We start from the raw sequence: 128,115 nt of genomic DNA, 5'->3' as shown, positions 1-128,115 counted from the left end.
TCTCTCTCTCTCTCTCTCTCTCTCTCTCTCTCTCTCTCTCTCTCTCTCTCTCTCTCTCTCTCTCTCTCTCTCTCTCTCTCTCTCTCTCTCTCTCTCTGTTGCTCCCCTCAGTCCCTCCCACCCTCTCTCGCTTTCTGATTCTCACGCGCGTGTGGTTAACTTCTCGCTTGCGCGCTCTTTCTCTCCCTCCCTTCCTCCCTCCCCCCCCCCTCTCTCTCTCTCTCTCTCAGCTCCTCTCTCTATGTCTCTCCCTCCCTCTCTCTCTTCCCCTACTCGACCACTTTGAGTGCAGCTCTGCGCGTTCTGTGTGATTTCCCACCTTTTCCATCCTCAAAAGGGTTTAAAAATGTCCCTGCACTTTCTATTTTGACAGCTTGTTTACATAGTACACGACTCTCTCTCTCTACCTCTATCTCTCTGTCTCTCTCTCTCTCTCTCTCTCTAGCCTTTTAGCACAACTCTGTCACATGCAGTGCTTACAGCACAACGCTCCAATGCCCCACCACCATCACCCACTCTACCTAGCAGACAGAGGTGCACCAACACACACACATTATGCACACACATGCGTACACGTACAACCCGTAGTGTTTGTCAAAGAATTGTAAAGATGTGTGCTCAACGTATGTGTTGTTCTGCCGCTTGGCTATTTCTGTGGAGAAGCAAACTATACCTACATCCATTCAGCTTCCCTTCCCCAGAAAGAACAATAGATGCCCAACACACTGGTTCTCTCTCTCTATTCTATTGCTGCTGTCTTGCCAAGTCAGCCTGCTGTATTTCTCTCTCTGTGTCTGCATGGCTCCCCACCGCTGTGCCTGGGAGGGAGTCGAGGGAAGAAAGATGTGTCCCAGAGAAATGAATGAATTGTGCATCTTGTCTCTGCATCTGTTCCATGTCGATCTCCATCCACCTGCCATCTCCAACTGTTCATCCATCTCCAACAACTGACAGACAGGCAGAGAGAGAGAGAGAGAGAGAGAGAGAGAGAGAGAGAGAGAGAGAGAGAGAGAGAGAGAGACAAAGATAGACTGACAGACAGAGAGAGCGAGAGAGAGAGAGAGAGAGAGAGAGAGAGAGAGAGAGAGAGAGAGAGAGACAAGCAGACAGACAGACAAAGATAGACTGACAGACAGAGAGAGAGAGAGAGCCATATAACACCTTCATCTCCACCTGTCTCCAGGACCTATACTAGGGTCCGGGGAAGTGTCAGAGGGATGAGGGCAGCGATGAGGATCCATTAAAAAGGGGGCAGGGATAGAGGAGGAGAGAGGGGGGTGGGGGGGGGGGGGGACAGCGGAGCAGGGGCGGACGCGTGGAAAGGTCAGTCCCTACTCGTGGTTCCATCAGAGTCATCATGAGTTCGGCCCGGGGGGAACGCGGACACGGCGTGTCGGAGGTATCTTGCGGATCCTGACTGGTTTCACACTCACTGTCACCCACTCCCCCCCCCCCTCCCCCCCCTCCCGGCACGCATGCGGACCGAGGGCTGAAGGCCGTCCAGCGCCGTGTCTCTGGGCAGCCAAAGGTCAGGACGTGCGGGACCGCAAAGTCAAAAAAGTCAAAGTCCTCTTATTGAAACCAAAATATCAACCGCCCCATGCACCAGGAGGGAGGGAGGGAGGGGGTGGAGGGAGGGGATGGAGGGAGGGAGGGAGGGAGGGGGTGGAGGGAGGGGGTGGAGGGGTGACATGTTGCCTAAGTTTAGCAGCAGACAAAAGGGGATAAAAATAGCCGCCAAGTGTACAGTACGCCCCTTTTTTGTATGATCAGAAACAGACTTTTGTCTGGCTTATGTTTTTCACTGCTACACACGACTTTATAGCCCATCACGACCGCTGCTGGCGTTTCATCTTGGGTCTTTGACGATCCGGAGCCCACCAACTTCCATAAGAACAGAGTACTTACTCGGGAAAGCTTTTGTCAGCCATCGTTTTTTTTTACAGCTCTAGCTCAGCTCTAGTTAGATAGCACGTCGAGTCGTGCCTCTAGGTAAAATCACCTTCTTTACGACACGCATCCAATCAGGATTATCTAAAAAGGGAACAATCTGTAATGCAGCGATCACCTCGGTGGCTCCCCTCGGTGGTTACAAGCTCGGGCCGAAGGAGACCAACCATCCCACTCCTGTGAGCTGTCGTGGGTGGTTCTATCAGGAAGAACACGGGACAAAAAGCAAAAGGTATTATCTGCTGGCACGGTGGCGGTCCCGTCCTGGGCGGGCCTCCAGGGCCCGTACGTCAGCCCTCTCCCAGCCCCATTCATCCCAGCTGAGAGGGAGACCTGTGCACTGTTTAACCGAGAAAGGAGGCAGGCCCTGCTATAGCTGCTGACTAAGGCCCTTCCCACCAATCCATCGCTGCAATCCAAAAGGCTGGAAACTATTTGTTGCACCTGATGTTTCAAAATGTGTGTGTGACAGGTTTCTAAACCATCGCTCTTCCAAACTCCCCCTCTGAGATCCCCACCACAAGAGTGTGTGTGTGTGTGGGTTTGTATGTGTGTGTGTGCGTGTGTGTGTGTGTGTGTGTGTGTGTGTGTGTGTGTGTGTGTGTGTGGGTACGTGTGTGTGTGTGTGTGTGTGTGTGTGTGTTTGTATGTGTGTGTGTGTGTGTGTGTATATGTGTGTGTGTGGGTGGGTGCCTGTGTACGTGTGTGTGTGGGTACATGTGTGTGTGTGGATGGGTGTGCGCACGCGCGTGCGTGTGTATGTGTGTGGGTACGTGTGTGTGTGTGTGTGTGCGCGTGTGTGTGTGTGTGTGTATGTGTGTGTGTGTGGGTGGGTGCCTGTGTGTGTGTGTGTGTGTGTGTGTGGTGGGGATGGATGTGTGCGTGTGGGGGCATGTGTGTTGGGGCCTCCAGTCCGTTGTTTCACTTCCTGCAAACATTGCATCTTTCTTTATTCATGCACCATAGCTAGGTGTAAAAATACACCAACATACCCTAACCCTAACCACCATGCCCAGGTACACTGAATCCTCTGCACAACGACAGCTGTCACTCATGTGCGTGTTTTTACGATACGTGGCAGTGTGTGGCCACACACACACAGAGACAGGCAACAAGAGATTATACATGTAAAGGAAGGACGAAGACAACACATCCAAGGGATTAAGACTGAGATGAACACAATCAATGTTATTTGTGTACCCAGCTACATATTGAATCCATCAAAAATAAAAGTGTGTCTTGCAAATGCACTTGAAAAGGTCAACAATCAACAATATCAACAATATGCGTTTCATGTACAAGCGTCTTCCTCTCTGACAAAGTGGTTATGCCTCACAAACCGGTTCACATTCAGGTATACATAAACACAACCCTGGATGATAAGGGCAAAACAGGAAGTGGAAAGTGGAAAGTACTAAACAGACAAAGGACTCGGTTGACTTGATGGAAAACAAAGCAGCCACACGGAGAGCTGTGGAAAGGCAGAACATAACAAGGCAGAGGTTGATGTAGGGAGCTAAGAACCGCACAGAGAGAGCAGGCTTCGGAAAGGTCAACAGTTTACGGGTTCAGCGTATATGCACGTGTGTACCTGCGGTAAAGTATGAGTGATGCACACACAAGTGGTTATATTAATTTGACTGAAAATGTTGAAACGCTTTCCTTTCTCTCAGTTTGTATGTTTGTGAGAATATTGAGAGAAGTCAAAAGGTGATCATTCATTGGATGCTGTCCGTCACTTTTTGAAAAAGGCCAATTATACAATCGATATATTATAGTGAGCTGTGTGCCTTATTGCCCTCTGGGGATCAAAGTGTCACAGTAGCAGGAAGTGTCTACCCTCATGCAACAACATTGTTGACAATACAGAAGAGCTAAAATACCAACACTAAACCAGCATTGGAGGAACGGTGGGTGTGACGTTCAATTCATCCATGAATGAGTAACCGCTCAATACGGTACGAATTGATCGCTATTAACTATTAAAGGAAAATAGATTGTGGGTATAAACACAGACATGCACACAGGAGGTGCATACAATGCAAAGGGCATAAATCCAACATCTCTTCATGGAAACTGCTTGGATGTAGGCAGTTTGATTTGACGGAGAATCTCTCCACCTCCCAACAACACTTCCAGTCGATAACAATCAAATTCCCATTGGGCCCACTACACCCCAAGGCCCCATCAGTCCTTACTGGTCTTTGGTTTCTCGACCGGCTATTTACTGGTCACATGCAGCTGGAGGAACAGTAGATCAATATGGATCAGCTGACGAGTAGGACAACAGTACAATAGGAGATGAGCTACATATGACTAGTAGCCCGCACCATAGCTTCTGCTGCTGATGAAGATTTGTCCTTCCTCTCCTGCTAACCACCCACTCACACACACCCGCACACACACACACACACCCGCACACACACACACACACACACACACACACACACACACACACACACACACAAATGTTAACACACAAACGCAACATTTTCACAAAGTAGACAAAATAAACAAAACTTATTGTAATGTTCTCAATGACAAACTAAAACCAGAAAAAATGCATTGATACATGCAAGGCATGAGGAAACTAAAGAGGGGAGGGGGGGGTCAATGTCATTATGTCGACAGAGTGGAAACTTATAGTTAGTCATTGGGTAGTCTCTCAAATCAGATGCAATCTAAGGTCTAGAGGAAGACAAGCTTGAATCATGGTGAATTGAACTATTGAACGAGTGAACTACTTTTCACTCCCCACATATTTCTACCACTCATGTTGTTGGAAGCTGGGATATGTAAGCACATACTTGGCAGGTAACAGTGAACACAAACTCGGCCAGCACCAATAAACAGAACAAAAGTATCTGTGAAGGTTTGAAATAACGCACTTGAAATAACTGTAGACATTCACATATTAAAGTCCCCGTCTGAAAGCTTTGTATACTTGCTCAAAGCAGTATATCTCTGTAACGAAACAGGAAACAAGGTTTTACTCTGCCCCTTCAGATTTTGGTTCCCGCCCCCAAGTTCTGTGCTGTCTGAAAATCAGCTAAAACATAGGCTAAACAACTTGTGATCGCTCTAGTAAACCACAGAGTTGTAACCTGTTCCTACGACACCGCCACAGCAATTGTTCAGTGGTTTGATTGGGGGGTGATGTAGTGCAATGCTAGTTTTACACATTTTGTGGCCGTCGAACAAAGAGAAACAGGTACATAGTAACAAATAAAGAACTAAGAAATAAAAATGGAGGAAATTTTGTATAACATCCACATTGTTTGATTTGTGATGGTTCCCCCATAGAGATTATTTGTTTCTCTAAACAGTGTGGGCTGCAATAGGAGAGAGGGAGTAAGGGGGCAAAGACCTTGATGTGTTCTGGTGTCAAGGAACCTTGTTCTGGTGTCAAGGAACCTTGGATCAAATGAGGTGAAGCCCTTCCACGTCACCGGAGGGCCGCTCCACTCCCAACACGCTGACTATGCATGAGAGGGAGCTCCTTCCATCCCCAAACGCCTAGCTGCCTAGCCCCTTTGTATTCCACAAAACAATGCATGTTTACACACACGCACGCACGCACGCACACACACACACACACACACACACACGTAAAATCAGTGGCAATAAATGTGGCCAACTGTAAATACACTTACGTACGAGTAGTTATTGCATTTTTTATGTATCATTTACAGTGCCGATTCACATTTTTTACCAAAAGACAGACCTGTGGTGACAGCTGTTAAAATTATGGAAAGGTCATCATGACCCAAAGCAGTAGGTCACCCAAATCAGCATTTAGAAATATATGAACATCTTATGTATTATAAACATCCAATCCTATGTATGTTTGACTGTTCTTTGCTCTAAGTTGATTGTTACCTGATATATTGAGGTGTGCTCATTGGTTGAAACACATCCAACTGTTTAGTTTAGTTAAACTGTTTTGCTAAATGGAATAAGTCCAATTCTAAATCCCTAGTGTACACAGGTTTGCATACACAGGCTTAGTACTACTGTAGTGTTTGCTACCCATCGTCAAGTGTTTATGGAGCCTTGTAGAATTTAATAAACACGTCTGCCTGTGTGAAATTGACACTTTTGAAAGAAAGGTGAGACATTATTGACATGGACTGCACTTAGAAACTAAAACAACAACGAGAGTGGCTTGGCGCCTGGGAAAGGCAGTGAAAGAATGAGAGGGAAATGCATCAAATATAACCAACCAATGGGTTGTGTGTATTTTACATACGACGTCTGAACGTATTTCATAGAGGGTAAGTAAACCAACAAACCAAACAACTCCCCCGTATGAGTAACAAAAAATTGCAATCAGAGCAGTGGTGACAGTCGGAAATGTTTTATAAAAAGTGTCCGCGTTGGGGTTCACAGGAGCGGGTGCGAGGGCTGTTAACAAACACTCGCTTGACCAGAGCAGCAACCATTAGGAAAACACCACTCAGTTTTTAGCTGGAGGTAGCAGATATTCTTCTATTTCACAGAACATTTCCAGTAAATACATTTTAGCCAAAAATAACACAAATTAAATGTTCACCAAAACTTTGTGAGAACGCCAAACATGACAAAAGAAGAAGGGATCTTGGGGCTCACCCAAATCCGAGGACTAGAGCTAAGCCAATGACGGATTCGTTTTCACCACTGTTGTACGTGTGATGTGAAGCTCTGCAAGCGGCGAGCAGGAGGGGATCCTGTGACAGGCCAAAACATCCCCAGAGGTAGAAAAAGAGTCTTGTAGGAAATGCCAGAAACACCTACGTGCTTACAGTAATTTGATATTAGAAGCAGTCGTTTTTGCCATTTGGCCAAATCACAATCCCTCATGTCATTACACAAAGATGGAAAATAAATTCTGGCCAATCTATACACACTCCCAATCCCACATGAGGAAACGACACAAGGAAAGCAGGAACGCACAGTTAGCATAGAAAACCAACACACACACACACACACACACACACACACACACACACACACACACACACACACACACACACACACACACACACACACACACACACACACACACACAAAACAAGGCCAAATGGGCAATTGCTCATCCCCAAATCCTCAAATAAGGGCTAATCACATTCATAGGCCATTATTCCCTGCAGTCTTCCATTATCATCCCTGATCATTTTCCTCCATTTCCTCTTCCATGCAACTGATTCCAGTTGCGGGAAGTGCGTTAACACTAATGCACTGCGGCCTACTGTCCTCTGTAACACAAAGCCCTGTTCACAACATGCTTACACTCCCTGATGGAGGAAGGAGATACAGGAGACTGGCCTGGATTTAGTTGCCGTTGTTATTGTTTTTGAAGTCCACGACAGTGTAGTAGTTGCACGTTTGTAGTTGCACGGTATTTAGCTGACCTCATTTCCTGAAGTGGATTGAGAATTGGGAAAGAGTGAGGGTGAGAACAAATTGGAGATGGTGCAGGAGGCGGGGGAGAGAAGGGGAGGGGTTGGGGGAGCGGGGGGGGACTGCCCGTCGTTGTCCAACAACTGTACAATTTAGGCTGATGACATCAACAGCCTCCTGTAGCCATAACAACAGTAATCTCCCTGGATTTGGTAGCAGGTGACAGAGGTGGGAGATGTCCATTGGCTGCTCGACACCTCGTTGGTCACAGGCCGACGAGGAGTGGGAAGCACCCTGATGCATCTTAATACATTTCCACTGGGCCCACATGAAGTAGCTAAGTGTAGCGTAGTTAGAGTTGTGCAAAGTATTCAGCTACTAATGGTTTGCAATTATCCAATTATCAGTGATAGCAGAACTTCAACAAAATGACATCGCCAGAAATGTAAATGAATGCAACGAATAACAGGGCAAATCCCTTTCTTTTCGGTTCAGTGAGATGGTTTGAAACCACAGCTCTCGTAGTGGTCGCAATGTTTATTTGATTCATGTAACACTACACCTGGAGGACTGTGAAGAACAGAGTTTAGGAAAATAAAAATATATGAAACTGACAGTTTCTACTACCATTTCTTTCCTGTAACAAAACAACCATATCAAGAAACAGAGCATAATTCCAATTGAACCATCGCCATCATGCAATTTGCCCTTTCTGCCAACTTTCATGAGCTAGCTTAACGAGGCAAATCAAAAGTGGTGTCCCTTTCAGAAACTAGCGTTTTCATGTGTCACATGTTGAATAGCGAACAGTAAGAATATTCAGTCTACAAATTTTAAACAGATGTGTCATCTAAAAGTCAAACGGAAATAATTGGTCTATGTGATATATCCTCATCCTCATCGTCGTCCGCTTATCCGGGGTCGGGTCTATGTGATATATCTGTATTATATATATTATTTTCTGTTATATTTTTTATACATTTTCTAGATTGTTTGTGGTTTGTTAAGTCCAATCTTCCTTTGAAATATAATCTTTTTTCTCTTTAACAGTGTTGAAAAATAATATTTTAAGTGGGAATCTTTCATCTTTAATTTCAAATACTGTATGGCAGTCTTTAAAAAAATATAGTAAATACAAATAGTACAAAAATTCACCATTCAAATTATACCAACTGCATTGAGTAGTCATCAATTTCAACACAAAATACCACTCCTCTTATGTAAACTATTTTTAGTCAACTAATCAGGTGTTCAATTTGAATCTGAAGTTTTCTTTGAAGTTTTGCGAGGAAGGTGTCACTGGCAAACCACAGGATGTTGTTCATTTGTGTAGGATGTTATAAAACCTGCTGTCCTCTATGTAACAGGCGTGAAGCTAAACACATGCTGTGCTCATCTCATCCACCTCTCCTGTGCCGCACACTCGTCTTACTGCAGCAAACACAACGCAACAAAGGAACCAAAATGCAATCAAGTCATGAAAGCAGCCCACTTCGGTGGAGTTTGGGGGACGGGGGTTCAGGGGAGGATCGTGCTACAGAGGTAATCATTTGGCTGTCTAATCTGTTTCCTTAAACCCAACGTGGCGCGCCGTGGGGCGCTGCCGACAGCCTACACACACCACAGGAATGGCGATGGGAAGACATGTCATGAGCTGCCAAGGCTTTTCCTGGATGGCTGTGTCTCAGCAGTTTTTAATTAAAAGGCTCTATTTGTGCCACACCGCCCAGCTGCCCATGAGAGAGAGAATACAAGAGGAAAAAAAGGAATTACTGCATTCATCTCCGTGCTGGCTTGGGCCCATGATGGCCCGTTGTTTTATTGAGACCCATATGCCACTTTTAACAGAACATCTGGTTACTTGTTTTCATTTATTGACTGGTCGCATCAGTCATGGTTAGCATAGGTATAAATACAAAAGAGAGAAGGGAACGGCTGGGGCGTTTATGAGTCGGCCCATTCTGGGGATGGATGAGGAAAGCGTGATTCAGGAGGGTGCTGAAACAAATGTGTTTTGACACATCTTAAAGAGACAAAGAAGTTTGCTTTATAAGGGGCAGCAGAGAGAGAGGTCATGTTTCCCGAAGCTCCGCTAGGCAGTGGCAAAAACTACTTAATTCTTCGTTCAGGTTTACTTTATTTTATTTTATTTCATGATCATAATACTTAAGAATATATAGTTTGTTTCCGTCGACCTCCATCGCTCGATTCAACAATACATTTTTGCACTTTTTATGACTACCGGATCAGACCGCAACAAAAGCCTTGGACTTTCCAATCGCCAACATGCCTCTGTACTCTGTACTGGCTTTATTTGAAAGGACTCCTCCAGGATACAGTACCGATGGGTGAGTTTGCTGAGCTAGCTCAGGCAAATACACAACAAGATGATCAAAGCTACACTGTATCCTTCCCGAAGCTGGACAAGAGAGAGACTCGACAAATGCTAAGCTTCCCAAAGCTAAAGTAGCATGTATCTGCCAGATTAGCCAATCGCTGAAGTTAACCCTGCCTCTAAAGAACCGTTTCCTGCCACTTCAAGAGTCCACGGACGCGCCTGCCACCCATGCACCCCTGAGCCCCGAGATGCATCCAGACGGACGGTGCGGACAGAGACCGACCATGACCCTGTCGCCAGAGAGGCCAGCTGCGCATGTGTCTGCCACCTGTGCACCCCTGAGCCCCGAGATGCGTCCGGACGGACGTTGCGGACAGAGACGGAAGAAGAACCAGTTGGCACGGAGGCGAGCTGTGCATGCGTCTGCCACCGCCACCTCAAGCCAACAAGGGCCCATCCCACAGAAAGCAGATGAACCAGACACTCTGATTGTAGGAGACTCAACCATAAAGAATATAACTGGTAAGAAGATCAAAACATGCTACTTCCCAGATGTGACGGTTAGTGATGTCAACCAGAAACTAGCAACAATTATATTGGAAAACCCCAAAATCTCACAGGTTATTGTGCATGCAGGACTTAATGATATTTGAAGAGAACAGTCAGAACTTCTGAAGAGGGATTTCACTGAACTATTGGACATACTGGACAAATTACACATTAGGTCATTCATCAGTGGACCCATACCAGCAGTTGACAGGGGAATAAACAGATTCAGTCGTCTACTTGCACTCAATACATGGCTTTCCAGAGTCTGCAATGAAAGAGGAAGGGGCTTTATTGACAATTTCAACTTGTTCTGGGGGCACAAATACCTTTTCAGAGCAGATGGCCTACACCCAAACAGGTTAGGCTCAAAACTGTTAGGGGACAATCTTCTCTTCTCGCTCTCCCACAAATCTACCCTGCCACGGTCCGACACACAGGCCACAGTCAGAGCACAGGTTGAGAAGAAGCAAGACTACAGCCTCCCCCACACATGTACTGTGCCACTATCTGACACACAGATAGCAGACAGACCACAGAACTTGAAGAGAGACAACAGCCCGCCCGACACCATCGACACCATGCCTTCCCCCATCGCAGATGCTGGCTTGGCGAGGAACGGCCACGCCCCTCTGCAGTCCCCCATCGACGATGACCTCCAGCCTCATCTCTCCCATAGCCACAACAACAACTCCAGCTCCACTGTCTCCTCCCTTTATGATTTTCCAGATTAATTTAAGAAACTGAAAAATGATGGTGTCAAACTGTGTCAATGATACCATCGCCACATCATTGCCACAGGCTGATAACACCCAAGCAGAGGGTGCCCCAGCCCGCCCCCTGTACTGATAGTAGTTCTGATTATTACTGAGACAAAAAAGGGTTCAGCCGTAGACACAGTATGAAGGAAGTTTCGCATAATCTGCTGAACCCAAGGTTGCCTGTCAAAACATGGCAACTTCTGCATCTCTGCTGTAACCACTAAGAGAGTAAACAAAGGGAAACTTAGACACACTGCTAACCTCACAAATCTCATACCTATTCCCTCCAAACCAAAATCAACCTTAAAGCCTATCAATAACACCATCAGGATGGGTCTACTTAATGTTAGGTCTCTTAATAACAAATATTTTTTAGTTAATGATTTTATTACCACTTCTCAACTGGATTTTATGTTTTTAACTGAAACATGGCTAGAACAAAATAACAGTGCAACCGTTCTGATAGAGACGATGACTTTGATGACTTTACAGAATTATTGTCTAGCATCTCCACAGACTTTGACTGTCTAGTTATAACTGGTCACTTCAATTTTCATACTGATGATTTTAACAATAAGTGTGCAAAAAACTTTTTACCATTTTGGACACATTTGAAATGTCTCAACATGTGAAAGAGGCTACTCATTGTAAGGGGCGCACTCTAGACCTGGTTATCACAAAGGGTCTCAATGTTTCAGATCTCTCTGTGACTGATCCTTCACTGTCGGACCACTTCTGTGTTTTCTTTAACATATCTTTTATTCCCGACATACAGACAAAATCAAACTGTCAAAAAATGGTATATCAATGAACATTCTAATGTACTTTTTAAAAAGGCCATCTCCTTGCTAACACCTCTCAACCCATGTTCTGCTGATGATCTTTTAGAAAACTTTAATTTGAAAATTTTGAAAGTCATAGATGTCATTGCACCTTATAAGGTTGAAACGATTTCTGGAAAGCAAAAGGCACCCTGGAGAAAAGCTGCTTTTGTAACAGCCCAGAAAAAAGAATGCAGAAAGGTTGAACGCATATGGCGTAAAACAAAACTTCATATTCACCATGACATCTATAAAGAGAGCCTCCATGCCTACAATTTAGACTTAAAAAGTGCTAGAGAAACATTTTTCTCCAATATCATTAAAACCAATACTAATAATGCCAAAACCCTATTTACAACTGTTGACAGACTGACCAAGCCCCCAACACAAATTCCACCTGACCTTCATTCCACACAGAAATGCAATGAGTTTGCAGCATTTTATACTGATAAAATTGAAGGCATCAGACGCACCATCAATGTCTCTCCACTTTAAACAAAAATGTTGGACTACCACCCTGTTCAGGCAAAAGTAACGTGGCAATGACATGCTTTAATGTCATACTCTAAAACTCTTGTGGAAACTGTGACACAACTAAAGCCATCCACCTGTTGCCTTGATACTTTACCTACAACCTCTTTAAGAATGTTTTTGACTGCCTAGCAATAGACATATTGCAAATAGCTAACAACTCTCTCCAATCAGGCAATTTCCCAAAAGCCTTAAAAACGGCAGTTATTAAACCCCTTTTAAAAAAGCGGAACCTAGAGAAAGTTGTCCTCCAGCAACTTAGTGACTTCCTGGCATCAACTGGTTGCTATGACACCTTCCAATCCGGATTTCGACCCCTTCACAGCACCGAGACCGCCCTTATTAAAGTTGTAAACGACATCCGTCTTAACACAGACTGGCAAAATCTCAATACTAATGCTACTAGACCTCAGTGCTGCATTCGACACTGTAGACCATACAACGCTTTTGGACAGATTAGAAAACTGGGTGGGGCTTTCAGGCACAGTCTTAAATTTGTTTAGGTCCTACCTACAAAATAGGAACTACTTTGTTTCCATTGGCGACTTTGTTTCAGAATCAACAAACGTGACGTGTGGAGTCCCACAAGGTTCGATCTTAGGACCCTCTCTATTCAACATCTACATGCTCCTACTAGGGCAAATCATGCAAAATAACAATATTGACCATCATTGCTATGCTGATGACATGCAAATCTATGTATCGCTATCACCAAATGACTATCAGCCCATAGATCTGTTGTGCCAGTGCATTGAGCAATTCAAAGACTGGATGTGCCGAAATTTCCTTAAACTAAATGAGGACAAAACCGAGATAATTGTGTTTGGTGCTAAAACCGAAAGGCTTAAAGTAACCCAACAACTTCACTCTCTGTCCCTGAAAACCTCAATCAAAGCCAGAAATCTAGGGGTTATCATGGATTCAGATTTCCATTTCGAGTCACATCAAATCAGTTACAAAATCTGCATATTATCGCCTTAAAAACGTAGCAAGACTTAGAGGTCTCATGTCTACCGAAGACTTACAAAAACTTGTACATGCCTTTATCACTAGCAAGCTTCATTACTGCAATGGTCTCCTTACAGGTCTCCCAAAGGCTATAGCTTGTTCTGAATGCTGCTGCTAGAGTTCTAACAAAGACCAAAAAATGTGAATATTACATCAATTCTTAAATCGTTACATTGGCTCCCTGTATGTCAGATAATTGATTTTAAAATCATGTTGCTAACCTATAAATCCCTACATGGTTTAGGGCCAAAATATTAAACTTATATGCTTCCACTACATAAGCCTTCTAGGCCACTAAGATCTTCTGAGACCAATCTGTTAATTATCCCCAGAGTCAACACGAATCATGGGGAAGCAGGATTTAGTTACTATGCAACAAATAGCTGGAATAAACTCCCTGAGGATTTAAGACTTGCCCCAACTCTGACAGCTTTTAAAACAAGACTGAAGACTTTTATGTTTGCCTTAGCTTTCTGCTAAATCTTAAATCTACAATGCTTTTTTAACTTTGCCTTTATTTTCTATCCATTTTTTATTTTATCACTAACTTTGCCTTTATTTTCTATTTTTACCAGAGAGATACATGATCTGATACCAGAGAGACTGGGTTAGAGTCCTAGAATCTGGGTTGGAGTCCCAGAGAAAGGACCAAGTTCTTTTAGGTCAGGTTAGAGTCCTGACGTGGGTAAGGACCAAGTTCCTTTAGGTCGGTCGGAGTCCCGACGTGGGTAAGGACCAAGTTCCTTTAGGTCGGTCGGAGTCCCGACGTGGGTAAGGACCAAGTTCCTTTAGGTCGGTCGGAGTTCCGACGTGGGTAAGGACCAAGTTCCTTTAGGTCGGTCGGAGTCCCGACGTGGGTATTGGAGACTGTTGATCTTAAATACATTGCACTTTCTAAAATGCTTTTTTTTTTAACTTTGCCTTTATTTCTATCTATTTTACTTTTTTACTTATCTATTTTCTTTTATTGTATGACAATGTTTATATGTGCAGCACTTTGAGTCTGCCTTGTGTATGAAAAGTGCTATATAAATAAAGTTGCCTTGCCTTGCCTTTATTCACTGAGTCTGAGCTCCACAATAGTTCTGTGGTGCTGAAATCCTATTTTTGACAGCTTTTCTATAGGCTGCTGTTTGTCATTGGTTTGGTATCCTGCGCAGACAAGCAGAGCTAGACTTATATGAAATATAAGGAAAATATACTATTATAACTTAATAACTCCCTCATTTTTCTTTCCATGTGTCTCTGGCTCTTTCTCTCCCCTTTCTTGCTTCCCTCTTTCTTTCAAGTATACATTTTTAGTGCCTAGCCACATAATGGCACTACTATGCCAACGCAACCTTGCAGAATAAACACTGATCAGTGATAACCGTCACATCAACCCCCACATCAATGCTCTTGCTGATCCAGGCACATTTCTAATCCTCACATTTATAATTATCACAAACTGCTGTTCTACAAAAACACGTCCTCTTACCTAAAAGAGTTATGACAATGTGGGCAGACAAACAGCCTACAGTAAGAAGACTTGTGTAACTGTGCTCCAGATGCACTATGACGGCTCTACAGTTATTATCCTGTGTGTCATGTGACATGGTGGATAGATCACATTGGGAGTTTTGGGAACAAACAGCGTGACATGAGGCTGTCCCTCTCTTCACACCTGTAGTACGCACTTTAATGTGCATTGTCAGATGGACCATGGTGACACAGCACAGAACTCAGTCTGAATAACCTCACAAGGTCGACTTCACCTTCTTGTGGATAAGAGTAGGGGTGTCTCTGTGTGTGTGTGTGTGTGTGTGTGTGTGTGTGTGTGTGTGTGTGTGTGTGTGTGTGTGTGTGTGTGTGTAATGGAGACAAACAGAGAGAAAACAAGAGACATAGACTGTGATTAGGCATAGATGAGCTTTTTAGATAAGTGCTTCCATTCCCATTGTCTAGACAGAAATGTCCAATGACGCTATCCGACTAAACATGAAAATGATTGGCAACCCCATTATGTACCCCCCCCCAACCCACACATTCGTGTGGTTCGTCTTCAAAATGAAAATGCAATTATGGTATGATTTACATCCAAGTGTAGGATATTTACAGGAGAGCTGGAGAAAATTTCCTGAAAAAGGAATTAATTAAATGTAAAATGGATTGATCGAAAAAATGGAACCATCGCTCCTCAGTAGGGGAACAAAACTATGGATTAGGATTTATTACCATTTTGCAGCACAGGACACGTGATAAACAATGCATAGAATCGTTTAGTTCATAACCAAGACTCAATATAAATGAATTGTTAAAATTGTAATTAAAGCCCAAAAGCACATTTTTTTCTATTCTCTGTAAAATACAAGAAGTCTATAACTTCTGAACTTGCTGAAAACAAGAAGTAAGCAGTAGCTGTCTATTGGCTGCACACCCACGTTTCACAATGGCCATTTGCACCTGCTCTTATGAAACACAATGTGTCTGCATTTCTAAAACCATTAGGACTTTTGTGTGCCTCAAACCGCTTGTCTTATACTTGCCCTTTAAATACTGGGCCATGGTGGTTTCACAGCTCCAGAGACCTTGGACAGAGTCCCTTGATGTGTGTGTGATTCTTCAGACAGCCACAGCCCCTTCCTCCTTGATGGGTTGCTGTCTCTTTGTGTGCAGGCCTGGCTGGATTGGTTCATTGGCTGAAAACACCTGAGGCCGGTCATGGCTGATTAAGACATATCTACCTCTCATGTCCAATTCAGTCATTCATACACACATGACACAACTGATTGGTTGACCTCTTAGACCTTTCTGATTCACTAGTTTGTTGATTTCCACGTGTGTGATTCACTGTGTGTATGCTTTTGATGAAAAAAACAACATCAACAAAACAGGATAACAGCCTTTATTCCAAATAAATACAAAATAATCTATATATATATATAAGTTTGAGGAATAGTAAAAAAAATTGTTTGAAAAGTCAAAACAAAAAATAAAAAATATTGATACTAAAATATTGAATTGATTAAAAAAAAATTTGGCACTTACCATTAGAAAATAAGTTGGCCCACATTGCATAAGATTTGCATATAGATCCTTTAAGTGTGGGTTAAATGTGTTCCAAAGAGCAGGAGAAGGGGTGTGGGGGATCTCCATCCAAGCACAATTAATCATCTCGTCCACAAAGTGATAAAAGCAATCACATCCTCATTCATTTTTGTCAGCTGTAATGCGAGCGAGGAAACCCCAAATAATGCAATGAAAGGGTCTGGTGTGATCTGTGTGACACTGACCTCATAGTGTGTTAAGGACGTACTGCCGGAGCACACCGTACACACAGATGGTTCACAGTCCTGTACGTTTTGGATAAGCTTCTCTGGTCCTTATGAATGAGTTCACGTTGATGAGACCATGCTGAGGCCAACTAGAAGAGAGGTGTGTACCCTTTTGAGTTCCCCTTCCCATTGTTCATCTGATATTACCTGTTCCTCCTCCCATGAAGATTTAATGTTGTATAATAAGGTGGTTTGTAAAGAGCAATTATTCTCAAAGTAGCTAGTAGGTAGCGAGTAGGAAGTGGGCTAACAAATGTGTCAAATCGTGTTTTACCCGGAAGGGTGTGGGGAAACAGGGATCCATGCTGCGGACGTAAATCAGGATGTGTCAGATTCGTCAAACATATACTATATTTATTGAAATTTGTAAGTATATGCTACACGTCACGCTAATAAAAAACAAATAAACTGTTAATAAAAACAAATAATTCCCGGCAAAAAGTGTTATCTTATTTATTTTTGGAGTGTTCACGTGTAGTATATACTAAAACAATTATTCAATAATTGTTAATTAACACAGAGATCTCCTTTGAAATCCTCAGATGGCGACAGTAGACCATGTTGACAGAACCCCCTTCAGCTTGTTGGGGGCCAGTGCCATCCTTCTATGGGCCTCAGCCCGGCACTGCCCAGAGGGGCCTCCATTACTGTCGTCCCATAAATCAGACTCTAGACTAATATCTAAAGACTGATGGGAGACAAGGTCAAATCTGGGTGAACGGGGCGCTCCACTTTCTTTCGCTCCATATATGTTTAGACCAATCATGTTGCCAGAGGCGGGGTCCAATAAGCTCGTGATCCAGAGGTCCAGAAGTGTCCTTAAAGGTCTGTAAAGGTTTCAAATCAACACTCGCTCCTGTAGAATTACACATTTTTAAAATCCACTTCTGGAAGCTTTGTCCACTCGCGCAAATTGGTTTTCTACATACCGGAAATGGATGCAAGATGCTACTCCGGCCCTTGTATTCCTGGTTCCCCCCACCCCCGCAGATGTTCTTCTGTAACTTAGTAGGAGTGCTGGATCACAGATAATCGCTACTGTGATGCAGCTGGCCTATCTAAACTAACTGAGCAAATTACGTTTGCCCCGAGGTTTCCAAGTATAGACTGTGGTAACGCTCGTAAAAAATAAATCCTGTGATCCATCTCAGAGATGGACTGAGGCCTCTGCTTACATAAAAAAAAACAAGAGAACCAGAGGACCCAGATGAAAGGGGTTGAGGGAGAAAATAAGCCACAGGCCGGGTTTCCACTCTCTGGGAGGTCTCACAGCCGGCCTCCTTCGGGAGAACTCGTGATTCCATTATTGGATTGTTTTACCATTCATCGGCATGACAATTTCCCCTCAGAGTGGTCATTATAGATAGCTTGGCACGAGATAATTTAAAAAATATAGACCCAATGCCCGGAAATGAGGACCGATGAAAGGGTGTGCTGCTGACTCCAATCTAATTTCCAGAGGATTCTCTCTTTCAGGGTCTCCTCTTCAGAGGAAGGAGAACTGGGGGCTTGGGGGTCGTCTTGTAGCAGTGGGGACATTATCTGACCAGTCACAACATGTGCAATGAGGGTGATAGACTTTTCTTTCTTCAATACGATGACGGACATCCACCGAGCAACGTCCCGACACCACAGGTTCCTCACAAGGACAAAACAATCATGAAGTCGGCAAAGTATAAACATTAAATAAATCCCCGGGAAGGTATACACATACACACACACACTATACACATCAGTGAGTCACACCATGCGACTCAGAGAGATAATCTGTAACAGGAGGCAAGACTCTATTGAATTAGCCTGTTTTATCAATGTTATAAAAACCAAGCGTTCCCAAATGTAACATATGAACCATCCCTGGTCTCCACATTCGGTTGGAGCAGGACAGGGTGATGGATGGTGTTGTTTCATAATGGTGAGGCTCGTGAGGGCAAGGCGTTGACCACCAGGCGCGTGTCTGTTGTGGCAACCCAGGAAGAATCACTAAACACTGGCACAGGAGTCCCTTCCACCCAAGCAGGGCTGGCGCACGCACACTGCAGCCGTTTGTTTACAGGCTACAGGGCTGGTGTAACGCAGCACAGAGTTATTTTCTCGGGCCAAGGTGACGCACAGGCATTGTGAGGCAATCTCAATGGTGAGGCATCCAAATAAAACCTTGCTCGGGTTCCACTGAGATCGATGCTGTGTCGAAGGGGAAAGGCCGCCGTTTTGCCTGAATCAACGTTGCGTGTGAATCACCGAGGTGTTTGAGACGAGCTGGAGTGGATTCAATGATCGGTCTGGCTAGAAAAATGAAGGAAGAAGCCTTGTGGTGACAGATGCGGCATCTCCCCTGCTCTGTGCTGTATGCTGTTGCTTTTACAGCCTTTGGCTCCTCTTCTCATTAGAATGCAGCTCTTGTCAGCTGCTGCACACAGAGAGGGGAGATGGGAGTGATGAAACCAGGGCTAAAAATAGCCGCCTCCCAGGATCCCCCCTTCATGCCGCTCTGTAAACATTCAGAGAGCCAGCGTCAGCCAGCACCAGCCTAGACCTGTGTGTGTTTGTGTGCGTATGTGTGTGTTTGGTGCATGTGTGTGTGTGTTCATTAGGGAATATGTTTATGTGCATGGGTGTGTCGTGGGCACAAGAAATGTGTACGTGATGCTTGCAAGCTTGCAAGCTAGGACTGCTGGGCAAAATGTGTTCTGGCCTAACCACCGTATCTTTTGCCACGCTGCTTATCAATTAGAGTTAATCTATTGAGTTAACAAGCATGGGGTTGAAAAGGCTCTGGAGAAAGAAAAATGTACAGCATACACACAGCATCATGTTAAACATCTAGTTGGGACACCACCGATGTGATGTATTATGTATTTTTATTTCCGAGCTTATATTTGTCCAGATGGTCAAATAATTGTGTGAAATAGAGAGAAGGCAAAAACCCCTGGTTTGTTCTGATACAACAGTGACTCCATCTTTTTGAGACTTTATTAATACAAGCAAATATTGTGTGTCACTCACAAACACACACACACACACACACACACACACACACACACACACACACACACACACACACACACACACACACACACACACACACACACATACGTACAATGTGGCCTCATCCAAAGCTGGAGAAGATATTACAATAGACCCGACTAAAACTGTAGCAGTATTCACCCTTTGCAGGGACAACTATTACAAAATACCATACATACACGTTTGTCTTACAAATATGTATGGTTTACGTAGTAAAACAAATTTTGTGTGGCTCAAATCAAAGGCATTCAACACCAGAGAGCAGTATTTCAGACCCACCGAGTCACTGATGCCAACCTCGTAAAATGGAGGCAGTAAATTAAAACGAGGTGCTCTTTTAAAGAAAAGATTACACTAGCTGCAAGCCCCTAATCTCTTATGAACATGCAACGGCTCTGATTAAAATTCTTCCCATGCATCATGAGGCAGAGAGCTTCATGCAGTGAGTCAATACACTGGCTCACACGTACAGCACATCGTTTAAACAGCCAATTCGCCTCTAATCACTCAGGGCAATCTCACATTCAAATCAGAAGAGAAAGCGTGCCGTGTACAGCCACCTTTCTTACCCAACCGTGGTGACGTGACACTGGAGTATACACACAAATGAGAGGGGATTCTCTAGTCCAGACACACACAGGCTGTTCGTATGGGGATCGGTTGGAACAAGATGGGGTGTCTGCGCATTTCTGTCTGTGTTTCTGCGGTCATATCGCATTCAATTTCACCGATCCGAAGGGATGGATCATGGAGAAGGTGAAGGGAGATGGGTTTCCATGGCAATACTGTGTTGCTTTTTTTCGTTCTTTTTTCTCTCCGGTTTGACGTCATATCAGGCTCCGTGGTAAATCCTTCGCACTAAAGTGTGTTGGCGTGTGATTGTGCACATGTGTGTGTGTGTGTGTGTGTGTGTGTGTGTGTGTGTGTGTGTGTGTGTGTGTGTGTGTGTGTGTGTGTGTGTGTGTGTGTGCACATACAAGTAGAAAGAGTGTTGATCTCAAGGTAATATTATTAACAAATGAACACAATAATATTACAATTATTATTTTTTTGGTGGACCCAAAAACTATTTATCCGTGGAGGACCCTGGTTCACATAAAATAATCCGAAATTGGGATATATATTTTTTTCTGTTTTGTAATACTTAGATCACGCATGCTGATGTCAGAGCTGCAGTATGCTACTGCTGTATCCTGTGACTCCTACACAAGCCCTTTGAACTTCTGCTGTAGACATGGCGACTGCACTGGTTCTGCTTCAAAGAACGACGCGTATTTGCCACCCGGCCTGGCTACATGACTGGACACAGGTGCGGTGTGGTCATTTGTCACCGTGCTGAGCAAGTGGGATGTTGGGAGAGGCTGGTGCACGTTCACTGAATGTGCAGTGGACGTGCACCACATTTTAGATGGCTTTCATTTGTCTGCCCATAGTAGGCTAACGTAAATCCAGTGTAATGCTGTCCTCTAGTGGCATCCAAAGGGAATTGTTAAAATGGACTTTAGGACATTTATTGTATGTATCTGACAGGCTCTAAACATTAACTATACAGGCCTTGAAAATCCCTGCAGCTCCATTTCTCTTTGTATTTGATTGAGTTCTGTGTGCGTGCTCTGACAGACATAATATGTACAGACATAACTAAAGTGAGAAGAAGTCAAGAAAGGAAAGGAATGTAGTGACAGGCCACATAAAGGCATGCCAGGGATGAACTTTGTTTAGTAGAGTATACCACAAGCTTTTCATAGCGCTTACTGTGAATGGCTATTTGTGTCCCAAACTTTGATCCAAATTAAGGTCTCAGCATGTCACAACATGGACCAGGTGTCTGAGTATGAGAGTGTGAACAGAGGTACACATGGGCGTGTGTGTGTGTGTGTGTGTCTCGGTGTGTGTGCGTGTCTTGGTGTGTGTGCGTGCTTGTGTGTGTGTGTGTGTGTGTGTGTGTGTCTGTGTGTGTGTGTGTGTGTGTGTGTCTGTGTGTCCACACTTGTGGGTAGCCAACTGTGCGTTGATGTGTGTGTGTGTGTGTGTGTGTGTGAGAATATATATCTGTGTGTCCATACTTGTGGGTATGCATCTGAGTGTCTTCATGTATAAGTAATTGCATGTGTGACTCTCAGTGTGTGTGTGTGTGTGTGTGTGTGTGACTCTCAGTGTGTGTGTGTGTGTGTGTGTGTGTGTGTGACTCTCAGTGTGTGTGTGTGTGTGTGTGTGTGTGTGTGTGTGTGTGTGTGTGTGTGTGTGTGTGTGTGTGTGTGTGACTCTCAGTGTGTGTGTGTGTGTGTGTGTGTGTGTGACAGGTGTGTGAAGGACACGTGTGATGGCCAGCCGGCGGTGGGCTGGCGGGAGGTTCCAGATCGCGGGGACATGACCTCACGGCGGTGGTTCTCTCTGAGGACCGCGGGGCGACAATCAACCGCGACAACGTCCAACTCCTCAGCTATAATGACCTCAACATCACTTTGAACACACAACGCACTTCCTCCAGAGTGTAGATACACACGCACGCACGCACGCACACACGCATGCACACACACACACACACACACACACACACACACACACACACACACACACACACACACACACACACACACACACACACACACACATACATTATGTGCATTTCATTAGGGTTATTGCTTCTCTCTTTCTCTCTCCCACTCTCTCCATCTCCATCTCGCCCTTTTTTAATCATGGACAAGCATTCAGGCATCAATGTTGCATTACTCTATCGCAATACAATAGTGTTAATATCAATCTATTGTTGCTTCTCATTATTTATTCGTAATAGTGAAGATCATGCCTATATTTGTGCCTTAAGCTTTATATGTATTTATTCATTTATTATTTATTTATATTGTTTATTTATTATTAAATAAATGTAAAAGATAACATATTTAGCAAGTTTATTCGCTGAAGCTTTTAAGAGAGCTGTTTAACTGTATAGAGTGTTTAACTGTATTTATTATCATTTCTACTACTACTATATATCTACTATTATACTGATTGCTTCTGAGGATTAGCTTAGTTTTCTCCACTGCGCACACACACACACACACACACACACACACACACACACACACACACACACACACACACACACACACACACACACACACACACACAGTGCAGTACTTGCCAACACTCTCCACTGAGACTGCACCACTCATCATGCAGCTATACATAATACTCGTTGGGAAATGGTGACAATTGAACAACTAACCACATTTACAGCAATGTACAGTTAGTCATCAATGAAAACAATGCAATGTTAAGCATGGTGCACACACACACACACACACACACACACACACACACACACACACACACACACACACACACACACACACACAGTGCAGTACTTGCCAACACTCACTAGGGGCTCTCTTTAACACAACTTGTACTTAGTACCCACTTTGTTCTCGAACACCAATCAATAGTAATCCCATTCTCTCATCCGACCACAAATCCTTTCATCTTGCTCTCATTCTCTCTTTCATCCCCCCTGCTAGAGCACAGAGGGGGGGGGGGGGGGGGGGACATACACAAACAAGCCCGGGCCAAAGGGGACAGGGTGCATTGAGGTCAGCTATGTGTGGCCGGGTGAAGGTGCTGGCATCGGCAGCCATTGTGTTGCCAAAGACCCGTTGTTGTTTCGGTGAGCCTCGCCCCTGCTGGCTTCAGCACTATCGGCCAGCTGACACGCTCTGGGCCAAACCCGGAGTCATCAGCATGCCGGCACCCCTTTGTCCCCAGGTTAAGCTGGGGTCTGCTGACTGCCAGGACAGCCCTCCGTTGCAGCGCTGGTCCCGTGAGGACGCCTGCCCCTTTGTTTTGAGCCACCAGGGTGAGATACGCATCGTGCACCTGCAGCCTGTGGTGGGCCTGCAGACTTTAGACTGTGATATGCATAAGCCCAGGGATGTGTCATAGTCCAGCTGATTGAACACGGTAAACCACTACAGCTATAGTATATGTATAATATTGATACTTGAATATAGGGCATATATAAATATTATATTAAAAGTTATATATTACAAAGTATGTGTATTTTCAGGACTATCGTGACTTCCAGGGGGATATTGACATTTTGGAGAGTCGCCCCCTGGTCTGGTCTATGTTGTTCCTCCATAACATCACTGTTATGGCCCAAGGGTGGGGGAGCCCGAACGCACCACAACAGACGAGGGTTGTACAGTTCAAATGTTTATTTGATGGGAATGAGCAGAGGCTGGTTGATGTGGAAGGCCGGCCGGGTTGGTGTGGGAACCAGTAGGGCGGTGTGGAAGGACAAGCGCCGCGGTAGTGACAAGATATAGCTAGACTGTTTGACGATCTTGCGATGGATGGTTGAGAAGCCGGGGTTGATAAGCAGGAAGTGTTGGTGATGATCCACAGGTGTGTCTGGTAGTGATGGCTCTTTTAAGTGAACGATGGGAGTCGGCTCCCGACCGCGAGCCGCTGTTTCCTTTTTTATTTTTTATTTTTTAATATAAAAAATGTTTGCCTAGGCAGAATGACATGAAGATCTCTGCGCTACGGGTGCTCGGTGCATGCTGTGCGTGTGTGCAGTGACTGACTGTCACGTGCATGCATGCAACCAATCACGTGTGGATAGACAAGGATCATACCATTAAGCAAGCAGCGAACGAAAACATCAGCTACAGCAATTTATTGATAGTAGAAAATGTATTTTTTTTCTTTTAAATACTTCAGTACAAAGGATGTATTGAATAATTGAAGTGATATATAGGCCTACACATACGAATCATACGTCAAAATAGGCTACATTCGGCTGAATTATAAAAGGTATAAATGGTGATATGAAGGTTTGGGAGCCGAAAGAGCGTTTGGTGAGCCGATCCAAATGATCCGGCTCACTAAAAAGAACCGAAATTGCCATCGCTAGTGTCTGGTTATGTTGGAGAAAGGAACAGTAAAAAACTGGTCTGCTAGCTCCACCCACAACATGAAAACACAGACAAAACTCACAGGGTGATCCTATCTCCCGCCAGGATCCACAGCACACGCCGTACCAAGTACCAAGTACAAAAAAGAAACTAGATAGGAAACTAAACATATATGTCTTACCTGAGATCCACTACGTCACCACCACCCAGAGTGGTTTGGTGCATTGTGACCAGCTGATGTAGAGGCTTGTTGATTAAGAAAGCAACTTTATGACTGGGAGGGTATATACTTATGTTTTGCACTGGAAGTATTGGGTCCTTTCTGCAATGACACTATGTCGATGTCAAATTGGACTTTCAGAGTTCAAACCAACTTTTTAATAGCAAACTCAATTGTGGCAGTCAATATTATCATTATGTCCTATTGGTGTCAAATCTTTTGTTTTTGGATTTTAATGTATGGACACATCCCAATGCTTCATACCATGTCGACCCACTATTGTACAATTGTACTATGGTGGCTGGGGTTTTGATCACACAGTCCATGTTTTAAGAACAACTTTTCCTAGCAGCTGCCACCAATGCCTTGACTCTCCCTTGGCGCTCCCTCGGTCAGTTAACAGCTTTAAATCTATGTTGAGCAGTCTGACCCATAACAATTATTTTACCAGTCTATATCATTCACTCTGCCATCAGATGTTTGTTTGCAGCCAGACATTAGTCCATAAAGCTGCCCTTTCTGCAAGTCCAATCCACCCAATTACAGCTCAAGCACCACCCGATGGGGCAGCCTAAATTGTTTGGGTGTTTCTTGAGGATAATGTTAGAGTGAACAGGAAATAACAGACAAACCACATCTGTACCTTAATGTTACAAACCCTGATGAAATTTGTGGAAGAAAGCCCCTCGGGAGAACCTAACAATGATATACTGTATAACATTCCGTTATCGTCGTTCAAGCTCCCATGTTTAAATATTTTTTATTTTATTTTTTACAAAACTTAGGGAGGGAAGCCCACTATCTCAGGGAGGTGCAGTATCAGCTAGTGCTTCAGAAGGACTGTTTGAGAAAGAATGGAATATTAGTTGTAGAAATATTGGAAAGGCTGTATCCACCTTCTCTATACCACAATACGTTTTCCTGCGGTTTATGAGACACTATAACTCATAAGTAATTTTTAGCTCCAAGACGTTTGAATGGCCAGTGTATCCAATTATCTTTTTATGTTCATGACTGTATTCCAGAATGTATTAGACAAGTAGTCTGTCTTAGTCAATAGACCAAACATGATATTGATGATAGTGTTGTTTTGGGGTGATGGCTGTAGCAGTGACTATGGTAGTGTTCATTTTTGTTCTGAAACATATTAAGGCAACTCAAATATTAAACTTCACTAAGTATGTACTTTAATTGTATAAGTATGTAGGGATTTAACAAAACAGTGAAAGCAACCACACAAAACCTCCAAACTGACTTGAGTTGAGTACATTTTTCAATGAAGATTTTCAAAAGTGAAAAGAAACTGACTTATTTTCATTAATTAAACAATATCTTTGACCCACTTCTCACACCGTAGTGAAGCATGGACACTATGTCTGTGAATTAATCGAGGATCAGTTCAGATCAGTAAATCAAATACATTAAAGCTGGTCAGTTCTCCTCAATGGAAGCAAGCATAAACGCGATGTGGTAAAAGTGTATTTAAATTATTTTATTGCTAAATAAAGTATGGATATTATTTTGATTCACATACGGTCCGATACATTGCTAAACCAGCATTCAGTATTCGTAGTATTCGTAGTAGTCAGTATTCCTGGCTCCCTTGGTTTTGTCAAATGTTTTTTACCTAAACCTCACTGAATATAACACCACAACAAAAATCTTTGCAGATTGGAGGCTTTTAATATCAATGTGCATACACACTTAAGAGTGGACCCTGGAAGAAAGTTTGGAATGGAAAAGGAGAGGAAGGAGGGAGAGGTTGTGAAACTTGAGATGACGCCCTAAGGCTCTCAAAACCCCCCGGGGATGGTTCTCATTCGTTCCATCACGGAATTCCTCCATGTTGGGTTCTAGAACTCTGTGATCCTGCGGAAGGAGCCCACGCTGGGGGAGGCCGCGCCCCAGTCGGCGTAGTTGCGGTACTCGCCACGATCCAGGAAGTACTGTTGCCCCTTGAAGTTCGGCTGCTCGTACAGGGCCCAGGCGCCGTCCGTCACCATGCAGGAGTGGAAGTCGCTGAACTTGAACGCCTCTGAGACCGACGGGCAGTCCTCGGTCCACTCGGCGCTCTGCCCGCCGAAGTCCTGCTCATCGTAGAACTTGATCTTCCAGGACTTTCCGTAAACCTTGAAACCATTTCACAGGGACACAGGTGAAGAAGATAGAATGAGATGTTACGATCATAATTTGTCTTCATTGTTTAACTAACGCCGTCCTGTCTGTGTGTCCATCGCTTTCGATGTATTGGCTGTCTTCCTGGTTTCCTTCACCTATCAATGGGCATGGGCAAACCCCTGCCAAAACGTGAGCCCTTTATCTCTCCTTTTTGTCTGTTGGCCTTCCACTTATTACTGCTGGATCAGTGCACACTGGTATTTCGCTCGGGTACTCTATTGCACCCAGTTATTCATAAAACATTAAACCCCAGTTTAATGTGCAAGGGACACTCTAATACAAACATAAACAATCCCGGGACTCGTGCCCCGGGAGAGCGACTGCCGTTTCACTCAGCTTACATTTTTGATAGAGCGGCAAGACGTGATGCTGTCATTGAAGCTCATCCACTGCTGCTGGTCGGGGTACTCCCCGGGGCTCAGGATGTACTGGTAGCCCACGTAGTTGGGCCGCTCGTACAGCACCCAGCAGCCACTCTCCACCCTGATGGAGCCGCAGCGGCTGAAGAAGGAGTTCAGGTCCGGGCAGTCGCTGCTGCACTCATAGCACTGACCCTGGAAGTTCCTGTCCTCAAAGAATATGATCTGCAGGGAGAGGAAACGTTGCTGGTGAGTGACCGTCACACCTCTGCCGTCACAATGTGTTTCACAGGTTTGTTAAGCTGCAGCATACAGACATATAAATGCTTAAAGATTAAAATTAAAAGAGGTGAGAACGGTGCAAACAACAGTGTGAATGTGGTGGAAATATATTTTTCGTTGGGATCCTTACCTTCCCCATTCTTGTTGATATTGCTCAGTCTTTTTTCTTCCAATTTTATTTAACCTTTATTTATTCAGGTAGATAACACACTAAGATAAAACCAATCTTGTTTGGAAGGGTGAGCTTCCAGCCTGCTGCAGCTGGGTTGGGCTATATATCGAAATGCAGAATGTGCTGACAGGGGGGTGCCATTGACAACTAAATTAGCTTGATTTGCATATCAGCAAAATAGTTTGTTAACTTTGATTTCAAATGTCTTATATCAAAGAATTGCGTGGGTGAGAAGTGAAATGTATTTAGGTAAATGGCTGTACTATATGTAAGACTTTTACTTTAGTACTCAGAGTTACTAAAGGTTTCTGATTCAATTACTTTTTCTGACAATAAAATGTTTTTCTTTTGCAAATGTTTATTTTGTGCAATGAAATTGTGCTTAATGGAACGGCGGACAATGGCTTTATGGTAGAGGCAACATTTCATATGTTAAGAAATGTATTTCATACATTAACGAGGGCAAACAGTAGAAACGCTATTGAGATGTGAACTCTTACGACTATTTAGTAGTTAGTTAATAATTAGCACTTCTAGCGATTTGTTTTGATGCCAATGCTAAATTTGTAATAAATAACTTCAATTTAATAGTAATTCAATCCCAAAAATATGACAGGTGCAAACAAGCTTAATTTTGCATTCACTTTGCATTGTTGTTCAACCACAGGCAGGTCTTAATTTAGATAATAAAAGCCTTTACAGACATAAAACTAGAAAGCTGATTTATGTGTTCGGTACCTGTAACAGGTAAGAATCTACCATCATTTCTGTATCATGGTTGTACTGAACAAAATAATCTCCCAACCTAACAGCCTACTCCCTGTGGCTTTTATTTATAATGTTAATGTTTTCACCAAAAATGTTGTACATTTTATCAGTGCACACACACATGCACAAGAACACACACACATATGCACGTATGCACACACACACACACACACACACACACACACACACACACACACACACACACACACACACACACACACACACAGACACACACACACACACACACACACACACACACACACACACACACACACACACACTCACACAGAAATAATTTCCCCTTGGACTGTTTCAGCACAGGGGAAATTGTTTGAGATTGATTATAAAGATGGTTGTGATTTTATTCTGTAATATATTCAACCTGAAATTATTTTGTATATATATTTAAATAAACTACAATTCAATTCATATATATGTTTTGTTTGGGTCTGAAATGACATGAAAACATTAAATACATTCTGAAGCTTATCTGAAATCTCTGGTATACTAAACCATACATTAGCATTTATTTGACATACAACTATTCACTTTGGAAATGTTTTTATTTATTTCCTTTAAGCATATGACAAAATACAACATGTACCCCTCTCATCTTGAACTCATCTCTTTTTTTAGGATGCACAGTGGCACAAATAAAGCGAACAGTGATTGCATATGTGCTTATTCATCAGGTTCATCATGTGAATGACAAAACCCTGCTACCGTATCAGTCCAAGTATAAAAGGGCCCAGCAGCGATGGGTTACTGACAGAACTGCACAGCAACAAACCATCAAACATGGGCAAGGTATTTATGAATTGTATTATGTAGCATTACATTACATTTATTTAACCAACGCTTCTTCCAAAGTGACTAACAATAAGTACATTCAACATGGCAGATACAACGCAGAAATTGCAAGTACATACAATTAATCAAATAAACAAACTGCATCTAGGGAGCCTATTGTTACATCTGGCAGATGGAAACCTAGCCTTCTGGCTAAATCTGCCATATTTACAGAAATATTTATTAATATGCACTGTCCCTGTCAAATAAACAAACTCAAGCATCAAGTGCTACATTTTAGAAACAATTGAGAAAGTATATTTTTCTCCAAACTGATTTGAGGATTTAGCTGAAACTAACATTGACAATAGTCTGCTACAGCTCTATAGAATAAACATCATCAAACTAAATTGGCATATAGCCTTAATAGCCTGTACCAGTCAGCCCCCATTTGCTTTCCTTTACTGGTCATAACATGTGTAAAACGTTTAAATTTTGCATGTCATTTTCCAGATCACTTTCTACGAGGACAGGAACTTCCAGGGTGGCTCCTATGAGTGCATGACCGACTGCGCCGACATGTCCTCCCACCTGAGCAGGTGTCACTCCTGCAAGGTGGAGAGCGGCTGCTTTGTGATCTACGACCGCACCAACTACATGGGCAACCAGTACTTCATGAAGAGGGGAGAGTACTCCGACTACATGAGCATGACGGGCATGTGCAATGGCATCAGGTCCTGCCGCATGATCCCCATGGTAGGTATCAGAATAACGAAAAGATTAACACACAACTGGTTTTACTCATATATTGATTCTATTTTAAACCAATTGCGTCTTCTTCTTACTTACTGAAAACCAGCACAAGGGCCAGTACAAGATGAAGATCTATGAGAGGGAGAACTTCGGTGGTCAGTTCCATGAGATGATGGAGGACTGTGACAACATCCAGGATCGTTACAGCATGTCCGACTGCCAGTCCTGCCACGTGATGGAGGGACACTGGCTGACGTACGAGCAGCCCGAGTACAGAGGCAGGATGATGTACATGAGGCCCGGAGAGTACAGGAGCTTCAAGGATATGGGATATGATGGAGTGAGATTCAACTCTTTCAGAAGAATCATGGATTCCTGTTAAGAATTAAATAGAATTCCTTTCAAGCACATAATTGGTCATGTTGTGTGGACTTGTAGTACCTTGCTATGACAATAAACACTTGATTGAACAAATATCACAATATTCTCTTTAAATCGCTCTACTAATATGGTACAGTATTCTGTCATACACTCTGGTGTATGAATAAATACATACTATACAGTATGTAGAAGAAAAAGCAAAGCAACATAATAATATACTGTTTAAATATTGCAGGCTTCATTCATTGCATGACATTACGACCATTGTAATCTCATGAAGACGTGCATGGACTATGGCCTATGAGATGGCCTATGAGATCATCCAAATATCCAAATGTTCTGCGTCTCACAATAAATATCATCCTGAATATCAGTAGAGCCTCAGCTGGGCAGCAATTGTTATCCACCTCTAGGCGTGGCCATATTGTCAAAAAACTCAATCAGATTAAGTATCTCAGTGGGGTTCTTGCTCTCTCCAATCTTGCCGAATCAGGTCGGAAACTTGTTGAGACAGATCCTGTTTGTAATCTAATAAACAGAATAAGATAACTGTAATAATAACTGTAAAAAATATATTTTCTTATTAACTGAATAGAAATTTCAATGACATTGTAAGATTCATGATTTTGAAGAGTAGGTTCAGAAGCAATTTTTGATTTGGGTGTAAAAATATTTATGAAGTTGGTGATCTAATGATCAGCCAAGTCCTCAAACATAAATTACACAGCCATATCATCTTAATTGCAGAGAAATGTTATGGAGGAACGGGGCATATTATGGGTTGTTTATATTAAAAATCTTGCCCTTGTCTGCTCTTTCTCTTTTTACAACAGTCGAATCTAGAGCAGCTTTGAATACATTTATATGGCTAGACATGAAGGGAGACTTAGACTGCTGCTTTTCTCCACATCTATCAACTGCAGTCTATATCATAGAAAAATTCTCATTGGGAATGATCTACCTATAGACAGAGATGGCACGACAGCTTACCTTCTGAGAAAAGGCTGAGACATTTACCTCCAACACAAGTATAATCCGTACCCTTATTTTGGAAGTTAAGCAGATAGAATTGAAATACATGCAGGCCTATCAATGGATTGCTGGATTGCTTGGAGACTTGAATAGCCATCATACAGAATGGGGCTACAGTAACTCCAGTGCTGATGTTGACTTCCTGGTAGACTGGACCTCTACTGCTGAGGTGACATCCTATACGATCCGAAGGAGCCGCACACTTTCTACTCTGCACGATGAAACAGCTCCACCAATCCAGATCTGGCATTTGCAAAATGGCCACAACAACCAGCCAGCCTCTCCCTGTCAGACACATCCTGGACATGTTCCCCCGGTCACACCATCGACCATCTCTCATCACCATCCCATTCCTGTTCCAACCAGTGCAAGGGGGGGGGATGCCAAGAGGTGGAACTACTGCAAGGCAAACTGTGCAGGAACTTCACGACACTAGTGAACAAGGCAGCTGCTGGCCTACCACCACAACCCAAATGACGCCTATGACTCGTACTGCAAGATGCTGCTGGCCGCAGCCGAAAAGATTATCCCACGCGGTATACCAAAGACATATGAAGCAGTAGGGTGAGAAAGCTCAAGAAGGAAGCATGGCTACGCAGATGACCTGGCCATCCTAATGAGCAAGCCATCCTGGGAAGCGGTAGAGAGCCTCTCTGGAGACATGAACATCCTGTCTTCATACCTGAAGAACTGGCGCCTCAGTCTTAGTGCTGACAAGACCGTATCATCAATGTTCCACCTCTACAACGAAGAAACGTCCCGCAAAATGAACATCACGGTTGACACCCGGCTACAGTAGCAGCCCTTCCTAGGCCTGGGTGATATATGGCTGAAAGACCTATCACGATATAACTTGATCATATTGATAGATAGATATCGATAACTATTGTTCATTTTAATGACCTAAAAAGACTAGGAATTACCATGCTGGATTTAAACACTTCTGTTTAACACTTAATATGACCTTTCACTGTTCTTCATTAATAAATACTCCAATGTCGATACAACAATGAATAACACTCAAATATTGAGTAAGTAAGTATGGAACCGTGTTTATGTAACAATCCCATCTGCTGGATTCGGTGGTCCAGTATGGAAGCATATATGTAGTAAAATTCAAATGGAAATGCAATTTGCAATTTGCAATTCAATAAGTCATTACATTATGCAATTGACAATTCATTATGCAATTGAATAATGTAATTTGTAAATACGTTATTCAAAGTGTATTTTAATATGCAAAGTGAAAATGAAATCCTCAATAAAATTTGCAAAAGTTATAACAATAAAAATAGAATAACATTTTGTCAAATTTTTTGAGTTCCCTTATTAAAATTGAAAAGCTATAGTGTCCCCGTGATTGCAATGCACTTCGCCACGCTCCGTGTGTTGCAAAATTCAAATGACATTTCAATCCGCAAAACACTTTGCAAATCGTTTTGCAAAACGTTTTGCAAAACGTATCAGCCAATCGCGTCTGGGGGGGAACTACGTCACTTGCTCGTCAGACCAGCTGATCATCCACGCACGTTGCAATTTATTTTCTATGCCTAGCATTGTGCCAGATTTGACTCTTAATAGGTCTATGGTTTGACTGAGTTTAAGTAATTATAACTGAAAATGGCGGAAAAGACGGTCTGGCAGCTGCTGCGGGATAAATAAATAAATAAATTGCAATGTGCGTGGATGATCAGCTGGTCTGACGAGCAAGTGACGTAGTTCCCCCCCAGACGCGATTGGCTGATACGTTTTGCAAAACGTTTTGCAAAACGATTTGCAAAGTGTTTTGCGGATTGAAATGTCATTTGAATTTTACACACGGAGCGTGGCGAAGTGCATTGCAATCACGGGGACGCTATAGCTTTTCAATTTGAATAAAGGAACTCAAAAAATTTGACAAAATGTTATTCTATTTTTATTGTTATAACTTTTGCTAATTTTATTGAGGATTTCATTGTCACTTTGCATATTAAAATACACTTTGAATAACGTATTTACAAATTACATTATTAAATTGCATAATGAATTGTCAATTGCACAATGTAATGACTTATTGAATTGCAAATTGCAAATTGCATTGCCATTTGAATTTTACTACATATATGCTTCCATAGTCCAGTCTCTTATCGATATATATTGAACATGTTTTATATTGATATTGATCAAAAGTCTATCACAATACAATAATTTATTGTTTTATTGCCCAGGCCTAGCCCTTCCCTACATACCTTGGCGTCAAGCTTGACAGAAAACTGTCATTCAGACAACACCTGGATACAGCCAAAGCAAAGACAACCTCCCGTGCCGCGCTGATACGGCGTCTAGCCAGCACCACATGGGGAGCCTCCACAAAGACGCTTCTTATTTCCACCGAGGCCCTGGTGTTCTCCAGTGCTGAATACTGTGCTCCTGTCTGGTGCCGTAGCCCTCACGTCAACAAGCTGGACACTGCCCTTAACAACGCCCTACAGACTGTCTCCGGATGCCTACGAGCCACTCCAACCAACCGACTGCCCGTCCTCGGAGGAATCGCTCTCGCACGGGTCAGGCGAGAAGGAGCAATGCTGAGTCCCGCTCGAAAAGGCACGGACGAGTGACTCCTGGACTCCTCCACAAAATCACCACGGAGACCTCACAGGCAGCGCATGTGCCTCAAATCCTGGCGCCCCTTTGGCACACACGCGCCCAAGCACTGCTCCGCACAACACCAGCTGACACCTCCAAGGCTGCCTGGGTCAAGGCGAAATGAAAGGACCAGTTGAAGTCAGCGGAACCATCTCGGCTACACCACTACAGTTGAAGACCCCACGGACGTTCTTGGCCAGCATCTGCCCCCGAAAGCAGTGCAAAACCACCTCAACCACCTGAGGACAGGTGTGGGACGTTTTGGGCAGCAATGCTGAAGTGGGGCATCACGGACAGTGCCCAATGCAAGAGCGGAGACCCACTACAAAGTGTGGAACACATTAACTAGTTGCCCCAAACACCGGCTCCCGAATGGCGAACCTAATAAGGTCTAATTGACCTTGATCTTACCACACTGGACAGCTCGCCTGTCCAGTGGACATAAGCCAGAAGAGAAGAATGGATTGCTGTTGACATCTATTGTCATTTTCTTGCATGCATTTACATGCCAAGCTTATGCAGACTACAATACTTTGTTTAAAACACACCGTACCATAACTTAACCTAACATAACTAAAAGTCATAAATAAGCAAGCCTAGCATCCATTACCATGAAGATTAAGGTTTTTCATGACCTAGATTGGTAAATGCATTGCTCTGTGTGTGTGTGTGTGTGTGTGTGTGTGTGTGTGTGTGTGTGTGTGTGTGTGTGTGTGTGTGTGTGAGATTCAGAATCACATCAGTGCCTATTTTGGAGATCTATTTAAGTAATTAGTAACTACACCTGGACTAAAATACTGAATGGACACATTTGGAACAATACATTTTCTTATGCTGACACTCTAAAGCCTACACGTAGATGCCAGCACAAGTACCACGGAAGCACTTGAATTATGTGTCTGTCGAACGGCCATTGATAAAATACAACTCTTGGGATCTTTGTACAATCACTAGTATTGTCTGAATAATCCTGGATTAGCTGGTCTCACAGCTGTGATGGTGAGGAGGTACATTTGACGTTACTTCATTGGATGTAAGATTCAAAACCAAACTATCACAACATAAAGACTTTGTGGGCCACCCATTAATGTTGTTCAATGCTAATAATAATAATTACTCTACAACCTTTGTGCATTTCATTCTATAAACAATATTGCTCTTGTTGGTTTGATCAATCATATAACTTAATTTGAGTGGAAATACAAAAATCTAATGCTACACCCTACATGCTGATTCTGTATCTCATAACGATATTAAATGAGAATAGAAGAAGTATAAAATAATGTTTTTTTTAATTTAAAAGCAAAGTTGGATGTTGTCAGTGTGTCCAATTTTTATAATTTAGGTCAAAATGCTTTTCAGTTCATGTGCTGATCTTTGCTTTGAATTGTCACCCATTCGGTAAAGTATGTTGTCTTCAACTTCCTTATTGACTTATTGATAATATAACATAAAAGACTTCACAAGACGGCGCATATGACTGTGCCTTGTGTTGTTACATAATTGTGAGTGGTTGAAATGTATATGATTAAGGCAATTATCATAAGACACAAGGCCTGATTTTTAATAACTTAAATTGAATACAATTATTTTATAATAATGTTTGATTTCTGTAGTGTACTGTAAATGGTACAGTATGTTTGGAAGCTTCTCTTGACCACCTTTATGTAAGAAAACAATACAGTGCAGACAAATGCATTCACACTACACATGTATCCAGTGTTGGATAACCTGCAGTTGCATAATCCTTTTAACATCCACACCGCTCTGCATGCCGCTATGATGCTTGGTCAGGGGTTTGCACAATTAAATCCCTACATGCCGTTTAGCGCAAACAAGTATAAAAGAAAGAGTTACAACGATGAGGATTCAGAACATCCAGAGGACCACCAAAACCTGCAACCATGGGCAAGGTAGGCATCTGATCTTTTCCATCCTGTACAAAAAATGACCTGTGCAAAAATGGTAGCCTAATACCCATCTTCTTTCAGATCACTTTCTACGAGGAGAAGAACTTCCTGGGCCGCTCCTATGAGTGCATGAGCGACTGCGCCGACATGTCCTCTCACCTGAGCAGGTGCAACTCCTGCAGGGTGGAGAGCGGCTGCTTCATGGTCTATGAGAGGAACAACTACATGGGCAACCAGTACTTCATGAAGAGGGGAGAGTACCCCGACTACATGAGCATGATGGGCATGGGCAGTGGCATCAGGTCCTGCCGCATGGTCCCCATGGTAAGATATACAACATATACAAGGTTTATACATTGCCTTTTTTATCAGTTGTTTATTGAGTAATCATTATATCTGACGGCTAATAACATTTCCCATTATTCCATTATAGTACAAGGGCCAGTATAGGATGAAGATCTACGAGAGGGAGAACTTCGGTGGTATGTCCAATGAGATGATGGACGACTGTGACAACATCCAGGATCGTTACCGCATGTCCGACTGCCAGTCCTGCCACGTGATGGACGGACACTGGCTGATGTACGAGCAGCCCCAGTACAGAGGCAGGATGATGTACATGAGGCCTGGAGAGTACAGGAGCTTCAGGGATATGATGAGCTGCCAGAGGTTCATGAGCATGAGGCGTATCACTGATATGTGTTAAGCATCTTCTTTTGCCACCATGTGTACAAAATTCGATTCAATTAAAATTGTTATGATTTCATGACTTCGACTCATCCATTTCTACTAAAATAACATTGGTAGTAGTCAAATTTGTATTGACTACGTTGTTTTGGTTACCCTTGGTGCCTAGTTATTATAAAATGAATAACACAAATGTTCACAGGAAGGCAAATTTAATTAAAAACTTTAGCATTTCCTACTATAATGTGCCTCAGTTTCTTTTCTGCTTTTTTGTTTTGTTGCTGACAACACACCGATTTTTTCGGTTGTGATATATATATATATATATACATAATATAATATAATATATTAAATTGTTGATTCAATTTAAAATAAAACTTTGTTAATCCAAGATGCGAATTCTAGAAAATGTTTACATTTAATAATTAATATTATTTAAAAACGTTATTTTCTATATTTTTTGAATACTCAATAAGCATGTTCATAATGCACTTATTTAAGAAGGTATTACTGAATATGTATAACAGGCAGGGAACTGTACTGATTGGCAGATATAATACTTGAAATTATTTTTTTCAAATTATGAAATTTCCAACTTTAGTTTTGGTGTTGCCCTGCTTTGAAAAAATTACAAAGCAAATATATGTCCCTCCTTCAATCCAATGTACACATTTAACTATTTTCACCAGCCTGTCCGTGTTTGTTCTGTGACCAGGATATGTGGATAAGTGACATCATGGGTGCACATTTAGAATGACAGGCAGCGGAGGGGATCAAAGGCTAGAGTTGGGCAGCAGTGACAATGAAATAAGATAACAGAATGCACTTTTGCCATAACCTGCATTATCCTACTGAAGCCAAAACTCGTATTTGGCAACAGATTGCAACCTCAATAAACATTGCTTTTATCTTGTATTTATGGTATTCATTTATTATTATTTTTATTATGATTAATTATTATTTATTTTGTGTTAATGTGTTTTAATCACATGCTTGGTGAACCAAGAGCAACACTCTTGTCCTGTATCGATACTGGAATGAAAATTGGATTTTGAGAATGTGTTTTCTTATTGGAACAATGAAAGGATTGGCACTAGATTTGTTGGGAGGGTTAGTGATCAGCTGAGGAAGAATTGATAATCATCTATCTATAAATAAACATACAGAGAATATAATAAAATGGTTGCCAATGGTTGGTCCTATGCACCTGTTGCCCCTGAGCATAACTATCAAGCAACTCTTAACACAAACTTGAAATCCATCTTTCTTTTGACTTTATTAAATCACATGTTAAAGATGGGGGAGGAGACCTTGGGGAAGACCCAGGACTAGGTTATAGCTCAACACTGGCCTGGGAACGCCTCGGGATCCCCCTGTCAGAGCTGGTCAATATGGTCTGGGTAAGGGAAGTCTGGGACCCCCTGCTAGAGCTGCTGCCCCTGCGACCCGACCCCGGATAAGCGCTTTTGAAGATGAGGATGAGGATGTTAAAGATTTCGCCATTTTGCAAAATTGTAATGAATTCTGCTTGTCACTGGATAATCTGTTTATAGAGCATTACCTTATGTCAAAGATGTAGATCTAGAAAGTTGATTAAGGCTTTTAAATGTGAAGATTTCAGCCATAAATTATAGCAGCCATATGTGGCATACCGGTACAATGTGCACATAATCACTATCAATGAGGAAATTTTTGTTTTATTTTATCTCACTCATTGTATTGTACTAGAAAGTTAACATGAACTTTTTCAGAAAATAATACATTTTTAAACAGCAAGCAGTTTTTCAGTTTTCAAGTCTAATAAACTGTAGAATAATTTATAACATAACAAAAATACACACTATTTAATATTCTGGTCAAAATAGTAAATCATATTTTCAGGTTTCCCATGACAATTCAGTATTTTAGCAAACCTACCCTTGTTTGATAATTTAATGAAGCATTCAATTAAAAATATGAATCAAGAATCAAAACATCATCGATGTATCACATGCTTACAAATAAACTTTATTATTTAATCTTATATTCAAACCCACATTAAGAGGCAGCGAGGCTTTCATTGAACACTATCCTGAACTTATAATAGGAGAGTTCGACCCTGTTAGAGCATGAGTAATCCGCTGTATGGATTTCTATAGCATGTTGCTGGGTCAGTTGTTTGAACAATAGGGGTGTCAGGCAGTGTTTGAGTCTGTTCTGGTATAAAAGTATGGGCCTGACACAGGTAGGGTATCAGTTCACCAACCGATCTCTGACAGACCTCAGAAACCAACGCAATCATGATGGGCAAGGTAAAAAAACGTTCATGTAACGTATTTATATAAATATATAAGAGTAATACATTATATATTACATTATTTAATATATATATCTTAATGATAGTATATTAAATAATGGCTGATTTTCTTTCAAATAAATACCATCAGTAATGGCAAAATAATCCAGTATTATCTGCAATGGTTGACAAATGTTTTGTTTCAGATCACTTTCTACGAGGAGAAGAACTTCCAGGGTCGCTCCTATGAGTGCATGAGCGACTGCTCCGACATGTCCTCCTACATGAGCAGGTGCCAGTCCTGCAGGGTGGAGAGCGGCTGCTTCATGCTCTACGAGAGGAACAACTACATGGGCCAGCAGTTCTTCATGAGGAGGGGAGAGTACAACGACATGCACCGCATGCAGAGCATGGGAATGATGTTTGACAACATCAGGTCCTGCAGAATGATCCCCTATGTAAGAGAACTCACCAACAGTTCAAATGCAACTACTGGTTATTGAGGTTATGAGTCTGCTGACAATTTTCTCTGAATCTCTGCATTACAGCACAAGGGCCAGTTCAGGATGAAGATCTACGAGAGGGAGAACTTCGGTGGTCAGTCCTATGAGCTGATGGACGACTGTGACAATGTCATGGATCGTTACCGCATGTCTGACTGCCAGTCCTGCAACGTGATGGACGGCCACTGGCTGATGTACGAGCAGCCCCAGTACAGAGGCAGGATGATGTACATGAGGCCCGGAGAGTACAGGAGCTTCAGGGAGATGATGAGCGGCCAGAGGTTCATGAGCATGAGGCGTATCACTGATATGTGTTAAGCATCTTCTTTTGCCACCATGTGTATAAAATGTGAATTCAATAAAAATGTTTTGATTTCATAACTTGTGACTCATCCATCTCAACTAAATTAACTTAATACAGTATTGACTACATGGCAAGACACATATCACCTCATATAATTAAGAGTTTTTGTTAAACTAATACTTACATTTTTCACAGGAAGGCAATTTGATTAAAATATCATTAGCATTTCATCCTATAATGGGCCAGAGGTTTTGCTGCTCTTTCATTGTGTTCCTTAGCTGACAGCTCAATGGCTTTTCTGTCATGATTTGTCTTCATTCATTTAATTTGCTTAAAGATTGAATGAAAGATAAAACAATACTTTTTGATTCCAGATGGGAAATTCAGGTAGATGTAAACATGAAATAAAAAAATGTTAGTTGAAAACTTTAATCTATATAGAATTTAATACTTTATAAGAATGTTCATCATGGGCACGGTTTAGAAAATACAGATTTTTGGCAGATATAAAAACAAAGACACAAAAACAAAGATTTTCTTGAATGTGTTATTTTTTATTAATACTTGATATGCTCTTTGTCCAATTATGAGATTTTCAACTTATATATTTGGTGTGCCCCCATGTGTTTAGTTTTTGCTGTATGCAAAAGTGTCAAAGGATAAGGCTAATATATCTTCCTCTTTCAGTCCAATGTAAACATTTAATTATATTTTCAGCATGTGTGTTAGTGTGTGTGTGTGTGTGTGTGTGTGTTTTTGTCTGTGAACAGGATATCTAAAAAATAGATAGATTAACACCAAATTTGGTGTGATGATTAGTCATGGGCTGAGGAAGAGCGGATTAACTCTTCATGCCAATTAGAAAACATGGGGTGTGGCAGTGGGTGTGCCATTTGTGTGTAGTTGCATGTCCCTCTGAGAACTAAATATGTTTAAAGGTTGTGCATGGATTTGGTGGGGTGGTTTGCCATGACCAGGCTGAGGAATAACTCATTCACTATTCACGGCAATTGGCAAAAAGTGAGTGTGGCACATTACAAAAATGCACAAAACTTCTGAATGGATTGACATAACACCGTAACATTTCATGGCAAGCTTGGTAATAGGTTGGAGTTCAGGTGAGCCATTTTTCACACCACTTGGCTAGGTGTTGCAGTGGGCGTAGGCAATCGGAAAACTACACATCACTTATGAACAGAGTAAACATTTCCAAATTTGGTGCAAAGATTGGTAAAGGGCCGGGAAAGAACTGTCTGACCTTTCTTCAACAAGTGTCCGAAAGGGGTGTGGTGGACATGGCCTAGCACAAAACAGCAGGGTACTGCTAAACTTATTTAGATGTTGCCTCACAATTTGTCAGTAGGGTTGCTCAATCCCATTAGGGGTGGACCTTCCCAGACCCCAACCACTTAGTTTTTCTAAACGTCTCAAAGGATACCTTGGTGCTGCCGTCCGGGGGCAGAGGTTTGTGCTCTGTTGAGCACATTTTCTTGTTAAGGAAGCATTCTTGAAATTTGACGTATTCCCATTTTATTTTGCTTTCCATTTATTATTGATATATTTGATATTTTATTATTTATATAGTTTGAACATATAGAATAACTGCTATACAAACCTCTATCGATAGAGTACAACAGTGGATATGATCATATTGTTTTCAATAGTTGGTCCTAAGCACATAATGGCCCTACGATGATTATTATTTCAACTTTATACGTTCAATATTTAAGAATTGTGCTAAATTGTAGTGAATTCAGTTTATCACTCAATATGTGAATTTAGGATTCATTTGGATTGAAGATGTAGACCTTCAATACAGGCTTTTAAATGTTACGTTTTGGGCCATAAATGACAGCAGCAATATTTGACACACAGATTAATCTGCACATAATCACTATCAGTAACGCAAACATCTTTTATTACATTGCATGTAATAAAATAGGAAGTTAACAACATGAGCTTTTTCAGATAATGAATAATATAACAGCAAAAGGTGCTGGAGATTTCCAGTGTAATACCCTTGTTCACAACTAATTTGTTCTATTTTGGCCATTTGATTAATAAGATGAATAAAAAAAGATAAATAAATAATAAAAACATTACCAGAAAAACATAATAATCCAATCTCATATTAGATCCATCTTAAAGAGGCTGTGTTGCTTTCAGTTAACGCTACATACAAAAGTTCAATTAGGAGAGTTCGAGCATGTTAGAGCATGAGTAAGCCTCTGTATGGATTTCTATAGCATGTTGCTGGGTCAGTTGTTTGAACAATAGGGGTGTCAGGCAGTGTTTGAGTCTGTTCCGGTATAAAAGTATGGGCCTGACACAGGTAGGGTATCAGTTCACCAACCGATCTCTGACAGACCTCAGAAACCAACACCGCCATCATGATGGGCAAGGTAAAAAATATTAATGTAACATATTTATATTAAAATATATCTAAGAATAAGAAATTATATCTAAAATTATTAAATTATATCTGATAAAATTATTATAATTTAAATGAAAGCTATTTTTAGTACAACAATCAGTAATGGCACAGGGTTTCATGATTATCTGCAATGGTTGACAATTTTTTTGTTCCAGATCACTTTCTACGAGGAGAAGAACTTCCAGGGTCGCTCCTATGAGTGCATGAGCGACTGCTCCGACATGTCCTCCTACATGAGCAGGTGCCAGTCCTGCAGGGTGGAGAGCGGCTGCTTCATGCTCTATGAGAGGAACAACTACATGGGCCAGCAGTTCTTCATGAGGAGGGGAGAGTACAACGACATGCACCGCATGCAGAGCATGGGAATGATGTTTGACAACATCAGGTCCTGCAGAATGATCCCCTTCGTAAGAGAAATCACAGTTCAACATTTACTCTGAACTAGTTTACATTCACTGTGTTGATGACTCTGCTGACACTGTTTCTCTGAACCTCTGCATTACAGCACAGGGGCCAGTTCAGGATGAAGATCTACGAGAGGGAGAACTTCGGTGGTATGTCCAATGAGATGATGGACGACTGTGACAACATCCAGGATCGTTACCGCATGTCCGACTGCCAGTCCTGCAACGTGATGGACGGCCACTGGCTGATGTACGAGCAGCCCCACTACAAGGGAAGGATGATGTACATGAGGCCCGGAGAGTACAGGAGCTTCAGGGATATGGGCATGAGCGGCCAGAGGTTCATGAGCATGAGGCGTATCACTGATATGTGTTAAGCTTCTTCTTGTGCCACCATATGTACAAAATGTATATTCAATAAAAATGCAATGATTTCATACATTTGTCACTTTGACTCATCCATTTCTTCTAAAATAATATGTCTAAGTATTTACTACAAAGGCATGACAAAAATGAGCTAACTTCAATATCCTACAGTTTTCTAAGTCTTTTTTAGTGTTTCTTACCTGGCAACACACAGCATTTTGTGTCATGATTTTTTATAAATTATTTAGGTTCATGATACGCTTTTTAGAATAGATTGAACAATCATATTTACACTAGGATGTTGTTGTTTGCTGGTTTCTGTGAGCAGGATATCTCAAAAAGCGCTTCACATACAGTATATAACCAAATTGGTAAGAATGGATATTTTTTTGCCAAGGAAAAACTTATTGGGCCCTATCTTGCAGTCTAAAGTCAGTGGAGCGTTATTCAGATGCTATTTTAAGGGTGCATGCTTGGCCATAATGTAGTGCACAACACGCATGCACGTTGGTTCTCTCATCTACACGGACGCAGCAGTTCCCATTTTTGCAAACCATACATAATTACAAGGAAAATAAAATATTACCACATGAGGGAAATCATTGTGGTGTCCATGAAGATGAAAAATAGGCATAAATCTTGGGGTTGGCGTATCGGGTTGGGTGCCGATTTCCAAGCCCCCCAACACCCTTCAACGCTTTCCGCGGTGCGAGAGGGATGCAGGGATGTCCTCTGCTGGTGTCCTGGCCACTGGCAGATCCACCTCCAGCTATAAGGTGTGTTCGTTTGATGCCAGGAAGCTTGGACTTACCTCTTCTTCTGACGTTGTTGTAGCGCTTGCGGCACTGGTACAATGTCCTAGGGATGCCAGCTGCTGAAACAACTGTGGCGATTTCCTCCCACGCCTGTTTAACCAAAGCTAATTTGGGTGGGTTTCTCCCATCCCCATACAATATAACCTCTCTGTCTTTTACGGCCCTGACGAGTGCGTCGGTCTCCTCGGCTGTAAACCGTTCCTGCCGTGAGCCTTGTAAATCCGCCGTCATAATAGCAATCCACCACGGAATGACGGATGGCAGAGGAGGAGATAACGCTCTGATTGGTTTATTGCACGTTACGCCAAAACCACACCTATGAGTAATTAAGCTACTTTAGACCAACCCATTTTAGATTTGCGTCGGGCGCAAGAGTCATTTATCCGCTGGTATAATAGCAACATCGCCAGAGAACCGCTCACAAAGAGTTTCATACTTGCGTTTCAGACAGTTAAAATGGGGCCCATTGGCTCTTTATGACAATTGGCTGAATAGAGGGTAGAGGGGACCCAAGTATGTGTGTCCGTCTGGGAACAAGCAACGCACAGATTTGCACCATATTTGATGGGAAGGTTAATCATTGCGTGTGGCAAATAAACTAAACTTCTAAATAGTTTTACATAACACCATAACATTTCAGAGGAAGCTTGGCTATGGGCTGGGGGACAGGTGATTTGTTTTTTCATACCACTTAGTTTGGTGTTGAAGTGGGCGTGTCCTTATCACAAAATTGCACATAACCTATGAACAGATAAAACACCACCAAATTTTGTGTAAAGGTTTTTAATGGGCTGAGGAGGAACTGTTAAACCTTTTTAACCAAATGTCTGAAATTAATTAGGTGAGGCATGTCTTATCACGCAACAGCAGGTTAACTCAAACTTATTTTGGTAGTGCCACCTAATTTGATCCAGAGGTTGGTCACACCCATTGATGCTCAACTTCCTAAGGCCACACCCACTAATCGTTTTGAAACATCTCCAAAGGATTGCTTCGTGTGACTGGCCTTGGCAGAGGTTTTAGCACAACTGAACACAATTTGTAGTAATGGATGTATTCTGGAAAAATGACATATTTACTTTTTATTTGTCTAATCATTTACAATTGATACATTTGATATTTAATTATTTATTTATTGATATGGTTTGAACAATTAGAAGAACTGCTTTAAAATCATTTATCTATAAAGACATATTCAGAGGATATGGTCAAATCGTTATTCCTACTTATCTTTACTAGCTCACATGTTGAAGATTAAAAAATGTAGCTAAATTGTAGAAAATTCACTGGATATGTGACTTTAACTTAACATTTACTTAAATTCTGTCAGGAATCACTGTCATCGGGGCATGAGTAGAGTGTCCTGCCAGAACTAGCTACGCCCATTTGTAGCCCTAGAAAGTTGAATATAGGTTTTTAAATGCAGCCTATCACACAGTCCTTTGCACTGTGTGATCTGGGGCTATCTGATCACACTCTTATTCATCTGAGCATACAGGCAGAAAACTAAACATTTCTAAAGCCGCTGAGAGGTAGTTGAGGAACTGCATGACTGCCTGGATAACACTGGGAGCTTTTAGGCCTGCGACCAACAGCACGAAAGAAAACACAGGGGCTGAGACACACCAGGATGAGTAATAACATTGACAAGCTCTGGCTCACAGCAAGACTCAGATAGCTTCATTTAGAGAAGGAGAGGGCTTTCAGGAGTGGAGACGGGGATTTGTTTAGACTGGCTAAGTACATTTGGAAGGACGATTAAGGAGGCCAAACAACAGTACTTAGAGAACCTGGAACAATTCACAGCCAGTGACTCCTCCTCCATTTTCAAAAAGCTGAGGATCACAGGCCTTAATGACAGACCAGCCGCCCTGACCTCTGTGGTCAAGAGGACCTTTGAGCACCTCGTGCTGATCCACCTCAAGCCCATCACCAACGGCCTCCTTCACCCACTGCAGTTGGGCTACAGAGCCAACAGGACTATACAACATGGGACTCCACTTCTTGCTTCAGCCCCTAGACTCCTCCGGAACCTTGGTCCTACTGTATTTCTGGACTTCTGGTCAATCGACACCATCACCTCAGTTCTTCTCCACAACAAGCTATCCCAGCTCAGCATGTCAAAGTCCACCTGCAGGTGGATCACTGACTTCCTGCCAGACAGGAAGCATATCATGCGGCTGAGCAAGCTTCTCTCAAAGCCATCAGCACTGGAGCAACACAAGGATGTGTGGTCTCTCCTTCACTCTCCTCCCTCTATCCCAACGGCTGCACCTCTAGCCATCCTTCACAGCCATCATTGAGTCTTTCCTCAGCTCATCTTTCACCGTCTAGTTAGCTGCATCCTCTGCCAAGGAAAGGCTGACTGCAGTTGATCATTTGGTCAGCCGTGAAGGTCAATGGCTTCAACCTGCTGTCTCTCCTGGACCTGTATCACTCCAGGAACAGGAAGAGAGCAGGAGAGGTCATCGCTAATCCTTCTCATCCCAGTCACCACCTCTTCCAAAGACTTCCATCCAGCAAAAGGTTCTGGTCTATCAAGACCAAAACCTAGCGCCACCTGAACAGTTTCTTTCCCATTGCAGTGGGTCTCATAAACAAGCACCCCTGCCTCCCACTTCCCCCACCCCACCCTGTCACAAACAAACACACACACACACACAAAATGCAATGATGTTCCTGCACCACCAATAACACCAATAACCTCCATTTTAACATAAACATGTGCAAAACAAATGTATATAAATACACACATTTCAATCTGTATTATTAATACTTATTTAAATCAAAATGTCGACATGTCTCGTACCCATTTCCTCCAGTCCTACCATTGCCTCTTAGTCTTTCAGAGCCTACTATAATTTAAAATATTGAAAGACATAGTGTGCTAAGTTGTGTGTTTAGTTGTTATTTGTTTTAATTCTTTGGGTTCTGGTTTGTATTTTTGCTTATGTTGTTTAGCTTCATGTATTTTGAGCACCAGCCACCAAGTCGCTTCCCTTGTACGTGGAAATAGACTTGGCAATAAAATAATTCATATTCTTAAATGTGAATATCCAGTCATAATTCCTAACAGCATTGGATTGTACTAGAAAGCTAACAACATGAGCTTTTTCAGAAAAGCAATAAATTATTAAATCGTAAATAAATTGTTTAATAAAGCATTAAACAAAAGATTACGAGAAAATTATTAAAATATATCACAGGCTTACCAGAATTTCTTTTTATAATCAGATATAATATGAGAACCCTCTTTAAGAGGAAGAATTTCTTTCAGTTAACTCCCTAACCCGGAGTTCAATAAGGAGAGTTCGACCCTGGTAGAGCATGAGCAAGCCTCTGTATGGATTTCTATAGCATGTTGCTGGGTCAGTTGTTTGAACAATAGGGGTGTCATGCAGTGTTTGAGTCTGTTCTGGTATAAAAGTATGGGCCTGACACAGGTAGGGTATCAGTTCACCAACCGATCTCCAACCGTCCTAAGAAACCAACACAGCCATCATGATGGGCAAGGTATAAAATATGAATATTAAGTACTCATAACAAACATTATATAATAAAAATGTATAATTGATTTAATTATTTCATGATATCTGATTAGATAACAAATGATTTCATTTAAACTAAAATATATATTTTTAATAATCAATCAATCATTAATGGCACAAGATTTCCAGTATATCAGCTATGGTTGTTTTGTTTCAGATCACTTTCTACGAGGAGAAGAACTTCCAGGGTCGCTCCTATGAGTGCATGAGCGACTGCTCCGACATGTCCTCCTACATGAGCAGGTGCCAGTCCTGCAGGGTGGAGAGCGGCTGCTTCATGCTCTACGAGAGGAACAACTACATGGGCCAGCAGTTCTTCATGAGGAGGGGAGAGTACAACGACATGCACCGCATGCAGAGCATGGGAATGATGTTTGACAACATCAGGTCCTGCAGAATGATCCCCTATGTAAGAGAACGCACCAAAAGTTCCTCTCTTACTCTCACATAGTTCCACTTTTATATTGGTGTTTAGTGTATATGGTTATTGTGGTTATAGGAGTCTGCTGACATTTTCTTTGAATCTCTGCATTACAGCACAGAGGCCAGTTCAGGATGAAGATCTACGAGAGGGAGAACTTCGGTGGTCAGTCCTATGAGCTGATGGACGACTGTGACAATGTCATGGATCGTTACCGCATGTCTGACTGCCAGTCCTGCAACGTGATGGACGGCCACTGGCTGATGTATGAGCAGCCCCAGTACAGAGGCAGGATGATGTACATGAGGCCCGGAGAGTACAGGAGCTTCAGGGAGATGATGAGCGGCCAGAGGTTCATGAGCATGAGGCGTATCACTGACATGTGTTAGTTTCATCATCAATAAAACTTGATATGACGTAAATTTGCTTGATGTCTTTCTGGTCCGTTTAACTTGATAGCACCTGATTATTATATATGTAGTTAGCCATTTAGATTAAAAACATACATGAAAGCAATGTTGGAGGGAATTTTTTATCTAAAAGGATATGGAGTACAAAAGTACATACAATCCAATGCGTATTGTAATAAAAGTATTTACAAAGTTATCACACAAGGATGTCAATATTGAGGTCCACATCTAACTCAAACTGAACATCAGCATTGAAAATCAATTAACAATGTTTAACATCACAATTAACATATTTAATAAAGAATTATGTTGCCAGATTTAACAAATCATTGACACCCATACAAAAATCAAACCAGCAACTTGTTCTGGAATGTGTAATTGTGCATTGACTATTTTTGTGTGAAATTGTATATTAACTATGTATATATGTATATTAACTATGTATATTTTAGTAGACCCCTCCTGCTCCTATTGATTCCCCAGTTTCTCAATTGCATATAGCCTGGAAATCCAGACCCACATCTAGAAAGCTGTAGAGTCTGGCAACGAGTAATGAAAATGGCCCAACTCGAGGGGCAGCACCAAGCATGCGTTTGAAAATATCACTGCGACCAATCAGAAGAATACAAGGGGTGTCGTATCCAGACCAGCGGAGCTAACCAATAGATAAGACACTCACCGTATCCGGATGGTAAAACAGCAACGCTTTTGGCCCGCCTATATCAGATACACCGATGTGATTGGTTAATGTTCTGGGCCAGGGGTTATATTGCTAGTTCCCAGAGTGACTCGCTGAGCAAATTCAAATTGTGCTCTTGCGAGAACTCTGGATTTCCAGGGTAACTTGCATACACCCTTCACACACAATATAACATTGATACATCTTAATTTATTTTTTCCACCCAGACACACGCATCTGCTTGCATACATGCGCGCACGCGCACACACACACACACACACACACACACACATCCCTTCATTTGTGTACCTTTACTCCTGTTGGGGCCTCTTGGACCAGATCAACATTGAAAATAAGAAACTGTTCTTAATGTTTTTTCTGACAAAAAATAAAGGTTAAATAATAAATAAAAATGAACTGGGAAAAATGTATCAAACAACAAACCACCCGTTTAATTAAGCAACCAACCTGATGTGCCTTTCCTCTTATTTTGCTAATAAACACCATCCTCTTAACCCTGTCCTGCTGCATGATTCATTCCTCTACTAAAACTACCATCATCGAAAGAGACAGCATATGATCCAGTTTGTTAAATCCTTGGACTCCGACACATCATGTGGACATGATGTTGGTTGGATTGTGGCCCCAAGTTCTTACATTTAACCATAATGAATAACCTGTTCTGGCCTAGGCTGAGAGAAGCTCATGAAACGTGGTGTTATCGCGATCTACCGCAACGCAATTTCCGTTCTCCATCTTCGTATGAGCTATGTACACCAGTTAACAATCCACAGAGTGAGAATTACATTACAAGAACAACAAGGACAGGTCAAATAAATATGAGTTTTGACCAAGAAATTGACAAAGCAATATCCAAAACATGATGTCCTTCTATCAGAAGTCCCTCCCTCTCTCTCGCTCTCTCAAAACATTAAACATATGCACCTAAAACGGATATAGTTTCCTCTGAAGCAAACTTGGAAGCTCTGTCTCTCTCCAATAGTGCACATTTCCAGCACCCTGTTCCAGACATTAAGTTGTGAGGTGATAATGCATGGGTACATGGTTCGTTTTAGACAGTGTATGTGTTTTTCGTTTTGCTGCTCAATCCTTTAGTAGGGTAGCAAACATAATTAAAGTAGTGAAATATGGTACATCATATTTTCCAGTTATGGTATGGCCTCCCAATTCAAAATAAAAGATTTGATAATCATTTAAAAGTTTATTAATAAGTATCCTATACTTATTTTGCCAAGGGCTTCACTTTATTTTTGCCAACCAAAACAAATTTTCCTTTGGGTAATAATTCTTACCTTTAATGTAAAAGTATATGGTTCCATACAAGCGTTTATTGTGGACTGCATTGGAGTTATTTAGATATATTTATCTTTAGTTATATATATATTGATTTTTATAATGCATATTGTTAAAGAAATTCAAGAAATAATTAAAACATATACTGTACTAGATTGAATAATGTAATTTAAGTCAAATTTATATTTGAATCCTCTTGAAGTTTTTCAGTGAACCCTCGATCCATACGTTCAACACTGTTAAGAGCATGTAGAAACTTCTCAATGGGCTTCAACAGTACGTTGAGTCAGAGTCATGAGTCAGTAGTTTGGACAATAGGGGAAGTCATGCAGTCTTTGGGTCTGTTCAGGTATAAATGTAGGGGCTTGACACAGGTAGAGCATCAGTTCACCAACCGATCTCTGAGAGACCACCAACACCGCAATCATGATGGGCAAGGTAAAGATATATTAACATAAATCATTGATTTGCATTAATATAAATAACATGATATAGATTAAAGCAAACAAGTTAAATTAAGAAATTATATTCAGAAATTCTAAACTATGGCAGACAATTTTTTTCAGATCACTTTCTACGAGGAGAAGAACTTCCAGGGTCGCTCCTATGAGTGCATGAGCGACTGCTCCGACATGTCCTCCTACATGAGCAGGTGCCAGTCCTGCAGGGTGGAGAGTGGCTGCTTCATGCTCTACGAGAGGAACAACTACATGGGCCAGCAGTTCTTCATGAGGAGGGGAGAGTACAACGACATGCACCGCATGCAGAGCATGGGAATGATGTTTGACAACATCAGGTCCTGCAGAATGATCCCCTTCGTAAGAGAAATCACAGTTCAACTTTTACTCTGAACTAGTTTACATTGACTGTGTTGATTACTCTGCTGACACTGTTTCTCTGAACCTCTGCATTACAGCACAGAGGCCAGTTCAGGATGAAGATCTACGAGAGGGAGAACTTCGGTGGTCAGTTTAATGAGATGATGGACGACTGTGACAACATCCAGGATCGTTACCGTATGTCCGACTGCCAGTCCTGCAACGTGATGGACGGCCACTGGCTGATGTACGAGCAGGCCCATTACAAGGGCAGGATGATGTACATGAGGCCCGGAGAGTACAGGAGCTTCAGGGATATGGGCATGAGCGGCCAGAGGTTCATGAGCATGAGGCGTATCACTGACATGTGTTAGTTTCCTCATCAATAAAACATGATTTAACTTACATTTGCTGGATTTCTTGCTGGTCATTATAACTTGATAGCACCTGACTATCCAAAATAACACAGAATATTCTGGAGTCAGGGTTATTAAAATCATGGAAGGGCAATTTTGGAGGAAAATTGTATCTTAAAGGATATAGGTAGAAATGTAATTACAATACAAAACATATTGTGGTAGGTGAGGAGGTGTGATGACGTGACGTGCTCAGGTTGAATGAGAGTCAGACACTGTCCATGATTATTAAATAACTATAAGTCCTAAAAGCAAACACAAAATATAACATACTGGTGGAGTTAGAGGAAATAGAAAAATGTATTGATCAACACTTCGACATGGCTACGAGACCAGATAAACTATCCTTGCAAAAACTCATCAATGATTTGGATTACTTTACAAAAATATCTGGATTGAAACCTAACTATGAAAAATGCCATATAATAAGATTACGTTCACTAAAACACACAAATTTCACTCTACCGTGTGAAATACCAGTGAAATGGACAGATGGATCCATTGATGTATTAGGTATCCATATACCAGAGAATATGAAAGACATATCCATACTTAACTTTAAAATCAAATTAAGTAAGCTCTCTAAAATTGTACAGCAAGGGAATACACTGACCATCTATGGTAAAACAACTCTTTTAAATACACAGATTGTGTCACAGTTTACTTATCTAATGTTAGCACTACCGACACCTGCAGAAACCTTTTATAAGGACTATGAACAACAAATATTCAAATTTATATGGAATGGAAAAAATGAAAAAATCAAACGCACATATCTATATAATGAATATAATTCAGGTGGTACAAAATTGCTGAACTTGAAAACTATGAATCTATCATTTAAGGCCTCCCTCATACCCAAATTGTATTTCACTTTTGGAAAAGGCTCATCCTATGTTTGAAAAAAACAACTATTTCCATTCTTACAAGTTCAACCCTCACATTTTTTTGTAATGAAAGATATTTTCTCCGAATTGTCTGCCTTTTTGACAGATGCACTGCAAAGCTGGCTGCACTTTCAGTTCCACCCTCCAGAAAACAATGACCAAATTGTACAACAGATGCTATGGCTTAACTCTTATATACTGAGTGGAGGAGCCACAATCTTCTTGGAACAAATGTTCCGAAATGGTATAATGTTTGTAAAGGATATTATAAATGAATAGGGGTAATTATGTCATATTCACTATTAGGCATGGACGAGTATGCACTCTGCAAAAATAGAATCAACTAATTGGATACTTACCACAACAATGGAAAAGAAAAGTTAACTTGATGTCAGGTTCACACAAAGTATGTAGACCTGCTATAAAACATACCAGATGGTTAAAAAGAACAAAGATTAATAAAGAACTGTATAATTTTTATTTACAAGATAAAAAACTGGTGGCAATACCTTATGGAATTTTTGACAGCTGGGAAAGAATGTTAGACATACCAATCCCATGGAATCAAGACTTCACAACTTTGTATGGAACAACAATACATACAAGAACAAGATATTTTCAATACAAATGACTTTATAAGTATTTAGCTACAAAAAAAGTTATGGATATGGGGGAGGAGTCAACACCTTTTTTTGATTCTGTAAGGAGGAGGAAGAGACAACAGATAATTTATTTTGGTACTGCTCATCAGTTGCTCTGTTTTGGATTGAAGTGAAAAGGTGGTTGTTGATCTATGATGTAATACTGGGATTGGATCTTTTCACAGTGCTTTTGGGTAATCTGTCAGTTGACACTCATGCTCTTCAGAACATCATAATTTTGTAAGGGAAAATCATAATTTTCAAAACAATAGCTGTAAATAAATTTAATATAGGGAGATTTAAAAACTACATTAAAGTTTACTGTGAAACCGAATATATCATATGAAACTAAGGAAACACACTATGCAGAAAGATGGAGTAAAATAAAGGAAGTGGAAGGATGGGAAACGCAAACAAAAAATAAAACAATATAAAATAAATGACAAGTAACGAGGTTAATTAAAGAGACAAATTTCCCTTTGAGGAAAGGAGATAGGAGTTTGGGAATAAGGGATGCCTCTCTCCACCAATGCAGCGTGTTGCTGTTTGCGGGGATGACTTGTGGGGTCGCAATTTTTGGCTCAGGCTGGCTGCTCTGTGCGTTATCCATTTTCAAAACAGGATATACTTTATTCACTTGATTAGTGCACCCGCTACTGCAATAAGATGGCAAACGATAAAATAAAAACCAAAAGGTATAATCATACTAATAGAAATGCGCTAAACATGGCACTTTAATTTCAACTTAAAAAAATAATAAATCATTCATATAAATTTCAATACGGATATTTCATATCATGTTTGAATGGATATTAGAATATCGAATAAAAAGTGACAGCCCTAATGAGTACACTCCTACGCTTGGTCTTGTTTCAGTCTCCATTATAGTAAGGTAACAGACCAACTAGCGTTTATCGGTTATACTTAATAATTCTGTGTATTGTACTATATTGCTGTTAGACTATGGCATATAGACATATTTTTGAGAACATTTTACAAAGAAAGACTTAAGTTGATTGAAAATTTCAAGTTCATATTTGGATCCTCTTTACGTTTTGCAGTGAAGCATCCATCTATACATTAAATTAGCTCAACCCTGTTAAGAGCATGTGGAAGCTTCTCAATGGGCTTCTACAGTACGTTGAGTCAGGGTCATGAGTCAGTCGTTTGAACAATAGGGGCCGTCATGCAGTCTTTGGGTCTTTTCAGGTATAAATGTAGGGGCTTGACACAGGTAGAGCATCAGTTCACCAACCGATCTCTGAGAGACCACCAACACCGCACCGCAATCATGATGGGCAAGGTATATAGTATTAACATAAATAATTGATTTGCGTTAATATGACAAGATATAGATTAAAGCCAACAAGTGGCTTTAATGAAATTCTAAACTATGGCTGAATTTTTTTTGTTTCAGATCACTTTCTACGAGGAGAAGAACTTCCAGGGTCGCTCCTATGAGTGCATGAGCGACTGCTCCGACATGTCCTCCTACATGAGCAGGTGCCAGTCCTGCAGGGTGGAGAGTGGCTGCTTCATGCTCTACGAGAGGAACAACTACATGGGCCAGCAGTTCTTCATGAGGAGGGGAGAGTACAACGACATGCACCGCATGCAGAGCATGGGAATGATGTTTGACAACATCAGGTCCTGCAGAATGATCCCCTTCGTAAGAGAAATCACAGTTCAACTTTTACTCTGAACTAGTTTAACTGTTACATTGACTGTGTTGATCACTCTGCTTACACTGTTTCTCTGAACCTCTGCATTACAGCACAGAGGCCAGTTCAGGATGAAGATCTACGAGAGGGAGAACTTCGGTGGTATGTCCAATGAGATGATGGACGACTGTGACAACATCCAGGATCGTTACCGCATGTCCGACTGCCAGTCCTGCAACGTGATGGACGGCCACTGGCTGATGTACGAGCAGGCCCACTACAAGGGCAGGATGATGTACATGAGGCCCGGAGAGTACAGGAGCTTCAGGGATATGGGCATGAGCGGCCAGAGGTTCATGAGCATGAGGCGTATCACTGATATGTGTTAGTTTCATCATCAATAAAACATGATTTAACTTACATTTGCTGGATTTCTTGCTGGTCATTATAACTTGATAGCACCTGACTATCCAAAATAACACATAATATTCTGGAGTTAGAGTTATTAAAATCATGGAAGGGTAAGTTTGGAGGAAATTTGTATCTTAAAGGATAGGTACAAATGTAATTACAATACAAAACATATTGTGGTAGGTGAGGAGGTGTGAGGAGGTGTGATGACGTGACGTGCATTGCAGGTTGAACGAGAGTCAGACGCTGTCCACGATTATTAAATAACTATAAGTCCTAAAAGCAAACACAAAATATAACATACTGGTGGAGTTAGAGGAATTGGAAAAATTGATTGATCAACACTTAGACATGGCTACAAAGAAAAAATAGCCAGAAAACAAGAGAACGAGATCGGAACTCTCAAGTAGAAGTGAACCAGACATGACTGAGTTAACCTTGGCTGAACAACTAAATAAGCTGGATCTACTACACAATATGAGCAAAGACATAACTCATCTAAAAACCTCTGTAGACTTCACAAATAAACTAATCGAAAAATTAAAAGAAGAAAATGCCACGTTGAAATTGATGGTGAATGCCCAACAGACCGACGTGGAGAGCCTATCGGTTGAAAACAAACACATGAAGACAGACATGCTAGATCTACAGTGTCAGAATATGAGAAATAATGTTGTTATTATGGGATTAAAGGAAGAAGAAAGAGAGGATTACACTGCAACTGAAAACATCCTCAAGGCTTACATGAAGATGGATTTAAAAATATTGGAGGAACAACTATCGAAGGCCTTGATTGAAAGAGCACACCGACTAGGTTGCATAAAGGATCGCAAAAGTCCTAGGCCAGTGGTGGTGATATTCCTAAACAATAAAAGTAAGAAGGATATGATGGATCGAGGCAACAAACTGAAAGGCTCACATTATTCAATGTTCGAGCAATTCCCTCGTGAGATTGTGGAAAGAAGGCGCCTACTTGTCCCAATAATGAGAACACAGATCAGAAAATCAAGACCTGATTAGTTATGGACAAACTATACATCAATGATGAATTATACAGAAATCCCAAAGTTACGACATGGTTGTGAGTAAACTTCTGCCTCAGTTTACATTGACTACACTAGGTAAGTGACGTTTATTTAATTTTGCTGAAGGCGATGTTAACATCTATCTGAATTTGTCTGGGAACTGAGAGCCTAATGGGCTACATGGACTTTGTTAACACTAAAAAAAAGTGAACTTTGAGTTAATATCTTGAAGAATTAAATAAGAAAGAGAGACAGTGACATTCAAAAGATATTCATGGATAAAAAAATAAAAAACAAACAATAATAATAATAAAACAATAAAGATGTCCTCCATTGATGGGGGGGTGGTAGTGGGTTAAAAAAATAATTGTGGTATTTACATTGTCTATGGGAAAGTTATGTTTATATGGTAAATCAATTTGGTAATTTCACTATCTGTAAATTAAAAAGTATGGTGATTTTGATGAAGACGTCAAAACTCAACCAAACCACAACATTGAATATCAGATAACAATATGCATTGCATAACAATTTACATAAAATACTTTATTTTGCAGGACTTTGCAAATGTGTAACTATCTCCTCATCGTATACCTAAACCAAACCTACATCATGTTCTGGAAGGAATAATTGTTTTAAAATAAAAGGTAAATTATATGAATGCTATATTATTGCATTTTTTATCCAAAAAAACACTAATGAAAAAGTTAAAAGCCAAATACACAAATAAGCATGGAAACAAACAGGAAATAATCATATTACCCAATTTAAGTTGACTTGCATTCTGTAGTTTTAGAGAATACAAATTTCCTTTCTCAAGCACTACAAATGAAAATCGTCATTATTTTTTACCAACAACAATCAAATCAACACACAACACAGAAACAATACAATACATTTGCATACAAATGACTTGAAATCGTTATTTCCAATCATCAACGCATGATGTTTTAGGAATAATTTAGATAAATGTTAGCATCTAAGGATTCATTCTCTGACAACTATTCAACTCTGAGTTTTCATAAGTATGGTTAATAGCCCACTATCAATATCAATATCAATATATCAATATAAAACATGTTCAATATATATCGATAAGAGACCGGACCACCGAATCTAGCAGCTGGTTTTGTTACACAAACACGGTTCCATACTTATTTACAATATTTGAGTGTTTTTCATTGTTGTATCGACATTGGAGTATTTATCAATGAAGAACAGTGGAAGGTCATATTAAGTGTTAAACAGAAGTGTTTAAATCTAGCATGGTAATCCTTAGTCTTTTTAGGTCATTAAAATGATCAATAGTTATTGATATCGATCAATATGATCACGTTATATCGTGGTATGTCTTTCAGCCATATCGCCCAAGCCTAATCTGGATGATCACAAGTATCCTCCTCATAGCCTAGTAGTAGATCAACCCCCTCCATGTCCGGAAGGGCTACAGAAATCAAATCAATTACATTCTTTGAGGCATTTTGAATGGATGTGTTTTTCACAATTAAGAATCCGAATTGTCAAGCACTAATCTAGATTACAGTTAAATTATTGTGATGGACCTTCTTACATCTGGCACTGCTGCGTCAGTGTCATGTGATTGACAGCAATGTGCTATTCATGTGACCGTAACCGAGTTAAGTTAGTTGCATCATTGTGAATAAATGAGTACTAGGGCTGTCACTTTTGATAAAGATCAAGTTCGAACAGATATCGAGTATCAAGCAATATTTTCGAATATATTTGAATATATACAAGCCCCCCCCCCCCCCAAAAAAAAAAAAAACTAAAAACACTAACAGATATTCAATCATTAATTTATTACGTGACAAGAGTAGACTTAAACAGGACTTGGGCCATATCCTGTCTGAAAATAAATCTTTGTTTGCCACAGGTTATCAAATTAATCAATATCAAGTGCCACTATGCACTATGAAAAGTCCTGCAAAATAACACACTTTCGGAGCGCACAGACATGCCTGGCACACACAGGTATTTGTGCGTCAATATTTAGAGAAGCGGGTATTTGTAGCAGCCTGTGTCTCTCCACCAATGCAGCGTGTTGCTGTTTGCGGGGATGACTTGTGGGGTCGCAATTTTTGGCTGAGGCTGGCTGCTCTGTGCGTTATCCATTTTCAAAACAGGATATACTTTATTCACTTGATTAGCGCACCCGCTACTGCAATGAGATGGCAAACGATAAAATAAAAACCAAAAGGTATAATCATACTGTAATAGAAATGCGCTAAACATGGCACTTTAAAAAATAATCATTAATATAAATTTGAATACGGATATTTCACATCATGTTCGAATGGATATTAGAAAATCGAATAATAAGTGACATCCCTAATGAGTACACTCTTATGCTTGGTCTTGTTTCAGTCTCCATTATAGTAAGGTAACAGACCAACTAGCGTTTATCGGTTATACTTAGTAATTCTGTGTATTTTACTATATTGCTGTTAGACTATGGCATATAGACATATTTTTGAGAACATTTTACAAAGAAAGACTGAAGTTGATTGAAAATTTCAAGTACATATTTGGATCCTCTTTACGTTTTTTAAGTGAAGCAGATACGTTAAATTAGCTCAACCTTGTTAAGAGCATGTGGAAGCTTCTCAATGGGCTTCTACAGTACGTTGAGTCAGGGTCATGAGTCAGTCGTTTGAACAATAGGGGCCGTCATGCAGTCTTTGGGTCTTTTCAGGTATAAATGTAGGGGCTTGACACAGGTAGAGCATCAGTTCACCAACCAATCTCTGAGAGACCACCAACACCGCAATCATGATGGGCAAGGTATATATATATATATAGTATTAACATAAATAATTGATTTGCGTTAATATGACAAGATATAGATTGGCTTTAATGAAATGATAAACTATGGCTGAATTTCTTTTGTTTCAGATCACTTTCTACGAGGAGAAGAACTTCCAGGGTCGCTCCTATGAGTGCATGAGCGACTGCTCCGACATGTCCTCCTACATGAGCAGGTGCCAGTCCTGCAGGGTGGAGAGCGGCTGCTTCATGCTCTACGAGAGGAACAACTACATGGGCCAGCAGTTCTTCATGAGGAGGGGAGAGTACAACGACATGCACCGCATGCAGAGCATGGGAATGATGTTTGACAACATCAGGTCCTGCAGAATGATCCCCTTCGTAAGAGAAATCACAGTTCAACTTTTACTCTGAACTAGTTTAACTGTTGCATTCACTGTGTTGATCACTCTGCTGACACTGTTTCTCTGAACCTCTGCATTACAGCACAGAGGCCAGTTCAGGATGAAGATCTACGAGAGGGAGAACTTCGGTGGTATGTCCAATGAGATGATGGATGACTGTGACAACATCCAGGATCGTTACCGCATGTCCGACTGCCAGTCCTGCCACGTGATGGACGGTCACTGGCTGATGTACGAGCAGGCCCACTACAAGGGAAGGATGATGTACATGAGGCCCGGAGAGTACAGGAGCTTCAGGGATATGGGCATGAACGGCCAGAGGTTCATGAGCATGAGGCGTATCACTGACATGTGTTAGTTTCATCATCAATAAAACATGATTTAGCTGACATTTGCTGGATTTCTTGCTGGTCATTATAACTTGATAGCACCTGACTATCCAAAATAACACATAATATTCTGGAGTTAGAGTTATTAAAATCATGGAAGGGTAAGTTTGGAGGAAATTTGTATCTTAAAGGATATAGGTACAAATGTAATTACAATACAAAACATATTGTGGTACGTGAGGAGGTGTGATGACTCTGTCCATGATTATTAAGTCCTAAAAGCAAACACAAAATATAACATACTGGTGGAGTTAGAGGAATTGGAAAAATTTATTGATCAACACCTCAACATGGCTACAAAGAAAAAAGAGCCAGAAAACAAGAAAACGAGATTGGATCTCTAAAGCGTAAGTGAACCAGACATGACTGAGTTAACCTCGGCTGAACAACTAAATATGAGCAAAGACATAACTCATCTAAAAACCTCTGTAGACTTCACAAATAAACTAATCGAAGAATTAAAAGAAGAAAATGCCACGTTGAAATTGATGGTGAATGCCCTACAGACCGACGTGGAGAGGCTATCGATTGAAAACAAACACATGAAGACAGACATGCTAGATCTACAGTGTCGGAATATGAGAAATAATGTCGTTATTATGGGATTAAAGGAAGAAGAAAGAGGATTACACTGCAACTGAAAACATCCTCAAGGCTTTCATGAAGATGGATTTAAAAATATCGGAGGAACAACTATCGAAGGCCTTGATTGAAAGAGCGCACCGACTAGGTTGCATAAAGGATCGCAAAAGTCCTAGGCCAGCGGTGGTGATATTCCTAAACAATAAAAGTAAGATGGATATGATGGATTGAGGCAACAAACTGAAAGGCTCACATTATTCAATGTTGTGCCTACTTGTCCCAATAATGAGAACACAGAGATCAGAAAATCAAGACCCGATTAGTTATGGAAACTATACATCAATGATGAATTATACAGAAATCCCAAAGTTACGACATGGTTGTGAGTAGTGTTGCTTTGGTCAACGAAAATTATGACTAAATATCGTCGTCAACGAACCTTTATCACGTGAGGAAAACGAGACGAGACGCAGGGTTCACGTCAATTTAAGAAAAAAAAGTTAAACAGAGAAAGGGACCGATAGCCAGCCAGCCTGGGATCGTCTTTGGGAGAAAAAGAAGAGACGATACTTGGGCACACTTTCATTACATAGATGTGGAAAAGAAAACTGAATGTGTTGTTGAAAAAGATGGGGAGAAATGCGGCCACAAAATTACAGGAAAAAACACTGTGAATCTTAAGAGACATCTCAAGGCATTTCATAATGAAATTGAGGTAAGTCAAGACATTAACGTAACGTTACTTTCTATTTAAAAAAAGTTCATGCCAACTCATGAGGCTGTGGTTAATGTTTCACAATTTAATGCTAGTTTTAGACGTTAGCCACTAGAGCTGAAAATGACTTAGACAACATGTGTTACTAGCGTGTGTGTGTATTTGTTTGTGAGAGTGCAAAGTGGGTTAACGTGTGTGACTAGTGTGTGTGTAGGCCTATTTGTTTGTTAGAGAGAAAGAGTGCAAAGTGGGTTCTTAGTTCCTACCCGCCTGACTGACTCCATATAAGTGTACTAAGCATCCCTTGTTGGCCAAATACTTTCGCTAGTTTTGTCATTCACATAGCAATCACACTGAACTGAATTTGGCATCAACATGACTTTGAATACCCTGTTCTAGACCCATACATACATGTAAACAAAATATATTTTCATGAACATGCCTCCCGAAACTACTGCTTAGACTACTACTACTAGACTACTTCTGTTTTGATTATGTAGCCTAGACTTTATTTTCCTTTTATGGACAGTCAAGTCACTCACTCAAGAGGTTGATTTACTAAGGTAAAAATCATAGCAAGGATTTATGCTACTTAATATTTACAACAGTTAGATTTTTCAGAGGCTGCATCTGTCTTGACATTATATCTATTCCTGTGCTAGATTCCAGAAAGAGCATCAGTGAAGCAAGTCCCGCCCAAGAAGATGGACAAGCCAACTAGTTATCAGGATTTCTTTGCCAAAAGGAAGTGGCAGGATGTAACCAGGATGTGGTTACAGTTAATGTAGTTGCTGTTGAGACTGCTGGTTATTTGGTTCAGTAGTTGGCATAATTCAGTACTGTTTGTGCTTTTCTGCAGCCAGTGCTTCCCATCCCATTATATCTCCCTAAGGTCCAAACCATTTGTAGTGTTGTCATCTCTTAAAAGTTTTTATGATGCAAAATCTGACTTCAGTTTACAAGGAATACAAGTCAGACACACACATTTTATTTGCACTTTTTTCAAGCACCTTGTTTCCATTTATGTTAAACTTGAATGTAATAATTTTTTTCTGCCACTGTCATGTGATGCTATTTTATTTATTTATTTTATTTAAATGTAAAGTATGTGTGTGTACTTCTAGCATATTTGATTGGTAAAATAAACATGTTGTAAATTCAAATCAGAGCGTCTTCTGTGTCTGGAATGGATGTATTCTTAAGTCTAAAAGGTAACAATAATATAATAATAAGATAACCTTGTTTGAATTGTAAAATGGGTTTGGCTAAATACAATCTTTGACTAAAACTAGACTAAAATGTCATCAGTTTTCGTCAACTAAAACTAGACAAAAATAGTCATGGACAATTCTGACTAAAATAAGACTAAAATGCTCAGACTTTTAGTCAACTGAAACTTGACATGACTAAAAGGAGTATGAACGTGACTAAAACTAATAAAAACTAAAATGATAACTTGACACAAAGACTAGACTAAAACTAAAAGTAAAACAGGCCGCCAAAAAACAACGTGACGTTTATTTAATTTTTCTGAAGGCGATGTTAACATCTATCTGAATTTGTCTGGGAACTGAGAGCCTAATGGGCTACATGGACTTTGTTAACACAAAAAAAAGTGAACTTTGAGTTAATATCTGGAAGAATTAAATAAGAAAGAGAGACAGTGAAAAGATATTCATGGCGAAATAAAATAAATAATAAAAAACAAACAATAATAATAAAACAATAAAGATGTCCTCCATTGATGGGGGGGTCGTGGTGGGTTAAAAAAAAATGGTGGTATTTACATTATCTATGGGAAAGTTATGTTTATATTAGGGGTGCATGATAATTATCAGGCCGATAATTATCGGGCCGATAACAGACATTACGTCATTCCGATAAGTCTGATATCATGACGAATAGCCCCGATAACATAGCCTATATCATTTCAGTGCCCCGCTCCCACTAACACTAAATTAAAGGTCTTATCGTAACCCTAAAAGTACACATCATACAATCAATTACAATACATGAGTTCATAACTGCACGCGGATATAGAAAATGTTTATTATTATGTTACACCTTTCCTGTTGTCGGCTCCCAGACCGTAGTCGAGGAGCACAGGGTCAATGTTCTCTCGGGGGTACCACCCTTCACTTTGACCGGCAGTGGGTCTACTTATAGGTCGGAATGAAGAGGCCGCCGATGATTGACAGGCTGGGTATTTTATTCTTAGTTTCACTAAAGTTACAATACACGTTTGCACAGACACAACCAGACTCGTTCGTTATTTCACTAAACTGACACACGCTACCGCTCACTCTCCTCACTCGTCCACTCACTCGCACACACACTGCCATTCCCGCACACACACATATGCTACTATTAACAGTTAGCTGAACATTATAGGGTCCCGGACTTCCACTCCCTGTTTTCTTAGTTAAACAGAGATATCAACTACATTTGTCCCAGTGTTTGTTAGATGTGAAATGAAGCAAAAGAAGACGCTCTCTTCCGCCGGTAACGCAGTCGTTCGCGACACCTTTCTTATTTGTCATTTCTTCTATTTGTCTGTAACTCATGCTCCAATCTTTCATCGATGGATGCGGATGTTGTGGATGCAACGGAATATATGATGCATCGCTGCAGCAACATTTAAGATGATCGCGATGAGTTCTGCCCATTCTGCCTCCGTTGCTGTCTGCGGTCAGACCAAAACACACCTGAGTGACAGGAGCCGTACTGTGAACCTCGACTCTACATCATATCCCGCCCCTTGCAAGCCAGCCCCTAGACCCCCCGTTGATTCTACTGATGTCTCCGCGACAATGTCATGATCTTAGGTCATGTTGCGGCAATCTGCCTGGAGGTGTGCTTGCGCGTGCATGTGACGGCGGCCTTGCTGCTACATGCGCGTGTAACGGGTGTGGCCTTGCTGCTACTATTCTTATAAGAATGGGCGCACATCCGTTAACTGATAGTGGTCTGCGTTGTGTTCTGGGTGAATGCGCGGGAGAAGAAGGACTGCTGGACCACAACGGAAGCTGGCTGTTGACATTTATTGCGATCTGCACAAGTCAAAAGAAACTCTCTGAGCACATTGTAGACGGGTCCGCATTCCCCTCCTCCACTCAATTAGGATAACGCAGACTGCCTGTATTCATTACAACGTACTAAAATAATACAATAAATAAAACAGATAAAACATTCATACCTGCACAAGTCAAAAGAAACTCTCTGAGCACATTGTAGACGGGTCCGCATTCCCCTCCTGACAAACAAACACACGGGGAAACCCTGTAGCACTCGGACGCACGTGTATACAATAAAACTGGAAAAATGCCCCTACAAAGTGTGAGTTGAACTAACAACGCTATAACATGTTCACAGCCCTGACTCCAACACATTAAGTTGCACATTTTATATTTTCATCAACAACTTTCATGCTCCAACATGACGACAAATACAACAACGTACCTCCACTCAATTAGGATAGCGCAGACTGAGCTGCGCGCTGCATTGATGTCACTAGGCAGACTTTTCTTAAAGCGACAGTACAGGTATGATAAACACCTTTAACAGGTTAGAAAATGTACCTTGAACATAACTTAAACACATGAATCAGCATTTGGTGAAGTTTCAATACAATTAAAATAAAATAATGATAATAAGAAGAAAATTCAATAAAATTAAAACATGTCATTTCACCTTGGTTACACGCGTAACAGTGGGCGTGCTGCGCCACGGTGCGCCTCAGCAGGTGAGCGCAATTAAACTAATCAGCAGCACACGCCAAAAACTCCCAGACAATATAAGGAACGCAAGTTTGTTCAGTTTGTAACGCAGCTAAGGACAGCAAAAGAAAGAAGAAATCGCAAAAGAGTCATGGAATTAGGACGCATGGGAAAAGGAAAAGTCACGTCTCTTTACTGGACTCTGGAGTCTGTTTTAAAAGTGATTGCTGGCTACGTAGTAGTCTGTGTCTATGGGCACGAAATGTATTGTCTGTTAGGTATCATTCATATAAATTTGAGTCTGGATATTTCATGTTATGTTCGAATGGATATTAGAATATCGAATAAAAAGTGACAGCCCTAATGAGTCCTACGCTTGGTCTTGTTTCAGTCTCCATTATAGTAAGGTAACAGAGGTACTTAGTAATTCTGTGTATTGTACTATATTGCTGTTAGACTATGGTATATAAACATATTTTTGAGAACATTTTATAAAGAAAGACTGAAGTTGATAAAATTTAAAGTTCATATTTGGATCCTCTTTACGTTTTTCAGTGAAGCATCCATCTATACGTTAAATTAGCTCAACCCTGTTAATAGCATGTGGAAGCTTCTCAATGGGCTTCTACAGTACATTGAGTCAGGGTCATGAGTCAGTAGTTTGAACAATAGGGGCCGTCATGCAGTCTTTGGGTCTGTTCACGTATAAAAGTAGGGGCTTGACACAGGTAGAGCATCAGTTCACCAACCGATCTCTGAGAGACCACCAACACCGCAATCATGATGGGCAAGGTGTGTGTGATTATATATATATATAGTTTAGTATTAACGTAAATAATTGATTTGCGTTAATATGACAAGATATAGATTAAAGCCAACAAGTTGCTTTAATGAAATTATAAACTATAGCTGAATTTTTTTTGTTTCAGATCACTTTCTACGAGGAGAAGAACTTCCAGGGTCGCTCCTATGAGTGCATGAGCGACTGCATGGACATGTCCTCCTACATGAGCAGGTGCCAGTCCTGCAGGGTGGAGAGCGGCTGCTTCATGCTCTATGAGAGGAACAACTACATGGGCCAGCAGTTCTTCATGAGGAGGGGAGAGTACAACGACATGCACCGCATGCAGAGCATGGGAATGATGTTTGACAACATCAGGTCCTGCAGAATGATCCCCTTCGTAAGAAATCACAGTTCAACTTTTACTCTGAACTAGTTTAACTATTACATTGACTGTGTTGATGACTCTGCTGACACTGTTTCTCTCAACCTCTGCATTACAGCACAGAGGCCAGTTCAGGATGAAGATCTACGAGAGGGAGAACTTTGGTGGTCAGTTCAATGAGATGATGGACGACTGTGACAACATCCAGGATCATTACCGCATGTCCAACTGCCAGTCCTGCCACGTGATGGACGGCCACTGGCTGATGTACGAGCAGGCCCACTACAAGGGAAGGATGATGTACATGAGGCCCGGAGAGTACAGGAGCTTCAGGGATATGAGCTGCCAGAGGTTCATGAGCATGAGGCGTATCACTGACATGTGTTAGTTTCCTCATCAATAAAACTTAAATTTGCTGGATTTCTTGCTGGTCATTATAACTTGTTATTACATGGCTCTTTTCAATGCTGTGGAATGCTCCGTTCACTTGCATGGGCCTTCCTGACTTCTGGTGGTATTTTCGATAATGACCGTTGCTAAGCATATAATGACCACTTACAAGGAAAGTGGATTATTTTGCCACTGATTCACGTCTTTGGTATCACTCCACAAGTAGTCTGGTAACTTATCAACCCAAGCGTATTCAGTTGCTAAGCGACGTCAATGTCTTTGGCGGACTATTTCTCTGCTGATCAACGCTACGAATGCTGGTAACAAATAAATTGTAAAAAGACCATGGGAAGTTATGTTTTCATTTTGGCAAGTAGCCGTGTAATAAGCGGGATAATGTATAGAACGTCACCGGTCATCAGGGCATGAAGTTGGCACCCGCCCACACGCCAAATGCGGGTAACTTTTATGATTGGTGGGTGAAACTGTCAATCTACCTGCCACGTTGGCGGGTAGCCAATAAGACAACACAACACCGAGCAAGTGTTGTGTTGTTGACCAATCACGTGATGTAGCCTATTGTTTTTGTTAAGCAAGCCCTGCCATTTTCTTGGATTTTCTAAACAAAATGTGGCGGCATATTGAGATTGAGGAGTTGTCGTCACGGCATAGAGCCCCGCCCCCCTTTCCGCCATGTTGGAAGGTACGCCCCTGAGAGTGCAGCTGAGCTTTGCGTTATTGTTGACACGGTAGCTGCTAGCAGAGGAGGTTGTTGTAATTCTGTACTGTTTTAACAGTGCCTGGAAATAACTGCTGCGTTAAAAACTATTCCAATGCCTCACACGATTGTCGAGGAAACCATAAGAACAGTGGGCTACAGTTTGTCAGGTTCCCTAAATGGACAACGCACTGAAGGCTGCCCCACACAAGATTTGAGTCGGATGTACACCACACACATAAAGAGAATCTCAGCCGATTTGTTGCTCTCCGATCGTAAATACAAATACATGAGACACACTATAGGACAATCTTGTCCGATAATTGCACGCTGCAGGGCCGTGGAGGTAGAACTAGAGCAACTCGCGTCAACAGTGAAAATGGATCAGCGTCTTTTGACAGCAGTGGTTTCCGCGGTGCTTATGCTTACATAATATCAGAGAATATCCGCATCAGTTCGGCCACGGCGCAATTAATGAATAAAGATCATAAACATCATAAACAAAATGGCTGTACAAGTGTTCTGAGACACGGCTGCGAACCGGCAACTTTATAAAAAAAAGTAGTGCCGGTTTGATGACGGTTCCGTGCCGTATCCAGTGGAATAGCCTACATTGACTATAATGGTTTCTAATGTCTTTCGGCGAACTTTTTTTATTGCCGTGCCGCTTCCGTGACGGTTCTGGTGGAAATTGCCCTTCACTCAACATTCCGAAAATATCTATCATGTTGGATAACCGTAATGTCTCCTGCGTCTCTATGTTGCGTATTTCCTCATCTGTCTCTATGCCGCTCTGACAACGTTGCCCCTGGCAACCGATAGCCGTGGATGCCATCATGGCGGACGGGCTCAAACCCCTCCCCAAAAATCACGTGACTCCTCATTCTCAATAGCTGGAGTGAAGAGGCCGCTGGCTGTTACAGATATAGTAGATATAGAGGATGATTCAAAAAAAGACGCTTTAATTTAAAATGGAAATTGGAAAGGGACTGGCTGGAATTCAACGATAAAAATGAGGAGATGCACTGTAAGGATTGCCAGAGCTTTGGATCAGAAAAGGCAAGGACCAATCCATTTGTAATAGGAACAAAAAACTTGAAGTTGGAGACCATTAAGGACCACGAGTCCTCCAAAAGCCACTTGCAATACTGTGATTTTGAGATGATTGGCTGTTTGTATTTCTGTTATTTTCTATTCTAAATGCCTGTCACACCAGGTCAGATACAGTTGTAAGTCATTATGTAGGTCTAGTCATAAATGAGATTAAGTTGGTTAATAACTCGACAGCACTTTAATGTGTATTCTGTACAAGTTCAAGAACCATTCTTATGCATTTTCTGAGTCGTTCACCTTTATTTTAGAAAAAAACTTTGGCTAGTAAAAAACCTCTGTGGCAGGTGGATTTCAAAATCCACCTGCCACAGAGGCTGGTGGCCAGTGGCGTAAATATCGACGGTGCAACCGGTGCAGCTGTCCGGGGCCCAGACGCCGTCAGGGGCCCATGGAGGAAGAAAAAATAAAAAATAATAAAAAATAATGTTTGTATATTTTATTTTCGTAATGGTAGGAAAAAACAATACTTTATTAAAGCATGCAATTGTGATGTAGAACAAAATAAAAAGAAAACAAAGTGCTTGCATGATATTGAAGCCTACAGCAAACACTGCAAAAAAAAATTGTCATTATTTCTTACCAACAACTAAATCAAATCAACACATAACACAGAAACTATTACAATACATTTGCATACAAATGACGTTGACGATCGTTATTTCCAATCATCAACGCATGTTTTAGGAATAATTTAGATAAATGTTAGCATCTAAGGATACATTCTCTGACAACTATTTAACAATCTCCCAGAGGGATTCCAGGAGTTGGTTAAAAGCTGAGGCTGAGGCCAGTAATTAATGGCCCAAATTTAGACCACATGGGCCTCAAGCCTCAATTCCCTAACTCTGTTTCTGATGCTTTTTCCTTCTCCACAACAAACTTTTCCACAGCTTAAGCGCTATTGTGACCTATCCTCCCTTCCAGCCCTGGAATTTCGTGATTTTAGGGGCAAGGCCACTTGGCCTGCACTGGGGCAATTATTTTGAGGGCACAAAGGCCACATGCCAGTAGCCTGATGCATCAGCCGCTTACTTCATTACATTTCATATAGCGTCTGAACACGAGCCGTAGAGATTCGTTTGCTTCCGGGAGGCGGTTGCTTCCGTTTGCTTCGACTAATCGCTGCTGCTTGGCGGTGACGTATGCTATGCGTTTATTTATTTCCGTTTATTATGTCCTGGTCATCACTAACGCCAAGCTGGCCTGCTGTTACACCCAGTATCCCTGCCTCCTTAATCTGGTCTTCTATCAGGGCAAGCAGGGGGGACACAACGATGACAATAGGGTTAGCATTAGCGTTTGGCTTGCATAATGTCTTCGCCACTAACGGGGCCAGCTGGTAAATTAAACTTTTCCCAAACCCGGTAGGAAGAAGTCCAAAAACGTCTTTGCCCTCCAAAAAATTCGTCAAACATGCTTCTTGTTCTGGCTTTAAGTCTTCAATATCCGGAATAGTTTCAAGCACAGAGCGTATAGCTTCGCCGACATCCATCTCGTCAACTGTTTACCGCAGCTTGGGAACTACACCGGTATTTCAGTTTGGGCGCTTCAGTTCGACGTCATCGCCCGTCATCGCCACATCTGCTCGCTGATTGGTCCGTCCGCTCTGGCGGACGGAGCAAACCGAAACGCATTGCTAGTTCCCTGACTATATGGTTGAGGCAAATTAAATTTGCCGGAACCAGTAGGCGGCGCTAGCCTGGCTAACATGCCAGGGCATCAAGGCCATAAGTTAAAAAACATGATTTTGATTTCACTTAAATAGATAAATCCATTTCTAAAAGCATTCACACCTTTTTAATAAACAGTGTAACACTTCTAGAGAAATTGTTCATCACATGCCAGGGCATCAAGGCCATAAGTTAAAAAACATGATTTTGATTTCACTTAAATAGATAAATCCATTTCTAAAAGCATTCACACCTTTTTAATAAACAGTGTAACACTTCTAGAGAAATTGTTCATTGTTTTCACTGTTTTTATCTGCATCTTCAAGAGCCCTTTTGCGATAATTCTCCACTTCTTTTTCAAAAGGAAAAAAAGTTGAGTGAATTTGTTGAATTTTGTTAAATGTTAAAACTGTATTATTGTCTATGAGATTGGAATTTGCCATAAGTAATATATCTTTTTTAATTACACATTATAATTTCTATATCAAAATTATAATAACCATCCCTCTGCCATAATGGGGGTCGCCAGTGTTGCCAGATTGGGCGGGAAAATTGGCCCAATCTGGCAACACTGGCGGAGGCGTCACTTACTGATCCTAAGCAGTTTTAATTCAGAGTGCAGCAAAAAGCTCCGCTGTGCTTGAACTTCAGAAATGCTTGAGAAAATGTAACTTGTGTGGACGCTACCACATTACTTGGTCAATAAAAGAGCTACTCAGAAGCTATTTGATTCAGAAAAAAGCTATACATTTATTGTCACGTCATCTTTGGGATCGCTGTGCAGTACGGATCGGGTAGCCGGTCAAGGAGAGCTCTTTAACACTTGCATTTTTATTGGTCACACTTGTTGATAACGTTACTGTTGTGTTGACGAATCAAGTACATGTACTAACATTCCGTGGCCGGGGTGGACTTGACAGGAGCGGGAAGAGAGGCAGGGGGGAAAGAAAAAAAAAAACGGGCAGAGCACATGGCACCAAGGCCACAGTGGCCGATGGGCATACAATTTTCAGAAGGGCATCACGGACAGATAGCGGGGGCCGTCGTGGCCGCCGGTGAAATTCCTACCCTGCTCCCTTCCAATCATTCTTCTCCCAGGGCTCCTTACTATTCAAACTAAAGCCTTTCTACTTCCCAACAGACCACCCCTGTATAGAGAGGCTGATTCACACCCATCTCATTCGTCACGTCACCTTGGACAACTGAAAAAGGCTATATTTCAAAAAAGCTATTCATTTCGATCTAAATCTATTTAAATTGTTATTTTTTCATAAAAAAAAAAATATTGGTGTCCAGCTAAGGCCAGACAAATTCATGGCAACAGCAAACTTGAATATCTGGATGGACTCACAAGGGTCTTGCTCATAGCCTAGTAGATACACCCCTTCCTTGTCCGGAAGGGCTTCAAAAATCGAATCAATAACATTCTTTGAGGCATTTTGAAAGGATGTGTTTGTCACAATTTAGAATCCGAATTGTCAAACACTAATCGAAATTAACGTTAAATTATTTTGATAGACTCTGTAACATCTGGCACTGTTGTGTCAGTGTCATGTGATTGACGGCAACGTGCTATTCATGTGAGTTTACCCGAGTTAAGTTGCATCATTGTGAATAGAGAGTACGCTCCGACGTTAGGTCTTGTCTCAGTCTCCGTTATTGCAAGGTAACGGACTGGCTTCCACCAACTAGCCTTTATCATTTAGCTATCATTTTGTTACATAAAAAAATATGAGGTTACGTGTGTTAACTCTTTGTATTGTACTATATTACTGTTAAACGTAGGCCATATAGGCATATTTTTGAGAACATTTTACAAAGAAAGATTGAAGATGATTCAAAATCAAGTTCACATATCTTTAAGTTTTTCAGTGAGGCATTCATCTACACATTAAATTAGCTCAACCCTGTTAAGAGCATGTGGAAGCTTCTCAATGGGCTTCTACAGTACGTTGAGTCAGGGTCATGAGTCAGTAGTTTGAACAATAGGGGCCGTCATGCAGTCTTTGGGTCTGTTCAGGTATAAATGTAGGGGCTTGACACAGGTAGAGCATCAGTTCACCAACCGATCTCTGAGAGTCCACCAACACCGCAATCATGATGGGCAAGGTATATATATACATATATATATATATAGTATTTTAACGTAAATAATTGATTTGCGTTAATAAGACAAGATATAGATTAAAGCCAACAAGTCGGTTTAATGAAATTATAAACTATGGCTAAATCTTTTTTGTTTCAGATCACTTTCTATGAGGAGAAGAACTTCCAGGGTCGCTCCTATGAGTGCATGAGCGACTGCATGGACATGTCCTCCTACATGAGCAGGTGCCAGTCCTGCAGGGTGGAGAGCGGCTGCTTCATGCTCTATGAGAGGAACAACTACATGGGCCAGCAGTTCTTCATGAGGAGGGGAGAGTACAACGACATGCACCGCATGCAGAGCATGGGAATGATGTTTGACAACATCAGGTCCTGCAGAATGATCCCCTTCGTAAGAGAAATCACAGTTCAACTTTTACTCTGAACTAGTTTAACTGTTGCATTCACTGTGTTGATCACTCTGCTGACTGTTTCTCTGAACCTCTGCATTACAGCACAGAGGCCAGTTCAGGATGAAGATCTACGAGAGGGAGAACTTCGGTGGTCAGTTCCATGAGATGATGGACGACTGTGACAACATCCAGGATCGTTACCGCATGTCCGACTGCCAGTCCTGCCACGTGATGGACGGCCACTGGCTGATGTACGAGCAGGCCCACTACAAGGGCAGGATGATGTACATGAGGCCCGGAGAGTACAGGAGCTTCAGGGATATGGGCATGAGCGGCCAGAGGTTCATGAGCATGAGGCGTATCACTGACATGTGTTAGTTTCCTCATCAATAAAACATGATCTAACTTCAATTTGCTGGATTTCTTGCTTTCTTGTCATTATAGCTTGATATCAACTGACCTGACTATCCAAAAATAATACATCATATTCTGGAGATAGCCATTATGACTAAAATCAGGTGATCGTAATTTTGGAGGGAAAATTCTATCTTAAAGGATATGGGGTACAAAAGTAATACAACACATATTGTGGTATTTACATTATCTATGTGAAAGTTACTATGGTAATATGGTGAATAAATATAAATATGGTAATTTGACCATCTTTAAGGTAACAAGTATGGCGATATTGAGGAAGACATCAAAACTCAACCAAACCCCAACATTGAATATCAATTAACAATATGCATTGCACACAATTTACATATCTTATGAATAATGCATTATTTAGCAGGACTTTACAAATGTGTAACTATCTTCTGATTGCATACCTGAACCAAACCAACAGCATGTTCTGGAATGTATAATTGTTTTAAAAGAAAAGTTAAATGATATGAACTCTTTTTTATTAACAAAAACACTAACATTCTTGAACCTATCAACACTCATTGTTCACTCACTAATTATCCCCCCTCTGTTATAAATTCTGTTGAAATCAGTGCAAGAGTTTCACTCAAATGATAGCTTTAAACTATTACAGCTCGATATCAGGAGTCTGCCACCTAAGCTTGACTATTTTAAAACACTGATAAATGAGGCTCCCCCTGATTTGTTGGTAATTTCAGAATGCTGGCTCTCGGGAGAATCCCAGGCACAGGTATAGCCATTAACAGTTATAATGTTTTTATAATGGATAGAAAAGCAAAAGGCGGTAGGGTTGTAATTTAGCAAGGCATATAATTACAGCCTCCTCCGTGCCCAAACACTTTGAGTTCATTGCACTGGACGTCTGCTTGGGGGGTGATATATCGATATCCATATCACAGTGGTTGGAATTTATCGTCCACCCTCTGCACCTACTACAGCCTTGGAAGAAATAGGCCAATTATTGTCATCCTAAGTTTCCTCTGAATTGATTGCCCTTGGTGACCTAAAATTAGACTGGCTATCTGTTGGCTCCACCAGGTTAAAGGAGTTATGTCTGGAACTGGACTTGAGTCAGCTCATTCAACATCCCACAAGACCAAATTCAAAATATATATCTAAATCCACTTTAATTTACCTCTTGCTGATCAACAGATCACTCAAATACCCTCATAGTGGGTCTTTGCTCAAGGCATTAGTGACCACTGCCCCACAGCCTGAATTAAAGTGGTCAAAGGTACTAAATCAAAGGGACGCGTCACCAGGAAGCACATTTTTTAACATTTCAATGAGCAGGGCTTTTTTCAGGATTTATTTTATTCTAACTTGTAGAGTGTCTGCTTTATCCCAGACCCTGAGTTAGCTTTAAATGTTTTTGTCTCATCTTTTTAACTCCATTTCTGAAAAGCATGCCACCTACAAATTTTTTTTTATAAAAACTCCCTCCTGTCCCTGGTTATCAGATCTCACTGAAGCCCTTCGGTCCAGAGACACAGCCTGGTCAAAGGCTAGACGCACCGGTGACCCAGCAGACTGGTTACACTTCAGGAAGCTGCGAAATAAATATATCAGCATGATAAGAAAAGCTAAATCTAATTATTACCTGCTGCCCGACTATCGATGTAAATGTCTGTGTTGATAGAATAATATTAGAAATAAAACGATCCTTGTATCGCAATGATCACATTACATTTTGGGGGACTACTTTCTCAGCAGCGGCGGAATTTCACTTTGGTCCGGTGTAGCAACCAATTCACTACAGCAGAAGGTAAACAGAGAAGCGCACTCCAGGTAATATCAGTCCGCTGCTGCCGTAGCCTGCTTCCAACTACAGGGATTATAAACTAAATGCAATGCGATACAAGGGTAAGTTTATTTCTAACACTTCTATCAACACAGACATTTACATCGATAGTCTGGCATTATAATTGGTTTGCCTCGGGAGTGGGTAAAACTGTTTTTATTGGCAGCCTAGCAGTTCCCCTCGACTTGCGCTAGCCTAGCACCAGCGATTTCTGCAACTAGAAGGACTGAAAGAAAAGTGTTGAAAACGGTCCAATGATAAATAACACACCGGCTCACTTGGAAATGAGACCCGATGTCCAAAATCCTGAACTACCCCTTTAACCAAACTGTCCTCTGCTGGCCTAGATAATATCAGTGACCTGGTTCTCCAACTATCGGTCCGGAATAAAACAGTCTGTTGTTACAGATTGTGTCAGGTCCAGCTCGCATACATTGGGAAAAGGTGTACCTCAGGAGTCTGTCTTGGGTCCCCTTTTATTCACACTATACATTAATAATATTTTTCACCCCTCTCAACATTGTGATTCCCATTACTATGCGGATGAAACTATTTTGTGCAGTTTTGGCCCCATTCCTGCATTGGCCGCTACAAGCCTGCAGACTGCCTTTAATGAATTTCAGCGGTTTCTTGTAAGCCATAAGCTTGTCTTGAACCCAGACAAAACTAATAAGTGGATGTTGTTTTCTAGGTCGCCTACCCTTGACCGCGCTCAAAACATATGTACAGTACACTCCAAGGTAAGCAAATTCAAATGGTTAATTCTTGTAAATATCTTGACATCTGGCTTGACTCTAAACAAACATTTCAGGCCTGTGTGGAACACCTAACAATTTCCGGAGAAAATGTGGATTTCATTACAGAAACAAGTTGTGTATTTCAATCTTGAACAGGAAGACATTAGTTTGATCATTAATGTGTTTTTTATTGTTATATTTATTATTATTATGTATTATACATGCATCCTTCATCTTCAACTTTAAAACCACCTGATGCTGTTTATCACCATTGATAGGTTTCTTACCCATAATGCTGTTAGATGTATGGCATATAGACATATTTTTGAGAATTTGACAGAAAGATTGAAGATGATTTAAAATTCAATTAATATTTGAATCCTCTAAGTTTTTCAGTGAAGCATCAATCTATAACTTAAATTAGGACAACCCTGTTAAGAGCATGTGGAAGCTTCTCAATGGGCTTCTACAGTATATTGAGTCAGGGTCATGAGTCAGTAGTTTGAACAATAGGGGCCGTCATGCAGTCTTTGGGTCTGTTCAGGTATAAATGTAGGGGCTTGACACAGGTAGAGCATCAGTTCACCAACCAATCTCTGAGAGACCACCAACACTGCAATCATGATGGGCAAGGTAAAGATATATTAACATAAATCATTGATATGAATATATATAATAACCTTAAATATATTGTACATTAAATATTGCAGCCAACTTTATTGTTATTAGCAATAAGTAATAGCACAATGTTCTGCAATCATATACCATGGTTGACAAATTCTTTGTTTCAGATCACTTTCTACGAGGAGAAGAACTTCCAGGGTCGCTCCTATGAGTGCATGAGCGACTGCATGGACATGTCCTCCTACATGAGCAGGTGCCAGTCCTGCAGGGTGGAGAGCGGCTGTTTCATGCTCTATGAGAGGAACAACTACATGGGCCAGCAGTTCTTCATGAGGAGGGGAGAGTACAACGACATGCACTGCATGAAGAGCATGGGAATGATGTTTGACAACATCAGGTCCTGCAGAATGATCCCCTTCGTAAGAGAAATCACAGTTCAACTTTTACTCTGAACTAGTTCAGCTGTTACTTTGACTGTGTTGGTGACTCTGCTAACACTGTTTCTCTGAACCTCTGCATTACAGCACAGAGGCCAGTTCAGGATGAAGATCTATGAGAGGGAGAACTTCGGTGGTCAGTTCAATGAGATGATGGACGACTGTGACAACATCCAGGATCGTTACCGCATGTCCGACTGCCAGTCCTGCCACGTGATGGACGGCCACTGGCTGATGTACGAGCAGGCCCACTACAAGGGCAGGATGATGTACATGAGGCCCGGAGAGTACAGGAGCTTCAGGGATATGGGCATGAGCGGCCAGAGGTTCATGAGCATGAGGCGTATCACTGACATGTGTTAGTTGTTTCCATATCAATAAAATATGATCTAACTTAAATTTGCTGGATTTCTTGCTTTCTTGTCATTATAGCTTGATATCACCGGACCTGACTATCCAAAAATAATACATCATATTCTGGAGATAGCCATTATGACTAATCAGCTGATTGTAATTGGAGGGAATGTGTATCTTAAAGGATATGGTGTACAAAAGTAATTGCAATACAACACATATTGTGGTATTTACATTACCTATGTGAAAGTTACTATGGTAATATGGTGAATAAATATAAATATGGTAATTTGACCATCTATAAAGGTAACAAATATGGCGATATTGAGGAAGACATAAAAACTCAACCAAACCCCAACAGTGAATAACAATATGCATTGCATACAATTTACATATCCTATGAATAATGCATTATTTAGCAGGACTTTACAAATGTGTAACTATCTTTTGATTGCATACCTGAACCAAACCAACAGCATGTTCTGGAGTGTATAATTGTTTTAAAATAAAAGTTAAATGATATGAACTCTATGATTTTTTTAATTAAAAAAAACACTAACTTTCTTGAACCTATCAACACTCATTGTTCACTCACTAATTACCCCCCCCCCCCCCCCGTTATAAATTCTGTTGAAATCAGTGCAAGAGTTTCACTAAAATGATGGCTTTAAACTATTACAGCTCGATATCAGGAGTCTGCCACCTAAGCTTGACTATCTTAAAGCACTGATAAATGAGGCTCCCCCTGATTTGTTGGTAATTTCAGAATGCTGGCTCTCGGGAGAATCCCAGACACAGATATAACCATTGACGGTTATAATGTTTTTAGAATGGATAGAAAAGCAAAAGGCGGTGGAGTTGTAATTTATGTTAAAGATAATTCAGCAATGTGTATAATTACAGATTCCTCCGTGCCCAAACACTTTGAGTTCATTGCACTGGACGTCTGCTTGGGGGGGGTGATATATCCATATCCATAACACAGTGGTTGGAATTTATCGTCCACCCTCTGCACCTATTACAGCCTTTGAAGAAATAGGCCAATTATTGTCATCCTATGTTTTGTGACATTTTTTAATTGTAATATTCCCTAGCGATACATTTTTACTGTAATACTCTCACATAGCCATATCCAGTAGCACCAAGCATAGTTTAGAGGTAATTTCCCCTCCTAATCGCCTGAGGGCAGCACTGAACACAATTGATAAAGTTATAAAACATTTACACTAGGGGCAGCAACGGACACACACAGGAAGTGAGAAAACCCAAAGAAGAACACCTGGGATACATAAACTCAGACTCCGCCTTTGGAAGAGAGAATCTCTCAGCGGCGTATCTTCCTGCATGCTAAGCTCTGAGACGCTCCGCGCGTGTTATTTACGATCCCTCTCCTTTTGTTTCATAGACGATAGACAATAGACCAATAACCTTAACCAAATAAAGTGAGTTAAAAGCGATCCTGTCTCGGCGGCCTTTCCTGGACCAAAATCCACAACAGTTTCCTCTGAATTGATTGCCCTGGGTGACCTAAAATTAGACTGGCTATCTGTTGGCTCCACCAGGTTAAAGGAGTTATGTTTGGAACTGGACTTGAGTCAGCTCATTCAACATCCCACAAGACCAAATTCAAAATATATATCTAAATCCACTTTAATTTACCTCTTGCTGACCAACAGCCAGGGTCCAAAACTAACACTCGCCACTCGCCAATTACGAGTAGATTTTGTCTCTGGCTGGTAAATTTTTAAGACCACTCGCCACTCTGGCGAGTTATTATTTTTTTTACCGGCGAAAATTTAATTTTTCGTTACTGGAGGAGAACGACGCTGGTATCTGCTAGTTTCCTGACAGAGTAATGTGTCTTTTCAGCAGAGACGATCTTTTGGCACGTAAGCGCGTGATGCCACCATTCAGCGTACCCATTGGTGTTGTTTGGCGCGCCCAGTAGAACTGCTAGTTTCCTGACAGAGTAACGTGTCTTTCCAGCAGAGTTATCGGCAGAGACGATCTTGGTCACGTAAGTGCGTCATGCCGTCATTACGGTCGTACGCATTTCAGTAGTAGAAGAAGACGAAGAAGAAAGCAAGGATGTGGAGATGCTGGCCGGGTATAGTGGAGCCTCCCGCAAAAAAAGCAAAAAGAAAAGTAAAAGAGCATGCCGATTCCGAGGCAGACACTCCGAAGACCCGCGGCCACGACCAAGAGACGGAGGATATGCTGCCGCTGCTGTTGTTCCTGCTCCCGCTCCCGCTCAGTCTCAGCCGCCTAAACCTGCTAACGTTAGCCGGCATTTCCTCGAGAGATGGCGGGTCGCAAGGCCATGGCTAGTGCATTCAGCCCAAGAAAAAAAAATGTTTTGTCATGTCTGCAGTGCTCACGCAAAGGGAAAGCGGAGGGGAAATGCGTTTGTGGTTGGCTGCACCACCATGAAGCTAGAAACAATCGTATTCCACGAAAATTCTCAGTCCCACAAAGACTGCCTGATTGCTGAGGAAAAAGTGTCAGAGCCTCTTCAACAGGCACCCTGTGTTATCTCTCTGGTTAAATTACCGGAGGCAACTAAGGAGAAGATGGCAATACTGTTCCGCACCTCCCATGCGATTGCCAAGAATGCTCGGCCGTTTTCAGATTTTAAATGGATGTGCAAGTAAGTTGATCTAACCTCGTGTTAATGTTTTGTGTTTTTGTTACCCACCAAATATTATATTATATGTTAACTACATGTAACGGCTTACAGCTTAATCAATAACTAAGCTAAATAAGCGCCACTCTCTGACACACACACACACACACACACACACACATATATATGGTGATACAGCATAGGTGTTCCTTCCTGATTTCCTAGCTGTTTGTTATTTGCATTTTATCCACTTAGTCATAATTGCATTATTGATTATTCTTTTTGTATGTTATTTGTGTAAATATTTTGTTAAAGCACAGACAGTCATTCCTGCAATATTATCAAAATATCTGTATTTGGTCAAAACTATTCTTAATTGATTTATCTGTATTGCCCGGCAGCCACTTTTACATGAATTAAAAAAAAAGAACTTTCACTTAAGTCATGTCTTTGAATACTTTGTCCACCACTGGTCAGATATTCATGTTTATATAGGGCTGTTGCAGTCTGGTTGAGCTAAAATCAGAAACAGTGATTCATATTTTAACATACATTGCTACTAGTATTAGTGCATATACTATTAAAATATTGATTGAGAATCGCATATTAGACCCAAATGACATGTTAAATAATACTGATAGCAATTCACAACACTTAAAAGCAATTTTTATTTGGTTGGCTGGTAAAATATCTGCCTGGCTGGTTAAAAGTTAGTTTTGGACCCTGCCAACAGCCCACTCAAATACCCTCATAGTGGGGTCTTTGCTCAAGGCATTAGTGACCACTGTCCCACAGCCTGAATTAAAGTGGTCGAAGGTACTAAATCAAAGGGTCACCAGGAAGCACATTTTTTAACATTTCAATGAGCAGGGCTTTTTTCAGGATTTATTTTCTGACTTGGAGAGTGTCTGCTTTATCCCAGACCCTGAGTTAGCTTTAATAGTTTGTCTCATATTTTTAACTCCATTTCTGAAAAGCATGCCACATACAAAGATTTTTGAATGAAAACTCCCTCCTGTCCCTAGTTCTCAGCAAATCTCACTGAAGCCCTTTGGTCCAGAGACACAGCCTGGTCAAAGGCTAGACGCACCGGTGACCCAGCAGACTGGTTACACTTCAGGAAGCTGCAGAATAAATATATCAGCATGATAAGAAACGCTAAATCTAATTATTACCTGTCTTCACTTGCTAACACTCAAGAAAAGGGTGCTAGTTTTTGGAAAATTGCAAACACATTAAAATCCAGGTGCGCTTCCACTCTCCTGCCGCAGATTAATAGTGAAAACAATATCATTTTAGATAAGGCAGTAGGGATGGGCATTTTAAGAAATTTCATTGATCGATTGATAAAATGAATGATCAATTATTGATTTAATCGTTATTTTTCTATAGGCTGTATAAAAAAAATCCTGTGGCGCTCTTAAACGTTTGGAAACAGTTCAAAATGACAATCTGTATTCCAATTCCAATAAGAACTTATCGTCCAACAATGATCATGAAAGGCAGTAAAAGTGGACATGAAACTGTTTAACTGTTTTGAAAAAAGAAACAAAATAAAGGGTGACTTATAGACAATATGCGGCCAGCACTCGGAAAAGCCTGAGGCTCTGAACAAACGATGAGCCACACAGTTAAAAACAGTTTCATGAGCTATCTATAAGAAATACCTTAATCAGAAAACATATATGATGCTGAACTTTTTGCTAAAATGTAAACAGTTTTGCCAAAATGTAACGACTCCAAAAGGCACCAAGCCGAGAAAGAAAGGCGGAGCCAGAGAGAAAACAAATTAAAAGAAAAAAAGAAAGAGAGATTTGCATACGGTGGTGACTGTCCCCATAACAAAGAAGCCTACAGTAACTCCAGCCTATTGATTTTTGTTTTGGAATATTAGCTTTTTGTAGGTTAACATCCTCGGGGGTCAGACGCAAACTTAGCCTTGTGACTGTCGGCCCAGCTGCTGAAAACACCCGCTCTGAATGGACCCAACACAACCTCCTTTTGATCGATAGAAACATCACGTGAACGACAAAATTCTTAAAGATCAATGATCGATCACCGATTAATCATACCCATCCCTATAATGCAGAAATGTGTGATGCTTTAAACAGCACTTCATAGCCTTTGGCTAGATTTTTGACAGGCTCGCAGCCAATTTAGCTCCTTCTGGTCATGCTGATGACGTGGTACCAGAAAATCCCTGTAACTCACTATTGTTTGCTAATAGATTTTAATTTAGACCCGTAAATTATTTTGAAGATTTAATTCACTCAATCAATTATCCACAAAGTAATAAAAAGGGTGGGGATGATCTTGATCCATATTTCCTGCGCTTCAGTGCCCAAATAATTGCCTCAGCCCTTACTCATATATTTAACCGATCACTTACTTCTGGATTACTGCCTGGTGTCTGGAAAACTTTCCAGGTTCTACCCTTACTTAAAACCGGGGATCCGGGTGATCTAAACAATTACCGCCCAATTTTGAAATTGCGTTGTTAAGCCAAACTTCTTGAATCCTTAGTGAACTCTCAAATACGGGCCTTCCTGGATGTAAACAATATCCTCCTACCCCAGTCAGGGTTCAGACCAGGACACAGTACTATAACAGCCACAACACTATATGATATGATAAACAATATCCTGAACAACCTTGACAATCGTCAGCACTGTGCTGCTCTTTTTATTCACCTTTCCAAGGCTTCTGATACTGTGGACCACAAAATTGGGTAACCCTTCCTTTTACAGTACGGTAATAACCAGCTAATTACCTGGTAATAAGATGTATTTACTAGGTAATAACCAGGTAATTAAATGCAATTACCAAGTACTTACCAGGTAATTACTAAGTACTTACCAGGTTATTACCAGGTAATTACGCAGTATTTACAGATATTTTCCCTGACTACTACCAGGCATTTACCCAATAATTACCTGGTAGATACGCAGTAATTGTATATTGTAGATTTTAAACCCAGTAGTTAAAAATATTTACCTGATATTTATCTGGTAAATACCAACAAGTTACCTGGTATTTACCCAATAATTACCAGGTAGATATCCTGCAATTGCATATTGTAGACTATAAACCCACTGAATGTGTCTATATGTGACTTTGTTAGGGTGATAATAACTTAGATATTTACCTGGTAATTACCAGGTATTTACTAAAAATGATCACATATTTACCTGGTAACTACCACTTATTTACGTGGTAGTTAACCTGATAAATATCAACTAGTTACCTAGTATTTACTAGAAATATACTGAAAACTACCAGGTATTTATCCAGGAATTATAGATGATGTATTACCAGTCAACCTGTGTAGAGACAGTGAGGGTATAACTTGCAACTATTTACCAAGTAATTACTTTCTAATTACCCAGTAGTTACAATTCACATTATCAGGTAAAACCTTGTGAATTACCCTGTAAGGAAGGTGGAACTGTACTGTAAAAGGAAGCGTGGTTTGTTTCAATGATATTACCATGTACTTTCCTGGTAACTGTAGGTTATAATCCTCTGCCCCCCATCAGGCTGTGTAGTTTTGAACATGGTACCTGGCAAAAACTCCCATATCTACCTGATAATTATCAGGTAAATATCAGGGTGATATCAGAGTTTTACAGAGTAGTTACCCTGTAAGAAAGGTGGAACTGTACTGTAAAAGGAAGCGTGGTTTGTTTCAATGATATTACCATGTACTTTCCTGGTAATTGTAATCCTACTACCCATCAGGGTGTGTAGTTTTGAACCTGGTATCTGGCAGTAACTCCCATATCTCCCTGATAATTATCAGGTAAATATCAGAGTTTTACAGAGTAGTTACCCTGTAAGGAAGGTGGAATTGTACTGTAAAAGGAAGCGTGGTTTGTTTCAATGATATTACCATGTACTTTCCTGGTAACTGTAGATTATAATCCTGTGTAGTTTTGAACATGGTACCTGGCAAAAACTCCCATATCTCCCTGATAATTACCAGGTAAATATCGGAATTATATCATAGTTTTACAGAGTAGTTACCCTGTAAGGAAGGTGGAATTGTACTGTAAAAGGAAGCGTGGTTTGTTTCAATGATATTACCATGTACTTTCCTTTACATAAAGATACAATGCATTTTGTTACACTCCTTCACACAACCTGTGACAAAAAAGAGTTTAATTTTAATCTTAATCTGCAAAATTTGACAAGAGTAACTTCAATACATAAAGTACAACACAGTGGTGTAGCTTTCAAGTGTATTTCAAAACAAGTAGGACATGTTATAAACAAGTGCAAAAAGTTCAAAGTGCAGTTGCATCTTGTATGAAATGTAACACCAAAAAAAGTGTCAGGGTCAGAAGAGGTAGAAATAATCGTAACAAAATAAAACATTGCTGATCCAACGTGCAAACTGACAATGCCTACTACTACTATGCCTAAATAAAATGAGTAAGGCTGACAACATCCTAGTGGAAATTATTGAACAATATCAAACAGGGGCAAGGAGAAAAGAAACCAAAGTCCAACTACCCACTAAAAGGTTTTTCGATACAACAAATGTGGTTGAATCCTCACCAGATGAAACAAAAAACAGTGCAGTAATACATTAAAGGGACATTGTGTAACTTCTTCTGTTATCTATTCATGAAAATCGATTATTTGGTTCTTCAGTCTGTTTACGTCCTTGCGCTGTCCTCTCAAGTAATCTTCTTATCAAAGTCATATTACGTACGGTTTGCAGAGTAGTGAGTCTCAAACTGCACAGACTCGCATTTCCGAGGGTCTCTTCGCGGGCATTCAACGAAGCACACGTAATGACGCAATGACGCATGATACGTCGCACACGGAAACGTGAGGGGACAAGCAACTTGGATGCAAGCGAAGATAATTCAATATACGTTTTGATGCAAATTGCAGTTGGACCACCACCCACGGATCTTCTGCAATACCTCCACCTTGGTAAGAAAGACATGCGACCCCCTTTTTCTCCATTTACTTGAACTTTTTGGATAAATTGTACTTCTTAGAGTCTTGATTAACTTTGTGAGGAAGAGAGAGAGAGAGAGAGAGACAGAGAGAGATAGAGAGAGAGAGAGTTTACGCGCGCTCTGCACCGCGTGTAGCAAAGACTATAGTAGACAGACACAAAGTGGAGGAGAGGGCCGATGGTTTGTTGGTTGAAGGTGAGAAAAACAGACTCCAAAAAAAAAATCCTAAAAATAAGTACAGTATTTACAATACATACCTATCTGAAAAATGTTTGTGCCAGTGACCCCTATACAAGATCTGTGTTGTTAAAATGTTTAGAAAATATTCCAATTTGGGTTAGTGTTTAAAATATTTTTTGTTGCTATATTAACTAGCCTAATTATTAACTAATTTTGCTAGGGACTTCCCAGACTGGAACCCCCTCAAGGACACCTGGAGGTCTCTGGACCCCACTTTGAGAACTACCATGATAAAAACACTATTATTTATGTATATTATTACATTCTAGAGATACATTAAGCCTAGGACTTGTCAGAGAGACTTTTTTAATCATAGCTGAGAATTTTCTATTCATACAGAAGAGAGATTAAATACACACATGCGTTGTGAACTTGTAGATTGACTGTTTTCACTACTACTTAAAAGTGGAGGTTTTTTGATGAAATTCTCTTGACCATGTTTACAAATGTCTTTTTACTTTCTGAAAAATGTATCTTAATATATTTCCTTTACCCCTTATAGTCATGCCGAACACACGTAAAACCAAAAGAAAGCAGCACACTGCACCAGAGGAGAACCCTGCAATGTCGATCCAGTCTGACAATGACCAGGTGATTCAGTCTGACAATGATGGTAAGATAAACCATTTTAAGTTTTCCCCATAACCAGTCGTAACCATAAACGAATGGCTTTTTATTCAATCTTTGTTGTACATACAGTGGTCTTGCATGGCGCCAGGCTGTTAGGAACTCTATTCTTAAAGACGAGCTAAACTCTATTCTTAAAGACGAGCTAAACAACCTAAATTATTTTTATCTTAATTTTAGTTCACATACCTGGGTATTCAGGGACCTACAAAGCTTAGAAGTGTAAATGAAATAGAACAGCTTATGACTGAACACAAATTTGGGAGTGAACACGGTGAAATAATAAGATTATCTTAACATGATAAGTATTTAATACATCTTTTTGCACTATTTTTAGTTGAAGAGATTCAACAAAATGCACCAACAAAGGCACCAACCATGGCAAAGTTAAAGGGTGACTTTCAAAAATTAAAAGGGGAGAACCATCTACTGAAGGAAGAAATCCGTCTCTTGAAAGAGGAGAACCAATTCCTGAAAGAGCAGCGTGACTTCAACCGAGAGAAGGCTCTCCACACAGAGGTCGGCCACACAACTTCAAAAGGTATCTATACTGTTCCTCCCGAAACCAACATGGAAGGCTGTAAATACAATCTACAGTTACAGTTCAAACATAAATGTTGCCATTTGATGCACTACACCAGATTATAGCTTTAAGCTAATTTGCATCTGTAGTCCCTTGGCAGGTCACATTAAAAATACAACACAATAACAGGACAGATAAAACAGTATACAGGGATAATCAAAACACTATAGCCACAACAACATAGCTACACACGTCTGTGTGCAACCCCCCCCCCCCACCCCCCCACGCAATTTTAATTTCATTTTACTTCTAACATTTTATTTTTTCTAAATTTAAGGGCAACGCAGAATGAGGAATGGGGATTCCTCTGACTCTTCTGACTCAGATGACTCTTATAAGGATCGGAAGAGGAAGAAGAAGAAGAAACACAAAAAACATGGGTCTTCAGACTCCTCTGATGACGACTGGAAGAAGAGCAAATCCAAAAAACCCTCATCCTTTGGAAAGAGAGGTAACCCATCATCTGGAAAAAGATGGCTCACATTTCTATTGCTTCTGGACTACACTGTTGTTTACATTACACTTCAGCAATATTATGAACCATTTATTTCTTAATTAATTTTTTTAAATGCCCCCAAGAGTTGGTAAATGCACCCCATTTTATACATTGAAGGCAAAAGTTTAATTTGTTTTATTTATTTTTATTACATTACATTGAAGCTAGATGACCTGGTATGCTAATGGATTTTTGCATAGAGCTTTCAGACTCCTGTCACATGGACCTATCAAGGTCTACCGAAGATGTTCATGTTAGTGGAAGCATCTTTTATTGTGACACTGCAGTCACATTTAAATCATAATTTCAGTGTAGCATGCTCATGTATTGATTTTTTTTGAAGTGGCATAATGCTAAGGTAACACTCTCCCCTCCACCCAAACACAATCTTATATAGGCTATATTTACCAGAGTCAAGGCTGGCCCTATTACCAAACAGCTATGTAGAGAGTATCCACAGCTGTATCAATTTAACCATGGAGTGAAGAAGAGTAGTGCACTGCAGACACAAGATGACTGGTTTAACCCCTGATCTTCATGTCATGTCAGGATTATAAATATATTTGGAATTATTACACAGTGTTAATCTATATTTTGTTTTGATGATCTGTTTTGTAGTTCTGAGCCCAGAGGACGTTGTCCACCGCTACAAAGCGGTCCTGAAAGTCTTCAGGCGAAACCGCAGCATGACCAACACCTGTGAACAACTCGGAGTGGACAGGAATACCATTGCAGGGACTGCGGTCATTGCAGATGTCATCATAGCCACAGAGGGCGAAGACTTTGGGGAGCTGCCCCTCTTCAAAGAGAAACAGACTTTAGCAAACTACGCAAAATTATGCAAGGCATTTGTAGATGCCAACAAACCCCTGCAGGAAAAAATCGAAAAAATGAGGAAGGCCACAGAGCTGCTCCCTATCAAATACAAAATTCCAAAGTGGGGTCAAGCTCTATAGTGCAGTAGTTTGATATTGTTCAATAATTTCCACAAGGATGTTGTCAGCCTTACTCATTTTATTTAGGCATAGTAGTAGTAGGCATTGTCAGTTTGCACGTTGGATCAGCAATGTTTTATTTTGTTACGATTATTTCTACCTCTTCTGACCCTGACACTTTTTTTGGTGTTACATTTCATACAAGATGCAACTGCACTTTGAACTTTTTGCACTTGTTTATAACATGTCCTACTTGTTTTGAAATACACTTGAAAGCTACGCCACTGTGTTGTACTTTATGTATTGAAGTTACTCTTGTCAAATTTTGCAGATTAAGATTAAAATTAAACTCTTTTTTTGTCACAGGTTGTGTGAAGGAGTGTAACAAAATGCATTGTATCTTTATGTAAAGGAAAGTACATGGTAATATCATTGAAACAAACCACGCTTCCTTTTACAGTACAATTCCACCTTCCTTACAGGGTAACTACTCTGTAAAACTATGATATAATTCCGATATTTACCTGGTAATTATCAGGGAGATATGGGAGTTTTTGCCAGGTACCATGTTCAAAACTACACAGGATTATAATCTACAGTTACCAGGAAAGTACATGGTAATATCATTGAAACAAACCACGCTTCCTTTTACAGTACAATTCCACCTTCCTTACAGGGTAACTACTCTGTAAAACTCTGATATTTACCTGATAATTATCAGGGAGATATGGGAGTTACTGCCAGATACCAGGTTCAAAACTACACACCCTGATGGGTAGTAGGATTACAATTACCAGGAAAGTACATGGTAATATCATTGAAACAAACCACGCTTCCTTTTACAGTACAGTTCCACCTTTCTTACAGGGTAACTACTCTGTAAAACTCTGATATCACCCTGATATTTACCTGATAATTATCAGGTAGATATGGGAGTTTTTGCCAGGTACCATGTTCAAAACTACACAGCCTGATGGGGGGGCAGAGGATTATAACCTACAGTTACCAGGAAAGTACATGGTAATATCATTGAAACAAACCACGCTTCCTTTTACAGTACAGTTCCACCTTCCTTACAGGGTAATTCACAAGGTTTTACCTGATAATGTGAATTGTAACTACTGGGTAATTAGAAAGTAATTACTTGGTAAATAGTTGCAAGTTATACCCTCACTGTCTCTACACAGGTTGACTGGTAATACATCATCTATAATTCCTGGATAAATACCTGGTAGTTTTCAGTATATTTCTAGTAAATACTAGGTAACTAGTTGATATTTACCAGGTAAATATCAGGTTAACTACCACGTAAATAAGTGGTAGTTACCAGGTAAATATGTGATCATTTTTAGTAAATACCTGGTAATTACCAGGTAAATATCTAAGTTATTATCACCCTAACAAAGTCACATATAGACACATTCAGTGGGTTTATAGTCTACAATATGCAATTGCAGGATATCTACCTGGTAATTATTGGGTAAATACCAGGTAACTTGTTGGTATTTACCAGATAAATATCAGGTAAATATTTTTAACTACTGGGTTTAAAATCTACAATATACAATTACTGCGTATCTACCAGGTAATTATTGGGTAAATGCCTGGTAGTAGTCAGGGAAAATATCTGTAAATACTGCGTAATTACCTGGTAATAACCTGGTAAGTACTTAGTAATTACCTGGTAAGTACTTGGTAATTGCATTTAATTACCTGGTTATTACCTAGTAAATACATCTTATTACCAGGTAATTAGCTGGTTATTACCGTACTGTAAAAGGAAGGGTTACCCAAAATTGTATTAACCAAACTGTCCTCTGCTGGCCTAGATAATGCATCAGTGACCTGGTTCTCTAACTATCTGTCCAGAATAAAACAGTTGGTTGTTACAGATTGTGTCAGGTCCAGCTCGCTTAAACCGGGTAAAGGTGTACCTCAGGAGTCTGTCTTGGGTCCCCTTTTATTCACACTATACATTAATAATATTTTTCACCCCTGAACATTGTGATTCCCACTGCCTTTAATGAATTTCAGCGGCTTCTTGTAAGCCATAAGCTTGTCTTGAACCCAGACAAAACTAATAAGTGGATGTTGTTTTCTAGGTCGCCTACCCTTGACCGCGCTAAAAACATACGTACAGTACACTCCAAGGTGAGCAAATTCAAATGGTTAATTCTTATAAATATCTCGGCATCTGGCTTGACTCAAACATTTCAGGCCCATGTGGAACACCTAACAATTTCCGGAGAAAATGTGGATTTCATTACAGAAACAAGTTGTGTATTTCAATCTTGAACAGGAAGACATTAGTTTGATCATTAATGTGTTTTTTATTGTTATATTTATTATTATTATGTATTATACATGCATCCTTCATCTTCAACTTTAAAACCACCTGATGCGGTTTATCACAGCACTGTGCGTTTTATCACCATTGATAGGTTTCTTACCCATATTGCTGTTAGATGTATGGCATATAGACATATTTTTGAGAATTTGACAGAGAAAGATTGAAGATGATTTAAAATTTAGTTAATATTTGAATCCTCTTTAAGTTTTTCAGTGAAGCATCCATCTATAACTTAAATTAGGACAACCCTGTTAAGAGCATGTGGAAGCTTCTCAATGGGCTTCTACAGTATATTGAGTCAGGGTCATGAGTCAGTAGTTTGAACAATAGGGGCCGTCATGCAGTCTTTGGGTCTGTTCAGCTATAAATGTAGGGGCTTGACACAGGTAGAGCATCAGTTCACCAACCGATCTCTGAGAGACCACCAACACCGCAATCATGATGGGCAAGGTAAAGATATAACATAAATCATTGATTTGAATATATATAATAACATTAAATATATTGTACATTAAATATTGCAGCCAACTTATTAGCAATAAGTAATAGCACAATGTTCTGTAATCATAAACCATGGTTGACAAATTCTTTGTTTCAGATCACTTTCTACGAGGAGAAGAACTTCCAGGGTCGCTCCTATGAGTGCATGAGCGACTGCATGGACATGTCCTCCTACATGAGCAGGTGCCAGTCCTGCAGGGTGGAGAGCGGCTGCTTCATGCTCTATGAGAGGAACAACTACATGGGCCAGCAGTTCTTCATGAGGAGGGGAGAGTACAACGACATGCACCGCATGCAGAGCATGGGAATGATGTTTGACAACATCAGGTCCTGCAGAATGATCCCCTTCGTAAGAGAAATCACAGTTCAACTTTTACTCTGAACTAGTTCAGCTGTTACATTCACTGTGTTGATGACTCTGCTGACACTGTTTCTCTGAACCTCTGCATTACAGCACAGAGGCCAGTTCAGGATGAAGATCTATGAGAGGGAGAACTTCGGTGGTCAGTTCCATGAGATGATGGACGACTGTGACAACATCCAGGATCATTACCGCATGTCCGACTGCCAGTCCTGCCACGTGATGGACGGCCACTGGCTGATGTACGAGCAGGCCCACTACAAGGGCAGGATGATGTACATGAGGCCCGGAGAGTACAGGAGCTTCAGGGATATGGGCATGAGCGGCCAGAGGTTCATGAGCATGAGGCGTATCACTGACATGTGTTAGTTTCCTCATCAATAAAACATGATCTAACTTCAATTTGCTGGATTTCTTGCTTTCTTGTCATTATAGCTTGATATCACCTGACCTGACTATCCAAAAATAATACATCATATTCTGGAGATAGCCATTATGACTAAAATCTGGTGATCGTAATTTGAGGGAAAATAGTATCTTAAAGGATATGGGGTACAAAAGTAATTGCAATACAACACATATTGTGGTATTTACATTATGTGAAAGTTACTATGGTAATATGGTGAATAAATATGGTAATTCGACCATCTGTAAGGTAACAAGTATGGCGATATTGAGGAAGACATCAAAACTCAACCAAACCCCAACATTGAATATCAATTAACAATATGCATTGCATACAATTTACATATCTTTTAAATAATGCATTATTTAGCAGGACTTTACAAATGTGTAACTATCTTCTGATTGCATGCCTGATCCAAACCAACAGCATGTTCTGGAATGTATAATTGTTTTAAAAGAAAAGTTAAATGATATGAACTCCATATGATTCTTTTTAATTAACAAAAACACTAACATTCTTGAACCTATCAACACTCATTGTTCACTCACTAATTATCCCCCCCTGTTATACATTCTGTTGAAATCAGTGCAAGAGTTTCACTCAAATGATGACCTAGAGCTGCGGATAGCAACCAACAACTTTGACTGCTGTGCGTTGATCCTGACTGAAACCTGGCTCCATCCTGCTATCCCCGATAACGCAGTGCAGCTAGCAGGCCGCACCATTCACCGTCACGACAGGAACGGTGACTCTGGTAAAAACAGGAGGCGGCGGACTCTGCATCTACATCAACAATGACTGGTGTCCACAAAGCCATGCAACTCACAAATACTGTTCCCCTCATCTCGAGGCATTAACTGTCATCTGCCGCCCCTTCTACTTACCTAGGGAGTTAACTGTTGTTACCATCACGGCTGTGTACATACCCCCAGACGCTAACGTGAATATAGCCCTCAGGTTATCTTCATGGGTGCATAAGTAAAAGTTCACCCAATATGTGAAATGTGCCACCAGAAAGAACAACACTCTTGACCATGTTTGCAACATAAAGCATGTATACAGATCCAAGCCACACCCTCACATTGGCCAGTCTGACCACCTGTCACTGCACCTTATACCAGCCTATACCCCCCACATCAGGAAAAGCAATCCCTCCAGTAGGAAGATCAACATCTTGCCTGAGGTCGCCCTCTCCCAGCTCCAAGACTGCTTCTCAACCACGGACTGGAGTCTTTTTTAAAGCCGGGATCTTGAGGAATATACTGAGACTGTCCTATCTTACATCTCATTCTGTGTTGAAAATGCCACCATCACCATCATAGACATCAACGGTTCAGGGTATTCCCCAACCAAAAACCCTGGATGACAAGTGCAGTGCAGCACCTTGTCAGGGACCGCAACTCAGCATTCAGGACATGAGACAGGGCACTCTACAGCTTAGCCAGAGCTAACCTGAAGAAGGGCATTAGAGTTGCTAAGGTAGCATACAAAAAGAAAATCGAGGGATACATCACAGATAGAAACCCACGTCAAGTGTGGCATGGATTACAAAATATCACCAATTACAAGGGCTACAACATCACACCTCCCTCCGCTGATGCTACAATGGCAGAGGAATTAAACAGCTTCTTTGCCCGGTTTGAGGTGAATGGACAACTAGCACCCCCACCAGCCTTCACTATCACTCCAGGAGCATCAGGTGAGGAAGGTACTGAGGGAAGTGAACCCGAGGAAAGCTGCTGGACCCGACGGAGTATCAGGCAAAGTACTCAAGACCTGTGCAGACCAACTCTCATGGATTCTCACTAAGATCTTCAACATCTCCCTGTCCCTAGCCATAGCCCCACCCCCATCTGCCGGCGATTGGAATTCGCCCTGCACATGGGGATGGAAAGGAACATGTTTAATCCTCCTGTTTCCTATCCCAATCCGTTTCGCACCAATCACCAAGCTGGCTTTTATTACCTGGCGGGCTATTGGCTGGTTAAACACGATGACGACAGAGAAGCGTCGCAAGCAGCCGAAGCAGAGCAACCGCTACCCGTTGATGCAGCTGTCGCTGCTGTTTTAAATGTTTTCAGGGGCAAGTTTTCTTTGAATTGAATACCCGATTGAATACAGAAAGAAGAGTCGCCTCGGGGCACCACGGCGGCCGGAGCTGAGCTCCCGGGCGCGGTGCAAGGCAGCCGGTCCCAGCGGTCGCGGTCTCCCGGCGGCCATGGCCCGGCCGAGCTCGCGGACTCCGGCGGTGCACTCCCGCGTGCACGGCGATTGAATACAGAAAGAAAAGCCGCCTTGGGGCACTGCGGCTGTTGTATTGTATTCAATCCCCGTGCCTGCGGGAGTGCACCGCCGGAGTTCGGGAGCTCGGCCGGTGCACAGTGACCGCGGGGACCAGCCACCACGCACCGAGGGGCAAGTTTTCTTTGAAAGCTGAGCAGAAACTTGCCCTGGAGCAATTCCTCCAAAGAAAGGATGTATTTGCTTTACTGCCGACTGGTTTTGGTAAAAGTTTAATCTACCAGCTAGCCCTGCTGGTGGCCAATTGCTTGCAGCCATTTGAACTACGCCCGCCTCTTGTGCAGGAGAAAATGATGGCACCCTTACCAGACCAACGTGCAATCTACGATTGGACTTGGTCTGGCAATAGCCAGGCTAGCCATCATCCCATCCTGCTGGAAATCCGCCACTATCATCCCAGTTCCAAAAACATCTGCCTGCAAAAGCCTGAACGACTTTAAGCCCATTGCACTCACATCTGTGGCAATGAAGTGCCTGGAAAGGCTGGTTGCCCAGCACATCAAGGCCCTCCTCCTCCCTCCATCATTTGACTCCCACCAGTTTGCCTACAGGGCTAACCGCTCCACTGAGGATTCCATTGCCATCACCCTCCACTCAACGCTGAGCCACCTCAACTGCCCTGGTAACTATGTAAGACTGCTCTTCATAGATTTTAGCTCAGCCTTCAACACAATAATCCTGGACATTCTGATTTAAAAAACCCTGGACCTACACCTCCCTCCCTCCACCTGTGCTTGGATTAAAGACTTCCTCTCCAATAGACCACAACAAGTGAGACCCGGCCACCACCTTTCCCCCCCACTCACACTCAGCACTGGCTCCCCCCAAGGCTGTGTGTTGAGCCCACTCCTGTATACACTTTCCACATCGGACTGCTCTCACTCCCACCCCTCCAACCACATCATAAAATTTGCCGACGACACCACTGTGGTCAGTCTCATTTCAGGCGGCGATGAGTCTGAGTACAGAGCCGAGGTCCAGAAACTCTCAACTTGGTGCTCATCCAACAAGCTACTTCTCAACACAACAAAAACAAAGAAGATCATCTTAGAATTCAGACGCAACCACACTGCACATGCCCCACTCCACCTGAATGGTGACTGCGTGGAAAGGGTGTCATCATTCAAATTCCTAGGGGTACACATCTCCGAAGATCTCACCTGGTCCATCAATGCCAAAGCAATAACTAAGAAGGCCCAGCAGCAACTACACTTCCTGAGAATTCTCAGGAAAAAAACATCTCGAACAGAAGCTGCTGGTGTCCTTCTACCGGTCAATCATAGAAAGCATACTCACCTTTTGCATTACAGTTTGGTATGCGGGTTGCTCAGCGGCAGAAAGAAAGGCTCTGGAGAGGGTCACAGGCACAGCCCAAAAGATCATAGGCTGCCCTCTGCCCTCCCTGGAAGAGCTCGCTGACTCACGCTGCCTCAAGCGCAGCGCAGCGCAGAAGTTTTTTTTACTTCTGCGCTGTAAAGCACTTTGGCCGACCGTGACAGGTCTTTTAAACGTGCTATACAAATAAAGGTGAACTTGAACTTGAACTTGAACTCAACAGGACCAGATCCATTTTCAAGGACTCTGCCCAGCACCTGTTCAACCTGCTTCCCTCCGGCAGACTTTTCAGGTCAATAAATGCACGTACCGCCAGACTAACCAACAGTTTCTTCCCCTGGGCCATACGTTCACTAAACCAAAAAAAGAATCCTCTGCAAACTATGGCCACCCCCCCCAATCTTCCCCTCCCTTGCCATGATCAACCACAAACACCTCTGGACAATATTGCATTCTGTGCACCTATGCACTAGGCACTTTTCTTTCTTGCTATTAGGCTGCTGCTAGTTTTAATCATGTGTGCTGGAGGGTGTTCTGTCTGGGAGGGTTGGAGGGTATTTCGGTGTGTAAATGTTGTGCTGCTTTTGGGGCTGGGTGTGTGTGTGTGTGTGTGTGTGTGTGTGTGTGTGTGTGTGTGTGTGTGTGTGTGTGTGTGTGAAAAAGAGTGTCACAAATTGCCAGACAAATTTTAAGGACCCAGGTGCACAACAAGATTCGATTTTCAAAACGGCTTTACTTACTCAAAAAGACACACTACAAGGACTAGGAACAGGGAGCAACATGACAAATACAATGACAGAGCAGTGAACTGAACATAGGGAAGGACTTCAATACACAGGACTAAACAAGACACAGGTTGGCAGGGAACAAGGTACAACGAGAGGCAGGCTAACATTGGACAAGACAACAATCAAACTCAAACTCATAACTAGACTCAGGTGGGCAGGAAACAAGGTAATGACGAGGATACTAGACAAGACTCAGGTGAGGGGCAGAGAGAAAGAATCACAAGACAAACCAAACTGAAGCACATGGCCGGGACAACAAAGAACAGGAAGTGAATCACATGACAAACAGAGGGAGTGAATCACATGACACAAACCAGGAAATAAACAAGGGGCTAGGACAAGACAGACAGGAGACACAGGAAGTAACAGGGAAAACTACAAACTTAAAGCCCAACAGTAAACAGAACACAAGAGGCTAAACACAGAAGATACTAAAGAGAAACAAACTAAAAGTCCAAGACAAAACACAAAAATCCAGAACCATGACAGAGTGTGGAGCATGTAGGGTATGTTTTCCTGTATGTTTACTTATTCATTTATTTATTAACTATTTATTGCTCTTTTAAAAAAAAAAAAGCACTGACCAAGAGTGGCAACTGGAATTGTGTTGTGTTGATACTCTGTATTTTATGCAATGACTGAATAATAATAATAAATCTACTATTCTATTCTGATGGCTTTAAACTGTTACAGCTCGATATCAGGAGTCTGCCACCTAAGCTTGACTATCTTTAAGGAATAAAACAGGAAAGGAATAAATCGGTTGTTACAGATTGTGTCAGGTCCAGCTCGCATACATCTGGAAAAGGTGTACCTCAGGAGTCTTGGGTCCCCTTTTATTCACACTATACATTAATATTTTTCACCCCTCTCAACATTGTGATTCCCATTACTATGCGGATTAAACTATTTTGTGCAGTTTGGGCCCCATTCCTGCATTGGCCGCTACAAGCCTGCAGACTGCCTTTAATGAATTTCAGCAGTTTCTTGTAAGCCATAAGCTTGTCTTGAACCCAGACAAAACGGATGTGGATGTTGTTTTCTAGGTCGCCTACCCTTGACCGCGCTCAAAACATATGTAAAGTACACTCCAAGGTGAGCAAATTCAAATGGTTAATTCTTGTAAATATCTCGGCATCTGGCTTGACTCTAAACAAACATTTCAGGCCCATGAGGAACACCTAACAATTTCCAGAGAAAATGTGGATTTCATTACAGAAACAAGTTGTGTATTTCAATCTTGAACAGGAAGACATTAGTTTTATCATTAATTATATGAAAAATTTAGTTAATATTTGAATCCTCTCCTCATTTGAATCCTCTTTAAGTTTTTCAGTGAAGCATCCATCTATAACTTAAATTAGGACAACCCTGTTAAGAGCATGTGGAAGCTTCTCAATGGGCTTCTACAGTATGTTGAGTCAGGGTCATGAGTCAGTAGTTTGAACAATAGGGGCCGTCATGCAGTCTTTGGGTCTGTTCAGGTATAAATGTAGGGGCTTGACACAGGTAGAGCATCAGTTCACCAACCGATCTCTGAGACCACCAACACCGCAATCATGATGGGCAAGGTAAAGATATTAACATAAATCATTGATATGAATATATATAATAACTTTAAATATATTGTACATTAAATATTGCAGCCAACTTGTTATTAGCAATAAGTAATAGCACAATATAATCATAATCTGTAATCATATACCATGGTTGACAAATTCTTTGTTTCAGATCACTTTCTACGAGGAGAAGAACTTCCAGGGTCGCTCCTATGAGTGCATGAGCGACTGCATGGACATGTCCTCCTACATGAGCAGGTGCCAGTCCTGCAGGGTGGAGAGCGGCTGCTTCATGCTCTATGAGAGGAACAACTACATGGGCCAGCAGTTCTTCATGAGGAGGGGAGAGTACAACGACATGCACCGCATGCAGAGCATGGGAATGATGTTTGACAACATCAGGTCCTGCAGAATGATCCCCTTCGTAAGAGAAATCACAGTTCAACTTTTACTCTGAACTAGTTCAGCTGTTACATTCACTGTGTTGATGACTCTGCTGACACTGTTTCTCTGAACCTCTGCATTACAGCACAGAGGCCAGTTCAGGATGAAGATCTATGAGAGGGAGAACTTCGGTGGTCAGTTCCATGAGATGATGGACGACTGTGACAACATCCAGGATCATTACCGCATGTCCGACTGCCAGTCCTGCCACGTGATGGACGGCCACTGGCTGATGTACGAGCAGGCCCACTACAAGGGCAGGATGATGTACATGAGGCCCGGAGAGTACAGGAGCTTCAGGGATATGGGCATGAGCGGCCAGAGGTTCATGAGCATGAGGCGTATCACTGACATGTGTTAGTTTCCTCATCAATAAAACATGATCTAACTTAAATTTGCTGGATTTCTTGCTTTCTTGTCATTATAGCTTGATATAATGATATAATAATTTTGGAGGGAAAATTGCATCAAAAGTAATTGCAATACAACACATTGTGTTACATTATCTATGTGAAAGTTACTATGGTAATACGGTGAATAAATATAAATATGGTAATTTGACCATCTGTAAGGTAACAAGTATGGCGATATTGAGGAAGACATCAAAACTCAACCAAACCCCAACATTGAATATCAATTAACAATATGCATTGCATACAATTTACATATCTTATAAATAATGCATTATTTAGCAGGACTTTACAAATGTGTAACTATCTTCTGATTGCATAACTGAACCAAACCAACAGCATGTTCTGGAATGTATAATTGTTTTAAAAGAAAAGTTAAATGATATGAACTCTATATGATTTTTTTAAATTAACAAAAACACTAACATACTTGAACCTATCAACACTCATTGTTCACTCACTAATTATCCCCCCTCTGTTATGAATTCTGTTGAAATCAGTGCAAGTTTCACTCAAATGATGGCTTTAAACTATTACAGCTCGATATCAGGAGTCTGCCACCTAAGCTTGACTATCTTAAAGCACTGATAAATGAGGCTCCCCCTGATTTGTTGGTAATTTCAGAATGCTGGCTCTCGGGAGAATCCCAGACACAGATATAACCATTGTCGGTTATAATGTTTTTATAATGGATAGAAAAGCAAAAGGCGGTGGGGTTGTAATTAATGTTAAAAGATAATTTAGCAATGCATATAATTACAGCCTCCTCCGTGCCCAAACACTTTGAGTTCATTGCACTGGACGTCTGCTTGGGGGGTGATATATCCATATCCATATCACAGTGGTGGAAATTTATCGTCCACCCTCTGCACCTATTACAGCCTTGGAAGAAATAGGCCAATTATTGTCATCCTATGTTTCCTCTGAATTGATTGCCATTGGTGACCTAAATTTAGACTGGCTATCTGTTGGCTCCACCAGGTTAAAGGAGTTATGTCTGGAACTGGACTTGAGTCAGCTCATTCAAGAAATTTCATTGATCGATTGATAAAATTAACAATCAATTATGTTTTTAATTCTTATTTTTCTATAGGCTGTATAAAAAAATCCTGTGGCGCTCTTAAACATTTGGAAACAGATCAAAATGACAAAATCTGTATTCCAACTCCAATAAGAACTTATCGTCCAACAATGATCATGAAAGGCAGTAAAAGTGGGCATAAAACTGTTTAACTGTTTTGAAAAAAGAAAGAAAATAAAGGGTGACTTATAGACAATATGCGGCCGGCACTCAGAAAAGCCAGAGGCTCGGAACAAACGATGAGCCACACATTTAGAAACATTTTCATGAGCTATCTAAAAGCGATACCTTAATCAGAAAACATATATGATGCTGAACTTTTTGCTAAATTGTAAACAGTTTTGCCAAAATGTAACGACTCCAAAAGGCACCAAGCCGAGAAAGAAAGGCGGAGCCAGAGAGACAACAAATTAAAAGAAAAAAAGAAAGAGAGATTTGCATACGGTGGTGACTGTCCCCATAACAAAGAAGCCTACAGTAACTCCAGCCTACAGATTTCTGTTTTGGAATATTAGCTTTTTGTATGTTAACATCCTCAGGGGTCAGACGCAGACTTAGCCTTGTGACTGTCAGTCCAGCTGCTGAAAACACCCGCTCTGAATGGACCCAACACAACCTCCTTTTGATCGATAAAAATATCACGTGATCGACAAAATTCTTAACGATCAATGATCGATCATCGATTAATCATACCCATCCCTATAAGGCAGAAATGTCTTATAACTCACCATTGTTTGCTAACAATGTAACTCACCATTGTTTGTAACTGACCATGGTTAATTCTTGTAAATATCTCTGCATCTGGCTTGACTCTAAACAAACATTTCAGGCCCATGTGGAACACCTAACAATTTCCGGAGAAAATGTGGATTTCATTACAGAAACAAGTTGTGTATTTCAATCTTGAACAGGAAGACATTAGTTTGATCATTAATTATGTGTTTTTTATTGTTATTTTTATTATTATATTATTATTATATAATTTATTATTATGTATTATACATGCATCCTTCATCTTCAACTTTAAAACCACCTGATGCGGTTTATCACAGCACTGTGCGTTTTGTCACCATTGATAGGTTTCTTACCCATATTGCTGTTAGAAGTATGGCATATAGACATATTTTTGAGAATTTGATAGAGAAAGATTGAAGATAATTAAAAATTTAGTTAATATTTGAATCCTCTTTAAGTTTTTCAGTGAAGCATCCATCTATAACTTAAATTAGGACAACCCTGTTAAGAGCATGTGGAAGCTTCTCAATGGGCTTCTACAGTATGTTGAGTCAGGGTCATGAGTCAGTAGTTTGAACAATAGGGGCCGTCATGCAGTCTTTGGGTCTGTTCAGGTATAAATGTAGGGGCTTGACACAGGTAGAGCATCAGTTCACCAACCGATCTCTGAGAGACCACCAACACCGCAATCATGATGGGCAAGGTAAAGATATATTAACATAAATCATTGATTTGAATATATATAATAACGTTAAATATATGGTACATTAAATATTGCAGCCAACTTGTTATTAGCAATAAGTAATAGCATAATGTTCTGTAATCTAAAAAAAAACAAATTCTTTGTTTCAGATCACTTTCTACGAGGAGAAGAACTTCCAGGGTCGCTCCTATGAGTGCATGAGCGACTGCATGGACATGTCCTCCCACATGAGCAGGTGCCAGTCCTGCAGGGTGGAGAGCGGCTGCTTCATGGTCTATGAGAGGAACAACTACATGGGCCAGCAGTTCTTCATGAGGAGGGGAGAGTACAACGACATGCACCGCATGCAGAGCATGGGAATGATGTTTGACAACATCAGGTCCTGCAGAATGATCCCCTTCGTAAGAGAAATCACAGTTCAACTTTTACTCTGAACTAGTTTAACTGTTACATTGACTGTGTTGATCACTCTGCTTACACTGTTTCTCTGAACCTCTGCATTACAGCACAGAGGCCAGTTCAGGATGAAGATCTACGAGAGGGAGAACTTCGGTGGTATGTCCAATGAGATGATGGACGACTGTGACAACATCCAGGATCGTTACCGCATGTCCGACTGCCAGTCCTGCAACGTGATGGACGGCCACTGGCTGATGTACGAGCAGGCCCACTACAAGGGCAGGATGATGTACATGAGGCCCGGAGAGTACAGGAGCTTCAGGGATATGGGCATGAGCGGCCAGAGGTTCATGAGCATGAGGCGTATCACTGACATGTGTTAGTTTCATCATCAATAAAACATGATTTAACTTAAATTTGCTTTGATTTCTTGCTTTCTTGTCATTATAGCTTGATATCACCTGACCTGACTATCCAAAAATAATACATCATATTCTGGAGATAGCCATTATGAATAAAATCAGGTGAGTAATTTTGGAGGGAAAATTGTATCTTAAAGGATATGGGGTACAAAAGTAATTGCAATACAAGACATATTGTGGTATTTACATTATCTATGTGAAAGTTACTATGGTAATATGGTAAATAAATATAAATATGGTAATTTGACCATATGTAAGGTAACAAGTATGGTGATATTGAGGAAGACATCAAAACACAACAACAAAAAACACTAACATTCTTGAACCTATCAACACTCATTGTTCACTCACTAATTATCCCCCCTCTGTTATAAATTCTGTTGAAATCAGTGCAAGAGTTTCACTCAAATGATGGCTTTAAACTATTACAGCTCGATATCAGGAGTCTGCCACCTAAGCTTGACTATCTTAAAGCACTGATAAATGAGGCTCCCCCTGATTTGTTGGTCATTTCAGAATGCTGGCTCTCGGGAGAATCCCAGACACAGATATAACCATTGACGGTTGTAATGTTTTTATAATGGATAGAAAAGCAAAAGGCGGTAGGGTTGTAATTTATGTTAAAGATAATTTAGCAATGCGTATAATTACTGCCTCCTCCGTGCCAAAACACTTTGAGTTCATTGCACTGGACGTCTGCTTGGGGGGTGATGTATCCATATCCATATCCATATCCATATCCATAACTGTGTGTTCACACCGCACATTGAAACGTGTCGCGGGCTGACACGTTTCAATGCAAAGTGAACGTAGATACACGTATTGGGCGAAATTTGTTGCAGCAAAAACCTGCGGTAAGATTTGATTGATGGGGCGACAGTTTTCCCAGTCACGGGCGAGCGCATTCACATGGATTTGCAGCGTGAATGCGCAACAAAATTTTGCAGAAGTTGAAATATTTTACCTTCTTTGCGGCATTCGCGTGAGACAGCCAATCAGCGTTCACTCCCTGTGGGTAACGTGGGTGAAGTAACGTAAAACTGCCAATCACCGTTCAACCGGCTGGGCCAACCGTTCCCTGCACTCTGCAGTGAACCGCATCTTGGAGGAGAAAGTGATTGTTGCCGTTTGCGACTCCCGGAGCTCTATGTATAATATTATATGATATTATATATATTATATATAAATATCTATATAATATAATATATACGATATATATAATATCACGGCACAAAGCGGTGTGTGCCTCCGGATTATATTATTAACCCATAAACGACGGGCATTCCGACGTCTCTCCCTCTTCCACAACAGGTACAGACACGCAATGGTGGTTATCTCAGCCATAGTTGATGAGAATGAATTGGCAAAAACACTCCGCGACAATATTTGCCCCGCGACACGTTTCAATGTGTGGTGTGAACACACAGTTATGCACAGCGACAGATTTAGATTTGTCGCGCGGCAACATTCGTCTGTTCGCGCGAACAGGCGAAAAATGTGTCTTTTTGTGTGAACGCACAGTAACACAGTGGTTGGAAATTATCGTCCACCCTCTGCACCTATTACAGCCTTGGAAGAAATAGGCCAATTATTGTCATCCTATGTTTCCTCTGAATTGATTGCCCTGGGTGACCTAAATTTCAACTGGCAATCCGTTGGCTGCACCAGGTTAAAGGAGTTATGTTTGGAACTGGACTTGAGTCAGATCATTCAACATCCCATAAGACCAAATTCAAAATATATATCTAAATCCACTTTAATTTACCTCTTGCTGACCAACAGACCACTCAAATACCCTCATAGTGGGGTCTTTGTTCAAGGCATTAGTGACCACTGCCCCACAGCCTGAATTAAAGCGGTTAAAGGTACTAAATCAAAGGGACGCGTCACCAGGAAGCACATTTTTTAACATTTCAATGAGCAGGGCTTTTTTCAGGATTTATTTTATTCTGACTTGGAGAGTGTCTGCTTTATCCCAGACCCTGAGTTAGCTTTAATCATTTTCGTCTCATATTTTTAACTCCATTTCTGAAAAGCATGCCACCTACAAAAAATTTAGAATAAAAACTCCCTCCTGTCCCTGGTTTTCAGCAGATCTCGCTGAAGCCCTTCGGTCCAGAGACACAGCCTGGTCAAAGGCTAGACGCACCGGTGACCCAGCAGACTGGTTACACTTCAGGAAGCTGCAAAATAAATATATCAGCATGATAAGAAAAGCTAAATCTAATTATTACCTGTCTTCACTTGCTAACACTCAAGAAAACTGTGCTAGCTTTTGGAAAATTGCAAATACATCAAAATCCAGGTGCGCTGCTCTCTCCTGCTGTAGATTAATAGTGAAAACAATATCATTTTAGATAAGGCAGTAGGGATGGGCATTTTAAGAAATTTCATTGATCGATTGATAAAATGAACGATCAATTATCGATTTAATCGTTATTTTTCTATAGGCTGTATAAAAAAATCCTGTGGCGCTCTTAAACGTTTGGAAACAGTTAAAAATGACAAAATCTGTATTCCAATTCCAATAAGAACTTATCGTCCAACAATGATCATGAAAGGCAGTAAAAGTGGGCATAAAACTGTTTAACTGTTTTGAAAAAAGAAGCCTACTGATTTTTGTTTTGGAATATTAGCTTTTTGTATGTTAACATCCTCGGGGGTCAGAGGCAGACTTAGCCTTGTGACTGTCAGTCCAGCTGCTGAAAACACCCGCTCTGAATGGACCCAACACAACCTCCTTTTGATCTATAAAAATATCATGTGAACGACAAAATTCTTAACGGTCAATGATTGATCACCAATTAATCATACCCATCCCTATAAGGCAGAAATGTGTGATGCTTTAAACAGCACTTCATAGCCTTTGGCTATATTTTTGACAGGCTCGCAGCCAATTTAGCTCCTTCTGGTCATGCTGATGACGTGGTACCAGAAAATCCCTGTAACTCACCATTGTTTGCTGATGGATTTTAATTTAGACCTGTAAATTATTTTGAAGATTTAATTCACTCAATCAATTATCTACAAAGTAATAAAAAGGGTGGGGATGATCTTGATCCATATTTCCTGCGCCTCAGTGCCCAAATAATTGCCTCAGCCCTTACTCATATATTTAACCGATCACTTACTTCTGGATTACTGCCTGGTGTCTGGAAAACTACCCAGGTTGTACCCTTACTTAAAGCCGAGGATCCGGGTGATCTAAACAATTACCACCCAATTTCGAAATTGTGTTGTTAGGCCAAACTTCTTGAATCCTTAGTGAACTCTCAAATACGGGCCTTCCTGGATGTAAACAATATCCTCCTACCCCAGTCAGGGTTCAGACCAGGACACAGTACTATAACAGCCACAACACTATATGATATGATAAACAATATCCTGAACAACCTTGACAATCGTCAGCACTGTGCTGCTCTTTTTATTCACCTTTCCAAGGCTTCTGATACTGTGGACCACAAAATTGTATTAACCAAACTGTCCTCTGCTGGCCTAGATAATGCATCAGTGACCTGGTTCTCTAACTATCTGTCCAGAATAAAACAGTCGGTTGTTACAGATTGTGTCAGGTCCAGCTCGCTTACACCGGGTAAAGGTGTACCTCAAGAGTCTGTCTTGGGTCTAGTTGGGGTGCAGTTTTGGCCCCATTCATGCATTGGCCGCTACAAGCCTGCAGACTGCCTTTAATGAATTTCTGCGGTTTCTTGTAAGCCATAAGCGTGTCTTGAACCCAGACAAAACTAATAAGTGGATGTTGTTTTCTAGGTCGCCTACCCTTGACCTAAAAACATACGTACAGTACACTCCAAGGTGAGCAAATTCAAATGGTTAATTCTTATAAATATCTCGGCATCTGGCTTGACTCTAAACAAACATTTCAGGCCCATGTGGAACACCTAACAATTTCCGGAGAAAATGTGGATTTCATTACAGAAACAAGTTGTGTATTTCAATCTTGAACAGGAAGACATTAGTTGACGCATTAATTCTGTGTTTTTTATTGTGATTTTTATTATATTATTATATAATTTATTATTATTATGTATTATACATGCTTCCTTCATCTTCAACTTTAAAACCACCTGATGCGGTTTATCACAGCACTGTGCGTTTTATCACCATTGATAGGTTTCTTACCCATATTGCTGTTAGATGTATGGCATATAGACATATTTTTGAGAATTTGACAGAGAAAGATTGAAGATGATTAAAAATTTAGTTAATATTTGAAGTTTTTCAGTGAAGCATCCATCTATAACTTAAATTAGGACAACCCTGTTAAGAGCATGTGGAAGCTTCTCAATGGGCTTCTACAGTACGTTGAGTCAGGGTCATGAGTCAGTAGTTTGAACAATAGGGGCCGTCATGCAGTCTTTGGGTCTGTTCAGGTATAAATGTAGGGGCTTGACACAGGTAGAGCATCAGTTCACCAACCAATCTCTGAGAGACCACCAACACCGCAATCATGATGGGCAAGGTAAAGATATATTAAGATAAATAATTCATTTGAATATATAATAACATTAAATATATTGTACATTAAATATTGCAGCCTTGTTATAACTTGTTATTATCAATAAGTAATAGCACAATGTTCTGTAATCATAAACCATGGTTGACAAATTATTTATTTCAGATCACTTTCTACGAGGAGAAGAACTTCCAGGGTCGCTCCTATGAATGCATGAGCGACTGCATGGACATGTCCTCCCACATGAGCAGGTGCCAGTCCTGCAGGGTGGAGAGCGGCTGCTTCATGGTCTATGAGAGGAACAACTACATGGGCCAGCAGTTCTTCATGAGGAGGGGAGAGTACAACGACATGCACCGCATGCAGAGCATGGGAATGATGTTTGACAACATCAGGTCCTGCAGAATGATCCCCTTTGTAAGAAAAATCACAGTTCAACTTTTACTCTGTTACTTTCAGCTAATTCAGCTGTTACTTTGACTGTGTTAATGACTCCGCTGACACTGTTTCTCTGAACCTCTGCATTACAGCACAGGGGCCAGTTCAGGATGAAGATCTACGAGAGGGAGAACTTCGGTGGTCAGTCCTATGAGATGATGGACGACTGTGACAACATCCAGGATCGTTACCGCATGTCCGACTGCCACTCCTGCCACGTGATGGACGGCCACTGGCTGATGTATGAGCAGCCCCAGTACAGAGGCAGGATGATGTACATGAGGCCTGGAGAGTACAGGAGCTTCAGGGATATGATGAGCGGCCAGAGGTTCATGAGCATGAGGCGTATCACTGACATGTGTTAAGCATCTTCTTTTGCCACCATGTGTACAAAATGTGTATTCAATTAAAATTGTTAAAACTTCGACTCATCCATTTCTTCTAAAATAACATGATTTAGTATTGACTACAGAGGCATAACAGGTATCACTTGGACGTTTTGGTTACCCATGGTGCTTAGATATTATAAAATGAATAATAAAAATGTTCACAGGCAGGCAACTTTAATTAAAAACTTCAGCATTTCCTGTTTCCTATGATTAAAATCATGTAATGGCAATTTTGGAGGGAATTTTATCTTAAAGGATATGGGTACAAAAGTAATTACAATACAAAACATATTGTAGTATTTACATTGGCTATGTGAAAGTTACTATGGTAATATGGTAAATAAATATAAATATGGTATTTTGACCATCTGTAAGGTAACAGTATATGGCGATATTGAGGAAGACATCAAAACTAATTGAATTGCCCTCCGGGATAAATAAAGTTGTTTGAATCTTGAATCAACCAAACTCCAACATTGATTATCAATTAACAATATGCATCGCATAACAATTTACATTTCTAATAAATAATGCATTATTTTTCAGGACTTTACAAATGTGTAACTATCTTCTGATTGCAAACCTGAACCAATCCAACAGCATCTTCTGGAATGTATTATTGTTTTTAAAGAAAAGGTAAATTATATGAACTCTATATGATTTTTTTTTTCCTGATTTCCTTCCTCAAACACTACAAATGAAAATCGTCATTTTTCTTACCAACAACATTAAATCAACACAGAAACAAAACTTGCATTTGCATACAAATGACTGTAATCGCAATGTCCAATCATCAATGCATGATGTTTTAGGAATGATTTAGAAAACGTTAGCATCTAAGGATTAATTCTCTGAAAACTATTCAACAGTCTCACAGAGGGATTCCAAGAGTTGGTTTAAAGCTGAGGCTTCCAGTAATTAACGGCCCAAATATAGCCCACATGGGCCCCAAGCCTCAACTCCCCAACACTGTTTCTGATGCATTTCCTTTCTCTGTAATTAACTTTTCCTCCGCCTGAGCGCTATTGTGTCCCTTCCTCCCTTCCAATCATCCTTCTCTCAGGGCTCCTTGCTATTTAAGCTGAAGCCTTCCTCCTTCCCCACAGACCACCCCTGTATAGAGAGGCTGATTCAAACACATTCTCATTCGTAACGTCTGGACCTTGGACAACTGAAAAAGTTGTATGGGAATCAATGGCGCTAAATTTAAAAAAGTTTTAATTTTGATCTAAATCATTTTAAATTGTTTTTCCTCATCAACAAATTGATGTATTGTAAAAAATGTCAGGTGTAGGAAACTGTGCAACACCAGTAAACAATAGTTAATCAACTTAAAGTATGTGGAAAAAGGGAGCAAAATAAATGTGAGCACACTTGATGACTTTGAGTTTTCATATGTATGGTTATTAGCCCACTATATTCTGTTTAAATCTGTTGACATGTCTTTATGTATACAGTTGTAGACATGACATTTAATAAAAATATTAGGGATGCACGATAACTTTTTTTTTAACCAATACAGATAACCGATAACTTTCAGCTCCTAAAGGCCGATACCGATACCAATAACCGATAACACACACATATCCATTTATATGATCATGACCTAAGATCATGACATTGTCGCGCAGACATCAGTAGAATCAACTGGGGGTTTATGGGGGCTGGCTTGCAAGGGGCGGGATATGACGTAGGGTCGAGGTTCACAGTAGGCTACAGCCCCTGTCACTCAGGTGTGTTTTGGTCAGACCGCAGACAGCAACGGAGGCAGAATGGGCAGAACTCATTGCAATCATCTTAAATGTTGCTGCAGCGATGCATCATATATTCTGTTGCATCCACAACATCCACATCAATCGATGAAAGATTGGAGCATGAGTTACAGACAAATAGAAGAAATGACGGCATTGCGAACGACTGCGTTACCGGAGGAAGAGAGTCTTTTTTTGCTTCATTTCACATCTAACAAACACTGGGACAAATGTAGTTGATTTCTGTGTTTAACAGAGAAAACAGGGAGTGGAAGGCCGGGACCCTATAATGTTCAGCTAACTGTTTTCAATAATAAGTGTTACGAGAGTAGCGTATGTGTGTGCGCGGGAATGGCAGTGTGTGTGTGTGTGTATGTGAGTGAGTGGACGAGCGAGGAGAGCGAGCGGTAGCGTGTGTCAGTTTAGTGAAGTAACGAACGAGTCTGGTTGTGGCTGTGCAAACGTGTATTGTAACGTTAGTGAAACTAAGAATAAAGTACTCAGCCTGTCAATCATCGGCGGCCGCTTCATTCCGACCATATTCTGACCTATAAACAGACCCACTACTGGTCAAAGTGAAGGGTGGTACCCCCGAGAGAACATTGACGTCTCCACAGGGAACGTCTACCCTGTGCTCCTCGACTACGGTGTGGGAGCCGACAGCAGGAAAGGTGTAACATAATAATAAAAAAAAACATTTTCTATATCCGCGTGCAGTTGTGAACTCATGTATCGTAATTGATTGTATGATGTGTACTTTTAGGGTTACGATAAGACCTTTCATTTAGCGTTAGTGGGAGCAGGGCACTGAAATTATATAGGCTATGTTATCGGGGCTATTCGTCATGTTATCGGACTTAACAGAATGACGTAATAATTTCTGTTATCGGCCTGATAATTATCGTGCACCCCTAAAAGATATATATATATTTTCATTTATGGGGAAAATTCTATTAAAATTAGACATCCCTGCCAGGAAAATTTTATTGAGATTCAGAAATCAACATCCAAACTTTTTAAATTAAGCGCCATTAACTCCCACAGAACTTTTTCAGTTTCCAATGTCCAGACATGATGCATGAGATGGGGACTAAGCCATTTAATTAGCCTTGTGAATTCATCCTGATCTTCTTCTAGTACACATACTGTTTCTACATTATCATTCTCGACCTGACCCCATTGAAAGCCTCATCCAAAAAAAGAAGTGTCGCAATCTAAACCGTTTATCCCAATTAAGACCGAATAATGGAAAAAGATTATCAGAATTCTGCAAAAAGGCTTTTTCTAAGAGAATATTTATTGCTTTACTTCAAACAGATATGGCAAGAGCAAAGAGAGCAAGACTAGCACTTAGTTATTTAATGTTTAATTTAAAATGCTGTCCAGCTAAGGCCGTACAAATTCATAGCAAAAGAAAACTTGAATATCTGGATGATCACAAGGATCCTCCTCATAGCCTAATAAATCAACCCCCTCCATGTCCAGAAGGTCTACATCAGGGCAATTCAACCTCCTTAACAAGTGGGCCAAAAAGGAAAACCACTCAGGGTTCATGGGCCACACAGCGTAAAACTATGTCAATGAAACGCTACAAATAAATCATACTTAAAGTAGTGTTAACTTAATAGATATAGTACTACTACATGGAATAAACTTGTCAGACGCGTTCCTTTCTTCTTCACTTTTAATCTTGCTTGGAGAGAGACATCTTGAAGCGTGTTATTAGCATAGCTTAAGTGAGTTTCTCCGTGGCCCGCCAGCATAAAATGCAACGTGAGCTTGACTGAGGCAATAGCAGGTGCAGACAGAGCCTTATAGGCATGTGTATGACAGATTTAATGCATTCATTTTAATTATCATATTACACTGTAATATGATAAATAAAACAAATGCAAACCAAAAAAAATAAAATAATAATAATAATAATTTATATATATATTTTTTTATAATTTCTTTTTTTTTGGTTTGCAGGCAACCTCTTGCGGGCCAGAAAAAAATTAAGAAGGGCCGTATTCGGCCCACGGACCGCTAGCTGAATAGGCCTGGTCTACATGAATCTAATCAATTATATTTTTTGAGGCATTCTCAATGGATGTCTTTGACAATTTAGAATCCGAATTGTTGAAAACGTATCTAAATTAAAGTACAATTATTGTCATAGACTGTGTTACATCTGGTACTGCTGCGTCAGTATCATGTGATTGACGGCAGTGTCATGTGATTGAAATACTAGAGTATTGTATGAATACTAATAATTTGATGCTCATTATGTAAATAGTTGTTTAAAACTGATAAATTCATAGCAGATAATTAAGAGCAGTTGAATAAGGGGTGGGAATACATAAGCTTTGGCTTCCTCCCACTCCTTTTCGGACATACACTACATTTATTTTATAAATATTGTTTATGACACTTTATAATTATTGTTGTTTCGTGTTATGTGTATTTGTATGATGTGTCATACTTGCTTTTTTTGTTTTATTTTTTAGTTCGAAATAAAGACGAAATTAATGAATGAATGAAACGGAAGGAGGGAAGCATTTTTGTGAATAAATAAATGGAGTACGCTCAGTCTCCGTTATAGTAAGGTAGAACTGGCTTCCACCAACTAGCCTTTATCAGTTATACTTAGTTATATTAAAAAATATATATGGTTACATGTGTTTACTCTTTGTATTGTACTTTATTGCTGTTAGACGTATGGCATATACACATATTTTTGAAAACATTTTATAAAGAAAGATTGAAGATGATTTAAAATGTCAAGTTCATATTTGAATCCTCCATCCATCTATACATTAAATTAGCGCAACCCTGTTAAGAGCATGTGGAAGCTTCTCAATGGGCTTTTACAGTACGTTGAGTCAGGGTCATGAGTCAGTCGTTTGAACAATAGGGGCCGTCATGCAGTCTTTGGGTCTGTTCAGGTATAAATGTAGGGGCTTGACACAGGTAGAGCATCAGTTCACAAACCGATCTCTGAGAGACCTGAAAAACCAACACAGCCATCATGATGGGCAAGGTATATATATATATATATACATAGTATTAACGTAAATATTTGATTTGCGTTAATATAATGACATGTTATAGATTAAAGCCAACAAGTGGCTTTAATGAAATTATAAACTATGGCTGACAATTTTTTTGTTTCAGATCACTTTCTACGAGGAGAAGAACTTCCAGGGTCGCTCCTATGAGTGCATGAGCGATTGCATGGACATGTCCTCCTACATGAGCAGGTGCCAGTCCTGCAGGGTGGAGAGCGGCTGCTTCATGCTCTATGAGAGGAACAACTACATGGGCCAGCAGTTCTTCATGAGGAGGGGAGAGTACAACGACATGCACCGCATGCAGAGCATGGGAATGATGTTTGACAACATCAGGTCCTGCAGAATGATCCCCTTCGTAAGAGAAATCACAGTGCAACTTTTACTCTGAACTAGTTTAACTGTTACTTTGACTGTGTTGATGACTCTGCTGACATTGTTTCTCTGAACTTCTGCATTACAGCACAGAGGCCAGTTCAGGATGAAGATCTACGAGAGGGAGAACTTCGGTGGTATGTCCAATGAGATGATGGACGACTGTGACAACATCCAGGATCGTTACCGCATGTCCGACTGCCAGTCCTGCCACGTGATGGACGGACACTGGCTGATGTACGAGCAGGCCCACTACAAGGGCAGGATGATGTACATGAGGCCCGGAGAGTACAGGAGCTTCAGGGATATGGGCATGAGCGGCCAGAGGTTCATGAGCATGAGGCGTATCACTGACATGTGTTAGTTTCCTCATCAATAAAACATGATCTAACTTAAATTTGCTGGATTTCTTGCTGGTCATTGTAACTTGATATTCCCTGACTATCCAAAATAATACATCATATTCTGGAGTTAGCCATTATGATTAAAATCATGTGATGGCAACTTTGAAGGGAAAATTGTATCTTAAAGGATATGGGGTAAAAAAGTAATTACAAAAAAAAACATATTGTAGTATATACATTATCTATGTGAAAGTTAGTATAGTAATGTGGTAAATAAATATAAATCTGGTTATTTGACCATCTGTAAGGTATAGGGCTGGGTTCAAATAATCGATTTTCTGATTTAAAATCGATCTTCATTTGAATGTTCCGATATCGATTAATAAAATCCTTCCAGATCCAGATCTTTTAATATATGCCTTTTCCCATGGATTCGTGAAGTCTCACCGTTAGTCTCGTGTGGTCAGCCATTGGCCATTGGAGCTGCATCTAGCTGAACTGTTGTCCGAGGCGATATAAGAGTGGGAGTTTACAAACAAAGACCCAGCCATCGTAATGGACAATGCTGCGAATATGGTTCATGCTGTGGAATTGATGGAGCTGTTGCACATTGGCTGTTTCGCGCAAACACTCAATTTAGCCTCACAAGCAGCTCTCAAAATTCCAGCTGTTGCGCGCTTGCTTGGCCGAGTCAGGCGCATTGCTTCATTTTTTCATTGTATTTCATCGTACTGATTGTTGGTTTACTTTTACTTATTAATTTATGGTTGTTTGTCTCTTTTGGTCGTAGTTCCTTTTTCAATTCGGCGCAACGTTACTTTTCCCAGGGACCGATTTGCCAGCGATACTGCCTTCTCAGGCAGTATGCTATTGCGCAGGCACGCAGCCTGCGTAATAGTCCCTTCACAAGCTCTCATTCCACACCGTACGAGACAGACGCTGGTAGTGTGAAGCTGTCTCTGCATCTCAGACATCGCTTCCGCAGGCATTTTCCAAAGCCAGTCCTTACGACAAAAAAAGCCAGCGGTGGAACAAGATAACAAACGCTGTCACTGTTTACCTGTGTAAGGACATGGTTCCCTTTCAAAATGTTGATAGAAAGGGCTTTAAAGGGATGGTCAAAACACTCGATCCCAGGTACGCGTTACCTGCTGCCCACACACACTTCAGCCAAATTGAGATGCAAAAACTAAACAGCAAGGTCCAAGTGGAGAAATATACCCATACTATCCATACTGGAAGTAACTTAAAAAAAAAAAGATTTTGCGTTTTTTTTCTATTGCAGTTTTGCTCAATAAATGTTCTTAAAATACTTCTGTACTATGTGAAATATTTCCTTGCAATACAAAAATACAGTAATAGCTGCCTAACCAATATTTTACCCCTTCAGAAGCATTTATATCGAAATTAGAATATAAGATTAACATACCGTGATATAATACCGTTACCGTCTATGCCTCAAATCATACCATGATATAAATTGTAGTCCATACCGTACAGCTCTACACTGAAGATATGTATACATGGTTCATATATGGGATTTGTTAACCTATTCAAGGTTGTTCTCTCTCTATCTCAGGGTGCTGCTCAGATCTGTTCAGATTGTCATGTCCTTTCACTACATTCGCTGTTGCAGTTACAGTACTTACTTGACTTCCGTACAGATACAAATAAGATATAATGTAAGCCTGACAGGCTGTTGGTCATGTTTAATAAAAAGTACATTAATGTTACTGCTTTGGGGTCAATTCTTAATGTAAACATTAATATTTTTAATAATGCACCAGGTTAGAGGGTTCCTTGTACAATTTACAGCATTAGTTCTATGAGAATCTATTTCATATCCAAGCAAAATTGGTATTGTAACTGAAATATCCCTAACCAAATCAATATTGAATCGAATCAAATCGAATTGGAGATTAAATCGAACCTGGACCTTGTGAATCGCAATCAAATCGATTCGGGAAATCAGTGGCGATACCCAGCCCTAGTAAGGTAACAAGTATGGCGATATTGAGGAAGACATTCAAACTCAAACATTGAATCAATTAACAATATGCATTGCATAACAATTTACATATCTAATAAATAAGCCATTATTTTGCAGGACTATACAAATGTGTAACTATCTTCTGATTGCATACCTGAACCAAACCAACAGCATTTTCGGCAATGTATAATTGTTTTAGAAGAAAAGGTAAATTATATGATCTCTTTGATTTTTTTTAATCCAAAAAAACACTAATGAAAATTGTAAAACCAAGTACACAAATAAGCATGGTAACAAATGGGAAGTAATCATATAACCCAATTTAAGATGAGTTGCATTCTGTAATTTTAGAGAATACAAATTTCCTTCCTCAAACACTACAACTGAAAATCGTCATTATTTCTTACCAACAACTAAATCCAATCAACACAGAAACAATACAATACATTTGCATACAAATGTATACAAATTCGTTATTTCCACTCATCAACGCATGATGTTTTAGGAATAATTTAGATAAATGTTAGCATCTAAGGATTAATTATCTGACAACTATTCAACAGTCTCACAGAGGGATTCCAGGAGTTGGTTTAAAGCTGAGGCTTCCAGTAATTAACAGCCCAAATTTAGACCAAATGGGCCCCAAGCCTCAATTCCCTAACTCTTTCTGATGCTTTTTCCATCTCCACAACTAACTTTTCCACAGCCTGAGTGCTATTGTGACCTATCCTCCCTTCCAATCATTCTTCTTTCAGGGCTCCTTGCTATTCAAGCTAAGGCCTTCCCCACAGACAACCCCTGTATAGAGAGGCTGATTCAAACACATCTCATTCTTCACGTCTGGACCTTTGACAACTGAAAAAGTTGAATGGGAATCAATGGCGATATATAGAAAAAAAAGTCAGATGTACAAGACAGTCAATCAACTTAAAGTATGTGGAAAAAGGGAGCAAAATGAACGCAAGCACACTTGATGACTGTGTTTTCATATGTATGGTTAATAGCCCACTATAGTCTGTTTCAATCTGTTGACATTTCTGTACCCAGTTGTAGAATGTGTACATCAATTTAATAATAAATATGCATTTTCATTGACGCAGAAAATTAAATTTAAATTAGACATCCCTGCTAGGAACATTTCATTGAGATTCAGAAATGAAAACTTTTTTAAGCAATCGCCATTAACTCCCACAGAACTTTTTCAGTTTCTAGAGTCCAAACGTGATGCATGAGATGGGGACTTAGCCAGTCTGTTAGCCTTGTGAGATCATCCTGATCTTGCGAGTACACATACTGTTCCTTTCTGCATTGTCATTCTCGCTCTGACCCCAATGAAAGCCTCTTCCAAAAAATAAGAGCGTTCCCACCAGCACTCCGGGAGTGAGTTTCATTTGATGATAGCCAAGGAATACCACCGCCTGCCGCAAAAGGCTTTTTCTGAGAGGGGAATATGTTTTGCTTTACTTCAACTTCGACAAGAGCAAGGAGAGCAAGACCAGCACTTATAGTTATTTTATCCGTTTTGTTTTTTAAGAAAATAAGGCCTGCCCATGTCTCAACACAGGTGAAATTATTGCCCAGTGGCTAAGAGATGCCCTGAGCTCATGGAACCTTGCCGACTTATTTGCATGCCTACTGACAGCGGCTCCAACATGGTTAAAGCTCTGAAAGACAATGCGTGGCCCAACCTCCAATGCTTTGGACACAGATTGCACAATGCCATCGGTAAGAATCCAATGGCTATGCATCAAGTGACATTTTTTTCCATTCGCAAGAATTAATTAAGTAATTAATGTATGATGTAATTAATGCATCATATCAAGCCAATATTTTCACAAAATGTGCCCGCCCTCACCCCTAATTACTATTGGACAGGCAAGCATTGTTTTTAGCATTTAGCTTATAGTAAAAGTTGAACTCTTGGACATGTCTTCACTGGTTGACCCAAGGTTCCGCACAAACTACATTGACCCAGACAAGGTGGAACAAGTAAAAAAAAGGGCAGTTGCTCAAAAAAGATATGGTTACGTGTTTACTCTTTGTATTGTACTATATTAACGTCAGATGTATTGCATGTAAACATATTTTTGAGAACATTTAATAAAGAACTAATAAACATGGGCACGATTGAAAATTTCAAGTTGATATTTGAATCCTCTTAAAATTTTTCAAAGAAGCATCCATCAATACGTTCATTTAGCTCAACCCTGTTAAGAGCATGTGGAAGCTTCTCAATGGGCTTCTACAGTATGTTGAGTCAGGGTCATGAGTCAGTAGTTTGAACAATAGGGGCTGTCATGCAGTTTTTGGGTCTTTTCAGGTATAAATGTAGGGGCTTGACACAGGTAGAGCATCAGTTCACGAACCGATCTCTGAAAGACCACCAACACCGCAATCATGATGGGCAAGGTATATATATATATACATATTTATTTATTTATACATATATAGTATTAACAAAAATAATTGATTTGTGTTAGCAATGACATGATACAGATTAAAGCCAACTAGTTAAATTTAGAAATGGAATAAACTATGCCTGACAAATTCTTTGTTTCAGATCACTTTCTACGAGGAGAAGAACTTCCAGGGTCGCTCCTATGAGTGCATGAGCGACTGCTCCGACATGTCCTCCCACATGAGCAGGTGCCAGTCCTGCAGGGTGGAGAGTGGCTGCTTCATGCTCTACGAGAGGAACAATTACATGGGCCAGCAGTTCTTCATGAGGAGGGGAGAGTACAACGACATGCACCGCATGCAGAGCATGGGAATGATGTTTGACAACATCAGGTCCTGCAGAATGATCCCCTTTGTAAGAGAAATCACAGTTAAACTTTTACTCTGCTGTTACTTTCAGCTAATTCAGCTGTTACATTGACTGTGTTGATGACTCTGCTGACACTGTTTCTCTGAACTTCTGCATTACAGCACAGAGGCCAGTTCAGGATGAAGATCTACGAGAGGGAGAACTTCGGTGGTCAGTTCCATGAGATGATGGACGACTGTGACAACATCCAGGATCATTACCGCATGTCCGACTGCCAGTCCTGCCACGTGATGGACGGACACTGGCTGATGTACGAGCAGCCCCAGTACAGAGGCAGGATGATGTACATGAGGCCCGGAGAGTACAGGAGCTTCAGGGAGATGATGAGCGGCCAGAGGTTCATGAGCATGAGGCGTATCACTGACATGTGTTAGTTTCATCATCAATAAAACATGAGCTAACTTCAATTTGCTGGATTTCTTGCTCCTTATTTTTAGTGAAATAGGTCCACTGAGCATACAGAAGACCATCAGAGCAACATTTGAAAGCCAACCTTGAAAGACATGAACCACTGATCACACAGATTCCATGAGTTGGCCTAATGTCAGAACCAAGACTTCCAAAGGCCTATCACTCTGAGGTTTATCAAAGATGAACTATCACTTTAATCACAGAATGGTAACGTTAGAGAAGGTATAGCAGTGTATTAAATGTCATGTGAACCACCATCCCTGGACCCCCATTTCAATATTTCCAACCCATCAATTTGTCACCTTTGATTTGAGACTCTCCACCTAGCCAGGGTATCTTCTAAACGGTTCCTCCAACATAGCCTCATGAGACCATCCTTATGTTCATGGTTGTGTTTAGCAATGATTATTATCCTCAATGGACAGCAATTTATTTCCTCATATTGTTAAAAAAACTCTAGACTGTGGATCCTTATCTTGTCAACTCCCTCCAGCGAGCGTTGATTGATCCAACATTATTTTAGTTTTCCGAAAATGGTCTCACGAGACTACCATCACCTCAGAAGTGGTCTGGGTGATCCAACCATTGTATCCACCTCCACTTGCTTCACTAAAATATCCATTACCGATTAATTTATCAAAATTACTTTGTTATGCAGATCTGATATTAGACATTTTGTAGTACTTTTGTGTAAATTCACTGATATTTTGTCCACATGCTCTGCACCAACCAATAAACATTGATTCCAAAAGACATTTTGAGTATGCATATAAATAGGGATGCACCGATTGTGAAATTCTGGGCCGATACTGATGTTTAAAATAGCAATTTGGCCAATAAACGATGCCAATGTTTTTGTTGTTGTTGTTATTATTTATTCCACCTTTACACGCACGTGCTTGCCTTTGACCTCAATGAATTGAAAATGACAACTTTTTATCGGATTGCTCCAGACTCGCCATTTCTACTGCTTCATCGAATCTGTTTGGTGTTTGTGTGTGCGTGTGCGTGTGGCACGCGTATCCTGGCTTGTGTGTAAAAACACTGGCTCCGATTGGCTACCAAGAAACATGATTCTGCCTTAGCCAATCATAATCGCTTATCACGTTGTTAAACCACCCGGTCTCCTCACTATCAGTTTGTGTGGAGCCAGGGGTGCTTTCGGATTACGCAGTTTATTCAATCAATTCATAGTAACGCACCGCATTTAACGGTCAGTAACGGTAACGGCGTTGTAACTACGAAAACAGCAATTAGTTAGATTACCCTGTTACTGAAAAAATAACAGTGTTACCTAACACCGTTATTTTAAACTGTGTTATTACAAACACTGATCAAATCTCATCAGCCATTTGAAAAGCAGACATGGAGAAGTGTACAACGATTACCTGAAAGCCAATAAAAAACTGAGAAATGAATGGGACACCAAGAAAGCACAAACCACCACCAGCAAAACTCAGTCAATAACCACAGCATTTGAGAAAGGGAAAAAATTCCCCAGCGCCAAAGCTAAAGGGATCACTAACAAGGTGATGGAGTTCATCGCATTAGATGACCAACCTTTCTCCGCTGTGGGGGATGTGGGGTTTCGAGGGGAAAAGGGTTTCGAGTGAAATGTCACTGGAACATGTCTTACAAACTGCTTTCTCCGAGACAGTGAAATACTCCCACACGACTGACATTTTCTTTCACTTTTATTTGTAAACAAACCACACGTGCGTGTGGCACCCGCCCACTTACGTCATCACACCAGAGGCGTGTCCAACCAGCGGCTGTTATGGGTGGTATTAGTAGCCTACCACCTGTTGCATCTTCTCCGAAACTGCACGTCAGACCGCAAATAACCAACACAACCTTTAGCCAGCGCAAAATTGATATGACACATCGGCCACTGCCATCAGTGAATGTCATCCTATTTCCCGATAGGCCGATGGCAGTCAACAACGTGAATATTGGCCGTTACCGATGTTCGTCCAATAAATCGGTGCATCCCTACATATAAACAATATTTCTTTTTGGTGGTCTCATGATACTACCTCCACCTCTGAAGTGATGCAGTTCATTAAAAGTACCTTATAAGTTTGATTGAGTTGCTTACTTTATCTGAGCTTTAACTACAACTAATTAATTACTAATAAAACATTGGATATATGCCAACACAATATATATGGACCCCGAAAACGAAATAAAATGAAAACGTACAAATCAAAACGGACAATCTTGAAGCTACTGTCTGCCTTGGTTTATTCTCAGGTAGGTAACGGAAAAGAAAAGAGCCAAACAAACAATAAACTAGACTTATAACTCCAGCTGGGAAAACAACGATGAACGACACAAAAAGTGATGAAATGTTGTCCACTCAGCAATAAATAATACAACTTGTCTCAATGTCCAAACGCCTTTGGCTAGCTTGTTCACCAAAAGGAGGAAGTGGAAGTGAAGGTCAGGTTATACATGTCCATTCGTTACAAGTATGTAAACCAAACTTCATGCATAGTCACCATTCATAGTTTTTTCTCAAGGGATTCTGGGAAGGCTCGCGTGCGGGCGGGTGATCGCAGCATGTGTAAAGTGGAGGGACAGAAGTTGAACTTCACTTAATTTTATGGAAATTATCGCATCTCGGCCATACAATTGGACAATCCACATTCAGTGACTACTGGCGGACCATACGAGTGTTGTCGAGATATTTGATTTTTTTAACTTCAATGTGATACCTTGAAAAATATCGATATTTGATACCATTTTCTAGACCACAGGGAAAACTTCTGTTTTTCAGAAAATAACATACCCAAAGTAAATAGAGTATATCTCCACAACTGCAAGGGTTATAATGTCATCTTGGTGCCAAAAGAAAGATTGTTGTGCAAGTGAAATATTCAATGTGGATACTACTTGGTTAGAGTGAATAAGCTGGATGATTGATTTCCACCTGAAATAATTATCAGTTGGTCATTATCAGTTAGTAGCACTGTAGTACTATGAGACACAAACAGTTAGATCTTACAATTTTGACAGTCGACAACTCTATAGAAAGTTCAGGGAAAATATAATTTAATGAAACCAAACCAAACACTCGCAAATACACATATGGCCACTAGATAGTGCAGAAGGACATGTGTTCTGATTGAAGGCAATTTACCTATTTCCTCAGAAACCTCTGAGTCATTGATTGTATACACCATGTTTAGTTGCAAAAATGGGCCCAGACACTGGATTATCTGTTTATGGTGGTTTTATGCGATCAAACTCAACTTTGTGGACAAAACAGGACATCATTTTTCATTGTAAAAATAAAAAGGGGACGTTTTTTCTTAAGTTATTATTTGCAAGGTTTAGTCACAGAGTGATATGGTTTGGACTGTTGGAACCAGTGAAGGATCAGCTTTAATATAATGCATAGTTTGTGTAGGTCAAATTTCGTGAAAAAGATCGCTATTGGTGTGCATGTGCAGTTATGAAACCCAAAACCTTGTTCTTGCATATGGGTATATATTAGTGCTGGGTGGTATGACCAAAAATTTATATCACAGTATTTTTCTAAATTTCGGTTTTCATGGTATATGACAGTATTTTTTTTTTCAAGCATAATCAGGTGTTCACTAATGCTGCCACTAAGGACTTATTTTATAACGACAAATCCTTTGATGAGTCGACTAATCTAAACGATTAATTAAAAATAAATTGTTATTTTTTTTTTATAATAATTAAAAAATAATAATAATAAATACGCGCTGAAAGCAGGCAGTCCCACAGCTATGCTGCTCGTGTTTACACTTGAAGCGAATAAGCAACGCTGTTTTTGATTTGTTTATTTGGTTTTGAACGAATAGTTTTGGATGCATGCATCAGCTTTGAGGGTTTGTTACTTTTAAATCGCATACGCTCGCAACACACCCACACACACGTTCATTCATTCACGGCCGCACCCACTACAACCTGCCAATCTTCAATCAAAACAACATCAAGTAAGTGATGCCGCACGCAGTCGTACCATGCGTGTTTAGAAGCGCAACATTGAAAAGGGTCCCGTCTGAAATAGTCGTGCAGCGTAGCGTTCCAAATGTTGTGTAATCAAATACCGATATGGTGGTATATTAAAAATTCATATCATAACGAAATTACACGCCGGTATTCGGTGTGAACCGGAATACCGCCCAGCACTAGTATAAATGCTTTTTTTGACTTTCATTGATAATTTGCCTCAAATCCAAAATACTTCTAAACAGCACTCCTTCTGTTTTCTTTCTCTACCAAAACCGGTCGTGGAGGATCTTCACTTAACATGCTAGCTGTGTTGGCTAACTTGTAGTTAACACCGTCACACAGAGCACTGAGACTAGAGCCGAACTACTGTGAGTGAGTGACAGGAGGCGGTACTCTGTTGGCACTGTAGCGACGTATGTGAGTGAGAGGAGGCGGGGCTATGTGGGCTACTGTAGCAATGTGTGTCTGTTAACAGCTGTCAGAGAGAAGAAGAAAAAAAGCGATAAAACGCAGCTGGTATTTGAGTATCAATACTGCATAGAATGATTATCGAAACCGTTTCAAATTTATATTTTTGACAACACTAGACCATACACACTCGTGGAGGAATTTTATTTCCTAGTTTTAAGCACTTCCATCGACAAAGTGGTAAACTCCCTCAAGCAGCCACTAGAGAATACAGGGGGTTGCCATGCTTGAGGCCTCTCGTTTGGTGGGGCCGAGCCGTTAGCCTTGTAAGATCACCCTGACCTTGCGAGTACCCATACTGTTTCTTTCTGCATATTCATTCTGGCCTTGACCCCATTGAAAGCCTCTTCCAAAAAAAAGACAAAAGATAGGTCCAACCAGTATTCGGGGAGCGAGTTTTTGTTGATGATAGCCAAGGAATACCGCAGTCTCCCGAATTACGAATAAACATGGTGGTGCCCAGAGTTTCGCAATGTAAACTGTTTATCCCGATTAAGACAGAATAATTGTAAAAGATTTACAGAAATGTAAACAAAGGCATTTTCTGAGAGTTTTTTTTTGCTTTGCTTCAAACCATATATGGCAAGTGCAAAAAGAGCAAGTGTGTCACTTAGTTATTTAATCCGTTTGGCTAAGGCCAAACTAATTCATTGAAAAAAGCTAACATCTGGATGGTCTCACAAGGGTCTTCCTGCATAGCCTAGTAGATCGAAACACCTCCTTATCCGGGAGGGCTTTAGAAATAGAAGTCCAATATATCATCCTTATATATATATATATATATATATTAGATGATATATATTAATATAAACCTTTTGTTAATGTGTCCTTTGTTTCATTCTTTGATTTCATGTTTCGGCAGGAAGTATCCGCATGGATCTTGCCAAGGAAAGAGAGGTGGCAGACAGGCTTCCTTAAGACAGCCTTACTGAGTTATACTTAGCTTTATTGTAAAAAAGATATGGTAACATGTGTTTACTCTTTGTTTTTGATTAATTGCGCTGTGAAAACATTGTTAGGAAAATGTAATAAAGAATTAAAAAATATTTGACCTGATTGAAAGTTCAAGTTATATTTTAAATCTCTTAAAGTTTTTCAGTGAACCATCAAATTATACGTTAAATTAGCTCAACCCTGTTAAGAGCATGTGGAAGCTTCTCAATAGGCTTCTACAGTACGTTGAGTCAGAGTCATGAGTCAGTAGTTTGAACAATAGGGGACGTTACACAGTCTTTGGGTCTGTTCAGGTATAAATGTAGGGGCTTGACACAGGTAGAGCAGCAGTTCACCAACCGATCTCTGAGAGACCACCAACACCGCAATCATGATGGGCAAGGTATATAACTATATATATATTGTATTTATATAATAACATTAAATATATTGTAGATTAAATATTGTATAAAACTTGTAATTATCAATAAGTAATAGCATAATGTTCTGTAATGATATACCATGCATGACAAATTATTTGTTTCAGATCACTTTCTACGAGGAGAAGAACTTCCAGGGTCGCTCCTATGAGTGCATGAGCGACTGCTCCGACATGTCCTCCTACATGAGCAGGTGCCAGTCCTGCAGGGTGGAGAGTGGCTGCTTCATGCTCTACGAGAGGAACAACTACATGGGCCAGCAGTTCTTCATGAGGAGGGGAGAGTACAACGACATGCACCGCATGCAGAGCATGGGAATGATGTTTGACAACATCAGGTCCTGCAGAATGATCCCCTTCGTAAGAAATCACAGTTCAACTTTTACTCTGAACTAGTTTAACTATTACATTGACTGTGTTGATGACTCTGCTGACACTGTTTCTCTCAACCTCTGCATTACAGCACAGAGGCCAGTTCAGGATGAAGATTTACGAGAGGGAGAACTTCGGTGGTATGTCCAATGAGATGATGGACGACTGTGACAACATCCAGGATCGTTACCGCATGTCCGACTGCCAGTCCTGCCACGTGATGGACGGACACTGGCTGATGTACGAGCAGCCCCACTACAAGGGCAGGATGATGTACATGAGGCCCGGAGAGTACAGGAGCTTCAGGGATATGGGCATGAGCGGCCAGAGGTTCATGAGCATGAGGCGTATCACTGACATGTGTTAGTTTCATCATCAATAAAACATGATCTAACTTAAATTTGCTGGATTTCTTGCTTGTTATTTTTAGTGAAATAGGACCACAGCATTAAGAAGACCATCACAGCAACATTTGAAAGCCAACCTTGAGCGTTTTGAACCACTGATCTCACAGAGAGATTCAATGAGTTGGCCTAATGTCAGAACCAAGGCTTCCAAAGGCCTATCCCTCTGAGGATTATTAGGTGAATTTAGGTTAACATCTCATTGTTTTTATTTCCACTCATCAGTAAGACAAACACAATGTACCTTTCAAACTAGATTCAATGTTGTAAGTAAAATTATCAGAACAATACAAACATTCAGTACTATCAAAAACATGCTTCTTGTTTAAAGTTTTTTTAAATGCTAACGGGTAAAAAAACTAAAAATATATATATATTTTTATTTATTTAATTTTTGTATTCGGTGACCCAATTCAAATCTCCCAGTCTTTGGGAAAGACTATTCTAAGGGCGCACTCACACTAGGCAAAGTTGCCCTGTATGCCATATGTATTGCCATACTCAAGTACGAGTGCCGCTGGCCTGTGCTCACACTAGGCAATCTCAACTGGGCCTGAGTACGGTTGCCTCTTGTACATACAGGTTGCGTATCTGTGTGTGTGCGTGTGTGTGCTCATTAGCATCTGTACCGTGGCCTGAGCACACCTCTACGAAGTGTACTGAGGCCACGGAATTGGCGTGCTCACACTATCTAGACTTTAGGGGGCAAACGTACTCGGGCACGGTACAGATGGCCTAGTGTGAGTGGGCCCTAAGGTTCCTCCACCTTAGCCTCGTGAGACCATCCTGATATTCACGGTTGATTTTAGCATGATCAATAGTAGGGATGGGCATCATTAATTGATCATCGATCATTGATCGTTAAGAATTTTAATCACATGATATTTTTAGCAATCAAAATAATTGTTAATTTTTTTTGCGAGAACGGAACCGCCAAATGCACTGCCGTTGCTTACAGTATCAAGATTAGCCTAAACATGAAGCGGTCGAAAATCGATTCTTTGATGCATCGCGATTCTCTCTAGAACGATTCCGTCTCCATGCAGATGCCTGCGGGTTCTCTGTGCAGAGAACCAACTTTATCTAATATAAAATATTAGACAAGGTAATTCATCTGCTGATTGTCTTTAATGATCATCACAAAAGTAGGAAGTGATTAGCAAACTCTGAGTAACAAACTCAGATGTATATATATTTTTGAAAATCATGCATGGATATGTACAAAAACGTTTTTTTGCATTGATAATCATTTTAGAATCGAATCGTTGACCTCTGAATCGGAATTGAATCGTGAGGTGCCAAGAGAGTGCCCCCGAGCATGTTAACATGCTTATATTCCTCAACAAAAATCTGTAGGCTGGATGTACTCCAGCTACTTTGTTATGGGGACACTCACCACCGTATTCAAGTATCTCTTTTTTTTTTAAGAGCGCCATTCCTTTAAGAGCGCCATAGGTTAATTTCTCGGCTTCCATGAGTGCCACATAAGCATACATTTATTATTATTTTCTTGTTGGTTGTTGGAATAAAGATTTCATTGAGGAAAAACATGCTGTATTTTGTATTTTCGACCAACAGGAATTTTTAATCTAGCCTATAAATTTTTTTAGAATTGATCGTTAATTTTATCAATGATCGATAAAGGAAATTTCATGGTCAACTCCCTCGAGCGAGCGTTGATTGATCCAAGCATTATTTTAATGTTTTCCAAAAATGGTCTCACGGGACTTCCTCCACCTCAGAAGTGATGCAGTTCAATAAGACAAGGAAAAACTTAAAGGACACTGCCGGTCTGGGTGATCTAACCATTTTATCTGTCTCCCCTTGCTTCACTAAAATATCCATTACGATTCAACTATCAAAATCTTTGCTATGCTGATTCTACATTTCGCACAAACATAAGACATTTTGTAGTACTTTTATGGAATTTACTCTAAATTTTGTCCACACTCTCTTTATCAACCGATAAAGATTGATTCCAAAAGACAGTGGCAGTAGTTTTTATAGCAGTGCAATGTGTTGAATCCAAAGATATGAATTAATCTAGGCAATTCTGAGTATGCACATAGATGAAATCTAATAAATTACATTCTTAGAGGCATTTTGAAAGGATGTGTTTTTGACAATTTAGAATGAGAATTGATCAAACACAAATCCAACACAAACACAAATCAAACACAAATCCAAGTTAAGATTCAATTATTGTGTCATATACATACATATATAAATATATATCAGTGGCGGCTGGTGGTTTTTAAAGTGAGGGAGGAAGGACTGCGCGCTTGGTTGCCATTGGCCTGCTTGCACTGTTACTGTGTGTTCACACCGCACTTTGTCCCATTTCGCCTATTCGCGTGAATAGGCGAATGTTGCCGCGCGACAAATCATAATCTGTCGCTGTGCATTTTTGTGTGCATTCGCGGGGCAAATTTTTTTTTGCCTGCCAACAGTCATTCATGCCAATTCATTCTCATCAACCATGGCCGAGATGTGACAGACAAAAAAATTCGCCCGATTCGCGTCTCCACATTCACTTTGCATTGAAACGTGTCACGGGGCGAAGTGCGGTGTGAACACACCTTTAGTGGAGTATGGTGGTGATGTGTGTGGCAAGTATGTGAGGCTGGCTTTACACTCCACCGTTGCGTTTCCGTCTAAAGGGTTAACAATGCAAAAGGTGTGCTCTGAGCTGCTCACTCTGGCTCTCGTCCCGTACGCGTTTACGTCACATCCACGTGCAGTACAGGCAAACCACAACAAACATGTCAGATTTCACACACTTTTGCGTCACCGTATGCACGCAGCAGTGTTTCCCACAGACAAGGTAGCAATGTGTGGCGGAGTTGTTGACGGGGGGGGGGGGGGGGGGATTATAGGCTGGCAGAGTTGTTGACGGGGGGGGGGTCTCGTTTTTTGCCCGTGCCTAAAACCGCCGTTTCAGGGTGTTTTGGTGAACTACAAAATAGCAGGGAGGGATAATCATGTGAATAAAATTTATACAAATCCACCAGTGGCAGCATTGTACTTTGAAAGCTGGTGGGCAGCATGTCTTGGACTACAAGGGTAGAAGGAAAGGATGCAAAGCCAATTAGTCAAATCAGGCCTACTCTTGATTTATAAAACTAAATAAAGAAATCTGCTACAATTATTTTAAGAAAAATTAAGACACAAGACCAAAAGTGATGCCATTTAAAATGCATCATGCTCTGAATCATTCACTAACATCCTTTCCACAATATTAAACAGAACGGTCAGAGTAACAAACAATTAAAAGAACAACAAAAACATAATTTCACAACTATTGACATGGGCTGTAAGCCTAACATTATTTGTGGCAAATGTGGATGTTTCAGAATGTTGGTCATTGTGTTAAGCCAAATAAGATTGAGGGACTTCATTTATAGATCAAGTCAATCCTCCTCGCTGTTGCAAAGATATCAGTGACCTGGTCATACCAAACAGGATATTTTTTAAGTGATTTCAGAATAACGGCGAGTGTAACTCCATGTTTTCACCACCCTTTCAGACGGCTTGGTAACCCAACGGTGGAGTACTGAAAAATGGGTACTCAGCGCATTTATTTCAGCTGACTTTTGGCGGTGGAAACGCCAATATAAGCGAACCGAACTGCACTGCTCGGTGGAAACGCCAATATAAGTGAACAGACACGCACTGTACCGCAACGAACGAACAGTAGCGCACCGCTCGGTGGAAACGAGGCATACGAGCGGGTTTGTTGGTTCTCGTAGCCTAGAGACTTGAGGGGATAAACCCTCCCTCCAGGCTGCTCCACAGCCAGGGCTCCTGCTTATTGGTTCATAGCGCAACCAGGGCTCCAGCCTATTCGTGAATAGACTGCTGGACGCGATTCAGATCCCTTAGCTAGTCCCACCCACTCAGAGTAGGACTTTCCTCCTCTCTCCCATTGACCCCCATGTTATCCACCGGCCGCCAGTAGTTCCCGAGAAATGAATGGGAGCCAATGGAGGCTGAGGGAGGAACGTCCTCCCCGAAGTAATATTCAATAGGCGATAGGGGATGCTAATATCCCTTTACCCAGGGAAACGAACGTTACATATACAAAGGCATTAAAGTAGTCATATTTAAGGGCATTAATTCATTACAGTAGTCTGGGCAATCTACACTTTTTATTCTCAACAATGTTAAGGAGGATCTTCCTCCCTTTCCTCACTGGAGAAGCCTCCACTGATATATATATATATATATATATATAAAGGCAGGGTTTCCCACAGCACTTTACAGCTTAGGTGGGCGACTAAGCAACAGCCAAAAAGGCCAATATATTATCTATATATATATTATATGATATATCAGGGCTTAAATTTTTCAAAATGGGGGGGAATTCCCCCCTTAAGAGCTCCAAATAGGGGGGATTTTTTAAGTTTGGGGGGGACACTACTTGCAAGCTTAATTAGTCTTACATTTGGCCCCCAACACTAATTTAAGGGATTCTCTTCATTAAATTCCTTATACAAATGTCCTCATGTTCTATTATTTTAACTGTGGTGTACTGTGTCTTCTGCTTTATATTTTCTCAGTTGAAACATGAAGAAAAGAAGAAATCAAACAC

The 128,115-nt window shown here is 40.8% G+C and overlaps 17 protein-coding genes and 3 pseudogenes across 20 annotated transcripts; 19 read left to right on the top strand and 1 right to left on the bottom strand.

The window, feature by feature from the left end:
• Nucleotides 1–26,664: 26,664 nt before the first annotated feature.
• Nucleotides 26,665–27,769, bottom strand: LOC311358775 (gamma-crystallin M2 pseudogene; annotated as a pseudogene). Its single transcript has 3 exons — nt 27,761–27,769; nt 27,331–27,573; nt 26,665–26,940 (listed from the first exon to the last, which is right to left on the bottom strand). The product of its transcript is annotated as a gamma-crystallin M2 pseudogene (transcript).
• Nucleotides 27,770–29,872: 2,103 nt separating this feature from the next.
• On the top strand, nt 29,873–30,494 carry LOC311358660 (gamma-crystallin M3-like; the record flags this gene model as incomplete). The annotated part of the gene is made up of 2 exons (XM_084478758.1): nt 29,873–30,115; nt 30,219–30,494. The coding sequence occupies exons 1-2, from the start codon at nt 29,921–29,923 to the stop codon at nt 30,492–30,494; spliced, it is 471 nt and encodes a 156-aa protein (XP_084334884.1). The 5' UTR covers nt 29,873–29,920.
• Nucleotides 30,495–36,141: 5,647 nt separating this feature from the next.
• Nucleotides 36,142–36,766, top strand: LOC311358661 (gamma-crystallin M3-like; the record flags this gene model as incomplete). The annotated part of the gene is made up of 2 exons (XM_084478759.1): nt 36,142–36,384; nt 36,494–36,766. Exons 1-2 carry the CDS (start codon nt 36,190–36,192, stop codon nt 36,764–36,766), a joined length of 468 nt encoding a protein of 155 aa, XP_084334885.1. The 5' UTR covers nt 36,142–36,189.
• Nucleotides 36,767–39,026: 2,260 nt separating this feature from the next.
• Nucleotides 39,027–39,843, top strand: LOC311358774 (gamma-crystallin M1 pseudogene; annotated as a pseudogene). The gene is made up of 3 exons: nt 39,027–39,038; nt 39,193–39,480; nt 39,571–39,843. The product of its transcript is annotated as a gamma-crystallin M1 pseudogene (transcript).
• A 2,572-nt stretch (nt 39,844–42,415) lies between these two features.
• Nucleotides 42,416–43,044, top strand: LOC311358659 (gamma-crystallin M1-like; the record flags this gene model as incomplete). The annotated part of the gene is made up of 2 exons (XM_084478757.1): nt 42,416–42,670; nt 42,769–43,044. The coding sequence occupies exons 1-2, from the start codon at nt 42,467–42,469 to the stop codon at nt 43,042–43,044; spliced, it is 480 nt and encodes a 159-aa protein (XP_084334883.1). The 5' UTR covers nt 42,416–42,466.
• A 4,491-nt stretch (nt 43,045–47,535) lies between these two features.
• On the top strand, nt 47,536–48,206 carry LOC311357987 (gamma-crystallin M1-like; the record flags this gene model as incomplete). Its single annotated transcript, XM_084477962.1, has 2 exons — nt 47,536–47,805; nt 47,934–48,206. 2 exons carry the CDS (start codon nt 47,536–47,538, stop codon nt 48,204–48,206), a joined length of 543 nt encoding a protein of 180 aa, XP_084334088.1.
• Nucleotides 48,207–50,786: 2,580 nt separating this feature from the next.
• LOC311358873 (gamma-crystallin M1-like) lies at nt 50,787–51,412 on the top strand (the record flags this gene model as incomplete). The annotated part of the gene is made up of 2 exons (XM_084478974.1): nt 50,787–51,038; nt 51,137–51,412. Exons 1-2 carry the CDS (start codon nt 50,835–50,837, stop codon nt 51,410–51,412), a joined length of 480 nt encoding a protein of 159 aa, XP_084335100.1. The 5' UTR covers nt 50,787–50,834.
• Nucleotides 51,413–54,375: 2,963 nt separating this feature from the next.
• On the top strand, nt 54,376–55,032 carry LOC311358398 (gamma-crystallin M1-like; the record flags this gene model as incomplete). The annotated part of the gene is made up of 2 exons (XM_084478418.1): nt 54,376–54,651; nt 54,757–55,032. The coding sequence occupies 2 exons, from the start codon at nt 54,376–54,378 to the stop codon at nt 55,030–55,032; spliced, it is 552 nt and encodes a 183-aa protein (XP_084334544.1).
• A 3,936-nt stretch (nt 55,033–58,968) lies between these two features.
• LOC311358772 (gamma-crystallin M1 pseudogene) lies at nt 58,969–59,625 on the top strand (annotated as a pseudogene). The gene is made up of 2 exons: nt 58,969–59,244; nt 59,350–59,625. The product of its transcript is annotated as a gamma-crystallin M1 pseudogene (transcript).
• Nucleotides 59,626–65,595: 5,970 nt separating this feature from the next.
• LOC311357985 (gamma-crystallin M1-like) lies at nt 65,596–66,223 on the top strand (the record flags this gene model as incomplete). Its single annotated transcript, XM_084477961.1, has 2 exons — nt 65,596–65,850; nt 65,954–66,223. The coding sequence occupies exons 1-2, from the start codon at nt 65,647–65,649 to the stop codon at nt 66,221–66,223; spliced, it is 474 nt and encodes a 157-aa protein (XP_084334087.1). The 5' UTR covers nt 65,596–65,646.
• Nucleotides 66,224–71,947: 5,724 nt separating this feature from the next.
• Nucleotides 71,948–72,602, top strand: LOC311358681 (gamma-crystallin M1-like; the record flags this gene model as incomplete). Its single annotated transcript, XM_084478809.1, has 2 exons — nt 71,948–72,223; nt 72,327–72,602. The coding sequence occupies 2 exons, from the start codon at nt 71,948–71,950 to the stop codon at nt 72,600–72,602; spliced, it is 552 nt and encodes a 183-aa protein (XP_084334935.1).
• A 3,374-nt stretch (nt 72,603–75,976) lies between these two features.
• LOC311358368 (gamma-crystallin M1-like) lies at nt 75,977–76,612 on the top strand (the record flags this gene model as incomplete). The annotated part of the gene is made up of 2 exons (XM_084478376.1): nt 75,977–76,231; nt 76,337–76,612. Exons 1-2 carry the CDS (start codon nt 76,028–76,030, stop codon nt 76,610–76,612), a joined length of 480 nt encoding a protein of 159 aa, XP_084334502.1. The 5' UTR covers nt 75,977–76,027.
• A 7,500-nt stretch (nt 76,613–84,112) lies between these two features.
• Nucleotides 84,113–87,276, top strand: LOC311358711 (uncharacterized protein; the record flags this gene model as incomplete). The annotated part of the gene is made up of 5 exons (XM_084478839.1): nt 84,113–84,167; nt 84,939–85,049; nt 85,401–85,604; nt 85,924–86,097; nt 86,761–87,276. 5 exons carry the CDS (start codon nt 84,113–84,115, stop codon nt 87,096–87,098), a joined length of 882 nt encoding a protein of 293 aa, XP_084334965.1. The 3' UTR covers nt 87,099–87,276.
• Nucleotides 87,277–90,022: 2,746 nt separating this feature from the next.
• Nucleotides 90,023–90,658, top strand: LOC311358075 (gamma-crystallin M1-like; the record flags this gene model as incomplete). Its single annotated transcript, XM_084478066.1, has 2 exons — nt 90,023–90,277; nt 90,383–90,658. The coding sequence occupies exons 1-2, from the start codon at nt 90,074–90,076 to the stop codon at nt 90,656–90,658; spliced, it is 480 nt and encodes a 159-aa protein (XP_084334192.1). The 5' UTR covers nt 90,023–90,073.
• A 6,189-nt stretch (nt 90,659–96,847) lies between these two features.
• LOC311358143 (gamma-crystallin M1-like) lies at nt 96,848–97,483 on the top strand (the record flags this gene model as incomplete). Its single annotated transcript, XM_084478146.1, has 2 exons — nt 96,848–97,102; nt 97,208–97,483. The coding sequence occupies exons 1-2, from the start codon at nt 96,899–96,901 to the stop codon at nt 97,481–97,483; spliced, it is 480 nt and encodes a 159-aa protein (XP_084334272.1). The 5' UTR covers nt 96,848–96,898.
• Nucleotides 97,484–100,320: 2,837 nt separating this feature from the next.
• On the top strand, nt 100,321–100,833 carry LOC311358142 (gamma-crystallin M1-like; the record flags this gene model as incomplete). The annotated part of the gene is made up of 2 exons (XM_084478145.1): nt 100,321–100,452; nt 100,558–100,833. 2 exons carry the CDS (start codon nt 100,321–100,323, stop codon nt 100,831–100,833), a joined length of 408 nt encoding a protein of 135 aa, XP_084334271.1.
• Nucleotides 100,834–105,508: 4,675 nt separating this feature from the next.
• Nucleotides 105,509–106,149, top strand: LOC311358891 (gamma-crystallin M1-like; the record flags this gene model as incomplete). Its single annotated transcript, XM_084478991.1, has 2 exons — nt 105,509–105,763; nt 105,877–106,149. Exons 1-2 carry the CDS (start codon nt 105,560–105,562, stop codon nt 106,147–106,149), a joined length of 477 nt encoding a protein of 158 aa, XP_084335117.1. The 5' UTR covers nt 105,509–105,559.
• A 4,928-nt stretch (nt 106,150–111,077) lies between these two features.
• Nucleotides 111,078–111,713, top strand: LOC311358890 (gamma-crystallin M1-like; the record flags this gene model as incomplete). Its single annotated transcript, XM_084478990.1, has 2 exons — nt 111,078–111,332; nt 111,438–111,713. Exons 1-2 carry the CDS (start codon nt 111,129–111,131, stop codon nt 111,711–111,713), a joined length of 480 nt encoding a protein of 159 aa, XP_084335116.1. The 5' UTR covers nt 111,078–111,128.
• A 4,527-nt stretch (nt 111,714–116,240) lies between these two features.
• Nucleotides 116,241–116,884, top strand: LOC311358399 (gamma-crystallin M1-like; the record flags this gene model as incomplete). The annotated part of the gene is made up of 2 exons (XM_084478419.1): nt 116,241–116,495; nt 116,612–116,884. The coding sequence occupies exons 1-2, from the start codon at nt 116,292–116,294 to the stop codon at nt 116,882–116,884; spliced, it is 477 nt and encodes a 158-aa protein (XP_084334545.1). The 5' UTR covers nt 116,241–116,291.
• Nucleotides 116,885–122,853: 5,969 nt separating this feature from the next.
• Nucleotides 122,854–123,487, top strand: LOC311358880 (gamma-crystallin M1-like; the record flags this gene model as incomplete). Its single annotated transcript, XM_084478980.1, has 2 exons — nt 122,854–123,108; nt 123,212–123,487. Exons 1-2 carry the CDS (start codon nt 122,905–122,907, stop codon nt 123,485–123,487), a joined length of 480 nt encoding a protein of 159 aa, XP_084335106.1. The 5' UTR covers nt 122,854–122,904.
• Nucleotides 123,488–128,115: the final 4,628 nt, after the last annotated feature.

This window comes from Micromesistius poutassou (genome assembly GCF_964030765.1).
Source record: "Micromesistius poutassou genome assembly, chromosome: 14".
Taxonomy (NCBI): Eukaryota; Metazoa; Chordata; class Actinopteri; order Gadiformes; family Gadidae; genus Micromesistius; species Micromesistius poutassou.
Note: the sequence above shows the minus strand (reverse complement) of the source record. Positions and strands in the feature narration are given on the sequence as shown.